Raw genomic sequence first — 144,179 nt, 5'->3', positions numbered from 1 at the left:
TAAGATGTTAAAACACCAAACTGAAACCTTTTACAAGGAATCATATCTGCATTAACCACAAGACTTGTGGTCAGAATGCAAACAAAAACATATTTTGATAATATTTGCATTGTCTTTGAAACTGATTGGTCCACAAAAGAGGCAGCTTTCTTTGGCTCTTCCTGTTATTGTGGTTGCCGACCCCTGACCCCTGGCGCCCCTTTGCAGGCGTCACGGTGCGAGGAGGCCGCGACCGCACTCCGTGACTATATCTCATCTCGGACAACAACACAACTCGACACTTTCGTCACGACGACTGCCGAGAAAATTCAAATTTAGGTGTCGAGTGTGTGGGCACAGCGTTGGGTGCCCGACAACTTAATTTTCGAGCCGTGACTTGGCGTGACGGCACCCCGGTTCGTTTAATACACCTTCGACGCGAACGATGCTAAGGAAATGAAAGTAGATTTTGGTTTCAATTTATATCTAACGCGCATTTCAACGCTGTGCTAAGTACTGTATTACAGGATGTGGTTTAACTCATGTTCCAAATTCAATGCTGTGTATACCTATGGAAGAGAACGAGGAGGTGCATGTGGCTGTATAATGTGTATGTATATGCGTGCGTGGATGTGTACGTATAACGCATTTGCAATGCGCTGCAATGCAATGCTCACCCGTGAATCCGAGGAGCCATGGAACGCAGGTGATGATCAACAGAGGCTGGAGGAGGTGCCCCATGGCGACTGTGAACGATATGATTTGAACGCTTAATTTCTCGTCACACTGTGACAGAAACTCTAATCACCACCGGTCTTCTCTCTCTCGCCCTTATATACGCAGGGCGGAGGAAGTGGCGGCGATGGTGGTGGTGATGGTGGCGGAGAAGGAGGTGGTGGTGGTGATCGTATCGGTGATTACGGTGGTGGGAGGTTTAGCGAGATCGAGGTTGTAGTCGCGAGTCATGAGATGCGTGTTTCTTGTGGCACTGTTCAGCTATTCCAAGGGTTTAGACCCCCCCCCCCTCTCCCCACGCTTCTATAGACGAGTGCTGCTATGGCAGAGGGACAATCTTGTGCCGCGTTCGAGTTGAAACGGACGTTTAAACATTCGAGCAAAACATCCACGAAGAGGAGGATGCTACCGTGGAAATCCAGTTTACCATGGGAGTCCAGTTCACCATGGCAGTCCAGTTTACCATGAGAGTCCAGTTCACCATGGGAGTCCAGTTTACCATGGGAGTCCAGTTTACCATGGGAGTCCAGTTTACCATGGGAGTCCAGTTTACCATGAGAGTCCAGTTCACCATGGGAGTCCAGTTCACCATGGGAGTCCAGTTCACCATGGGAGTCCAGTTTACCATGGGAGTCCAGTTTACCATGGGAGTCCAGTTTACCATGGGAGTCCAGTGTACCATGTGCAGGGGTTGGCAACCTGCGGCTCTGGTGCTGCTCTGGGGGCTCTTCAAGGAACTGCTTCGTGACGCGTTAATAATTATTAAGGACCACCACCGTCTCTCGCGTTCACCGGCTCCTGAAATATTGATTTATTTTTACCGAATAAAAAAAACAATCTCATCATGTTATTTGGGTTGCCGGACCCCTACTTTAGCACAATAACAAGGGTGCAAATATTGTAGAATTGGTTCAACAAGGAAGGAGGGAGTGATCGTTTCGGCGTGCAGGAAGTCGTGGGTTCGATCCTGACCCTGACGCCTGCTGTATATTTGGAATTTGCATGTCTCTCCCCGTGGTCGCGTGCATTTTTCTCCGGGTCCTCCGGGTTTTCCCTCCACGTTTATAAACACGCGTTTAGAGTGTTTGGCTACTATACACTTCCACACGGTGATCAGCCACTTCGTCGAGTTATCATTTGTGACCAGGCCACTTCTGAGAAAGAGCTACACAGCTCAGTGGGCCTTACCTAAATCAAATAAAAATCAAATCAAACTTTGCTTATATGGCACAATTCGTGCAAAGAATGCAATACAAAGTGCTTTACAGGACTAAATGAAGGGACTGACGCAATGTATATAACGATGAGAATAATACATTTTAAAAAAGCACATCACATAATTAATTACAAGTATCATAAAGTGCATAATAAACACGTAATAAAAGCATTTTAATAAAAGCCAATTTTAAAAAGGTATGTTTTAAGATTTCGTTTAAAAACATTCACCAATTCTAATGCCCTCCGATCCTCAGGCAGGTCGTTCCAAAGGCGAGGCCCACAGCATCTGAAGGCTGCCCTGCCCATGAGTGGTCTTGGTCCTGGCCTTGAGCACAACCCAGAGACCAGTTCCCCGAGGGCCTGAGGGATCTACTTCAGGGTTCTTACCTTAGCAACGTGTCAGCCACGTGCTCAGGTGCCGGTCCATTCGTGACGAAGTGTTAGTAACCTAACATTGAAGCTAACAATAAGAATCACAGTTAAGAGACAATCTTGATTTGAAGCTTTCGTGACTGCAGGAATCCATACTCTTTGGTTCTTTCGGTAAAGTCACGTAGGTATAAAAATAAAATAAAATCAATCACGACGCTTGTGTTGTGCCCGAAACGTCGTGATTATTTTATTTTTATACCTCGTCGTGATTTATTTTATTTTTATACCTACGTGACTTTACCGAAAGAACCAAAGAGTATAGTTAAGAGACACACAACATATATACTATTACAAAGAATAATGACATTTTAAAAATACCTTTAAACTTTTTTTGTGTATGTCGCAGCCGTTATTATGATTCACGTTCTGTGAGTAGAGTGCTCAGATCTGAGCGAGGTACCTTTGTTTTAAAAAAAAAACGAAGTTTCTTGTTGAAATTGGCCACGCAAACATACGCGTTGTCATGTTTGTACACCGTTGTCAGAGTTACCTGAGCGACACATCAGTGTGGTTATTGCGGCCAGGTTCACATTTCTCAAAGACAAAAGACTCTGGAACATTCATTGCGCCACGAGTGAGTGGTGCATTCCGCCAACCGTCGTCTCGTCGGGGAACAAAAGGTGCCCTTGCCCCGGGGGATCTCCCCTCCCCGCTTCTATGCAAAATATCTGCACGAGACCTCTTTCCGGGTGCACTCTTTGTCTTTCTCAAGACTGCAGGAGGAATCAGATGAGTTGTGAAGCTCTTTTCCACAGATGTCAAAAGACAGGGGCGGGTAACGTCTCGTCTTGTTATCGCGTGTTCTAATGAGCCCCTTTGGCTAAGACTAATTAATTGCTGTGCTTTGAGTTTAGTTCTCTCGCGATATGCAAATGCACAGGGAAAGAAAGCTGCTGCCCCTCACCCAGAACTCGCCGCTTCAACCCCGGGACACCGCCGGTGACAGCTCTCAGCTCTTCTCTCTGCGCCGTTGTGTTTCGTTCGAGGAGGTCGGTGGGGGGGAATTCTCAAGTTGATTTCCTCGTGTCGTGAACGTTTACGATTGTACCCTTCTGGGCGTGAGCCCTGACTCTGACTTTAAGGGGTCACGCAAAAGCTGTGGGGGGGGGGGGGAAGGTCACTCAGGTGAAGATTAGTTTCAGAATGCCTGCGTTGTTTCTGCTTACAATATATTTCTGCTCGTTTGGAAATTGCTTGTCGACTTAAATGACACGCGGTCACGGTTCGTGAGCACTCAGTTCCTGTCGAGATAACTTTGCTTCAGATGAATGTTCGAATGCATTCAAACGCACGCTGCTGTGACAGATGTTCTTTTTAGTGTCAATCGTCAGGTGGCATGTCTCGTATGCATTCGTTTCGGAGGAATTTGTAAACTTATGCATTCATTAAGTCACGCCACCGACACCTACGCCTCTATATAAGGAACGAAACAGGTGGACGTCTTCAAAAATCTGGTTGTCGCCTGATGAAGCCAGTTGTAATTACTGGCGAAACGTCGTCACTCAGTTTGTAAATGTTGTGGCTTGGCTCTCCAACACACCGGTTAGTGCTGTGCTAGTGACGAATTGGCCACGTTCTGTTTACGTGACAACCCTTACTAGTTGGCTGTGTCGGGCGGTGGCGGGTTCAAAGACACATTTATATATTTACGCGATCTAACCAGCGGCGGCTCGTGACATCTCCACGAGGTGGGGCTGTTATGAGTAACCTCTGAAAATCTGGTGTTCTAATTAATAAAAACCTCGTCATGTTATTGGCCTTCCCGTGAAAGTGATATCACTGTTTTAGCTACCCTCGGTAGGCATGCATAAACAATATGAAACAAAACAACAAAACACTAAAATGCTGTCCCCATGACCCTCAAGTCCACACCACGCAACCCCCTTGACACTGCCAAAAGCCTCAGGAACAATAGAAGATCGGCTGGCACGACTCAACAAATCCTGATACTCTCCTTGTATAACTTTGAATCAACAGGGATGGTTCATCTTCTTTAGACCCTGGCCCTTCCTCTTTCAAAGTGAATATTTAGGAGCGACTCCCACGGTGTTCGTTGCTAATTCGTCGTTTGCTGCACCAACTGCCATCACCATTGCTGGTGTGCCCTCCTAGAGCGTGGAGACCGTGACCTGCTACATGTCCCCAGTGCAGCCTCGCGTCGTGACATCGTCTCTCATCACAGCCACGGGCGCATTTCCCCCGCCCTGAGTGGGTCTCAAACGGCGTGGCTACGATGCTCGAATCTGCTCGCGATGAGTGAAGAGAAATCTCTCACTCGGAGGACGTCTTCACAGCTGCCCCGAGACCTCCCCGAGGCACAAATCAAGACTGTCACTTTAACACGTCGGCTTTTGCGACCAATATCATCCATAATACAGGTTTTTTGGGGATTTAGATCGCGTAAATATATAAATGTGTCGTTAAACCAGCCACCACCCGACACAGCCAATTAGTAAGGTTTGTCACGTAAACAAAACATGCCAACTCGTTACAAGTACATCACACCGGTGTGTTGAAGAATAAATCCACAACATTTACAATTGTAAATGTCAATGTCATTGTAAATGTACAATGCCACAACTCTGTGCCTGAGCAAGGGTCCCACCGCTCCGCCAGACTCACGCGGCGCCCGCACCGCAAGCAGCTTCACTGCCAGGCTAAGTGACGAGTTCGCTCGGAGAACCAGCGCACTCCGGATGGATCTGCGCTGGCGGGCCGGCGATTCCAGTGATAACCCGCAGGTACCAGTGCCACCACCCACTGGGTTCAGTCCCACCACCCGCCAAGGCCATCCAGGACGAGTTCACCTCCACATGCGAGCGCACAGTCAAGTTGTCCCGATGGTGCGGGGCTACATGTTGGTCGGTCAGCAGGGGCGGTGGAGCAACATCAATTGTGTTGGACTGTCTTTGAATGTTCACGCGTCTATTCTCCCCGCCTCCACCTTGCCGTGTCTCCACCTCCCCTCTTGCAGCGAATCCCTCGGAATGTCCGGGAATCCAAAGCTGCGGTTGTCCGGCCCGGATCTTCAGTGATCCCGGTTAACACGTGACACGTGCTGCTCTAACTGTGTAGTCACGTGTGACAACATTCGATAGCTAAATGAATGTGCGTGGAGAACTATGGTAAACTAACCACCGCGACCTTAACCCGCAGGGCGTAGGGTGGCCCTCATCCAGCAGTAGATTGACAAAAGGGCTGTACGTGTGCCTTTGGCACGAGATCATTTGATTGCATGTTCCGGCACCTCCGATTAGCACGGTTGGCTACGTACGGTGCGAAGGAAGTTCAACATACACACATACAAAGAGCAAGGCAGACAGGTTTTGCAGAGACAAGTGTGTTTAATGAACAGACATGAACAGACACCACACCCAGAGCAAGCACTCCTCAGCTCTCTCCCTCTTCACACAGGGCACCTTCCACTCACAGCAATCGACATTTTAAAATAATTATTTAATGAGAAATACATTTACGCACTCTTCCCTTAACATTTTACAACGGAATTGAAGGCATTCGATTACTCTTTACGAGTTCACTTGGTGGCGGCAGTCACTTGAAGACTTTTGCAAATGACTCACTCCAAAGACGCAGATTTTTTCCCCCCATACAGCCACACACGACACTTCTTTCTACCAGATCCTGGAATCAAATACATCGCCAGTGCTGCCTCCCTCAGGCCAGAGGCTGCAGGGCACCACCATCCTGGACCTGCCGTGATGCTGATGTTGTCCTGTCTTAACAAACTCATTTCAAGTCGAGTGGCGAATTTCCCATCCCACTACATTTCAATCAAAGTGTTATTACAGCATACCCCGCTTCTCGATCTCACGAAAGAGGTCGCCTTTGCGATCGGAGCTGCTCTCGAACAATGAGATACATGCGCAATTAGGCAGAAGGAAGGAAGGAAGGTGCGAGCCCCTGGTTAAATCGTGCGCGACCTCTCGCCCCTTGTTCACTCGTCGTTGGGGACGAGAAGTTGGTACTGGGCGCCGGCGCTGCGCAGGCGGAAGATCTTCAGCGCGGCCACGCACACAGCGGCCACGGTCAGAGCAGCGGCGAGCGCGTACACCATTCCGGATAGCGCGCCGCTCACTTCGGAAGCTGCGGGGATAATAGACACGGCAGTCACAACAACAACAAGTCCGGCGCAGCAGCAGCACTTTGCCGTCCACTCATTTATATGCTAATTTTCTCTGCCCCCTCCCTCTCTCCGTCTCTGCCCCCCTCTCTATATTTAAGGGACCGTCACAGAAACGACCCCTCTCTTTGTGCCGATATGTGTCCTCTCTCTGTGTGTCCTTGTGATGTTTGTCTGCTTGTATGTCTGTCTATAGTTTTCTAGTTATATTTTTGTTGCTATTTCTTTTTTGCCTGATGATGATTGCTTGTGTTGCAATCGAAACGTCGTAATATGCTTTTATTTTAATTTATTATTTTATCTTTAGACGTGACTTAACCGAAAGAACCAAAGATTAAAGTCTTATTTTACATGGAGATCGCCACGTTTAAGGGTTGTGCAGAAGATCACAACATTTGTACACAATCCCAGCAATTTCTAGGGTTGCAATTGATAGTATGCTTTTATTCTGCCACTTGGTTTATCAGAAAATCCTTGGGGATTTGTAGATAATGAGGAATCCATACACCGTGGCTACAACAGACAATATGATTTCTGAATAGCAGGGTACTAGACATTTTTTAAATATTGTTCTCAGAGGGATATAATTTGTCATGAAGCTGCCCCACCCCTAACCGACTGTCCCCACCCACCAGTACCGACTGCTGCACATGCACTCTCAACCTCGCCCGTCTTCCACAACCCCCGCCACGACCCAAACCAGCCCAGTCCCGTGTCCAAAGGAATGCAACTGGCCTGAAGAGGAAGGAAACGGGGTCTACATAAGAAGAGGTGGGGTCTACATAGGAAGGGGGCGGGGCATGAAAAGGAAGAGGTGGAGTGTAAAGAGGAAGGGCCAGGGTCTAAAGAAGATGAACCTTCCCTGTTGATTCAAAGTAATACAAGGAGAGTATCAAATATGTGCATCTGATGCCTTATTTTTCATGGGAAATGTAGACATTTTTATTGTTAGCGAGGTGAGTTAATTTTTGTTTATATTCTTCCAACGTATCGGAAATAACCGACTGATGAATCAACGTCAGCTCACCCTGGCGCGTCTTGCGGAGCAGCACGGGGCCCTGGGAGAGGTCCACTTTGTGCTCGGCGCGATTCTCCGGGCCGACGAGGTCACGCACGGAGCGCTTGGACCGCACGCACCCTCGCCGGCAGCGCGAGCTCACGTCCGAGATGTTGCACACGCGCACGTTGCACTCCAGGTACACCTGCCCAGGGACATCAACAGACACCGATGTATCTATGTACGTATACTTGAACTTCTTTCGCACCATACATAGCTAATTTGAGGTTCTGATAGTAGTCGTAGTAGTAGTATCCTTTGTTTAACCAGGAGATGAGATACAGGCCTGTTGAGGCATACCATGTTACTTTGACCTCTTTTTCAAGGTTCACCTGGCTTATGTGAAGTCAATAAATACACGAGGAACTCCCTGCACAGGTGTGCATCATGTTCATTCCACTGGAGTCCATTGTAGGTGATTTATTTCATTTTATTTGGACAATGGCACCAGCACACAATGGCTTGCGAATAACGTCACGGGATCTTTAACATCCAATGTATTCACATACTGTTACTGCACCTGCAGTATTAATCAGGGCGGCTGCGGGCTTTGGGCCATGAACCTCTGCAACGAGCGGCTAGCGTGCCACCGCTAGACCATGCCAACCGGCGTGTTTGGGCCATGCCATGGACAGACTGGCCCATTTTTCGAAAAACATCGCATTTTGTTTAACATCCACTGGGATTCAGACGACACGTTTTTTTTTGCTTAACACACACACGGTATTCACCAGGGCGGCCACGGGATTCGTACCACCACATCTTGAGATTGTCTCTGTTTGAGGGCTGCCTCAAAAGCATTCACCACTTTGTCCTGACAAACATCTGGGGGGGGAGGAGGGAATTACTACTACCGTGTACTTTAGGATCTATGAATTCAGGGTCTGCACATCTGAATTGGCTCTCCACAAGTGTACCCCATATCACTGTACATTTGAAACATCGGAGAGGCCACTTCATGTACGAATGACATCTCGGATGAGGGCTCGTGAGTCTTGTATACCTGGGATCCGCTGAAGAACTCCACGCTCTGGAAGCTGAAGTGCTGCCTCTTCTCGTCGCCGCTGTAGTAGGTGGCGTAGGAAGGATCCACCTGGCACCTGCCGTCGGCAGACAAAGAGTGCACAAAACACAGGCAAGTTCAGAGGAGCAAGTTGTAGCATACACGTTCATAATTACAATTTCAACAACCACATTCTCACTTTCTATAACTATTTTTAAAAAACTTTATTTTTACAAGATAAGGCCTACTGAGATATTTCCCTCTTTTTCAAAAATAATTAGGCTATCACAAATGATAGCCTAATCAAGTGGCTTATCATGCCGAAATTTATAGCAGCCAAATACTCTAAAATACATTTTCGAAATGTGGAGGACCTGGAGAAAAATCCATGTGATCACGGGGAGAAAGAGACAGGCAAACTCCAAATATACAGCAGCAGGCGTCAGGGTCGGGATCGAACCCAGGCCTCCTGCAAACCAGGCAAGGTAGTTAACATCTCCTAGCCAACGTGATGATTATGAGAGAGAGACACGCAAACTCCAAATATACAACAGGCATCAGGGTCGGGATCGAACCCACAACCTCCTGCATGCCAGATAGTCAACATCTTGCCACCACGGCACCCAACTTCGTTTGAGTCCTTGGCTTTCTACTTGATTCAGAATATTGATTCAGGTGGTAGGATTTAGTTCGAAAATTTTCACGTCTTTTTTTTTTCTCTCATTTGTATTGCCTTATTTATCCCATGAGCCTAAATGTGTTACTTGCATAGAATTACCATATAACTCGCACAAATCATAAATCATCAATAATGAAAACGTGCACGCGTGATACAACACATGTATCATGAGCTTGAAATATGTTTTTAATCGCTGGATCATCACATTGCCTGCTGGCCATACAAACGGGCCATCCAATACTGCTATTGCATGCAGTATTGGACGGCAACATGGAATGAAATGGTAACTGTTATTTAAAAAAACTAATTCAAACTTGAACGAGGGTCCACCTTGTGGCCTGGTTACAGGACTGTAGCTGGTTCCTCACCCGCACCTCCGATTAGCACGGTTGGCTACGTACGGTGTGAAAGAAGTTCGCCGTACATAGATACAGCCATAAAAAAGCATCGCTTTCGGTATTTCTTCTCTCACCCATCTCTAATTATGACGTAGGACTCGCTGTCGGCGGTGCCTGGATTCGGGGAAGCCTTGCACGTCTCCAGCAGGAGCTGCAGGCTGTTATCGTAGGAATTGAGCAGCACCTGGTGAAACAAGAAGAATGCGTGATCGTTGGGTAGAAGTGAAAGTGGTCATTGGGTGACCCGGCCACTTGGGAGTCAGCCAAGTGCACAGTCGGCACGCCGTTAGCGTAGCTGTGAAGACTTTGGTTGAGCCCTTGGCTTTCACCGGCCCACGCGACCGATCCAACAACCATATCCAGCAACCACGTGATGGCAGCCGTGGGCAGTGCCTCTTGTCACGCTGCCGTGCGACCGAGAGTGGTGGGCGCAACGCAAGCTCGTCTCTCCAACCTCTGCGTAGATCGGGGCTCCGAGGTCCACCTCGAATGGGTACGCGCGGACGGCCTGGCTGAAGGCCTGGCTGGTGTAGATCGCGATGCTCAGGTCGAAGGTGCCCGAGCTGTACTTGTCGTACACCCTGCAGCGAGACGGGAGACGCACAGACACCCGCATTGACACGTCAGCGCACGCGTCTTATAAGCGAACAGTCACCGCCACCTGAAGGTCTCATAATGAGCCGCACATCGCCTGGTATACAGGAAGTCGTGGGTTCGATCGCAAAGCTTATACCTGTATATATTTTGCATGTCTCTCTCCCCGTGGTCATGGAGATATTTCTCTGGGTCTTCCGGGTTTTACTTTCACATTTATAAACGCGCGTTTAGGTTATTTGACCGCTATAAATTTCTACACGATAAGCCACTTCGTTGGGCTATCATTTGTGAGAGCCAGGTAGCGTCTGAAAAATAGCTACATAGCTCAGTGGGCTTTACCTGGTGAAATTAAAATAGTGTAGTTTTATATTTTTGGAGAAAGCATTGCAATCATGTTTTCCCAGGTGCATGCCACACTCCCTGTCGCTCATCGTGAATTCATAACTGGGATTGACACAAATACATTCATTTGTACCTTGTAATCATACACTGCAGATTACAAGTGGCTGTTGTAGTTATTATACTTGGATGGACACAACGAGCCTTATGACTCTTCATTCAGGAGGGTCCTGCCATGTTTTCGCAGTAGGGTGGTGATGGTTATTGCGTAGATTCTAAATGAGCAATTTTGGTAATTTTGGCAAGTGTGGACCACTGAATGATGCCACGGGATCTCATTAACGGCCAACTGAACAAGCAGGTGGCGCGTATCGTTGTGGTGAACACACCAGGCAACCAAAATCGAGGTTTTTTTGGGTTAGATCGCGTAAATATATCAATGTGTCGTTAAACCCGCCACCACCCGACAGCCAACTAGTAAGGGTTGTCGCGTAAACAGAACGTACCAATTCGTCACTAGTACAGCACTAGTGTGTAGTGTATAGTGTTGTGTATAGTAGTGTAGTGTATAGTGTAGTATACTAGTACAGCACACCAGTGTGTTGGAGAGCCAAGCCACAACATTTACACTCTGAGTACGACGTTTCGCCAGCAATTACAACCAGCTTCATCAGGCGACAGCCTGGAGAGTGGAGTCGTAACAGCACTCACCAGGCAGGTGAGTGCTGTTACGACTCCGGGGTGGCGAACGCGCGACCCCCAGGCGAGGTCACCTGGGAGCGAAGCTCGCGATGACCCTTCCCTCGGAGCCGACGTAGCAGTTCATGGGGATGCGCAGCTTCTTGGCACTGGTTCCCGACACGAATCCGTACGCGGTGTTCGAGTAGCGAACGTTGCCATCGTGTGCCTGGGGCGGGGAGAGGGATTAAAGCAAGGGCGCCTCCAGCGCCTGTTGTGCACAGCCACGCTCGATCCGCCACTGAATTGCCTCCCCGACGTCGTCACCATCCCACGTGGGTCTTGTGATGCCCCGGTAATCGACCTCTGTCTCTCCTGCACGTGATCTAAAATCTGACCCCTCGGTGTCCGAGGGTGGCTCTCCCCCTGTCTGGCGTGTGGCCTTGTCGACTGCCAGTGCGTCATGGATCTCGTCAATGCACCCTCGCCCCTTTCTCTCAGAGACGTCTCCGGCCCAAGCCGAACTTCAACTTGTAACTCCCCGGTCAATGTGTCGTGTCTCTGATGTGCGCGTTTTGTGCTGCCAAAATGCTTTCGTTCTCTCGGTCTAATTCGTCCGTCCGTTCGTTAGTCGCGCGCCTGGTCAGCGAGAGACCGGTGCGCCAAACGTGAGACCTCTCGCGTGAACTTCTCTCGCTGCCATACACCCGGCGGCTCGAGTCTTTTGTTTGACCCACGGATTACGGGGGGGGGCTCCCCTAGGTCGACTCAGCCTGAAATGAGTACCTGGTGTAACGGTGTGTGAACATCGTCACTGGGGAGACAAAGGCGGCCGGGCGTGGTGCTGGCCAATCCACCCCCTCGTGTGTGCCGTGTGCCGACCTTCACATGTGCTGCTCGCTAACAGCGCTTTGCCCCAACAGTCTGTTAATGCCACTGTGAGTCATCGTTGTCTTTGTGTGAACACGATTCTGCGGATAACCTGTGCGGTGGAGCCACAGCCGAGCAGGTCGGTGTGCAGGAGCAGGTGCTGCCCCGAGATGGAGCCACGGCACGAGGGGTCCTCCAGGTGGACGTCGGACGGCGCGAGGCCGAGCTCGCTCAGTTCGCTCAGCGGGATCTGCAGCTCCATGTAGCGCGAAGTGCAGTTCATCAGCTCCGCCCGTCTCGCCGACGACGACGTTTCTGATGATGTTGGCGACACGCAGTGGAACAAAGCGGGGCAGAGTATTCAGACGATACTCTTTGGTTCTTTCGGTAAAGTCACGTAGGCAGAAAAATAAAACAAAACATATTTATTATAAAACCAAAAATACTTATTATATTTTGTTTTATTTTTCTGCCTACGTGACTTTACCGAAAGAACCAAAGAGTATGGATTCCTGCAGTCACGAAAGCTTCAAATCAAGATTATTCAGACGGTGGCGCGGTTATGTTTCGGGCCGGCTGGGTGTAGAGACGTGGGGTGTTTGTGGAAGATGAGCATGGCTGGCTGCGTGCGGGCGCGCCGCGTGCATGCGCCCAGTTCGTTGAAGAGATCAGCGTGTACATGGCCACGGTTAAAAGGAGACATGCTCAGTCATTAGCTCTGAATCCCCAGTAGTTGTGTTTCTTACCGGCAGCAGCGGAGGTCGGTGGTTCTGCTCCACGTGGGGGTGATGATGATGGCGGTGATTCCATTAAAACAACAAAATGCAAACATTAACACTTGGGGTGACATTTGTTCCGTGTTAGTGATTTTTTTTTTGTCTCCCTTGTTCAAGGCAAGAGGTAAGCTACGCTTGGGTGTCGTCGTCCCCCCCCCACCCCCCACACAAGCAGCTGCTTGAAGTGGAACTATTGGAACTGTGGAAGTGGAACTGTGGTGCCACAGCGACGGGGCCGCTCTGCCGAGCCAGGGAGCCGCCCGGCTTCCCCCACCGCACTGCCCCCCATCACCCGCCCCACATAAGCACACACCCGCACGCATCCCCCCCCCCCCCCCATAGAGCTGGAAGGGAAGGTTACCTGATCGACCGGTTTTTATCCGAGAGACCCTTATCGGGATTAATTCTCACGGTTTCCGGCGATCAGGGAATTGGATGACCTCCCCCGTGCTACGTGGTACCGCGGCGCTGCTGCCGGCCTTAATATGGTGTGGTCGCGGCGTGGGGCATTCGGCCACCGCGGTTGAGGCGCATTTCCCCCCACACACACCCCCACGAGTCGACGGGGCAAGCACGGGAGGCACGAGACAGCATGAATAGCGGGGTCACAGGGGCTGTTGCGCATAGTCATGGAGGGTTGGGATAATTGCGCTTGAGCGCGCAGGCCCTATTGTTAGGGAGGGTAAGGGATTAATTAGGATTTACGCCTTGCACGCAGCACACTGATTAGCATATCAACAGCGCCTGGGGACTGCCGTGCGCGGGCTTGGGGTGCACGAGCCCATTGTTCAGCGCAGCATCCCCTTTGGAGGTAGGGAGGATAAATAGAGGGGCGCAGAGGGAAAATAGCTCCCTTCTCTCCAGGCCAGCGGACCAGCAGGACTTCCAGCCAGCGACCCGGACGTCCGTGCGACGCATCGAGGTACGCTGTTAGCGCAGAGAGCAGCGAACCTCCGCGGGCACCAAACAGTGAGTGGGGAGGTGAAGTAGGGTATCGTAAGCCGATAAATAGGGAATAGGTACAGGTTTAGTGGAATAGGCCAGCCTCGTCGACTCACTGATTACACATCAATTCGCAGGTAGCATATAATAAATCATTAATAGCGAAGCGTGGTCTCGCGTGATCTTGTCGTGCGGTGTGAGCGTGTGGGTGCGCTGTGTGCACCGTGGTTCGCCACGTGAGTGAGCGCTGCGCGGAGCTGAGCGCGCGGGTTGCGTGTGGGAACGCGTGTGGTACTGTGTGTGCGTAAGCTCGCGGCGTGCGTAATAGGCGTACCCCAGGTGCGCGATCATAACGCAAGCGGCCAGCAGACGGCGAGCGCTGCGCAGAGCGGCGCAAGAGTGGGTGTCGCGTGTGTTCACTCCGTGTGTGATACAGGTGCGCGATCATAACTTGCGTAGTTGGTGTGGAGTTGGAGTGCACGGAGCGGCGTGTGTGTGTGTGTGCATACGTTCGTTACATGTCGGATACGGATGCGCATTGGTAACGTGCCGCACAGGGCTATACTGCGAGCACGGCGTTTGATTGACGATGATGTGCGCACGTATGCTCGCAGCGTGGGAGCGCGGCGCGAGGCTGTAACAGTAGGGGCGTCGCATTCGAATGCCGGCGAAACCGTAGCGGGTAATAGGGAGGTGGGGTAACGTAAACGGAATAGGGGATGCAGGCGGGAGGGACCCCGGGGGCCAACGGCCCCCACAAATTGGTGTCGGAAGCGGTACGGACCCCCGCGTTACCTCACGCTAAAATAAGACTAATATTTACCGGCCGGGGGGCCCCTTCGTGGAAGGCATTCGCCCGCAATCTCTTAGGGGCCAAGGAAATTAATGGATGGACGGACGCGCAGGCAGTACGTCAACTTAATATGAATCTTGATGGGCGGGCAGCCGATTTTGTAGAAGCGTTACCCGCGAGCGCACAGACACAGCTAGAGGAGCTGATGCGCCGACTCGATCAGCGTTTCGGCACGCGTGACGAGGAGGAAGCAAAATCGGCCTTAGAGGCGCGCCGTCGCCAACCTGGCGAAGATCTACGTGATTACGCCGAGGATGTGCGCGAGTTAACAAAGATCGCACGCCCGGGGTACGCAACTGATGTTATTGAGGAACTGGCCGCCGAGAAAATCCAGCGGTACCTGTCTCGCACGGCGTGGTGGCAGCCAGACATGAGCTGCCCTTGTCGAGCGCGCACGTAAGTGTGAAAGAATTCACAGCGAACGCGCGCAGCTCCGGGGGCTGGGACGAGAGCGCGTCATTGCGAGCCTGCTCTCGGAAGACGAGGAGGAGGAACAGGAGCTCGCGAGGACGGTAAGGGGCCGGGAAAGAGAGCCTCCAGTGTCCCGCGAGACAACCCCGGGATGGGTTGCCGGTATACAAACGGGTATAAAGGATGTCTCCGGCCAGGTAACCCAGGTACGCGAGGAAACGAATACAAATATGACCCAACTGCAATCCTCCGTTGAGACCATCCGATCCGAGATGGGGGAACTAGACTCCACGGTAGGAGGGCTAACTGGAAGGATAGCGCGACTAGAAGCAGAGTATGAGCAGCAGCGCACTGGGGGAGGAGGGAGTGGGCAGAGAGCCCACTACGGAGCCGCCACCCCTCCCCGGGCATGTTATATGTGCGATCGCCGAGGGCATCTAGTGAGGGACTGTCCTCAGGTCGCCCGAGCTAGACAAGAGCTAAGGTCAAACACTAAGGCCCCCCTAGAGAGGGGACCACCGGGGGGTGAAATCGACGTAGCCCCGACACAAACAAGGTGTGAGAATAATGGCGAGCGAGTGATCTCCACACAGGTTCCAGCAACAACGCCCACAGAAACGGTGACTCCTGGCGACTGGCTGCGGGAGCTGGTGGCGGGGATCACGGGGGCCACGTCGCTGGTGGAAGGGGAGGTAAACGGAGTGCGTACCCGAATCCTGCTGGACACGGGGGCGGTGGCCTCGCTCGTGAGCGCAGCGCACTGCAGCGCGATCGGGGTCGACGTGCGTCACCTGCAGGCCCCGGACCGCGCGCTGCACACTGCGAGCGGAGCCGGAATGGGGCTGCTGGGGAGAGCCACCCTAGAAGTCCGCATAGGCAGCCAGGTGTGCACGCAGGAGTTCTACGTGTCGAGTGCGTTGTGTCACGAGTGTATCGCAGGCACCGACCTCCTAGAACGGTTGGGACTCAACGTGCAACCCCGCCAGCGATGCGCCACCATGGAGAGCAACGGCGAGCGGATACCGTTCCTGGGACGAGAACCAACCCGCCGCCGCTTTGCACCTGTGGCCGCTATCCTGGCGACGGCAGTCACCATCGGCCCGCTCACCGAGATGCTGGTGCCGGTGGCAACATCCCCCACCGACCCCGCGCTCCGACCATCAGGGGAGGTAATGCTAACTCCTCACCCGGAGTTGGCAAAACGGTATGGGGTTGTGGGATCCGCCACGTTGGTAAACGCAGATGGGGACCGATTGTTTATGCGGATGTTTAACCCCCACAATACCCCAGCGATACTGCGACGGCGCACCCCGATAGCCACAGTACACCCCCTGCACGCACGCCACTCTAACGACTCGGTGTTCGCACTCTGGGCTGAGGACCCCGGTCGTCCTGAGGGTGAGCAGGACCTGGCCTGGCGAGTCGGCCCGACTCCCCGAGCCGAGGTCGTTCCCCTGCTCGACGCGTTACATGTACCATGGGCGGACTTACCTAAGGGAGAGGCCGATCGGCTGCGCGAGTTACTGCGGGAGTATGCCGACGTGTTCAGCGAACACGACTCGGACGTGGGTCGGACCGACCTTGTTAAGCACCAAATTGACACCGGTGCAGCCCGACCCATCAAACTCCCTGCGTACCGAGTGGGCGCACCCGAACGCACCCAGATCAAGGAGGCGGTTGGGGACATGCTTCGCGATAACATAATTCAGCCCTCGGCGAGCCCCTGGTCAGCCCCAGTGGTACTAGTAACGAAAAAGGATGGGTCAACCCGGTTCTGCGTCGATTACCGTAAACTAAATGCAGTCACGCTCGGCGATGCCTTCCCCATACCCCGCATCGACGACACCTTCGACAGCCTCGCCGGAGCGCGATATTTTTCCACCCTCGATCTCGCGTCCGGGTACTGGCAGGTGGAGATGGCGGAGGAGGATCGGCCGAAAACCGCATTCACCACCCCGATGGGCCTGTTTGAGTTTCGAGTGTTGCCGTTCGGACTCACTAACGCGCCCGCGACGTTCCAGCGGTTGATGGAGTTGGTGATGCGGGGCTTGCAGTGGGAACAGTGCCTGATTTACTTGGACGATGTGATAGTGTTCAGTAGATCTTTGTCTGAGCATTGGTCCAGGCTTCGCGAGGTGTTCCAGCGACTGCGAGCGGCTCATCTCAAGCTCAAGCCACGTAAGTGTTACATCGCACAACGCGAGGTGGGGTACCTCGGGCATCGCGTCAGCGAGGCAGGCGTGCGCACCGATCCGGAGAAGGTACGCGCCGTAGTGGAGTGGCCACGGCCAAGGAATCTGACGGAGACCAGATCATTTTTGGGGCTCGCCACCTATTATCGTCGATTTGTAAAGGGATTCAGCGAGATTGCACGCCCTCTCACCCAACTCACCTCCCCTAAGCACCCCTACCAGTGGACGGGGGCCTGCCAGACGGCCTTCACCACTCTCAAAGATCACCTCACCCACGCCCCCACCCTCGCTTTCCCCGATTTTACCACCGATTTTATTTTGGACACCGACGCCTGCAGCAGCGGGCTGGGCGCGGTGTTGTCACAGGTACAGGATGGAACGGAACGAGTCATCGCGTACGCCAGCCGGACCTTGAGTGGGGCCGAGCTGAACTATTGCGTGACCCGCCAAGAGTTGTACGCCGTGATTTTCGCATGCAAACAGTTCCGGCCGTATTTGTACGGCAGGAGATGTCGCGTCCGCACTGACCATTATGCTCTGCAGTTTCTTCTTACATTCAAGGAGCCGCGGGGGCAGATGGCCCGGTGGTTGGCGCAGTTGCAGGAGTACAACCTGCAAATCGAGTATCGGGCTGGCCGGACGCATGCAAACGCGGACGCCTTGTCGAGGCGACCCACGGTGTACGCCGAGACGAGGGCGGAGGAGGCCTGCCCGTGTTTCACGGGGGGACGCTGCCGGCAGGCAACGGACCCCCGAGAGGCCGCGGCCACTGACCCCCCCCCAGCGAGAGAGAGTGCAGTGTGCGCCACGGAAACCCTCACAGGTGGCACTGAGGATCCCGTCGACCGCCCGGCAAGCGCGGGACCCGCGGCTCGGGACCCGATTGGACGGATCCAGGAGGACGTCGGCTGCGCCTTCCCGGGCCTAAACGACGAGCAGCTGAGACAGACCCAGCAGCGAGATCCGGATCTGGCGGCAGTGGAGGCGGCACTGCGGGAGGAAAAGAGCGCCCTACCAGGACCCTGGAGCGGTTTGTATGCCCGGTTGTGTGTGCGGAACGGAGTGGTATGGGAGTTAACCGAGGCCGGCCAGCCGGGGTGCATCTGTGTTCCTGCCCAGGTGCGACCCCAGCTGCTACGGCTGGTGCATGACCACCCACTCGGGGGCCACGATGGGGAACGACGTACTCGAGAGACCCTGCGTCGCCAGTATCTCTGGCCCAAATTGGCACAAGACGTGGCGGCCTGGGTACAGGGCTGCCGCGCCTGTCAGCAGTGCGGGCCGAAACCGGCACGATACCAGGTACCCCTAAGGCCGTTCCGCGTCAGCCGCACGAATCAGCTGGTCGGGATCGACCTACAGGGGCCATTCCCGCGATCCCATCGAGGCAACCGATATATCCTAGTCGCAGTAGAGTATTTCACCCGCTACCCCGTGGCAGTGGCCATCCCTGATAAAACGGCCTTGGTGGTGGCCCGGGCATTTGTGGAACACTACGTACTTAAGCACGGGATCCCAGAACGAGTCCTCACCGACCAGGGTAGCGAGTTCGAGGCCGAGTTGTTCCAGGCACTGTGCCGAGAGTTCGGAATCCAGAAGGACCGAACCACAGCGTACCACCCCCAGGCGAACGGGATGGTGGAGCGCATGAATCAGACCTTATCGGGGAAACTCAAACGTATGGCGGCCGCAAATCAACGGGATTGGGATGAACACCTCCCCTACGCCCTTTTCGCCTACGCCACCACCGTACACACGTCGACGGGACAAACCCCGTTTTTAATGATGTTCGGCCGTGAGTCTCGTTTACCCGCAGATCTGCTATTCGGCGTCCCTTCCCCCCAGCCGGAGGAGGGAAGCCGCCCCGTGGAACACCTGTTGGAGACCCTACGAGAAGCCCGAGGCCGAGCATACCCGCAAGGGGAAGCCGCGCATCGGCGGCAGGAACAGGGCACCCGACCCCGCATGGAACCCCCCTTATTCCTGACAGGTGCTAAGGTGTGGCTACACACCCCTCGCGTCGGGGCCGGGCAGGTGGGGAAACTGACGACCTACTGGCGGGGACCCTGGACCGTGGTGCGACAGATCTCCCCCTGGACGGTACTCATTGATGGCGGGGAGAGGGGTCGAGAGACGGTGGTCAATGTCCGCCGCTTAAAACCGTGGAAAGCGGCCCCGGCGAGAGAGAACCCCGTCACCCGAAGGCCCCGAAACCCCGGAGTACCCGCATCCCCCGTGCCCGGGGGCCTCGCGCAGTATATGGGCCCCACGGAGCCCAGGGCTCCGAGGGGCCCCGGGCGGGGCCGGGGGCGACGAGGACGGCGACCCTTAAACCCCACCGCCTCTGAGTTTGTTCCCCAGCCCGCAGGTGCCAGGGGCCGAGGGGAGCCGTTGGAATGGAGGAGGAGACCACCGCCGGAGCCCCAGGAGACGGAGCCGCCACCCCCGAGGCCAGCCACAAGGGCCGGGCGAATCCCGCGGACCCCGCGGCGATACCTCGTGGGGGCAACCCAGGCGAGGTGCTCAAGTCAACCCGGGACGGGGACTGGCACCCCGGGGGGCTATGTGGTGCCACAGCGACGGGGCCGCTCTGCCGAGCCAGGGAGCCGCCCGGCTTCCCCCACCGCACTGCCCCCCATCACCCGCCCCACATAAGCACACACCCGCACGCATCCCCCCCCCCCCCCATAGAGCTGGAAGGGAAGGTTACCTGATCGACCGGTTTTTATCCGAGAGACCCTTATCGGGATTAATTCTCACGGTTTCCGGCGATCAGGGAATTGGATGACCTCCCCCGTGCTACGTGGTACCGCGGCGCTGCTGCCGGCCTTAATATGGTGTGGTCGCGGCGTGGGGCATTCGGCCACCGCGGTTGAGGCGCATTTCCCCCCACACACACCCCCACGAGTCGACGGGGCAAGCACGGGAGGCACGAGACAGCATGAATAGCGGGGTCACAGGGGCTGTTGCGCATAGTCATGGAGGGTTGGGATAATTGCGCTTGAGCGCGCAGGCCCTATTGTTAGGGAGGGTAAGGGATTAATTAGGATTTACGCCTTGCACGCAGCACACTGATTAGCATATCAACAGCGCCTGGGGACTGCCGTGCGCGGGCTTGGGGTGCACGAGCCCATTGTTCAGCGCAGCATCCCCTTTGGAGGTAGGGAGGATAAATAGAGGGGCGCAGAGGGAAAATAGCTCCCTTCTCTCCAGGCCAGCGGACCAGCAGGACTTCCAGCCAGCGACCCGGACGTCCGTGCGACGCATCGAGGTACGCTGTTAGCGCAGAGAGCAGCGAACCTCCGCGGGCACCAAACAGTGAGTGGGGAGGTGAAGTAGGGTATCGTAAGCCGATAAATAGGGAATAGGTACAGGTTTAGTGGAATAGGCCAGCCTCGTCGACTCACTGATTACACATCAATTCGCAGGTAGCATATAATAAATCATTAATAGCGAAGCGTGGTCTCGCGTGATCTTGTCGTGCGGTGTGAGCGTGTGGGTGCGCTGTGTGCACCGTGGTTCGCCACGTGAGTGAGCGCTGCGCGGAGCTGAGCGCGCGGGTTGCGTGTGGGAACGCGTGTGGTACTGTGTGTGCGTAAGCTCGCGGCGTGCGTAATAGGCGTACCCCAGGTGCGCGATCATAACGCAAGCGGCCAGCAGACGGCGAGCGCTGCGCAGAGCGGCGCAAGAGTGGGTGTCGCGTGTGTTCACTCCGTGTGTGATACAGGTGCGCGATCATAACTTGCGTAGTTGGTGTGGAGTTGGAGTGCACGGAGCGGCGTGTGTGTGTGTGTGCATACGTTCGTTACATGTCGGATACGGATGCGCATTGGTAACGTGCCGCACAGGGCTATACTGCGAGCACGGCGTTTGATTGACGATGATGTGCGCACGTATGCTCGCAGCGTGGGAGCGCGGCGCGAGGCTGTAACAGTAGGGGCGTCGCATTCGAATGCCGGCGAAACCGTAGCGGGTAATAGGGAGGTGGGGTAACGTAAACGGAATAGGGGATGCAGGCGGGAGGGACCCCGGGGGCCAACGGCCCCCACAGAACTATTAACCGGTAAAAAACAAACCGGTTTAAAAATCAGAATCTCTATGCCCGGAGTAATCCGATTGAGCTCTGGCGCTCTTTCTTCACACACGTCCAAAGGTCGTGAACTATGAAATGAGATGGTCAAGCAGGAGGGGGGGGGGGGTATAAAGACGAACGTTCGATAGCACAATGCACGCTCACTGCCATACAGAGCTCAGTTGAGAAGCCACTCGCACCAACAACGTTGCAGTGAACGCACTCGTGGAGCCGATGGCTCGACTGAAGGCGACACAGTCAGAACAGACACGCAAACAGAGACGGTGTTCTTCGTGATTACCGTTCAAAACACGTTTTATTTTCTACTCCATCCTCTACCCAGCAGAGTCTAGCCTCCCAAAGCACCAAGACATGACCAGCTGTGTCGAAGTCACTGCCATTGGTACCTCCGGTACTATTACAGCAAAGGATCGTTTGGGAATGGACGAGGCATCCCCAAGTTTGTTGGGGGACTGTCATAAGTTGTGTCAGTGATGGCTGAGTCGTCATTAGGGTGGCCGAATTTTCAAACTAATTTCTTGAGAACTGCTTGTTCTGCCTTTAGTCTGTTGTCCTTCCCTCGTGCACCTCCGATTAGCGCGGTTGGCTACGCACGGTGCGAAAGAAGTTCAACGTACAAACGACCGCGGTCACTGGAGTCCGAACAAAACTCACGACGAGCCCCATCAACCTTGGAAATGTCTGTCCCGTCTCAAACGCTCCTCGGTGCTTCAATACAAAGGCCACCACCTTCTCCTGGGGAACGTTGCTTTGTGGTGTACCACAAGGCTCATCCTTTGTCATCCGCTCTCCTCACAACGTCTCCTTCCACTTGGCCAAATCATCTCCATCCAGTTCGGCAGTGGCCACCGTTGCTACCCTGATGACACCCGCCTCTGCCATGAACAGCGATTTGTTGTTTGTTGATGTGTGATCGATGTTTGTTGATGTGTAATCAACGCACTATAAATCAATGGGGGGGGAGGGGGTTGCACGTTGAATTCACTTCTACCGATTTCGTTTTAGATGTTTGTCCACGTTTCCATCGCAAAATAGACGTTTCACGATTATCATTATGACGAGTGCACGTGTGACTATCACTTTTTAAAAATGACTGTTACGAACGCCGCATTATTTCTCAACGAGGCCCACTTTGCTGGCGGCGCCCTCAAACCCCTCCCCCCCCAGTGTCTATCAACAATCGGTCGCCTAGTCGGCAACATGAAATTGAGAGCCTCCGTGAGTTTCAAACTTACGAGCAGCGCCTTGTGAGACGAAAGACGCGACCGCGACCATCAGCAGCGGGCAGAACGCGAGTGGCATGGCGAGAGAAGGAGCCGGGCAGCCTGCCGCCCGTTCCGTCTCTTACTCCGTTGTTTCGTTTTGCCTCTCGGACTCGGACGCACCCCACACGCCGTCGTCTTCTCGGCGTTTGACGAGCGTCAGGGTGAGAGGTGGAGGTCGCAGATTTGTGCCGTGGTTGAAGGGAGATCGTTTGTGGCGGCTCTGGTGGGAGGGGGACTAAGGTTTGAGGGTTCAAAGCTTTGTGATAAGGTGTTTGGTTCACGTCAGATCTTACAGGAACTCAAATTGTCTGGCATTTCCAGTCCTCGTGTGCCCTTTTTCATATTCATTTACATAAATAGTAAATATCGTAGCCTGCACGCCAAACCACCCGGGGCATTCATTCGAAAGTCAACTTCTCCCTGGAACTGTGTGTCATCTAAGTGCAAGTCGATGGCCAGATTAACAACTCAAATGCAGTCACGAGGTGGCCGAGTGGTTCAGAGATCAGTGCACTGAGCTGGCACCTCTGAGCACCTGAGTTCGAATCAAATCCAGGCAGCCGCCTGGAATTTGACTGCATTCTGCAACGCGGCAAGTTGATGGCGGTGTGCTCACGGACAAAAAGTCCTCGCGTTAAACGAGGTTCTACCCTTACTTGGATTCAATTCCACCTCTGAGAAGGAAGTTATTGGTTTGGCTGCCATGCATCCGAACCTTCGGTTTCGTGCCGAGTGGGTGGGGACAGTGCTTCCAGCTACTCGTGTTGTGGCCCAGAGGTCAGTGGAAGAAATCTCCTCGGAGGTGGCTCTGTAGGCTCTGCTTCCGTGGGCCGTTCTCAAACCCGAGGGTCGCACTGCCCTGCAAGGGATCCGCGTGGGAACGTCATCACGTGACGTGATGCCGATGGCACGATCAGAATAGAATTGAGAGAAAATTACCAAACATTCAATAAGTGAATAGAAATACAAGGCATCTTTTGCGGCGACATTTTAAAATGCTCAGTTCATTTGGATAACGTCAACAAGTTGTAAGGTAATCTTATGGCTTAGTTTGGCTAAACAGCTCGCATCTACCAACTTATATTGGTAAACATACACGTGTACTTATCTTCCATCGCGATCTAAATACCGTATCGGCATGCATTCAGGGGCATGATAAGAAATACTGCTTACGAGGTGTTTCCAAAGAACAGCATGCCAGCTGCAGACCCTTTTCTGTACTCGACTAGTCGTGGCTGGCTGGCATATCAGACTCATTGCCGCATCGCCGAGTAAGAAGAGAGGGCAGCCCTATCTACATCAAACTGGCTTGCGTACAGCTGGACAGCGCAATGCAGAATGGGAAGCAGCGTCACGGGTTCAGCAACACATGCGTGCGCCCTCTTTGTCAATCTCCACTGCTGCGCGAGGAGGACTTGGCCATGCCGCCGTGCTCGCCTGAGCGGGTTCGTGAAAGCGGTCGGGGTGGTCAGGACTGGTTCAGATTCGCACGGTTGGCCACGTACTGGTGCCACATGAGTTCGACCGTCCGCACGCATCACGCGCCACGAACTCAACTCGGGTTGGCGGAGTTCTCGGCGTGACCTGCAGCCCACTCTGCCACTGCTCCGAAACACACCGCCGTCTACGTCTGCGTAAGATGTCTACATTAGAATAATACGAATAAAGTTGCAAAATAGGTAGCAAACTATTGTCATTGTAGTGCGTATTTAATGTGGCGCTGCACTCTGATGTTAAAGTCTATTTAATTAAGTAGAACGTGTTGTCTATATTCATTTAAAGTTGCGCATTTTGATGTGACGTCACATTTCTCAACCCCCCCCCCCCCCCTCGTCACACATCGTCACAAATGTCTGACCCCCCTGACCCCTAGGTGCGTGACGTCATTTATGGATGGCCCCCATCCCTCCGTAATATATTACATTTGAAAAAAAGTTCACCACCCATTGGCCCCACGGCCTTCTCTGGGAGTGCATCGTAATTTCAGAACAAGCGATGCCTGGACTGGTGGCGCTTTGCTTGAATCAACGTGGCCAGCAAACAACCCACACTGCACAGAGACTTTTATTCTGGCATTCGTTTCCCTAAACCTAAAGGAAGGTGTCTCCCTGTGGGGGTTGGGGAAGAAACTCAATCTTATAAATATATATAATAGTGGCACACGTGCCAATACGGGCACAGAATAGCAGGTTCTGTCGCGCCTTAACATGCCGAGCCGTGACCAGGGCACTGAACATACAACTTGGACACAAATAAAGCACGTGGCATGTAGTGCGTTCCAGCGAAGAATGAAATGTAGCGACGCGTGCATCTATAGAAAAAGCGAGGCATTGTGAGTTAGGTTTGCGAGTGTCGGTAATGGCTCGGATGCGGGTGGGGAGGTGGCGGTGCCACGCGCGTGCGTTGAACTTCATTCGCGCCGTACGTAGCCCGCCGTGCTAATCGGAGGTGTGGTGCAAAGGAGCGTTCCAGGCGCGTGGTGCCGTTCAGCCACGGCTCGAGGGTGCGGGCTCCCATCGTCGCTTTGCCACATGCTGAGGTCACGGTGCGCGTAGGGCCAGATTCATTTTCCATCCGCAGTTTTCTTCTTAAGCCTTGTAATGTGGTAATTTCACGTTATCACTGATTTTACATGTACAGTATATACCATTAAGACGAATGACGCAATGGGAACGCATTTTATTTTAAAATCATTTTATTTTCACACAAAAATATATGAATCGTGATACAAGAGTTACAGGTGATAACAATAATGCGTTTACCTGCATCGACACATGTGGGGGCAAGCAGTGGTGGAGTGGTTGGCTAATTGAGCTCCGAGCCAAGCAACCTGAATGTAATTCTAGGCCGTGGGTAACATTAGTATGGTAACATTAGCATGGTAACATTAGCATGGTAACGTTAGCATGGTAACATTAGCATGGTAACATTAGCATGGTAACATTAGCTCGGTAACATTAGCATGGTAACATTAGCATGGTAAAATATGGACAAGCAACGTCCACGGTTGATGCAGTGATGGATGGGTGCTAAAGGGCTGTCAGGTTTTTTTTTTTACTGCCACTACACTTCTACTCGTCTGTAGACACCTATAGCTAAAAGTACACTGTAGATAATTAATTTTAAATCGATGTTTATTGATTAGATGTAACTCGCTACCGTGATTAAGTGGCTTAAGAGTTCAACTTGATTACACAGCCATGAGGCTCAAGGATATTGAGTTGAGAGCCCACCAAAGTGATATCCACGGGGGCGGGGGCAGTACAGCCCTGCTTTTGATTAGCGATCCGCGTAGAGTGTGAATATTCTTCTCGGGATGCATGTGCGTTCATCAAAACCCTGGTTTCCCCTGAGCAACACAACTTATGAAGATCTCATTGGTCTGAAACCCTCCCTGTGAAATCACGTTCTAGACTCGGCGAGATTCTCCCGGATCGAGATTGGGATTATAACATTGATATTGGAGTAAGGTTTGGAGAATGAAAATAAACGAACGCCCCTCTATGGGCCAACGGAGAGCGGCGACTCTTTGTCCGGATCCGTGCATGTCCCACTCAGTCATCGATCGGTACGATGAGTTCGTACTGAGTGGCTCTGGAGCGGATACCGTAGAGTTTCACCACAGCCACGCAGACGGCAGTGACGGTCAGAGCAGCGGCCAGCGCGTACACCAACCCCAGCGCCGAACTGCTCAAGCCGGAGACTGCGGGGACCAAAGGTTAAAAGGTCACAAGCGATCCGGTGCATTTCCAAGCTATTAAATGTAATTAGAACAAAGTAGCACAGGGTGGCTATGCCTGGTATCTGACCAAAAAAAAAGCAGACAATTCTAAATGTTCTTTGGTTCTTTCGGTAAAGTCACGAAAGCTTCAAATCAATAATTATAAATGGTATTTGTTTGGTTCTAGCATAGCAGGTTTATTGGCCGGTATATAATGGATACGAACATTACACACAAAGTGCTTGCCACAAATGAACCACAATACCTTGCTAATCTCATCAAGGAGCATAAACCATCACACGAACTCCAGTCACCCTCGCAGCGACTTTTGGCTAAGCCATCGAAAAAAGACGGTCACCGCATCGCGCGCTTTCAGATGCGCTTCTGCGGCCGTCTGGAACGCTCTTCCTTCCGATATTAGGAAGCCACTGGAGCTATGCTCGGTTGGCTACGTACAGCACAAAAGAAGTTCAACATACACACACATTTACGCAGATGGTAGCCGACCGGTAAGGAGGAGCTCACCCTGGCGCGTCTTGCGGAGCAGCACGGGGCCCTGGGAGAGGTCCACTTTGTGCTCGGCGCGATTCTCCGGGCCGACGAGGTCACGCACGGAGCGCTTGGACCGCACGCACCCTCGCCGGCAGCGCGAGCTCACGTCCGAGATGTTGCACACGCGCACGTTGCACTCCAGGTACACCTGCCCAGGGATAGTGGTGAACGTGGAATGGTATCAACACGGAGATGTTGGCGTGGGATATCGCGATGTGGTGACTAACCCTTCCACGATTAGATGCATTGCACGAATTCAATTAATATCGCAGTCAATATTTATTTTGAGGAATGTAAATGTTTACAAAGACCCAATATCCCAGCAGGGTTTCACTCTGGAAATGATTGAGACGTTCCCATACCTGTCAACCCCTCATCAGTGCCTTCCGTATTACAGACCAATTCAGACCTTATTGGTCACCCCGTGCCCCTTATACATCTCAACGTTCATCCTACAAAGTCCCATCATCACAAGGGAGAGACACAAACAATAGACGACTGTACGCCACATGGACCTGAAACTCAATTTCCCTGTACAAGAATACGGGTCAACCGTATTGGTGAACAGGTATGCGTTCCTGGGTTATATGTTAGATATTTAAATCACCAGGCCTGTGTCGTAGTCATCCGAAGTCCTTAGGGTGATTGATATCTGACTGGCCTCCGGTACATGCCCTTTTGGGTTCTGACTTCACCGACTGAGTGATTAAACCCCATCGACTTGATGAACCTGCACGAAGCGGGGATTATTCTTACTTAGATAAGACGTTGTGGTTAAATAAGAAGGGGTGTAAAGGACAGAGGGTAAAAGACAAGAGAGGCTAAGGGTACATGAGCCACAGACTTAGGAGAGGTGGATAGCATCCCGAACTTACGATCAAATACCCCAACACAAATAAATGTGACCGTGACTAAAATTAATTGAAAGAAGAGTTCATTCGACTCTGCAATATTCCGGTGAAAGATTCTGGAAAATGTCGGTCTGCACTTCACAAGCATCCCATTCATGTTCACAATGTTTAGGAAATCCCACGCACGCGTGTAGATGCATCTGCAGACCAACATCAAATCATACGGGGCGCTTTTAACATGTTCTCATTCTGCAGAAGCCCCGAGTGTATTGGAATGATCCTGAATCGGCTAAAGGGAGGCCTCGGAAGAGCTTACCTGGGATCCGCTGAAGAACTCCACGCTCTGGAAGCTGAAGTGCTGCCTCTTCTCGTCGCCGCTGGAGTAGGTGGTGTAGGAAGGATCCACCTGGCACCTGCCGTCGCCAGCGAAAGAAGAGCCAATGAGCACACGTGAGCTCGGCGTGAACACAACGCATAACACACATCCACATTTTTGACGTGTGATTTCCTGCCACCCCTTTCTTAAGCCAAACAGCAATGGGAGGACTGTCTTCCACCGAGCTTTCCAAGCCTGCCAATTTGCCTCCGTGTGAAGCGTTAGAATTGGTTGATCGTCACCCTTAGGCAGTGACAATCTGTGCCACAAAGTGATCAATAAAGCCCCTGAGGTGCAAGAAAGCAGGAAATGGTGATGGCTATGCTGCACTGATGACCTCTATCAAGAATGAGACCGTTGTACAGTTCTCTCATGGAAAATGCAAAACTCTCCGCTGTGTGCGACTGTGGTCACCCAGAACGGTCAATGGAATATATAACGTCTGAATGTCCAATTCACAAATATGAAGGAGGCATCTTCACGGCGATGAAACGCTACTCCGCTACTCCTGACGCAATCATCTGACTCGACCACCTCAATGTAAAGTTGCAGTTGTCTCCCCCTTACATCAACATCAGCCATGAGAAGAAGATGTCCCCTGTTGTCTGTTGCTGTCTAAAAATATGGCCACAATTTTGATTCTCTCGAGTCTGTGTGCATGATGCTCACAGTACGGTGGTGTCACATGCACACAGAAAAAGTGGCAGTCGTTTTATTTCTTCTCTCACCCATCTCTAATTATGACGTAGGACTCGCTGTCGGCGGTGCCTGGATTCGGGGAAGCCTTGCACGTCTCCAGCAGGAGCTGCAGGCTGTTATCGTAGGAGTTGAGCAGCACCTGGTGAAACAAGAGGAATGCGTGATCGTTGGGTAGAAGTGAAAGTGGTCATTGGGTGACCCGGCCACTTGGGAGTCAGCCAAGCGCACAGTCGGCACGCCGTTAGCGTAGCTGTGACGACTTCGGTTGAGCCCTTGGCTTTCACCGGCCCACGCGACCGATCCAACAACCATATCCAGCAACCACGTGATGGCAGCCGTGGACAGTGCCTCTTGTCACGCTGCCGTGTGACCGTGAGTGGTGGGCGCAACGCAAGCTCGTCTCTCCAACCTCTGCGTAGATCGGGGCTCCGAGGTCCACCTCGAATGGGTACGCGCGGACGGCCTGGCTGAAGGCCTGGCTGGTGTAGATCGCGATGCTCAGGTCGAAGGTGCCCGAGCTGTACTTGTCGTACACCCTGCAGCGAGACGGGGGGCGCACAGACACCCGCATGGATCAGTGACCATATCTTGTTTACAAGGACACCGATTTTCCACCACTATGGACGTATATTGACCTCTTTTGCCGCAAATGCGCACCACACTAACTGGCTGTTTCCATAGAAATGTGGAATGCTGTTATTGTTATCATCATCATCAGTCTTTGTCTACATACTGCTGGATGAGGGCATCACTACGCCTTCGCCAACCCTCGCCATCCGGCACTCCACGTAACCTTATCTCAATTGTTCCATCTCTTCTGCTGCGGTCCGCTTGCACGCGTAATGCTGTCATACTTATCTAAAGTGTGATTCAGGTTACGGGTCACATGGTACCATTTTTCAAACGAGAAACTTAGAAACTAATTCAGTTCTATCGGGGTGTGAATGAATGTTTTTAAAACACACCAAGGTCTGATTATTTTTGGAAATCGCACCATAACAAAACAAAAGTGTGCAGTTAGCTTCCGTTGCGTGCGTCGCATTTTGTTGACAAAGAATCGTAGCCACCGACAAACACATTAGCATTTGCAATTGACGCTAATAATATCTGCTCAGCCTTCCCCTCCCCCTTCTTCTCCCCACTCCTTCTACTCCATTTCTTGGGTGTACTTTAATGCCCACATTAAAGTACACACACACCCCGCTCGCGGTCCCCACTCGGTGGGGCAGCAGCGAGCCAAGTCTACCCCCTCCTGTGAACTCAGGAGGAGAGAATTTGGGACTTCTGTCCAAGGGATTTCTGCACCACTCCCCAACCCGCTACGTCGCGGTTTGTGCTCCGTACCAGGACTCTTCTGAAATATATTTAAACATTTTTAAAAATCTGCTCGGCCTGTCGGTTATTTATCTCGAATATAAAATGAGACGTTCGATATATTGGTGAGTGGCTGCTGCTGCTGCTGCTGCTGTTATTACCTGGGAGCGAAGCTCGCTATGACCCTTCCCTCTGCGCCCAGGTAACAGTGCATGGGGATGCGCAGCTTCTTGGCTCTGGTTCCAGCCACGAAGCCGTAGGCCGTGTTCGAGTACACGATGTTGTCGTCGTGTGTCTGTGGAGAGATAGACAGAGAGAGAGAGAGCGCCTCCGATTAGCACGGTTGGCTACGTACGGCGCGAAAGAAGTTCAACATACATACAAAGCGCAGATTTGAGAGCGTGTTCTCTTCTGATGCCTTGCATGTCGTGTACGTGGAACGCAAATCACCACCAAGTGGCAGTAACCACATGACGGTGCTTTGCAGCGAGGCAATACGCATCATCACTTTATCTCATCACTTTCTCCCATCGCGTTCTCTCTCGTCACTTTATATCTCTTTCTCGCTCTCAATGCAGTCGTGTAGAGTTCAAAATGCGATTCGGGGACAGCCAAAAATCGCGGATGAGCAAGTGCGGGAAAAACGAGGGAATACTCTATTACGCGGGCTCTGCACGGATACAAAGTGTCACACGTTGTATCGAACACACGTACCTCCAGCGTGGAGCCACAGCCGTGCAGGTCGGTGTGCAGGACCAGGTACTGCCCCGAGATGGAGCCACGGCACGAGGGGTCCTCCAGGTGGACGTCGGACGACGAGAGGCCGAGCTCGCTCAGTTCGCTCAGCGGGATCTGCAGCTCCATGTAGCGCGACGTGCAGTTCATCAGCTCCACTTCCCGAACTGTGAACGGGTGAACGTGTAGGCGTGCACGAGATTGTAACGTTTTTGTGGCGTATTTGTTATTACGGTGCCAGCCGTCAGTTTAACATGCAGTAGCAGGCTCAGGCGAGCAATAATATCCATAATAAAGGTTTTTTTGGGAGGGTTAGAGCGCGTATAAGTAAATGTGCCGTTAAACCCACCACCACCTGACATGGGTGGTGGCGGTTTAACACATTTATATTCACGCGATCTATTATAAATCTGTCGTTAAACGCGCCACCTCCCCGACATATTTTACGTGATCAAATCCAGAAAAATAAAATAAACCTTTTGTAAACAAATTGGTGTTCACGTAACCAGACGAGCACTGCGGGGTGCTCGTCCGTCGGTGGTCTCTGAGCCGGCGATGGGGATCCACGTTTCAGGTAGACACCAGAGGCCCACCGTAGGGCCGCTGCCGTTGAACCGCAGTGCCAGCTAAGTGGTGGTCTACGCATCGGGATGCTCAACATACAGTAAACCTCGTTATTTTGGGATTAGATGATTCGTAATTGGGGATAATTTGGTACGGCTGCATATATATGGTGTATTAGTAATTCGCCATGAGCCGAATTGCCGTACCGAATGGGCCAATTTCGGCACGCACGTGGAGCGACGCCGCGCGCCACGACCAAAACAACGGCTCGGTCCGGTGGCGACGCGCGTGGTGAGCGTTCACCTTGTTCATGTGCACTCTGGGCAAGCCAACCCACTCAGGAATGTCGTCTACACCTACATCAAGAAGTAATAGAACGGGACCGATGCATAAATCCCTGAGTCTGCGAGACAAATCCAAAGCTGTGGATAGATTGATGCAGGCTGTGTGTCAATGCGTATGGTGTGTGAAGAGTTTGGAAAACAAATTTGAAATTTTGTTTTTATTGGGGCGCAGGAAGCAGTGGGGAGTACCATTGTACATAACTCGGAATATTGGATAATTCGGCAAGGCCAGAGCCCCAACTGTGTCGAATTAACAAGGGTCTACTGCATTGACCCTGATGGGTTGTAAACTCACGGTCTTAAGATTGGCTGCTGCTGCTGTTGTTGATATAGTTGCAGTCACATGTTATGTAATTTATTGATGGGAAAAAATAGCGCGTGTGTTTTGCGTACGCACTATTTGGTCTAAATGTGTGAAACACAGTGATGTACAGTGCCGATGGCAACGACTCCTGGCCATGGCTACCACCAGTGGTGAATGATATTGGAATTGGTTCTGGTTCCCCACACTTTCACAACCCTCACTTTGGCACAGCCGGATGAATAGTGTGCAAGCTTGATCTCTGTTCAAAAATAAGAATAGGTTTTACCCTTTTTGGAAATAAAACAGGTGTTAAGATGTTCAAACACCAAATTGATTCATTTTGCAAGAAATCAAGACTGCATTAACCACACGTACTTGTGGTGAACATGCAAACAAAACATGCTCTACACCAGAGACAGCCTTCTTTATGGCCGAGTCTCACTATCAGTGTCAGACCAGAGAACAACGCCAAAAGGCGAACAGCACAAAGCCAATGCACGTATCAGAGCATTTATAGCTCGGGGTGAGCAGTGTTAGAGCGTAACAACGCTCTAACACAGCACCACCGTTCGCGTTTCTTGACACTAACATCTCGCCACCGTGGCAAGATGTTAACTACCTGGCCTGGTATACAAGAGGTCGTGGGTTCGATCCTGACCCAGGCGCTTATATATTTGGAGTTTGCTTGTCTCTCTCTCCCTGTGCTCGCGTGGATTTTTCTTCGTATCCTAGAGTTTTTCGCTCCACATTAAGAATCAACATCATGCGTTTTGCGTATAAGGCTGTTATAAATTTCCACCTGATAAGCCACTTCGTAGAGCTATCATTAGTTATGGGCAGGTCGCTTCGGGAAAAAGAACTATAACAGCTAGGTGGGCCTTAGCTGGTAAAATGAAAAGTAGTCAGTTTTTATCCATGATACCCATTTTACACACTATGATAGAAATACACGTGAGCAATCGACATTTGTCAAAACGCACATGTACGTACGTATGTTGTCGCACCGCATGTAGCCAAGTGCTAATCGGAGGTGCAGAGTGGCTCTCTTACCGGGATTTTCACAGTCGAGGCCCGACCAACGCGAGTTGCAGATGCACTGATAGTTGGGGAACCCTAGATCCACGCACGTCCCGCCGTTGTGGCATGGTCTTAACCAGCACCCCGCTGCAGAAATATTCACCGCCGTGAGTCGCCGCGCGCCTGTGTTCGCTGCCGTTTCCCGTCCACGGGTACACGCGCACGCCTGCCCACTTGTAAACATGCATTATTTACTACTTTAGGGGCACCTGTCGCCATCAACTGTGCGAATAGTTGAGGTTTTCCCACACACGATGAATGTATTGCATGCCCATGTATGTAATGTTGTCCTGCAGAGTTTCATCACTCAAAACGCCACCAACATAGAAAATTACCACTTTGTGCTTCTTGAGTGGAGAGACACAAGCATCTGAATATGTGCACCGTGCACACAACCGTGCCGGAAGTTAAAGGTCACCCTCACCGGCATATTCACATCTGGCACCCGATGTCCCTGGCATGCAATAGCAGCGGTAGTAGGGGTAGTAGTATTGCTGATCCACACAGGTACCCCCATTGTAGCACGGATTGCACTGGCAAACCCCTGCAGAGACACACACACGGTCATTGCGTCAAGGAAATTGGTTGACTGCCATTTTCTTCCTACTCCACCAACACATTCTTCACGTCAAAATCAATCGCGATGAGACAGCTTCCGCTTCTATCCATCGCGTAAGAGAGACGCAGGGAGACTTCCACGGCCGTGAGGTACGCGTGAGACAAGGGATACTCACCGGCAGTGGTAATAGGATGCTCTGACCCAGACAAGGTGATATGAAAGAGACAAATAGACAAAGGCACAGTGATCTTTATGAATTGTTTACACTTTTGATATTGACCCTCATCGCTCATTGGAAATTGTAAAAACATGCTTTATTGCAGGGAACAGTAAATGTTACACATCTATTATAGTGTTTTAATTTAGGTTGATGCCACAGATGATACATTTGCCCAGTAGAATTCACTTTATAAATGTGTAGTATCACCGCAATCCTGGTGCAGATTGTTAATGAAGTCCACTAATGTACAGAATGTGTGCAGAAGCTGCCCATTGTGCATCAGAGCAGCGGCCAACATTAAATATAAAACCACTGTTATCAAGACATCTCCTGCCTCTTGGCTAAGTCATGCCCCGTTTTAATGTCGAGGATAAATTTGATGCCGATGCCACACAGCTCTACATTGTCAACCGCACTGCCCAGTCTGCTCAGTGGAATAACGTGATGCACGCAACACCGATGAGAGAGGACTTACCGGTAGTAGTAGTCATTCCACCTACTGCGGATGACAAAGGCCCAGACATGCAGAAAACACAAACAGGTGTGCCAAATGGCGAGTCATATTTAATATTCAATTTTTAAGTAAGTCATTGTTGCTGTGCCAAAACATGGTGCAATACGGTACAACTTACGAACGGACGGGGCTGCGTGATTTTAGACAGCAGCATGTGCATTGAAGAAGTGGACGTGCAAGGGGTGGGCGCGTGTTTATGACCACAATTGTTTTCCGAAGAACATTTGTTCGAAAGATTTTGCGACGATATCGGGAAGACGCACTCATTTTTCCAGTCGCCATCCTTTTCTGCATGCGTGTGCCGAGTGCGATACAGACAAATGTGGGTGCACGCGCAAACAAATGGAACTACAAACGGCGTGCCCTCACCGTAATATTCACAGTTCCGGCCTGACCATTCTGGGCTGCAGTGGCACAGGTAGTCGGGGTAGTACCACGGATCCTCACAGATACCACCGTTCAGGCACGGGGATGATAGACACGCACCTGCAGAGGCGCGCACACCCGGTCATTGTCATACAAACTTAATCGTGTGTCCACCCTGACTCCATCGGTTACTTTTGCCAAACAACTGTGACGAGGCGGCTTTTTCCTTTGTACGTCGTGTCAGGGAGACGAGGGGAGACTTCAACTGCCGTGAGACACCGGATACTCACCGTTTGTGGTAGTAGGAGGCACTGATCCAGACAATGAAGGAGATATGAAAGAGACAAACAGACGAAGAAACTGTGATCCACATGAATTGCATACACTATTGCTGTTGACCCTCATTTGCTCAGAGCAATATAAGTTATTAATGAGGAAAAATTGTCGTGGAAATTGGTTGCCTGCCATTTTCTTCCTACTCCACCCACACACGCTTCACGTCAAAATCAAACGCGATGAGACAGCTTCCTCCTCTGTCCATCGCGTGAGAGAGACGCAGGGAGACTTCCACCTCCGTGAGACACGCGTGAGACAACGGATACTCACTGGGAGTGGTAGGAGGCTCTGCTCCAGACAATGAAGGTCACATGAAAGAGACAAATAGACAAAGAAAGCGTGATCCATATGAATAGTATACACTATTGCTATTGTAGTGGGTTCTAATCAGGCACACACCAAGGTTCAAAACCAAGCTACAGTCTATATTATAGACTGACATTACGCTAACCAAGGTAAAACCCAGGCTATAGTCTATATTATAGACTGCCAATACACTCACTCCGTTTAGAACCAGGCTACAGTCTACATTAGTGTTTTATTTTGATTCACTTTTTATTATTATTTTTCCATCTACTTGACTTTACCGAAATAACCGAATAATATAAATTCCTGCAGTCACGAAAGTTTTAAGTACAAAAATGTATGTATATATGCTGTCTTACAGGGAAAATTGCTACTTTACTTTTATGAATAGTGTTTAGTTTAGGTTCATATCACTTTTGATTAATTTTCCCATGAGAATTTGCATTGTTTAACAATTACTGTGGGCATTATTTCGACGGCCATGTCATCACACTATGATGCACCCATTGTTAATGAAGTCCACTAATTTACAGGATGCGTGCAGAAGCTGCCGTTTGTGCATCAGAGCAGAGTACAACATTAAATACAATCCCTCTTGTCAACATATCTGCTGCCTCTTGCTAAAATTATCTCCATTGTTAATGTCATGCATCAATTTTATGCTGATGCCACACAGCTCTACATCATCTGTTCGATGTAATCACGTGATGCACAATCCCGATAAAAGGACTTACCAGTAGTCGTGGTGACTACAGCAGATGATAAAGGTCCAGACATGATGGAGACAAAACACAAACACAGATGTGTTATTGTTGCTTTCGGGTATAAATATGTATGCAAACGTGAAGCATTATAATGTATAAGTTCAGGCAGTCTGCTTTTGGACAGTAATTAGTGTTGCACAATATAGAACAATAAAATGAGCTGAAGAAGAGGGAATGTTTACGAGCACAATTGTTTTCTCAAGTAGATTTGTTCTAAACATTTTAGAACGACATTGGGAAGATGCACCAACGTGTCTAGTTACCACCATCGTCTGCATCCATTACGTGTGTACAGTGCAATATGAACAAATGTAGATGCACACACAAACAAGTGCAAACTACAATGGCGACCTCACCGTAAGATTCGCAGTTGCTGCCTGACCAGGGTGGGATGCAGTAGCACCGGTAGTAGGGGTAGTCGTATGGCTGATCCACACAGGTACCCCAATTTCCACAAGGGTTGTTCTGGCACACACCTACAGAGACACACACACGGTCATTGCGTCATGGAAATTGGTTGACTGGCATTTTCTACCTACTCCACCAACACACGCTTCACGTCAAAATCAATCGCGATAAGACAGCTTCCACTTCTGTCCATCGCTTAAGAGAGACGCAGGGAGACTTCCACCGCCGTGAGACACGTGTGAGACAACGGATACTCACTGGGAGTGGTAGGAGGCTCTGCTCGAGACAATGAAGGTCACATGAAAGAGACAAATAGACAAAGAAAGCGTGATCCACATTAATTGTATACACTATTGCCATTGATCCTCAAAGCTCATAGCAAATTGTTTAACAATAATTATAAATATGGCTTCTTACAGGGAAAATTGCTACTTACGTTTGTGCAAAGTGTTTAGTTTAGGTTAGTATCACCTTCGATAAATTTTCCCATGAAAATTTACATTGTTTAACAATTACTGTGTGAGCATTATTTTGACGGCCATGTTGTGATCACACAATGATGCACGCATTGTTAATGAAGTCCACTAATTTACAAAATGTGTACAGAAGCTGCCTGTTGTGCATCAGAGCAGGGTCCAACATTAAATACAACCACTCTCATCAACATATCTGCTGCCTCGAGCTAAAATTTTCTCCATTGTTAATGTCATGCATCAATTTTATGCTGATACCACACAGCTCTCCATCATCTGTTCGATGGAATCACGTGATGCACTACTCCGATAAAAGGACTTACCAGTAGTCGTGGTGGCTACGGCAGATGATAACGGTCCAGCCATGATGGAGACAAAACACAAACACAGATGTGCCAAATGGCAAGTCACTTTTTAATGACAGTATTTTAGTAGGTCTTTGTTTCTGTTCTGGTATAAATATGTATTTAAACGTGGGGCATTATAACTTACAATTTCAAGGCTGTCTGCTTTTGGTCAGTAATTAGTTGTGCACAATACAGAACAATAAAATGGGGTGAAGAAGAGAGAATGTTAACAAGCACAATTGTTTTCTCAAGTAGATTTGTTCTAAACATTTTTAGAACGACATTGGGAAGATGCACCAATGTGTCCGGTTACCACCATCGTCTGCATACATTACGCATGTACAGTGCAATATAGACAAATGTAGATGCACACACAGACAAGTGCAAACTACAATGGCGACCTCACCGTAATATTCGCAGTTGCTGCCTGACCAGGGTGGGATGCAGTAGCACCGGTAGTAGGGGTAGTAGTATGGCTGATCCACACAGGTACCCCAATTGCCACAAGGGTTGTTCTGGCACACACCTGCAGAGACACACACACGGTCATTGCGTCATGGAAATTGGTTGACTGGCATTTTCTACCTACTCCACCAACACACGCTTCACGTATAAATCAATCGCGATAAGACAGCTTCCTCTTCTATCCATCGCGTAAGAGAGACGCAGGGAGACTTCCACCTCCGTGAGACACGCGTGAGACAACAGATACTCACTGGGAGTGGTAGGAGGCTCTGCACCAGACAATGAAGGTGACATGAAAGAGACAAATAGACAAAGAAAGCGTGATTCAGATTAATTGTATACACTATTGATATTGTAGTGGGTTCTCATCAGGCACACACTAAGACTTGGAGGCAACACGTTGATTTACTAACACAACCAACAAAACTCAACGTACCAAGGTTAACTATGTACATTCCGAGCGACTATGTACATTACGGGTTAACGACGTGAGGTGGTGACCATCATCCCTAACCACCTAACCACTTGAACGGAATCTCTATGTGGTTGAACGAGAACAGCCACGCTCCCTCTCGGGACTCGGCTGAGATCTTGATCCTTCACGAAGGCTCTGGGTCCACATCACGTGGCCCACTCACCCCCTTCTAGGGGCCGCCATGCCCCCTCGTCCGGTCACGTGCTCTGGCGGGTTCACCCAGACTGTCACGTCCTGACCCGACCTCCGTGACATCCGGACTCTGCCCTCTAGTAAGCCTTTATGAATTGGACCCCCACTATCGCCATAGAACGGCTTATTTATGTTGTTACTCTATTAACCCTCGTTGCTCATGGAAAATTGTTTAACAATAATTATCTATGCTTTCTTACAGGAAAAATGTTTAGTTTAGGGTGGTACCGCATTTGATGAATTTGCCCATGAGAATAAATTTTGAATATCAATTACTGTATTAGTATCATTTCTACAGCCATGTTGTGATCACACAATGATGCACGCATTGATAATGAAGTCCAATAATTTACAGAATGTGTGCAGAAGCTGCCCTTTGTGCATCAGAGCAGGGTACAACATTAAATACAACCACATATCAACATATCTCCTGCCTCTTGCTAAAATTATCTCCATTGTTAATGTCATGCATCAATCTTATGCTGATGACACACAGCTCTACATTATCTGTTCGATGGAATAACGTGATGCACAATCCCGATAAAGGACTTACCAGTAGTCGTGGTGGCTATGGCAGATGATGAAGGTCCAGACATGATGGAGACAAAACACAAACACAGATGTGCTATTGTTGCTTTCGGGAATAAATATGCATGCAAACATGAAGCATTATAATGTATAAGTTCAGGCAGTCTGCTTGTGGACAGTAATTAGTGTTGCACAATATAGAACAATAAAATGAGGTGAAGAAGAGGGAATGTTTACGAGCACAATTGTTTTCTCAAGCAGATTTGTTCTAAACATTTTAGAACGACATTGGGAAGATGCACCAATGTGTCTAGTTACCACCATCGTCTGCATCCATTACGTGTGTACAGTGCAATATGAACAAATGTAGATGCACACACAAACAAGTGCAAACTACAATGGCGACCTCACCGTAAGATTCGCAGTTGCTGCCATACCACGGTGGCATGCAGTCGCACCGGTAGTAGGGGTAGTTGTATGGCTGATCCACACAGGTACCCCAATTTCCACAAGGGTTGTTCTGGCACACACCTACAGAGACACACACACGGTCATTGCGTCATGGAAATTGGTTGACTGGCATTTTCTACCTACTCCACCAACACACGCTTCACGTATAAATCAATCGCGATAAGACAGCTTCCGCTTCTATCCATCGCGTAAGAGAGACGCAGGGAGACTTCCACCTCCGTGAGACACGCGTGAGACAACGGATACTCACTGGGAGTGGTAGGAGGCTCTGCACCAGACAATGAAGGTCACATGAAAGAGACAAATAGACAAAGAAAGCGTGATCCATATGAATAGTATACACTATTGCTATTGTAGTGGGTTCTAATCAGGCACACACCAAGACTTGGAGGCAACACGTTGATTTACCAAAACAACCAACACTACTCAACGTTCCAAGGTTAACTATGTACATTCCGAGCGACTATGTACATTATGGGTTAACGACGTGAGGTGGTGACCATCATCCATAACCACCTAACCACTTGAACGTAATCTCTATGTGGTTGAACCAGAACAGCCAACACGTCGTCGGGTCGTAGTGTGCGGCGACCGAAGAGCGAGTATCTAAGAAGTCGACTTCTTTCCCGGGTTGAACAGCCACGCTCAATCTCGGGACTTGGCTGAGATCTCCTGTGGCGTGACCAGGGACAGAGCCCCTGGTCAACGCCCTCCTTCTCGATCCTTCGCGGAGGCTCTGGGTCCACATCACGTGGCCCGCTCACCCCCTCCTAGGGGCCCCCATGCCCCCTCGTCCGGTCACGTGCTCTGGCGGGTTCACCCAGACTGTCACGTCCTGACCCGACCTCCATGACATCCGGACTCTGCCCTCTAGTAAGCCTTTATGAATTGGACCCCCACTATCACCATAGAACGGCTCATTTATGTTGTTACTCTATTAACCCTCGTAGCTCATGGAAAATTGTTTAACAATAATTTGCTATGCTTTCTTACAGAAAAAATTGCTACTATAGTTTATGCAAAGTGTTTAGTTTAGGGTGGTACCGCGTTTGATGAATTTGCCCATGAGAATAAACTTTGTATATCAATTACTGTATTAGTATCATTTCTACAGCCATGTTGTGATCACACAATGATGCACGCATTGATAATGAAGTCCAATAATTTACAGAACGTGTGCAGAAGCTGCCCATTGTGCATCAGAGCAGGGTCCAACATTAACTACAACCACTCTTCTAAACATATCTCCTGCCACTTGCTAAAATAATCTCCATTGTTAATGTTATGCATAAATGTTATGCTGATGCCACACAGCTCTACATCATCTGTTTGATGGAATCACATGATGCAAAACCCCGATAAAAGGACTTACCAGTGGTAGTTTCAGTGGCTACGGCAGATAATAAAGGTCCAGCCATGATGGAGACAAAACACAAACACAGATGTGCCAAATGGCAAGTCATTTTTAATTGCAATTTTCTAGTAGGTCTTTGTTGATGTTCGGGAATAAATATGTATGCAAACGTAAGGCATTATAACTTACAAGTTCAGGCTGTCTGCATTTAGACAGTAATTAGTTGTGCACAATATAGAACAATAAAATGAAGTGAAGAAGAGGGAATGTTTATGAGCACAATTGTTTTCTCAAGTAGATTTTTTGTCAACATTTTAGAACGACATTAGGAAGATGCACCAATGTGTCCAGTTACCACCATCGTCTGCATACATTACGTGTGTACAGTGCAATATAGACAAATGTAGATGCACACACAAACAAGTGCAAACTACAATGGCGACCTCACCATAATATTCGCAGTTGCTGCCATACCACGGTGGGATGCAGTCGCACCGGTAGTAGGGATAGTCGTCTGGCTGATCCACACAGGTACCCCAATTGCCACAAGGGTTGTTCTGGCACACACCTGCAGAGACACACACACGGTCATTGCGTCATGGAAATTGGTTGACTGCCATTTTTTTCCTACTCCACCAACACACGCTTCACGTATAAATCAATCGCGATGAGACAGCTTCCTCTTCTGTCCATCGCGTAAGAGAGACGCAGAGAGACTTCCACCTCCGTGAGACACGCGTGAAACAACGGATACTCACTGGGTGTGGTAGGAGGCTCTGCTCCAGACAATGAAGGTCACATGAAAAGAAAAATAGACAAAGAAAGTGTGATCCATATGAATTGTATACACTATTGCTATTGACCATCAATGCTCGTAACAAATTGTTCAACAATTATATATATGCTTTCTTACAGGCAAAATTGCTACTTACGTTTATGCAAAGTGTTTAGTAAAAGGTTTCAGTTTGGTGTTTTAACATCTTAACACTTGTTTTGTTGCCAGAAAAAAAGGGAAAACCTATTCTCATATTTTGGTACTGGCAAAGGCGGTCCCATGATGTAGTTGCTCACCCCGAGCTCTCATTTCTCTGATAGTGCTTGTCTTTGTGCTGTATGCCTTTTGGCGTCCTCTGGTCTAACACCGTTAAGACTAGGCTGAAAAGAAAGCTGTCTCTGGTGTGGACCAATCAGTTTCAAAGACAATGCATATATTATCAGAGTATGTTTTTTGTTTGCATTCTGACCACAAGTATTATGGTTAATGCAGACATGATTCTTTGTTAAAGGTTTCAGTTTGGTGTTTAAACATTAAAACACCTGTTTTGTTGCCAGAAAAAAGGGAAAAACCTATTCTCATGTTTAGTTTATGTTGGTCCCTGTTTCATGATTTTGCCCATGAGAATTAACTTTGTTTATCAATTACTGTATTAGTATAATTTCGACAGCTATGTTGTGATCACACAATGAGCCACGCATTCATAATGAAGTCCAATAATTTACAGAATGTTTGCAGAAGCTGCCCATTGTGCATCAGAGCAAGGTCCAACATTAAATACAACCACTCTCATCAACATATGTCCAACCTCTTGCTAAAATGATCTCCATTGTTAATGTCATGCATCAATTTTATGCTGATGCCACCCAGCTCTACATCATCTGTTTGATGAAATTAGATGATGCACAACCCCAATAAAAGGACTTACCAGTGGTAGTTTCAGTGGCTACGGCAGATGATAAAGGTCCAGCCATGATGGAGACAAAACACAAACACAGATGTGCCAAATGTCAAGTCATTTTTTATTGCAGTTTTTGGTAGGTCTTTATTGATGTTCGGGAATACATAAATATGCTAACGTAGGGCATTATAACTTACAAGTTCAGGCTGTCTGCTTTTGGTCAGTAATTAGTTGTGCACAATATAGAACAATAAAATGAGGTGAAGAAGAGGGAATTTTTACGAACACAATTGTTTTCTCAAGAAGATTTGTTCTCAACATTTTAGAACGACATTGGGAAGATGCACCAATGTGTCCAGTTACCACCATCGTCTGCATACATTACGTGTGTACAGTGCAATATAGACTAATGTAGATGCACACACAAACAAGTGCAAACTACAATGGCGACCTCACCGTAATTTTCGCAGTTGCTGCCTGACCAGGGTGGGATGCAGTAGCACCGGTAGTAGGGGTAGTAATATGGCTGATCCACACAGGTACCCCAATTGCCACAAGGGTTGTTCTGGCACACACCTGCAGAGACACACACACGGTCATTGCGTCATGGAAATTGGTTGACTGGCATTTTCTTCCTACTCCACCAACCCACGCTTCAAGTCAAAATCAATTGCGATGAGACAGCTTCCTCTTCTATCCATCGTGTAAGAGAGACGCAGGGAGACTTCCACCTCCGTGAGACACGCGTGAGACAACGGATACTCACTGGGAGTGGTAGGAGGCTCTGCACCAGACAATGAAGGTGACATGAAAGAGACAAATAGACAAAGAAAGCGTGATTCAGATTAATTGTATACACTATTGATATTGTAGTGGGTTCTCATCAGGCACACACTAAGACTTGGAGGCAACACGTTGATTTACTAACACAACCAACAAAACTCAACGTTCCAAGGTTAACTATGTACATTCCGAGCGACTATGTACATTACGGGTTAACGACGTGAGGTGGTGACCATAATCCCTAACCACCTAACCACTTGAACGGAATCTCTATGTGGTTGAACGAGAACAGCCACGCTCCCTCTCGGGACTCGGCTGAGATCTCGATCCTTCGCGAAGGCTCTGGGTCCACATCACGTGGCCCACTCACCCCCTTCTAGGGGCCCCCATGCCCCATCGTCCGGTCACGTGCTCTGGCGGGTTCAACCAGACTGTCACGTCCTGACCCGACCTCCGTGACATCCGGACTCTGCCCTCTAGTAAGCCTTTATGAATTGGACCCCCACTATCGCCATAGAATGGCTTATTTATGTTGTTACTTTATTAACCCTCGTTGCTCATGGAAAATTGTTTAACAATAATTTTCTATGCTTTCTTACAGGAAAAATGTTTAGTTTAGGGTGGTACCGCATTTGATGAATTTGCCCATGAGAATAAATTTTGAATATCAATTACTGTATTAGTATCATTTCTACAGCCATGTTGTGATCACACAATGATGCACGCATTGATAATGAAGTCCAATAATTTACAGAATGTGTGCAGAAGCTGCCCTTTGTGCATCAGAGCAGGGTACAACATTAAATACAACCACATATCAACATATCTCCTGCTTCTTGCTAAAATTATCTCCATTGTTAATGTCATGCATCAATCTTATGCTGATGACACACAGCTCTACATTATATGTTCGATGGAATAACGTGATGCACAATCCCGATAAAGGACTTACCAGTAGTCGTGGTGGCTATGGCAGATGATGAAGGTCCAGACATGATGGAGACAAAACACAAACACAGATGTGTTATTGTTGCTTTCGGGAATAAATATGCATGCAAACATGAAGAATTATAATGTATAAGTTCAGGCAGTCTGCTTTTGGACAGTAATTAGTGTTGCACAATATAGAACAATAAAATGAGGTGAAGAAGAGGGAATGTTTACGAGCACAATTGTTTTCTCAAGCAGATTTGTTCTAAACATTTTAGAACGACATTGGGAAGATGCACCAATGTGTCTAGTTACCACCATCGTCTGCATCCATTACGTGTGTACAGTGCAATATGAACAAATGTAGATGCACACACAAACAAGTGCAAACTACAATGGCGACCTCACCGTAAGATTCGCAGTTGCTGCCATACCACGGTGGCATGCAGTCGCACCGGTAGTAGGGGTAGTTGTATGGCTGATCCACACAGGTACCCCAATTTCCACAAGGGTTGTTCTGGCACACACCTACAGAGACACACACACGGTCATTGCGTCATGGAAATTGGTTGACTGGCATTTTCTACCTACTCCACCAACACACGCTTCACGTATAAATCAATCGCGATAAGACAGCTTCCGCTTCTATCCATCGCGTAAGAGAGACGCAGGGAGACTTCCACCTCCGTGAGACACGCGTGAGACAACGGATACTCACTGGGAGTGGTAGGAGGCTCTGCACCAGACAATGAAGGTCACATGAAAGAGACAAATAGACAAAGAAAGCGTGATCCATATGAATAGTATACACTATTGCTATTGTAGTGGGTTCTAATCAGGCACACACCAAGACTTGGAGGCAACACGTTGATTTACCAAAACAACCAACACTACTCAACGTTCCAAGGTTAACTATGTACATTCCGAGCGACTATGTACATTATGGGTTAACGACGTGAGGTGGTGACCATCATCCATAACCACCTAACTACTTGAACGTAATCTCTATGTGGTTGAACCAGAACAGCCAACACGTCGTCGGGTCGTAGTGTGCGGCGACCGAAGAGCGAGTATCTAAGAAGTCGACTTCTTTCCCGGGTTGAACAGCCACGCTCAATCTCGGGACTTGGCTGAGATCTCCTGTGGCGTGACCAGGGACAGAGCCCCTGGTCAACGCCCTCCTTCTCGATCCTTCGCGGAGGCTCTGGGTCCACATCACGTGGCCCGCTCACCCCCTCCTAGGGGCCCCCATGCCCCCTCGTCCGGTCACGTGCTCTGGCGGGTTCACCCAGACTGTCACGTCCTGACCCGACCTCCATGACATCCGGACTCTGCCCTCTAGTAAGCCTTTATGAATTGGACCCCCACTATCACCATAGAACGGCTCATTTATGTTGTTACTCTATTAACCCTCGTAGCTCATGGAAAATTGTTTAACAATAATTTGCTATGCTTTCTTACAGAAAAAATTGCTACTATAGTTTATGCAAAGTGTTTAGTTTAGGGTGGTACCGCGTTTGATGAATTTGCCCATGAGAATAAACTTTGTATATCAATTACTGTATTAGTATCATTTCTACAGCCATGTTGTGATCACACAATGATGCACGCATTGATAATGAAGTCCAATAATTTACAGAACGTGTGCAGAAGCTGCCCATTGTGCATCAGAGCAGGGTCCAACATTAACTACAACCACTCTTCTAAACATATCTCCTGCCACTTGCTAAAATAATCTCCATTGTTAATGTTATGCATAAATGTTATGCTGATGCCACACAGCTCTACATCATCTGTTTGATGGAATCACATGATGCAAAACCCCGATAAAAGGACTTACCAGTGGTAGTTTCAGTGGCTACGGCAGATAATAAAGGTCCAGCCATGATGGAGACAAAACACAAACACAGATGTGCCAAATGGCAAGTCATTTTTAATTGCAATTTTCTAGTAGGTCTTTGTTGATGTTCGGGAATAAATATGTATGCAAACGTAAGGCATTATAACTTACAAGTTCAGGCTGTCTGCATTTAGACAGTAATTAGTTGTTCACAATATAGAACAATAAAATGAAGTGAAGAAGAGGGAATGTTTATGAGCACAATTGTTTTCTCAAGTAGATTTTTTGTCAACATTTTAGAACGACATTAGGAAGATGCACCAATGTGTCCAGTTACCACCATCGTCTGCATACATTACGTGTGTACAGTGCAATATAGACAAATGTAGATGCACACACAAACAAGTGCAAACTACAATGGCGACCTCACCATAATATTCGCAGTTGCTGCCATACCACGGTGGGATGCAGTCGCACCGGTAGTAGGGATAGTCGTCTGGCTGATCCACACAGGTACCCCAATTTCCACAAGGGTTGTTCTGGCACACACCTACAGAGACACACACACGGTCATTGCGTCATGGAAATTGGTTGACTGGCATTTTCTACCTACTCCACCAACACACGCTTAACGTATAAATCAATCGCGATGAGACAGCTTCCTCTTCTGTCCATCGCGTAAGAGAGACGCAGAGAGACTTCCACCTCCGTGAGACACGCGTGAAACAACGGATACTCACTGGGTGTGGTAGGAGGCTCTGCTCCAGACAATGATGTTGATATGAAAGAGACAGATAGACAAAGAAACCGTGATCCACATGAATTGTATACACTATTGCCATTGATCCTCATAGCTCATAGCAAATTGTTTAACAATAATTATATATATGGCTTCTTACAGGAAACATTGCTACTTACGTTTGTGCAAAGTGTTTAGTTTAGGTTAGTATCACCTTTGATGAATTTTCCCATGAAAATTTACATTATTTAACAATTACTGTGTGAGCATTATTTCGACCGCAATGTGATCAAACAATGATGCACGCATTGTTAATGAAGTCCACTAATTTACAGAATGTGTACAGAAGCTGCCTGTTGTGCATCAGAGCAGGGTCCAACATTAAATACAACCACTCTCATCAACATATTTGCTGCCTGTAGCTAAAATTATCTCCATTGTTAATGTCATGCATCAATTTTATGCTGATTCCACACAGCTCTCCATCATCTGTTCGATGGAATCACGTGATGCACTACTCCGATAAAAGGACTTACCAGTAGTCGTGGTGGCTACGGCAGATGATAAAGGTCCAGCCATGATGGAGACAAAACACAAACACCGATGTGCCAAATGGCAAGTAACTTTTTAATGACAGTATTTTAATAGGTCTTTGTTTCTGTTGTGGTATAAATATGTATTTAAACGTGGGGCATTATAACTAACCATTTCAGGCTGTCTGCCTTTGGTCAGTAATTAGTTGTGCACAATATAGAACAATAAAATGAGGTGAAGAAGAGGGAATGTTTACGAGCACAATTGTTTTCTCAAGAAGATTTGTTCTCAACATTTTAGAACGACATTGGGAAGATGCACCAATGTGTCCAGTTACCACCATCGTCTGCATACATTACGTGTGTACAGTGCAATATAGACAAATGTACATGCAGACACAAACAAGTGCAAACTGCAATGGCGACCTCACCGTAATTCTCGCAGTTGCTGCCATACCACGGTGGGATGCAGTCGCACCGGTAGTAGGGGTAGTCGTCTGGCTGATCCACACAGGTACCCCAATCGCCACAAGGATTGTTCTGGCACACACCTGCAGAGACACACACACGGTCATTGCGTCATGGAAATTGGTTGACTGGCATTTTCTACCTACTCCACCAACCCACGCTTCACGTCAAAATCAATCACAATGAGACAGCTTCCTCTTCTGTCCATCGCGTAAGAGAGACGCAGGGAGACTTCCACCTCCGTGAGACACGTGTGAGACAACGGATACTCACTGGGAGTGGTAGGAGGCTCTGCTCCAGACAATGAAGGTCATATAAAAGAGACAAATAGACAAAGAAAGCATGATCCACATGAATTGTATACACTATTGATATTGTAGTGGGTTCTAATCAGGCGCACACCAAGACTTGGAGGCAAAACGTTCATATACTAACACAACCAACACTTTTCAACGTTCCAAAGTTAACTATGTACATTCCGAGCGTCTATGTACATTACGGGTTAACTACGTGGGGGGTGACCATCATCCCGAACTACCTAACCACTTGAACGGAATCTCTATGTGGTTGAACCAGAACAGCCAACACGTCGTCGGGTCGTCGTGTGCGGCGACCGACGAGCGAGGATCTAAGAAGGCGACTTCTTTCCCGGGTTGAACAGCCACGCTCCCTCTCGGGACTCGTCTGAGAAATTCTGTGGCGTTGGCGTGACCGGACTCCGCCCCTGGTGACGCCCCCCTTCTCGATCCTTCGCGGAGGCTCTGGGTCCACATCACGTGGCCCACTCACCCCCTTCTAGGGACCCCCATGTCCCCTCGTCCGGTCACGTGCTCTGGCGGGTTCACCCAGACTGTCACGTCCTGACCCGACCTTCGTGACATCCGGACTCTGCCCTCTAGTAAGCCTTTATGAATTGGACCCCCACTATCGCCATAGAACGGCTTATTTATGTTGTTACTTTATTAACCCTCGTAGCTCATAGAAAATTGTTTAACAATAATTTGCTATGCTTTCTTACAGGAAAAATTGCTACTTAAGTTTATGCAAAGTGTTTAGTTTAGGGTGGTACCGCGTTTGATGAATTTGCCCTTGAGAATAAACTTTGTATATCAATTACTGTATTAGTATCATTTCTCCAGCCATGTTGTGATCACACAATGATGCACGCATTGATAATGAAGTCCAATAATTTACAGAATGTGTGCAGAAGCTGCCCATTGCGCATCAAAGCAGGGTCCAACATTAACTACAACCACTCTTATAAACATATCTCCTGCCACTTGCTAAAATAACCTCCATTGTTAATGTCATGCATAAATGTTATGCTGATGCAACACAGCTCTACATCATCTGTTTGATGGAATCACATGATGCACAACCCCAAAAAAAGGACTTACCAGTGGTAGTTTCAATGGCTACGGCAGATGATAAAGGTCCAGCCATGATGGAGACAAAACACAAACACAGATGTGCCAAATGGCAAGTCATTTTTAAATCCTTTATATTAAGTTCGCTTGCTTGCTTGCTTGCTTACGACCGTGCAAATCTTTCGGTCGTTTTTTAACCCACTTCCCGTGATCCAATCGAGCTGACATTTTCCACACAGACTCGTTGTGCGTGACAATTATTGTTCGTGAAAAAAAGAAATTCGAAAATTTTACACTTTTTAGGCAAAAAAAAATGTATTTTACATTTATTCAAATAGAACTCATTCATGGCTTTGGCTGAACGTCACAGTGTAGGAGCCCATAGCGTGACACCTCCACAGGCCCTGGCGGAGTAGCGCAGTTGGTAGCGCCCTAGCTTCCCATGCCAAAGGTCGCGGGATCGATACCCGCGTCCTCCACAGGCGAATATATTTTTAAATCCTTTATATTAAGTTCACTTGCTTGCTTGCTTGCACGCTTACGACCGTGCAAATCTTTCGGTCGTTTTTTAACCCACTTCCCGTGATCCAATCGAGCTGACATTTGCACACAGACTCGTTGTGCGTGACAATTAATGTTCGTGAAAATTTTTTTCCAAAATTTTACACTTTTTAGGACAAAAATATTATATTTAATTACCAATTGCTTAATGGTGGCAGGCAATCATCTGACCCATAGGTGGCAGCCATCTCAAGCCAGAGGACGAGAGGATTCTAGCCGCCACGCATATAAAGGATTTATAGTGAAAAAATTTGTTTTTACGGGTTATACTTATTAATTGCAATTTTTTAGTAGGTCTTTGTTGATGTTCGGGAATAAATAAGTATGCAAACGTAAGGAATTATAACTTACAAGTTCAGGTTGTCTGCTTTTGGACAGTAATTAGTTGTGCACAATGTAGAACAATAAAATAAGGTGAATAAAAGGGGATGTTAACGAGCACAATTGTTTTCTCAAGTAGATTTGTTCTAAACATTTTAGAACGAGATTGGGAAGATGCACCAATGTGTACAGTTACCACCATTGTCAGGATACATTATGTGTGTACAGTGCAATATAGACAAATGTAGATGCACACACAAACAGGTGCAAACTACAATGGCGACCTCACCGTAAAATTCGCAGTTGCTGCCATACCACGGTGGGATGCAGTCGCACCGGTAGTAAGGGTAGTCGTATGGCTGATCCACACAGGTACCCCAATTGCCACAAGGGTTGTTCTGGCACACACCTGCAGAGACACACACACGGTCATTGCGTCATGGAAATTGGTTGACTGCCATTTTCTTCCTACTCCACCAACACACGCTTCAAGACAAAATCAATTGCGATGAGACAGCTTCCGCTTCTGTCCATCGTGTAAGAGACACACAGGAAGACTTCCACCGCTGTGAGACACGCGTGAGACAACAGATACTCACTGGGAGTGGTAGGAGGCTCTGCTCCAGACAATGATGTTGATATGAAAGAGACAAATAGACAAAGAAACCGTGATCCACATGAATATTATATACTATTGCCATTGATCCTCAAAGCTCATAGCAAATTGTTTAACAATAATTATATATATGCCTTCTTACAGGGAAAATTGCTACTTAAGTTTGTGCAAAATATTTAGTTTAGGTTAGTATCACCTTTGATTAATTTTCCCATGAAAATTGACATTGTTTAACAATTACTGTGTGAGCATTATTTCGATAGCCATGTGATCAAACAATGATGCACGCATTGTTAATGAAGTCCACTAATTTATAGGATGTGTGCATAAGCTGCCGTTTGAGCATCAGAGCAGGGTCCAACATTAAATACAAATACTCTCATCAACATATCTGCTGCCAGTAGCTAAAATTATCTCCATTGTTAATGTCATGCATCAATTTTATGCTGATGCCACACAGCTCTCCATCATCTGTTCGATGTAATCACGTGATGCACAATCCCGATAAAAGGACTTACCAGTAGTCGTGGTGACTACGGCAGATGATAAAGGTCCAGACATGATGGAGACAAAACGCAAACACAGATGTGTTATTGTTGCTTTCGGGTATAAATATGTATGCAAACGTGAAACATTATAATGTATAAGTTCAGGCAGTCTGCTTTTGGACAGTAATTAGTTTTGCACAATATAGAACAATAAAATGAGGTGAAGAAGAGGGAATGTTTACGAGCACAATTGTTTTCTCAAGTAGATTTGTTCTAAACATTTTAGAACGATATTGGGAAGACGCACCAATGTGTCCAGTTACCACCATCGTCTGCATACATTACGTGTGTACAGTGCAATATAGACTAATGTAGATGCACACACAAACAAGTGCAAACTACAATGGCGACCTCACCGTAATTTTCGCAGTTGCTGCCTGACCAGGGTGGGATGCAGTAGCACCGGTAGTAGGGGTAGTAGTATGGCTGATCCACACAGGTACCCCAATTGCCACAAGGGTTGTTCTGGCACACACCTGCAGAGACACACACACGGTCATTGCCTCATGGAAATTTGTTGACTGGCATTTTCTTCCTACTCCACCAACACACGCTTCACGTCAAAATCAATTGCGATGAGACAGCTTCCTCTTCTATCCATCGTGTAAGAGAGACGCAGGGAGACTTCCACCTCCGTGAGACACGCGTGAGACAACGGATACTCACTGGGAGTGGTAGGAGGCTCTGCACCAGACAATGAAGGTGACATGAAAGAGACAAATAGACAAAGAAAGCGTGATTCAGATTAATTGTATACACTATTGATATTGTAGTGGGTTCTCATCAGGCACACACTAAGACTTGGAGGCAACACGTTGATTTACTAACACAACCAACAAAACTCAACGTTCCAAGGTTAACTATGTACATTCCGAGCGACTATGTACATTACGGGTTAACGACGTGAGGTGGTGACCATAATCCCTAACCACCTAACCACTTGAACGGAATCTCTATGTGGTTGAACGAGAACAGCCACGCTCCCTCTCGGGAATCGGCTGAGATCTCGATCCTTCGCGAAGGCTCTGGGTCCACATCACGTGGCCCACTCACCCCCTTCTAGGGGCCCCCATGCCCCATCGTCCGGTCACGTGCTCTGGCGGGTTCAACCAGACTGTCACGTCCTGACCCGACCTCCGTGACATCCGGACTCTGCCCTCTAGTAAGCCTTTATGAATTGGACCCCCACTATCGCCATAGAACGGCTTATTTATGTTGTTACTCTATTAACCCTCGTTGCTCATGGAAAATTGTTTAACAATAATTATCTATGCTTTCTTACAGGAAAAATGTTTAGTTTAGGGTGGTACCGCATTTGATGAATTTGCCCATGAGAATAAATTTTGAATATCAATTACTGTATTAGTATCATTTCTACAGCCATGTTGTGATCACACAATGATGCACGCATTGATAATGAAGTCCAATAATTTACAGAATGTGTGCAGAAGCTGCCCTTTGTGCATCAGAGCAGGGTACAACATTAAATACAACCACATATCAACATATCTCCTGCCTCTTGCTAAAATTATCTCCATTGTTAATGTCATGCATCAATCTTATGCTGATGACACACAGCTCTACATTATCTGTTCGATGGAATAACGTGATGCACAATCCCGATAAAGGACTTACCAGTAGTCGTGGTGGCTATGGCAGATGATGAAGGTCCAGACATGATGGAGACAAAACACAAACACAGATGTGTTATTGTTGCTTTCGGGAATAAATATGCATGCAAACATGAAGCATTATAATGTATAAGTTCAGGCAGTCTGCTTGTGGACAGTAATTAGTGTTGCACAATATAGAACAATAAAATGAGGTGAAGAAGAGGGAATGTTTACGAGCACAATTGTTTTCTCAAGCAGATTTGTTCTAAACATTTTAGAACGACATTGGGAAGATGCACCAATGTGTCTAGTTACCACCATCGTCTGCATCCATTACGTGTGTACAGTGCAATATGAACAAATGTAGATGCACACACAAACAAGTGCAAACTACAATGGCGACCTCACCGTAAGATTCGCAGTTGCTGCCATACCACGGTGGCATGCAGTCGCACCGGTAGTAGGGGTAGTCGTATGGCTGATCCACACAGGTACCCCAATTTCCACAAGGGTTGTTCTGGCACACACCTACAGAGACACACACACGGTCATTGCGTCATGGAAATTGGTTGACTGGCATTTTCTACCTACTCCACCAACACACGCTTCACGTATAAATCAATCGCGATAAGACAGCTTCCGCTTCTATCCATCGCGTAAGAGAGACGCAGGGAGACTTCCACCTCCGTGAGACACGCGTGAGACAACGGATACTCACTGGGAGTGGTAGGAGGCTCTGCACCAGACAATGAAGGTCACATGAAAGAGACAAATAGACAAAGAAAGCGTGATCCATATGAATAGTATACACTATTGCTATTGTAGTGGGTTCTAATCAGGCACACACCAAGACTTGGAGGCAACACGTTGATTTACCAAAACAACCAACACTACTCAACGTTCCAAGGTTAACTATGTACATTCCGAGCGACTATGTACATTATGGGTTAACGACGTGAGGTGGTGACCATCATCCATAACCACCTAACCACTTGAACGTAATCTCTATGTGGTTGAACCAGAACAGCCAACACGTCGTCGGGTCGTAGTGTGCGGCGACCGAAGAGCGAGTATCTAAGAAGTCGACTTCTTTCCCGGGTTGAACAGCCACGCTCAATCTCGGGACTTGGCTGAGATCTCCTGTGGCGTGACCAGGGACAGAGCCCCTGGTCAACGCCCTCCTTCTCGATCCTTCGCGGAGGCTCTGGGTCCACATCACGTGGCCCGCTCACCCCCTCCTAAGGGCCCCCATGCCCCCTCGTCCGGTCACGTGCTCTGGCGGGTTCACCCAGACTGTCACGTCCTGACCCGACCTCCATGACATCCGGACTCTGCCCTCTAGTAAGCCTTTATGAATTGGACCCCCACTATCACCATAGAACGGCTCATTTATGTTGTTACTCTATTAACCCTCGTAGCTCATGGAAAATTGTTTAACAATAATTTGCTATGCTTTCTTACAGAAAAAATTTCTACTATAGTTTATGCAAAGTGTTTAGTTTAGGGTGGTACCGCGTTTGATGAATTTGCCCATGAGAATAAACTTTGTATATCAATTACTGTATTAGTATCATTTCTACAGCCATGTTGTGATCACACAATGATGCACGCATTGATAATGAAGTCCAATAATTTACAGAACGTGTGCAGAAGCTGCCCATTGTGCATCAGAGCAGGGTCCAACATTAACTACAACCACTCTTCTAAACATATCTCCTGCCACTTGCTAAAATAATCTCCATTGTTAATGTTATGCATAAATGTTATGCTGATGCCACACAGCTCTACATCATCTGTTTGATGGAATCACATGATGCAAAACCCCGATAAAAGGACTTACCAGTGGTAGTTTCAGTGGCTACGGCAGATAATAAAGGTCCAGCCATGATGGAGACAAAACACAAACACAGATGTGCCAAATGGCAAGTCATTTTTAATTGCAATTTTCTAGTAGGTCTTTGTTGATGTTCGGGAATAAATATGTATGCAAACGTAAGGCATTATAACTTACAAGTTCAGGCTGTCTGCATTTAGACAGTAATTAGTTGTTCACAATATAGAACAATAAAATGAAGTGAAGAAGAGGGAATGTTTATGAGCACAATTGTTTTCTCAAGTAGATTTTTTGTCAACATTTTAGAACGACATTAGGAAGATGCACCAATGTGTCCAGTTACCACCATCGTCTGCATACATTACGTGTGTACAGTGCAATATAGACAAATGTAGATGCACACACAAACAAGTGCAAACTACAATGGCGACCTCACCATAATATTCGCAGTTGCTGCCATACCACGGTGGGATGCAGTCGCACCGGTAGTAGGGATAGTCGTCTGGCTGATCCACACAGGTACCCCAATTTCCACAAGGGTTGTTCTGGCACACACCTACAGAGACACACACACGGTCATTGCGTCATGGAAATTGGTTGACTGGCATTTTCTACCTACTCCACCAACACACGCTTAACGTATAAATCAATCGCGATGAGACAGCTTCCTCTTCTGTCCATCGCGTAAGAGAGACGCAGAGAGACTTCCACCTCCGTGAGACACGCGTGAAACAACGGATACTCACTGGGTGTGGTAGGAGGCTCTGCTCCAGACAATGATGTTGATATGAAAGAGACAGATAGACAAAGAAACCGTGATCCACATGAATTGTATACACTATTGCCATTGATCCTCATAGCTCATAGCAAATTGTTTAACAATAATTATATATATGGCTTCTTACAGGAAAAATTGCTACTTACGTTTGTGCAAAGTGTTTAGTTTAGGTTAGTATCACCTTTGATGAATTTTCCCATGAAAATTTACATTATTTAACAATTACTGTGTGAGCATTATTTCGACCGCAATGTGATCAAACAATGATGCACGCATTGTTAATGAAGTCCACTAATTTACAGAATGTGTACAGAAGCTGCCTGTTGTGCATCAGAGCAGGGTCCAACATTAAATACAACCACTCTCATCAACATATTTGCTGCCTGTAGCTAAAATTATCTCCATTGTTAATGTCATGCATCAATTTTATGCTGATTCCACACAGCTCTCCATCATCTGTTCGATGGAATCACGTGATGCACTACTCCGATAAAAGGACTTACCAGTAGTCGTGGTGGCTACGGCAGATGATAAAGGTCCAGCCATGATGGAGACAAAACACAAACACCGATGTGCCAAATGGCAAGTAACTTTTTAATGACAGTATTTTAATAGGTCTTTGTTTCTGTTGTGGTATAAATATGTATTTAAACGTGGGGCATTATAACTAACCATTTCAGGCTGTCTGCCTTTGGTCAGTAATTAGTTGTGCACAATATAGAACAATAAAATGAGGTGAAGAAGAGGGAATGTTTACGAGCACAATTGTTTTCTCAAGAAGATTTGTTCTCAACATTTTAGAACGACATTGGGAAGATGCACCAATGTGTCCAGTTACCACCATCGTCTGCATACATTACGTGTGTACAGTGCAATATAGACAAATGTACATGCAGACACAAACAAGTGCAAACTGCAATGGCGACCTCACCGTAATTCTCGCAGTTGCTGCCATACCACGGTGGGATGCAGTCGCACCGGTAGTAGGGGTAGTCGTCTGGCTGATCCACACAGGTACCCCAATCGCCACAAGGATTGTTCTGGCACACACCTGCAGAGACACACACACGGTCATTGCGTCATGGAAATTGGTTGACTGGCATTTTCTACCTACTCCACCAACACACGCTTCACGTCAAAATCAATCACAATGAGACAGCTTCCTCTTCTGTCCATCGCGTAAGAGAGACGCAGGGAGACTTCCACCTCCGTGAGACACGTGTGAGACAACGGATACTCACTGGGAGTGGTAGGAGGCTCTGCTCCAGACAATGAAGGTCATATAAAAGAGACAAATAGACAAAGAAAGCATGATCCACATGAATTGTATACACTATTGATATTGTAGTGGGTTCTAATCAGGCGCACACCAAGACTTGGAGGCAAAACGTTCATATACTAACACAACCAACACTTTTCAACGTTCCAAAGTTAACTATGTACATTCCGAGCGTCTATGTACATTACGGGTTAACTACGTGGGGGGTGACCATCATCCCGAACTACCTAACCACTTGAACGGAATCTCTATGTGGTTGAACCAGAACAGCCAACACGTCGTCGGGTCGTCGTGTGCGGCGACCGACGAGCGAGGATCTAAGAAGGCGACTTCTTTCCCGGGTTGAACAGCCACGCTCCCTCTCGGGACTCGTCTGAGAAATTCTGTGGCGTTGGCGTGACCGGACTCCGCCCCTGGTGACGCCCCCCTTCTCGATCCTTCGCGGAGGCTCTGGGTCCACATCACGTGGCCCACTCACCCCCTTCTAGGGACCCCCATGTCCCCTCGTCCGGTCACGTGCTCTGGCGGGTTCACCCAGACTGTCACGTCCTGACCCGACCTCCGTGACATCCGGACTCTGCCCTCTAGTAAGCCTTTATGAATTGGACCCCCACTATCGCCATAGAACGGCTTATTTATGTTGTTACTTTATTAACCCTCGTAGCTCATAGAAAATTGTTTAACAATAATTTGCTATGCTTTCTTACAGGAAAAATTGCTACTTAAGTTTATGCAAAGTGTTTAGTTTAGGGTGGTACCGCGTTTGATGAATTTGCCCTTGAGAATAAACTTTGTATATCAATTACTGTATTAGTATCATTTCTCCAGCCATGTTGTGATCACACAATGATGCACGCATTGATAATGAAGTCCAATAATTTACAGAATGTGTGCAGAAGCTGCCCATTGCGCATCAAAGCAGGGTCCAACATTAACTACAACCACTCTTATAAACATATCTCCTGCCACTTGCTAAAATAACCTCCATTGTTAATGTCATGCATAAATGTTATGCTGATGCAACACAGCTCTACATCATCTGTTTGATGGAATCACATGATGCACAACCCCAAAAAAAGGACTTACCAGTGGTAGTTTCAATGGCTACGGCAGATGATAAAGGTCCAGCCATGATGGAGACAAAACACAAACACAGATGTGCCAAATGGCAAGTCATTTTTAAATCCTTTATATTAAGTTCGCTTGCTTGCTTGCTTGCTTACGACCGTGCAAATCTTTCGGTCGTTTTTTAACCCACTTCCCGTGATCCAATCGAGCTGACATTTTCCACACAGACTCGTTGTGCGTGACAATTATTGTTCGTGAAAAAAAGAAATTCGAAAATTTTACACTTTTTAGGCAAAAAAAAATGTATTTTACATTTATTCAAATAGAACTCATTCATGGCTTTGGCTGAACGTCACAGTGTAGGAGCCCATAGCGTGACACCTCCACAGGCCCTGGCGGAGTAGCGCAGTTGGTAGCGCCCTAGCTTCCCATGCCAAAGGTCGCGGGATCGATACCCGCGTCCTCCACAGGCGAATATATTTTTAAATCCTTTATATTAAGTTCACTTGCTTGCTTGCTTGCACGCTTACGACCGTGCAAATCTTTCGGTCGTTTTTTAACCCACTTCCCGTGATCCAATCGAGCTGACATTTGCACACAGACTCGTTGTGCGTGACAATTAATGTTCGTGAAAATTTTTTTCCAAAATTTTACACTTTTTAGGACAAAAATATTATATTTAATTACCAATTGCTTAATGGTGGCAGGCAATCATCTGACCCATAGGTGGCAGCCATCTCAAGCCAGAGGACGAGAGGATTCTAGCCGCCACGCATATAAAAGATTTATAGTGAAAAAATTTGTTTTTACGGGTTATACTTATTAATTGCAATTTTTTAGTAGGTCTTTGTTGATGTTCGGGAATAAATAAGTATGCAAACGTAAGGAATTATAACTTACAAGTTCAGGTTGTCTGCTTTTGGACAGTAATTAGTTGTGCACAATGTAGAACAATAAAATAAGGTGAATAAAAGGGGATGTTAACGAGCACAATTGTTTTCTCAAGTAGATTTGTTCTAAACATTTTAGAACGAGATTGGGAAGATGCACCAATGTGTACAGTTACCACCATTGTCAGGATACATTATGTGTGTACAGTGCAATATAGACAAATGTAGATGCACACACAAACAGGTGCAAACTACAATGGCGACCTCACCGTAAAATTCGCAGTTGCTGCCATACCACGGTGGGATGCAGTCGCACCGGTAGTAAGGGTAGTCGTATGGCTGATCCACACAGGTACCCCAATTGCCACAAGGGTTGTTCTGGCACACACCTGCAGAGACACACACACGGTCATTGCGTCATGGAAATTGGTTGACTGCCATTTTTTTCCTACTCCACCAACACACGCTTCAAGACAAAATCAATTGCGATGAGACAGCTTCCGCTTCTGTCCATCGTGTAAGAGACACACAGGAAGACTTCCACCGCTGTGAGACACGCGTGAGACAACAGATACTCACTGGGAGTGGTAGGAGGCTCTGCTCCAGACAATGATGTTGATATGAAAGAGACAAATAGACAAAGAAACCGTGATCCACATGAATATTATATACTATTGCCATTGATCCTCAAAGCTCATAGCAAATTGTTTAACAATAATTATATATATGCCTTCTTACAGGGAAAATTGCTACTTAAGTTTGTGCAAAATATTTAGTTTAGGTTAGTATCACCTTTGATGAATTTTCCCATGAAAATTGCCATTGTTTAACAATTTCTGTGTGAGCATTATTTCGATAGCCATGTGATCAAACAATGATGCACGCATTGTTAATGAAGTCCACTAATTTATAGGATGTGTGCATAAGCTGCCGTTTGAGCATCAGAGCAGGGTCCAACATTAAATACAACCACTCTCATCAACATATCTGCTGCCTCTAGCTAAAATTATCTCCATTGTTAATGTCATGCATCAATTTTATGCTGATGCCACACAGCTCTACATCATCTGTTCGATGGAATCACGTGATGCACAATCCCGATAAAAGAACTTACCAGTAGTCGTGGTGACTACGGCAGATGATAAAGGTCCAGACATGATGGAGACAAAACACAAACACAGATGTGTTATTGTTGCTTTCGGGTATAAATATGTATGCAAACGTGAAGCATTATAATGTGTAAGTTCAGGCAGTCTGCTTTTGTACAGTAATTAGTTTTGCAATATATAGAACAATAAAATGAGGTGAAGAAGAGGGAATGTTTACGAGCACAATTGTTTTCTCAAGTAGATTTGTTCTAAACATTTTAGAACATTGGGAAGACGCACCAATGTGTCCAGTTACCACCATCGTCTGCATACATTACGTGTGTACAGTGCAATATAGACAAATGTAGATGCACACACAGACAAGTGCAAACTACAATGGCGACCTCACCGTAATATTCGCAGTTGCTGCCTGACCAGGGTGGGATGCAGTAGCACCGGTAGTAGGGGTAGTAGTATGGCTGATCCACACAGGTACCCCAATTGCCACAAGGGTTGTTCTGGCACACACCTGCAGAGACACACACACGGTCATTGCCTCATGGAAATTTGTTGACTGGCATTTTCTACCTACTCCACCAACACACGCTTCACGTCAAAATCAATTGCGATGAGACAGCTTCCACATCTATCCATCGCGTAAGAGAGACGCAGGGAGACTTCACCGCCGTGAGGTACGCGTGAGACAACGGATACTCACTGGGAGTGGTAGGAGGCTCTGCTCCAGACAATGAAGTTGATATGAAAGAGACAAATAGACAAAGAAACCGTGATGCACATGAATTGTATACACTATTGCCATTGATCCTCAAAGCTCATAGCAAATTATTTAACAATAATTATATATATATGCCTTCTTACAGGGAAAATTGCTACTTAAGTTTGTGCAAAATATTTAGTTTAGGTTAGTATCACCTTTGATGAATTTTCCCATGAAAATTGACATTGTTTAACAATTACTGTGTGAGCATTATTTCTATGGCCATGTGATCAAACAATGATGCACGCATTGTTAATGAAGTCCACTAATTTACAAAATGTGTACAGAAGCTGCCTGTTGTGCATCAGAGCAGGGTCCAACATTAAATACAACCACTATCATCAACATATCTGCTGCCTGTAGCTAAAATTATCTCCATTGTTAATGTCATGCATCAATTTTATGCTGATGCCACACAGCTCTCCATCATCTGTTCGATGGAATCACGTGATGCACTACTCCGATAAAAGGACTTACCAGTAGTCGTGGTGGCTACGGCAGATGATAAAGGTCCAGCCATGATGGAGACAAAACACAAACACAGATATGTTATTGTTGCATTCGGGTATAAACATGTATGCAAACGTGAGGCATTATAATGTATAAGTTCAGGTAGTCTGCTTTTGGACAGTAATTAGTTGTGCACAATGTAGAACAATAAAATGAAGTGAAGAGGGAATGTTTATGATCACAATTGCTTTCTCAAATAGATTTGTTCTAAACATTTTAGAATTACATTGTGAAGATGCACCAATGTGTCCAGTTACCATCATCGTCTGCATACATTACGTGCGTAGTACGTGCATTTTAGACAAATGGAGATGCACGCACAAACATGTGCAAACTACAATGGCGACCTCACCGTAATATTCGCAGTTGCTGCCTGACCAGGGTGGGATGCAGTAGCACCGGTAGTAGGGGTAGTAGTATGGCTGATCCACACAGGTACCCCAATTGCCACAAGGGTTGTTCTGGCACACACCTGCAGAGACACACACACGGTCATTGCCTCATGGAAATTTGTTGACTGGCATTTTCTACCTACTCCACCAACACACGCTTCACGTCAAAATCAATTGCGATGAGACAGCTTCCACATCTATCCATCGCGTAAGAGAGACGCAGGGAGACTTCACCGCCGTGAGGTACGCGTGAGACAACGGATACTCACTGGGAGTGGTAGGAGGCTCTGCTCCAGACAATGAAGTTGATATGAAAGAGACAAATAGACAAAGAAACCGTGATGCACATGAATTGTATACACTATTGCCATTGATCCTCAAAGCTCATAGCAAATTATTTAACAATAATTATATATATATGCCTTCTTACAGGGAAAATTGCTACTTAAGTTTGTGCAAAATATTTAGTTTAGGTTAGTATCACCTTTGATGAATTTTCCCATGAAAATTGACATTGTTTAACAATTACTGTGTGAGCATTATTTCTATGGCCATGTGATCAAACAATGATGCACGCATTGTTAATGAAGTCCACTAATTTACAAAATGTGTACAGAAGCTGCCTGTTGTGCATCAGAGCAGGGTCCAACATTAAATACAACCACTATCATCAACATATCTGCTGCCTGTAGCTAAAATTATCTCCATTGTTAATGTCATGCATCAATTTTATGCTGATGCCACACAGCTCTCCATCATCTGTTCGATGGAATCACGTGATGCACTACTCCGATAAAAGGACTTACCAGTAGTCGTGGTGGCTACGGCAGATGATAAAGGTCCAGCCATGATGGAGACAAAACACAAACACAGATATGTTATTGTTGCATTCGGGTATAAACATGTATGCAAACGTGAGGCATTATAATGTATAAGTTCAGGTAGTCTGCTTTTGGACAGTAATTAGTTGTGCACAATGTAGAACAATAAAATGAAGTGAAGAGGGAATGTTTATGATCACAATTGCTTTCTCAAATAGATTTGTTCTAAACATTTTAGAATTACATTGTGAAGATGCACCAATGTGTCCAGTTACCATCATCGTCTGCATACATTACGTGCGTAGTACGTGCATTTTAGACAAATGGAGATGCACGCACAAACATGTGCAAACTACAATGGCGACCTCACCGTAATATTGGCAGTTGCTGCCTGACCATTGTGGGCTGCAGTAGCACCAGTAGTAGGGGTAGTAATAAGGTTGATCCACACAGGTACCCGAATTGGCACACGGGCTGGATTGGCAGACACCTGCAGAGACACACACATGGTCATTGCGTCATGGAAATTGGTTCACTGCCATTTTCTTCCTACTCCACCAACACACGCTTCACGTGAAAATCAATCGCGATGAGACAGCTTCCGCTTATATCCATCGCGTAAGAGAGACGCAGGGAGACTTCCACCTCCGTGGGACACGCGTGAGACAACGGATACTCACTGGGAGTGGTAGGAGGCTCTGCTCCAGACAATGAGGGTCATATAAAAGAAACAAATACACAAAAAAATCGTGATCCACATGAATTGTATATACTATTGCCATTGATCCTCATAGCTTATTGCAAATTGTTTAACAATAATTTTATATATATGCCTTGTTACAGGAAAAATTGCTACTTACGTTTGTGCAAAGTGTTTAGTTTAGGTTAGTATCACCTTTGATGAATTTTACATTGAAAATTTACATTGTTTAACAATTTCTGTGTGAGCATCATTTCGACGGCCATGTGTTCAAACAATGATGCACGCATTATAAATGAAGTCCACTAATTTACAGGATCGGTGCAGAAGCTGCCTGTTGTGCATCAGCGCAGGGTCAAACATTAAATACATCCACTCTCATCAACATATCTCATGCCTGTTGATAAATTGATCTCCATAGTTAATGTCATGCATCAATTTTATGCTGATGCCACAAAGCTCTACATCATCTGTTCGATGGAATCACGTGATGCACAACTCCGATACAAGAACTTACCAGTAGTCGTGGTGGCTACGGCAGATGATTAAGGTCCAGCCATGATGGAGACATAACACAAACACAGATGTGCCAAATGGCAAGTCATTTTTTATTGCAGTATTTTAGTAGGTCTTTGTTGCTGTTCTGGTATAAATATGTACTCAAACGTGGCGCATTATAACTTTCAAGTCCAGGCAGTCTGCTTTTGGACAGTAATTAGTTGTGCACAATATAGAACAATAAAATGAGGTAAAGAAGAGGGAATGTTTACGAGCACAATTGTTTTCTCAAGTAGATTTGTTCTAAACATTTTAGAATGACATTGTGAAGATGCTCCAATGTGTCCAGTTACCACCATCGTCTGCATACATTACGTGTGTACAGTGCAATATAGACAAATGTAGATGCACACACAAACAAGTGCAAACTACAATGGCAAGCTCACCGTAATATTGGCAGTTGCTGCCTGACCAGGGTGGGATGCAGTAGCACCGGTAGTAGGGGTAGTCGTATGGCTGATCCACACAGATACCCGAATTACCACAAGGGTTGTTCTGGCACACACCTGCAGAGACACACACACGGTCATTGCGTCATGGAAATTGGTTGACTGGCATTTTCTTCCTACTCCACCAACACACGCTTCACGTCAAAATCAATCGCGATGAGACAGCTTCCGCTTCGATCCATCGCGTAAGAGAGACGCAGGGAGACTTCCACCGCTGTAAGGTACGCGTGAGACAACGGATACTCACTGGGAGTGGTAGGAGGCTCTGCTCCAGACAATGAAGGTCATATGAAAGAGACAAATAGACAAAAAAAGCGTGATCCACATGAATTGTATACACTATTGCTATCGACCCTTAACGGGGAAAATATGAAACAATTTGGCGCAGTGTCTTAGTTTAGGTTGGTGCAACAGAGACATTTGAGCTACATAATTCCCTTTTACCAGTTATTAGTATTACTGCGGACATGTTGTGACAATGCAATGGTGCACGTCTTATTAAGTCCACTAAATTGTAGAATATGAGCACAAGCTACCGAGTGTACATTAGAGAAGTGGCCAACATGAACTACATCCACTCTTAATCATACATTTATTCCCTCTTGGCAAAATCTCCAATTTTAATGTCGAGCATCTACTTCATGCCGATGCCACACAGCTCCCCATTGTCAACCACACTGCCCAGTCTGCTCAATGGAATAACGTGATGCACGCAACACCGATGAGAGAGGACTTACCGGCGGTAGTCCTTAAAGTGCCGACTGTGGATGACGAAAGTCCAGTCATGCAGGAGACACAAACACAAGTGTGCCAAGTCATTTTCATTGCAGTTTTAGAAAACCTAATTGCTGCTTTCAGGGCAAATAAGTGAACGGGAGTCTGCACGAGTCGCCCTGGCGAGGGAAGCGGATGCTTACAGGGCATTCTAGATTTGAAGCTTTCGTGACTGCAAGGATTCATATTCTTAGTTTTTTCGGTAAAGTCACGTAGGTAAAAATTTAAAATTAAAAGTAATAAAAGTAAGTAAAAATAAAATAAAAATCACGACGTTTCGGAGGCAACACAAGCTTCCGTCTTCAGGTGAAGACGGAAGCTTTTTATTAATTTAAATTTTTTTGCTTACAGGGCACACAAATTGTTGTTGTTGACTCCAGAATTTGCTTCCGCAGAGCCGTGAACCTTTATTCCAACACCTCTTTACAAACCCTCTCTCAACTCCTCTTTCCCACCAATCCAGTAAACCCTCGCTGTGCGCGAAATCTGGATTCACGAGTAACTAAATGTATAACACCACTTCAGTGCTGGCGACCTGTCAGACTCGACGGTTCGGCACGCCCCCACGGCTGCCCGCTTTGTCCTCAAGTCTCGCAGTAATCGCGCTCTGAACTCGCTGTTGTTGCATTTTGTGTTTACTTTGTACCTACTTACAGTACGACTCGTTTATACATTTTGGTTTAAACGAGTCGACTCCGATGTCCATTAAAAAGAACGCGAGAATGCAATCTGGGAATATGTTGTTGCCATCGCTCCCCAGAGGGCTCAAATAATAACCATGCTTCGCTATGAAACGCCCGCATCTCCAGAGCAGTCATCCTGAATTCATCACCAGCAACCTCCATCATCGTCATCGTTAAAGCTAACGAAAAAACAAGTCATTATTTATACTTCATTATCTATTGTGGTTATCATTTCTAAACATTTATCATTTCCCGCTTGCTCTATGTTAACTCGTACCAGGAACGTAACCACATTTGCCTTTCGTATTGCAACGAGGCTTCTGTATTCGCGAGCGTTTTTAGGGATGTAACCCTTCGCGGACATAGAGGGGTTTACTGGGTACATATTTTGGGAGTGTTTGCCCCAATCCCCTTTTTCGCGCCTTTCCTCATTCCTCTGGGCATAGTCCCTCGTTTATTTTCGTGACTCCAACATGAAAATCCTGGCCACGTCCACCCCCCCCCCCCCCCAGACCACTTACATATGCAAACGTGACGCATTGCAACTACTCGAAGATGATAACGGTCCAGGGCATGATGGAGACAACGCACAAACACAGGTCTACCAAATGGCGAGTCATTTTTCATGACAGTCTTTTTTAAAGTAGGTCATTGTTGCCGTTCGGGTGTTATGCATGACAACGTAAATGGTACGGGATGTCTGCTTTTGGATGGTAATATTGTGCACTGTACAGAAGTATACAGATGCATAACGCAAACTCACTACAAGCATAAACTTTAATTGTTTAGCATTATTTACTGCTTTCGTTTCAAAAACTACAGGTTGCTGCTATCTTGCTCGGGTCTGCTGAGGCCAAACAGCCAAATTGGTTTTCGGGGAAAAGATTCCACCCAGCTCCCCCTAATTCAAGAAGTGGCCACGCGGCCAAATGCAGTCAGTCGTACAACTCCACCTTCATAGGGAAGGGATCGTACAAATCGCCAGGTGAGACAGGCCCCACCATCCAGCATCACCGGCACAGGTGGGCCAGCACTGTGCACGAGATGGCTCAGCCGGTGGTAGTCGTCATTGGTAACCAATCATTTGCTGACCCATCGCAATAAAGTTCAATATAGTTCTTAATTAAAAGTGTGAATTCACACACACAAAAACCCCATCTTCATTAACCATTAACTTAATGATCAAATATGTACAGTCATTAAAATTAAATTTAATGTAAGATAAGTACGGAAATGTTGTTGTGTTTACCCCTGTAAGTTATGCAAGGGTGATCGCAAGGAAATACATTTGCTCCCCTCATTATCACCTACCAGTGTTCTCTCAAGAACATTTCTTTAAAACAAAGACATTCGAACAATGCAACTCATTTTTCCAGTCGCTATCATTCCGTTGCATTCCGCGTGCTGTTACACGAACAAATGTAGATGCGCACACAAACTACAAAAGGCGCTCTCACCGTAAAATTGACATTGGCTGCCCTCCCATTCCGATGTGCAGTAGCACAGGTAGTCGGGGTAGGTCCAACGATCCTCGCAGGTACCACCGTTCATGCACGGGGACATTTTGCATGCGACTGTGTCAACTGTCATTCCAAGGACACGCAATTTGTAACGGGGTGAGCAGTCGTATTCCATGTACATCGTCGACATTTGGCAGCACGTTATCATTTTAAATCGCGTCAGGTGTTGCTCCAACAGTGAAGGGAAGACATTGTAGGCTTCCCATTATGTCACGTGAACATCCGTGTGCGTACTCTTGCAGATACGGGAGAGGGCAGCCAACTTACCAGGGGTACGTCCTGCTTCTGAGAAGGCGACGATATTTGAAATAGAAATACAAACATGAACATACGGTGACGCAGGTGGCAGTAGGTAGATAAATCGATACATTATTGTAATCCATCACTTTCGTGAGTAAACATAAACACGGTAAATACACAGTGGTATATGTGTTGACAGTGCTAAGGTTATAAAATGGCAGATGTTTCGTGGTGCGATCCAGGACGACATCTTGTCATAGCATTTTCCAACCACTGCTGAATTTGTCCCAAAAAAACACTGCAACTCACTCTCCAAATCCCTCATCTTTAAATGCCAGATGATCCAAAATGCCACCACCAGACTCGTCAGACACACTCATGAACGAGACCACATCATCCAAATACTACTCCAAATCCTCCGCTGCCTCCTAATCCAATCCCAGACCAAATGATAACACATGCCATCATCAAGATCCTCCATGTACTCGTCCTGAGCTAAGGCTTACGTTTTCCTTTTTTCACTGCCTATGACTGACTGTCTCTTATTACTAAGTATATTGAGATGCCCTTACGATTTTATTGCAATGTAAAACCAAACTGTAATGCACTGCAAATGTTACCAGGTGAGGTGACAGCCTGCAACTGAATGAATGTAATGCTTCTCGGTGTAGCAGATGATTACAAAGTAATAATGAAGGACTTACTGTGAGTGGTTTCGTGTCCTGCAAACAAATAACGTCCAGCATCTTAGAGACAAACTCAAACATATTGTGATCAATTGCTAATTTATATTTATGTCCTTGTGTTTAGTTATTATTATTGGTAGACCACACAGGTAAGAAGTTGTACAGAGTGAGAGGAGGGTGAAGGTTTGGCCCTTTAAGCAAAGTGACATCTTCCTGCGCTTTACAACAGGAGTTCCCAGCGTTATTGCGAAAAGTTGAAGTTTGCCTGCATCTGACGAGTGCATAAAAGCACACTCTGTACCACACGCTGTACCGATGTATATACGCATGCAATGCTGTCGTCCCCTACTCAAGGAAAGTGGAATCCTTCGTCACTGTAGGGTACCAACAGAGAAAACAACACCTCACGTTTGCCCGAATAGAGAGATGCACGCATCACTATTTGCGCACCTTGGACACCACCGAGACTGCAGTCGAGGCCATTCTCACCGGGATGGTCACAAGTCCCCAGGTTGCAGAATAGCCGACTTACGGAAATACGAGTTTACGGAAATGCTCCCATGAATCGTGTTTAAAAAAATATCAACATGTGGATATGTTCGCGTTAGTTACGTAAGGGGCAAATAGTGCAGCGCGGTGAGGTCGCGGATGAATACCGCGGTACGAGGCGTAAGCCCGAGCTTCACCGGGATCAAGGTCAATGGAATTGTTGGTAACGTTATGTAATTATTTTCATTTTGTAGCATTACATGTTTGTTTTCTATGCTTAGAACTATATTGTTTTCCACGTTTCTATTGCTAGTTGTTTTTTTCATTTTAAGTTTATTTCATGAGTTATTTACTGTGTGCACTTTATTTAACACAATGACACTTCGAACACTCATGTCTCAGCCCAACAGTGATCGGAGAATCTAGGCCTGGCCTAATGCACAGTAAACAGACATTCCGAAGTGAGTGCTTTATTGATAACCAATAAACCTTAAAATATTTCGTGGTACTCATAAACAATGGGATACAGTATATGTTACATTAGTTTAATAATGGGTAGTGTTAGGGTAGATATTCGATTAAAGGAAAGAACCATAGCAAGTGCAGAGTGTATGTACCACGATACGATAAGGTAGTGATCGAGAATGGACTATGGCGCGATGCAGTCCTGATAAAAAAAAACGGTAGGGTAGGCACAGCTATTTCCGGCTATGGGATTTTATCGTTGATTTTGGGGGAAAATTGTTCAGTTTCCTAAAATAGAGAAAATTCGGGTTACGAATCGTTCTTGGGAACCTAACCCTTCCGTAACCCGGGGAGTGCCTGAAACCTGGGTTTCAGCTGCACTGGTAGTAGGGGTAGTAGTATGGCTTTTCCATACAGGTGTAGTGACATATGACATCACTACTGTATCGGGTCTGTATACACATGACGTCACTGCTATGTTGGGTCTGTACGCACATGACGTCATTGCTATGTTGGGTCTGTACGCGTGACGACACTGCCTGTTTGGTATGGAAACTGTTGATGGGTGCCACGGGGGTGGTTTTCAGGCCATGGCACTCCGAGTGACCCCGTCTGGGCACGGATCCAGGAGGGGGCCAGGGGCCCTGGGGGACCCTGGGGGTCACAAATAGTGATCACTGTTACATTGTTTTATAGCTTTATTTTGGTGATTTCGAAAACGTTTTGGTTTAGCCATGTTTGTTTGTTGTAGTACAGAGTTAGACTGATAACTTTAATCTAAATTGGCTTATGGTTGTTATTGTTTGACTTGCATCCCACTGGGATTTTTGCACACAGCGTTGGTGTACGGTGCTTTTTCTTGAAGACTTTGCTGTTTTTTCCTGGATTTTTCTGTTTGCGCATAGTCAATTTAAGATGTTTCTTGTTCATGTTTTTGTTTGTTGCGGTTGCACCCGATTCAAGAGCCGAATGGCTCATAGAGCTGGGCTGTTGGTGCCTGGGATGAAGCCGTCTCATGAAGACTCTGAAGAAAGAAGCCTCCAGACATCGTGGCGAAGCAGAAGCCCTCCTGGCTTGGCCACGCCAAGTAGTACCCGAGTGTTAGCGAGAGTAGGACGGTGGTCACCACCTTATGTGTAGGGTGTGTTGCAGTTGTGTTGCAGTTGTGTTAAATAAATAGTGTTGCCTCCACACGAGTGTAAGCGCCTCAATCGAACCATTACACAGGTACCCCCATTGACACACGAATTATACTGGCACCGCCCTACAGACACACGCACAGCCATTGCGCCATGGACATTTAGTTGACTGGAATTTTCAAACCGCCAACAGCCTCTTCATCACAACATTAAACTGCGACGAGACTTTCACCACCGTGATGTATGCGTGAAACACCGGATACTCACTGGCAGTGGTAATAGGCTCTGGTCCAGACAATGAAGGTGATATGAAAGAGACAAAGAGACGCAGTCATTATATTGTAACTTAAAGGTCGCGATTATATGCTCATTTCAGGCTTAAGGACATTCATAAAAATGCAAACTCACACTCAAGTCATCTTCTTTACATTGTTTAATATGGGCAGTCGCCGACTGACAAACATCCGCACTAATGAACGAGCCACCGTTAGATTCTATTATTTTTAACTGTCCAACTACGAACGTACAGTCGTGCTTACGAACCAAACCGCGGATCTATTTTGTTCAACGGACCGATCCTCCGCGAGTTCCAGGGGCAAGTGCTATGAGCGAGCACCTATGAAGGGTAGCCCTGTACACGAGGGAGTGGGTGGCCAGCACCACGCCTGACCGTCTTTGTCTCCCAAGTGGCGATGTTTAAACACCTCGGAGAGTCCCAGGACTGGTTCAGATAATCTTATCAGCTCACACACAAGAGGTGTATTTCATCATAAAAGTGTGATTCTTCCAGATTACAAAGAAATCAATGGAAAGCATCCAAGTCTAACAGAGCGAGGGTGAGGCCGGGCAATAGTAGATATGTTCTGCTCACCAGGGGGAGGCGTAGGAACTGCTCCAGGTAATTAGGATGAAGCCAGTTGAAAAAGACAAAAGTTTATTATTTGTGGTCAAACCGTGACATTTATTGCATTTTACAGCTCAACCCGTGACATTTATTGCATTTGAATAATCAAACGTGCGCTACTGCAGCGACACACTCGTCAACGGGGGACTCACCATAGTAGTCGCAGTTGCTGCCCGACCACGGCGAGATGCAAGCGCACCAGTAGTTGGGGTAGTACAAGCTATCGTCGCAAGTCCCTCCGTTGAGACATGGGTTGGACTGGCAGCCAGCTGCAGCAAGAGGCATTAAAGGGAAGGGTGCATGATCGGTGTGTCGCTTTTATGCAAATCAAGTCACGTTTTGTTTTGGTTAAACCCGGAGAGAGTTGGAGAGACCAGCAGAGTCCCGACCGTGCAAGAGTGACCTGAGTACAACGTGCACAAGGCCCTCAACAATATTTGTGTCTATCTATCATTTCCATTGTCCCTGTACCTGTTTATACCAATGAACCAAGTAATCATTTAGGACCACATCAAGCAACACTAGATGACTATACAATACATTCTAGATTTGAAGTTTTCGTGACTGCAAGGATTCATACTTTTTGTTTTATTCGGTAAAGTCACGTAGGTAAAAAATTTAAATAAATTAAATCACGACGTTTCGGGTGCAACACAAGCATCCTTCTTCAGGTGGGGACAACTTAGCGGAAGCACACCGCTTAAGCGGTGTACAATACATCTTAGCGAGTGAAACAAGGCACCTATCAGCAAAGACAAAGATCCCCCATAGAGCCTTAACAGACTTTTGGGGCAAGTGCTATGAGCGAGCACCTATGAAGGGCAACCCTGTACACGAGGGAGTGGGTGGCCAGCACCAGACCTGACCGTCTTTGTCTCCCAAGTGGCGATGTTTAAACACCACACTAGGTACTTATTTGAGGCTGAGTCGACCTCGGGGAGTCACAGGACTGGTTCAGAAAATCTTATCAGCTCACACACAAGAGGTGTATTTCATCAGAAAAGTGTGATTCTTCCAGATTACAAAGAAATCAATGGAAAGCATCCAAGTCTAACAGAGCGAGGGTGAGGCCGGGCAATAGTAGATATGTTCTACTCACCAGGGGAAGGTGTAGGAACTGCTCCAGGTAATTAAGATGAAGCCAGTTGAAAAAGACAAAGGGCATTATTACAGATCAAACTGTGACATCTGTTGCATTTTACTGATCAAACCGTGACATCTATTGCATTTTACTGATCAAACCGTGAAATCTGTTGCATTTTACTGATCAAACCGTGACATCTGTTGCATTTTACTGATAAAACCGTGACATCTATTGCATTTTACAGATCAAACCGTGAAATCTGTTGCATTTTACTGATCAAACCGTGATATCTATTACATTTTACTGATCAAACTGTGACATCTATTGCATTTTACTGATTAAGCCGTGACATCTATCGGATTTCACTCATTAAACGTGTGCTACTGCAGCGACACACTCGTCAACGGGGGACTCACCGTAGTAGTCGCAGTTGCTGCCCGACCACGGCGAGATGCAAGCGCACCAGTAGTTGGGGTAGTACAACCTATCGTCGCAAGTCCCTCCGTTGAGACATGGGTTGGACTGGCAGCCAGCTGCAGCAAGAGAGACGTCATTACAGAACCGTGTAGCCAGCATTGCGCGGTAAGGCCGCCCGTGGTGATTGTGTTTGGTCTGTTCACGATTCTAAAGGTCTACACCAGCTGCACTCAAACAACGGCAGTGGCAGCAGAATCGGAACGAGGCAGGCGTCTAGGTGCAAGTAACAGAGAGGGAGAAGTGACACCGGCAGGGGGAGTAGGGCTCACTTCTCGAGGACGTGGTTGTGGAGTTACTATGGACACAATTATACAGACACACTGCAGTAATTAAAAAGGATGTCAATTTCATCATCATCGTTATTATTCATCCATGCATCCATCCTACGACGTCAAAGTTGCTTCCGTCTCATTCTACGTAGATGTTAAGACTCTTTGAAGAATTTATGACTAGGCAGGAGACTGTTACAGAACTGTAACACTTCTTTTTCAACAAAAAATTGCTCCAAAACCGTCCTGGTCCACATTCTAACTTCATGCAGATTCGTCCCGTGACATAAAAGAACCCATTGCCTTGGAAATTTTTCCCATCTTTAGTCGTGGAGACGTCGGAATATTTTCAACAAACAATTGTCGCTAATATATATCCGCCAAAGTACCAATCAAAGCCTCCGTATTTGATTTGAAACTGTAGCGGTGCTTTTTGTTGTTGTTGTAGTTGTGAGAAATATATACTTGGCAAACAGCAATACGGGAGACCTTTGCCGTTGTGATCTAAATTTCATTTCTGCACCTGGACACACACGCGCACACACAATGCGGTCCACTCACCTTGATATTCTCTGTGTGTCTCTGTGTGTGTCTATCTCTGCGTATGTGTCTGTGTATGTGTCTCCGTGTCTGTGTTTTGTCTCTCTCTCAAATTTAGTAATCTTTGGAAGAACGTAATCAACCAGGTAGGGTGTTGACTGTTATGTTAGCCGACTCTCTGTGTTGTATTGCATTATATTTCTCAGTTTACTAGGTTTGTTTTCTCATTCATTCGTACCTGATGACGATTGCTTGTGTTGCAATCGAAACGTCGTATCCTATTATTTAATCTATTTCCTTTCTACGTGACTTTACCGAAAGAACCAAAGAGTAATTCACAGTTTTCACCAGATGTGGACCGGATGCAGTTGCAGGTGTAATAGGGGTAGCCATGTCGACCCACGCAGGTTGCCGCCATTTTGGCACGGGTGAGACAGGCCATGCGCCTGCAGAGGAACACAACTTTACCGCGCCTCGCGCCTGGGGGTTAATGCTGCTTTGTCTTTCACACTCTGATGCATCTCCCTTTTGAAAGTGAGGATCCTCCTTACTGACAGCGGTAATACCAAGGGATGAACGCGTACTTTTTGCAGCAAGAGGCATTAAAGGGAAGTGTGCCAGGGATACGCACGACCGGTGTGCGGCTTGTACGTAAGTCAAGTCAAGTTTTGTTTAACCCGGCGAGAGCTCGAGAGAGACCAGCAGAGTCTCGACCGTGCAAGAGTGACCTGGGTACAACAAGCACAAGCCCCTCAACGATATTTTTTGTTTATTTATAATTTACACTGTCTCTGTACCTGTCGATACGGTAAATGTGTCTCCTGATGCTACTTGTATCACCTTTCTCTGTCTGTCGCTCAGTGTCTGCCCCTCACCGTTCCTCTCTGCATTTCTCCATGGGTCTCTCCGTGTGTCTCTCTTTCCTTATGTTTCACTCTTTGTGTGAATTTCTCTACGTATCTAATGGTATCTCCTTGTGACTGCCTCAGTCTCTCCGTGTGACGTCGTGTTGGTTGACGTGCGCTCAAGTGAGTACCCAGTGAGGTGCGATTTAATCATGGGCACCATCAAGTTCCATGCTGGCCTTCATAAACACTTGCTAACAACTTCTGCTCCAAGCCGAGTGAGTTATCTGTTTGCGTGTGGCATCCAAGCAGCGGATAAAGAGCCGGAAATAGATCACGACCACACCTCACCAAGTAATCATTTAGGACCACATCAATCAACACCAGATGACTATACATCTTAGCGAGTGAAACAAGGCACTTATCAGCAAAGACAAAGATCCCCCATAGAGCCATGACAGACTTTTGGGGCAAGTGCTATGAGTGAGCACCTATGAAGGGCAGCCCTGTACACAAGGGAGTGGGTGGCCAGCATCACGCCTGACCGTCTTTGTCTCCCAAGTGGCGATGTTTAAACACCACACTAGGTACTTATTTGAGGCTGAGTCGACCTCAGGGAGTCCCAGGACTGGTTCAGATAATTTTATCAGCTCACACACAAGAGGTGTATTTCATCATAAAAGTGTGATTCTTCCAGATTACAAAGAAATCAATGGAAAGCATCCAAGTCTAACAGAGCGAGGGTGAGGCCGGGCAATAGTAGATATGTTCTACTCACCAGGGGGAGGCGTAGGAACTGGTCCAGGTAATTAAGATGAAGTCCATTGAAAAAGACAAAAGTTAATTATTTGTGGTTAAACCGTGACATTTATTGCATTTTACAGCTCAACCCGTGACATTTATTGCATTTGAATAATCAAACGTGCGCTACTGCAGCGACACACTCGTCAACGGGGGACTCACCATAGTAGTCGCAGTTGCTGCCCGACCACGGCGAGATGCAAGCGCACCAGTAGTTGGGGTAGTACAAGCTATCGTCGCAAGTCCCTCCGTTGAGACATGGGTTGGACTGGCAGCCAGCTGCAGCAAGAGGCATTAAAGGGAAGGGTGCATGATCGGTGTGTCGCTTTTATGCAAATCAAGTCACGTTTTGTTTTGGTTAAACCCGGAGAGAGTTGGAGAGACCAGCAGAGTCCCGACCGTGCAAGAGTGACCTGAGTACAACGTGCACAAGGCCCTCAACAATATTTGTGTCTATCTATCATTTCCATTGTCCCTGTACCTGTTTATACCAATGAACCAAGTAATCATATAGGACCACATCAACCAACACTAGATGACTATACAATACATTCTAGATTTGAAGTTTTCGTGACTGCAAGGATTCATACTTTTTGGTTTAATCGGTAAAAGTCACGTAGGTAAAAAATTTAAATAAATACAATCACGACGTTTCGGGTGCAACACAAGCGTCTTTCTTCAGGTGGGGAGAACTTAGCGGAAGCACACCGCTTAAGCGGCGTACAATACATCTTAGCGAGTGAAACAAGGCACCTATCAGCAAAGACAAAGATCCCCCATAGAGCCTTAACCGACTTTTGGGGCAAGTGCTATGAGCGAGCACCTATGAAGAGCAGCCCTGTACACGATGGAGTAGGTGGCCAGCACCAGGCCTGACCGTCTTTGTCTCTCTAGTGGCGATGTTTAAACACCGCACTAGGTACTCATTTGAAGCTGAGTCGACCTCGGGGAGTCACAGGACTGGTTCAGAAAATCGTATCAGCTCACACACAAGAGGTGTATTTCATCAGAAAAGTGTGATTCTTCCAGATTACAAAGAAATCAATGGAAAGCATCCAAGTCTAACAGAGCGAGGGTGAGGCCGGGCAATAGTAGATATGTTCTACTCACCAGGGGAAGGTGTAGGAACTGCTCCAGGTAATTAGGATGAAGCCAGTCGAAAAAGACAAAGGGCATTATTACAGATCAAAATGTGACATCTGTTGCATTTTACTGATCAAACCGTGACATCTATTGCATTTTACTGATCAAACCGTGAAATCTGTTGCATTTTACTGATCAAGCCGTGAAATCTGTTGCATTTTACTGATAAAACCGTGACATCTATTGCATTTTACAGATCAAACCGTGAAATCTGTTGCATTTTACTGATCAAACCGTGATATATATTACATTTTACTGATCAAACTGTGACATCTATTGCATTTTACTGATTAAGCCGTGACATCTATCGGATTTCATTCATTAAACGTGCGCTACTGCAGCGACACACTCATCAACGGGGAACTCACCATAGTAGTCGCAGTTGCTGCCCGACCACGGCGAGATGCAAGCGCACCAGTAGTTGGGGTAGTACAAGCTATCGTCGCAAGTCCCTCCGTTGAGACATGGGTTGGACTGGCAGCCAGCTGCAGCAAGAGGCATTAAAGGGAAGGGTGCATGATCGGTGTGTCGCTTTTATGCAAATCAAGTCACGTTTTGTTTTGGTTAAACCCGGAGAGAGTTGGAGAGACCAGCAGAGTCCCGACCGTGCAAGAGTGACCTGAGTACAACGTGCACAAGGCCCTCAACAATATTTGTGTCTATCTATCATTTCCATTGTCCCTGTACCTGTTTATACCAATGAACCAAGTAATCATTTAGGACCACATCAAGCAACACTAGATGACTATACAATACATTCTAGATTTGAAGTTTTCGTGACTGCAAGGATTCATACTTTTTGTTTTATTCGGTAAAGTCACGTAGGTAAAAAATTTAAATAAATTAAATCACGACGTTTCGGGTGCAACACAAGCATCCTTCTTCAGGTGGGGACAACTTAGCGGAAGCACACCGCTTAAGCGGTGTACAATACATCTTAGCGAGTGAAACAAGGCACCTATCAGCAAAGACAAAGATCCCCCATAGAGCCTTAACAGACTTTTGGGGCAAGTGCTATGAGCGAGCACCTATGAAGGGCAGCCCTGTACACGAGGGAGTGGGTGGCCAGTACCAGACCTGACCGTCTTTGTCTCCCAAGTGGCGATGTTTAAACACCACACTAGGTACTTATTTGAGGCTGAGTCGACCTCGGGGAGTCACAGGACTGGTTCAGATAATCTTATCAGCTCACACACAAGAGGTGTATTTCATCAGAAAAGTGTGATTCTTCCAGATTACAAAGAAATCAATGGAAAGCATCCAAGTTTAACAGAGCGAGGGTGAGGCCGGGCAATAGTAGATATGTTCTGCTCACCAGGGGAAGGTGTAGGAACTGCTCCAGGTAATTAAGATGAAGCCAGTTGAAAAAGACAAAGGGCATTATTACAGATCAAACTGTGACATCTGTTGCATTTTACTGATCAAACCGTGACATCTATTGCATTTTACTGATCAAACCGTGAAATCTGTTGCATTTTACTGTTCAAGCCGTGAAATCTGTTGCATTTTACTGATAAAACCGTGACATCTATTGCATTTTACAGATCAAACCGTGAAATCTGTTGCATTTTATTGATCAAACCGTGATATCTATTACATTTTACTGATCAAACTGTGACATCTATTGCATTTTACTGATTAAGCCGTGACATCTATCGGATTTCATTCATTAAACGTGCGCTACTGCAGCGACACACTCATCAACGGGGGACTCACCATAGTAGTCGCAGTTGCTGCCCGACCACGGCGAGATGCAAGCGCACCAGTAGTTGGGGTAGAACAAGCTATCGTCGCAAGTCCCTCCGTTGAGACATGGGTTGGACTGGCAGCCAGCTGCAGCAAGAGGCATTAAAGGGAAGGGTGCATGATCGGTGTGTCGCTTTTACGCAAATCAAGTCACGTTTTGTTTTGGTTAAACCCGGAGAGAGTTGGAGAGACCAGCAGAGTCCCGACCGTGCAAGAGTGACCTGGGTACAACGTGCACAAGGCCCTAAACAATATTTGTGTCTATCTATCATTTCTATTGTCCCTGTACCTGTTTATACCAATGAACCAAGTAATCATATAGGACCACATCAACCAACACTAGATGACTATACAATACATTCTAGATTTGAAGTTTTCGTGACTGCAAGGATTCATACTTTTTGTTTTATTCGGTAAAGTCACGTAGGTAAAAAATTTAAATAAATTAAATCACGACGTTTCGGGTGCAACACAAGCATCCTTCTTCAGGTGGGGACAACTTAGCGGAAGCACACCGCTTAAGCGGTGTACAATACATCTTAGCGAGTGAAACAAGGCACCTATCAGCAAAGACAAAGATCCCCCATAGAGCCTTAACAGACTTTTGGGGCAAGTGCTATGAGCGAGCACCTATGAAGGGCAACCCTGTACACGAGGGAGTGGGTGGCCAGCACCAGACCTGACCGTCTTTGTCTCCCAAGTGGCGATGTTTAAACACCACACTAGGTACTTATTTGAGGCTGAGTCGACCTCGGGGAGTCACAGGACTGGTTCAGAAAATCTTATCAGCTCACACACAAGAGGTGTATTTCATCAGAAAAGTGTGATTCTTCCAGATTACAAAGAAATCAATGGAAAGCATCCAAGTCTAACAGAGCGAGGGTGAGGCCGGGCAATAGTAGATATGTTCTACTCACCAGGGGAAGGTGTAGGAACTGCTCCAGGTAATTAAGATGAAGCCAGTTGAAAAAGACAAAGGGCATTATTACAGATCAAACTGTGACATCTGTTGCATTTTACTGATCAAACCGTGACATCTATTGCATTTTACTGATCAAACCGTGAAATCTGTTGCATTTTACTGATCAAACCGTGACATCTGTTGCATTTTACTGATAAAACCGTGACATCTATTGCATTTTACAGATCAAACCGTGAAATCTGTTGCATTTTACTGATCAAACCGTGATATCTATTACATTTTACTGATCAAACTGTGACATCTATTGCATTTTACTGATTAAGCCGTGACATCTATCGGATTTCACTCATTAAACGTGTGCTACTGCAGCGACACACTCGTCAACGGGGGACTCACCGTAGTAGTCGCAGTTGCTGCCCGACCACGGCGAGATGCAAGCGCACCAGTAGTTGGGGTAGTACAACCTATCGTCGCAAGTCCCTCCGTTGAGACATGGGTTGGACTGGCAGCCAGCTGCAGCAAGAGAGACGTCATTACAGAACCGTGTAGCCAGCATTGCGCGGTAAGGCCGCCCTTGGTGATTGTGTTTGGTCTGTTCACGATTCTAAAGGTCTACACCAGCTGCACTCAAACAACGGCAGTGGCAGCAGAATCGGAACGAGGCAGGCGTCTAGGTGCAAGTAACAGAGAGAGAGAAGTGACACCGGCAGGGGGAGTAGGGCTCACTTCTCGAGGACGTGGTTGTGGAGTTACTATGGACACAATTATACAGACACACTGCAGTAATTAAAAAGGATGTCAATTTCATCATCATCGTTATTATTCATCCATGCATCCATCCTACGACGTCAAAGTTGCTTCCGTCTCATTCTACGTAGATGTTAAGACTCTTTGAAGAATTTATGACTAGGCAGGAGACTGTTACAGAACTGTAACACTTCTTTTTCAACAAAAAATTGCTCCAAAACCGTCCTGGTCCACATTCTAACTTCATGCAGATTCGTCCCGTGACATAAAAGAACCCATTGCCTTGGAAATTTTTCCCATCTTTAGTCGTGGAGACGTCGGAATATTTTCAACAAACAATTGTCGCTAATATATATCCGCCAAAGTACCAATCAAAGCCTCCGTATTTGATTTGAAACTGTAGCGGTGCTTTTTGTTGTTGTTGTAGTTGTGAGAAATATATACTTGGCAAACAGCAATACGGGAGACCTTTGCCGTTGTGATCTAAATTTCATTTCTGCACCTGGACACACACGCGCACACACAATGCGGTCCACTCACCTTGATATTCTCTGTGTGTCTCTGTGTGTGTCTATCTCTGCGTATGTGTCTGTGTATGTGTCTCCGTGTCTGTGTTTTGTCTCTCTCTCAAATTTAGTAATCTTTGGAAGAACGTAATCAACCAGGTAGGGTGTTGACTGTTATGTTAGCCGACTCTCTGTGTTGTATTGCATTATATTTCTCAGTTTACTAGGTTTGTTTTCTCATTCATTCGTACCTGATGACGATTGCTTGTGTTGCAATCGAAACGTCGTATCCTATTATTTAATCTATTTCCTTTCTACGTGACTTTACCGAAAGAACCAAAGAGTAATTCACAGTTTTCACCAGATGTGGACCGGATGCAGTTGCAGGTGTAATAGGGGTAGCCATGTCGACCCACGCAGGTTGCCGCCATTTTGGCACGGGTGAGACAGGCCATGCGCCTGCAGAGGAACACAACTTTACCGCGCCTCGCGCCTGGGGGTTAATGCTGCTTTGTCTTTCACACTCTGATGCATCTCCCTTTTGAAAGTGAGGATCCTCCTTACTGACAGCGGTAATACCAAGGGATGAACGCGTACTTTTTGCAGCAAGAGGCATTAAAGGGAAGTGTGCCAGGGATACGCACGACCGGTGTGCGGCTTGTACGTAAGTCAAGTCAAGTTTTGTTTAACCCGGCGAGAGCTCGAGAGAGACCAGCAGAGTCTCGACCGTGCAAGAGTGACCTGGGTACAACAAGCACAAGCCCCTCAACGATATTTTTTGTCTATTTATAATTTACACTGTCTCTGTACCTGTCGATACGGTAAATGTGTCTCCTGATGCTACTTGTATCACCTTTCTCTGTCTGTCGCTCAGTGTCTGCCCCTCACCGTTCCTCTCTGCATTTCTCCATGGGTCTCTCCGTGTGTCTCTCTTTCCTTATGTTTCACTCTTTGTGTGAATTTCTCTACGTATCTAATGGTATCTCCTTGTGACTGCCTCAGTCTCTCCGTGTGACGTCGTGTTGGTTGACGTGCGCTCAAGTGAGTACCCAGTGAGGTGCGATTTAATCATGGGCACCATCAAGTTCCATGCTGGCCTTCATAAACACTTGCTAACAACTTCTGCTCCAAGCCGAGTGAGTTATCTGTTTGCGTGTGGCATCCAAGCAGCGGATAAAGAGCCGGAAATAGATCACGACCACACCTCACCAAGTAATCATTTAGGACCACATCAATCAACACCAGATGACTATACATCTTAGCGAGTGAAACAAGGCACTTATCAGCAAAGACAAAGATCCCCCATAGAGCCATGACAGACTTTTGGGGCAAGTGCTATGAGTGAGCACCTATGAAGGGCAGCCCTGTACACAAGGGAGTGGGTGGCCAGCATCACGCCTGACCGTCTTTGTCTCCCAAGTGGCGATGTTTAAACACCACACTAGGTACTTATTTGAGGCTGAGTCGACCTCAGGGAGTCCCAGGACTGGTTCAGATAATTTTATCAGCTCACACACAAGAGGTGTATTTCATCATAAAAGTGTGATTCTTCCAGATTACAAAGAAATCAATGGAAAGCATCCAAGTCTAACAGAGCGAGGGTGAGGCCGGGCAATAGTAGATATGTTCTACTCACCAGGGGGAGGCGTAGGAACTGGTCCAGGTAATTAAGATGAAGTCCATTGAAAAAGACAAAAGTTAATTATTTGTGGTTAAACCGTGACATTTATTGCATTTTACAGCTCAACCCGTGACATTTATTGCATTTGAATAATCAAACGTGCGCTACTGCAGCGACACACTCGTCAACGGGGGACTCACCATAGTAGTCGCAGTTGCTGCCCGACCACGGCGAGATGCAAGCGCACCAGTAGTTGGGGTAGTACAAGCTATCGTCGCAAGTCCCTCCGTTGAGACATGGGTTGGACTGGCAGCCAGCTGCAGCAAGAGGCATTAAAGGGAAGGGTGCATGATCGGTGTGTCGCTTTTATGCAAATCAAGTCACGTTTTGTTTTGGTTAAACCCGGAGAGAGTTGGAGAGACCAGCAGAGTCCCGACCGTGCAAGAGTGACCTGAGTACAACGTGCACAAGGCCCTCAACAATATTTGTGTCTATCTATCATTTCCATTGTCCCTGTACCTGTTTATACCAATGAACCAAGTAATCATATAGGACCACATCAACCAACACTAGATGACTATACAATACATTCTAGATTTGAAGTTTTCGTGACTGCAAGGATTCATACTTTTTGTTTTATTCGGTAAAGTCACGTAGGTAAAAAATTTAAATAAATTAAATCACGACGTTTCGGGTGCAACACAAGCGTCTTTCTTCAGGTGGGGAGAACTTAGCGGAAGCACACCGCTTAAGCGGCGTACAATACATCTTAGCGAGTGAAACAAGGCACCTATCAGCAAAGACAAAGATCCCCCATAGAGCCTTAACCGACTTTTGGGGCAAGTGCTATGAGCGAGCACCTATGAAGAGCAGCCCTGTACACGATGGAGTAGGTGGCCAGCACCAGGCCTGACCGTCTTTGTCTCTCTAGTGGCGATGTTTAAACACCACACTAGGTACTCATTTGAGGCTGAGGCGACCTCGGGGAGTCACAGGACTGGTTCAGAAAATCTTATCAGCTCACACACAAGAGGTGTATTGCATCAGAAAAGTGTGATTCTTCCAGATTACAAATAAATCTATGGAAAGCATCCAAGTCTAACAGAGCGAGGGTGAGGCCGGGCAATAGTAGATATGTTCTGCTCACCAGGGGAAGGTGTAGGAACTGCTCCAAGTAATTAGGATGAAGCCAGTTGAAAAAGACAAAACGCATTATTACAGATCAAAATGTGACATCTGTTGCATTTTACTGATCAAACAGTGACATCTATTGCATTTTACTGATCAAACCGTGAAATCTGTTGCATTTTACTGATAAAACCGTGAAATCTATTACATTTTACTGATCAAACTGTGACATCTATTGCATTTTACTGATTAAGCCGTGACATCTATCGGAATACACTCATTAAACGTGCGCTACTGCAGCGACACACTCGTCAACGAGGAACTCACCATAGTAGTCGCAGTTGCTGCCCGACCACGGCGAGATGCAAGCGCACCAGTAGTTGGGGTAGTACAAGCTATCGTCGCAAGTCCCTCCGTTGAGACATGGGTTGGACTGGCAGCCAGCTGCAGCAAGAGAGACGTCATTACAGAACCGTGTAGCCAGCATTGCGCGGTAAGGCCGCCCTTGGTGATTGTGTTTGGTCTGTTCACGATTCTAAAGGTCTACACCAGCTGCACTCAAACAACGGCAGTGGCAGCAGAATTGGAACGAGGCAGGCGTCTAGGTGCAAGTAACAGAGAGGGAGAAGAGACACTTACCGGCAGGGGGAGTAGGGCTCACCGTTCCAGGCGATGGTCGTGGAGTTGCTATGGACACAAATATAGACACACGGCAGTAATTAAAAAGGATGTCCATTTCATCATCATCGTTATTATTCAGCCATGCATCCATCCTACGACGTCAAAGTTGCTTCCGTCTCATTGTAGATGTTAAGATTCCGTGAAAAATGGATGACCAGGCAGAAGACTGTTGCAGAACTGTAACACTTGTTTTCAACAAAAAGTTGCTCTGGTCCACATTCTAACTTCATGCAGATTCGTCCTGTGACATAAAATAACCGAAACCCATTGCCTTTGAGATTTTTCTGTTGTTTAGTGGTGGAGACAAAGGAATATTTTCTAGAACAAAATTGTCGCTAAAATATATCCGCCAACGCACCAATCACAGCCTCTGTATTCGATTTTAAATTGTCGCGGTGCTTTTTCTTGTTCTTGTAGTTGTGAGAGAGAAAAATACTTGGCATACAGCACTTTCATTTCTGCACCCGGACACGCACACACGCAACGCAGTCCACTCACCTTGATATTCACAGTTTTCGCCGTATGTGAATGGGATGCAGTTGCAGGAGTAATAGGGGTGGACATTCTCCTCCACGCAGGTGCCCCCATGTTGACACGGGCGAGACAGGCATGCCCCTGCAGAGACATGTAGATTTTGTTCGGTCATAGTGTCCTCGCATTTGTCATTCACATTGTAATATAATCAAGCTTCTAACATTTTCAAGATTGTATACCCCTTAAACTTATATTCGCCAATTTAACACGTAGGCTTTTCGCGACCAATATTCATGACAAAGGCATTTGGGATAGATCGTGTAAGTATAAATGTGTTGTTAGTCTACCATCACCCAACACAGCCAATGAGTAAGGTTTGTCACGTGAACAAAACACAATTCTGGAAACTGGCCTGATTAAGCTGGTTGTTGTAATCACCAGCGAAATGTCGTACTCAACAGTAAATTCTGTGGATTTACTCTCCATCTCACAACCGGTGTGCTCAAGTAGTAACTAACGCATCAGAAAGGGCACCCCCAGTGGCAGCTGTCCCTGCCCTGGCACAAGATGACTTTTCAATTAGAAGAGTAGAGAGTATTAGTGTTAGGAGACAAGTATTTGGGTAAGGAGTTATGTGTGGGTTAATGTGTAGTGGGCTCAAACGGAGTCGCAGACACACTCTTTAGAGGCAACACATTTATTTAACACCAACACTGGTTAAACACTATACAACCTATGGTGGTGACCACCAGGCTAACTACACTAATCACACAGTAACTAGCTACGACGGACAGGACCACAACTTGGGTCCAGGTCCACGTGTTGAAAACTCTTCTTGGATGTAGAACGTAAATTCCTTCAGGATAACAACAGCAGCCGGTCCCTCTGGGGTCCCGGCTTATATCCTGTGTGGCGGGGCTCGCTCCACCCTTAGCCACGACCACCTTCTAGAATCGTCGAGCAGGATCTCGACCTGAACACGTGATCACCCTTAGCCCCCTTTTGGAGGCCCCCGTGTAGACACCACCGGTCACGTGTCCTCCGGGGTCAACCAGAGTGCCATGGCCCCTTGTAACCCTATTCCATGGCCGGCACTCTTGCACCCTATCCTGTAGGGGCCGGCACTGCACGCCGAGCGTGGTGCTATCCATCACTGTCAGTCAGCGCCCACGCAGCCCCGCTAGGGCCGGTGCTGCATCCACATTCAAGTGGTGTCCGCGATGTCAATAAATCGCACGCAGTGTCTCTCCCACGCCGGCCTCACACAGTGACATCCAACGATGTCACTACAAATGTATGCATCTGACAGTCATCTCAGTCAACCCATGGCACCTGGGTCTGTCTCGTGACCTTCCTGCCGTGGGCGTTTGAGACTTCGCGTGGCCTTAAAGTGCACAGAGCCTGACACAAGAACCGTGATGATGTCATCGCCACTTAATGGCAAATGGCGGTTGTTGTTGTTGTCAGAGAGCCGGGCATTAGCCAAACAACTTGAAAGAAGGCCCGCGGCCTGCAAGTGGACATACATGGGTGGAGTTGTCCATTGCCTTGGTTTCCCTCAACACAAAAGTTGTCTGTGGGCAGTGTGAGCCCTGGAAGGGACTCACTGCCGTTATTGTCCGATCATTCGAACATCACGAATTGTGCGCGATGTGGTGATGCAAATCCAAAATGCACAGTGGATTTTTTTTAATGGTGTTGTTATGAAGCGATGCTATTGTCCGATCAACATTGGCCTACTTTACTATGGGCACTGAGAGTGTTTACTTGTGTGGAGGCCAGAGGTGTGGACTCGAGTCATGTGACTTGGACTCGAGTCAGACTCGAGTCATGAATTTGATGACTTCAGACTCGACTTGGACTTGCATAACAATGACTTTGTCCCACCTCTGGTGGAGGCACAGTTCTAAAGCAAATGGGTTTCATGACTCTTACTGAAGTGGGTAGGTGTAGGTGGTTCTGTTGCAGGCGTAGAAGCTGCAGACACGCGAGAGAAACAATCGCACAACACACACGGTGAGCAACTGCGCAGCCATTTTTCTTTTCTGTGGAAACAGAACCAATGAACATTTTTAACAAACGTTAACTTCTGCCCGATCGAATATATTCACGTTTACGAAATGGAATACGCTGCAGTGGACAGTAGTTTAATAATAGTGCGTGAGTGCATCAATATTACGATGTTAAAATAGCGTGCAATTGTCACGCAAAAATCTACCCCTCGGTAGCAGTTATATACAGATCATTTGATATCGTTACAGGAAATGTTTTGTGAAGTGATGGGGATGACTTTCTTTAAAATGTACCCACACACCTCAAGTAATAACGCAGACACTGGGTTCGGAAAAATCCCACGAGGAGCTGACGTCTGTCGATCTCCTCTCAGCATTGAAAGCATTTAAAATAATCAAAATCCGTGTAATGACACACGGTATCCAATGGAGTTGGACTTTCTTATGGTACTGTTTCCAGATACTACGTCGTGAGACTTATGTGAGACGTAGTATCTGGGTGGATGGCCTAGCATGTCAAGGCTTTCCAATTTAAAACCCACACCTCAAACTCTGCATCTGTGGTATGGTGTTTTTACAATATAAAAAAAATGTAAGCCCATTCTCACTAGTTTTTTTTATCTCACATTGTCTCAAATTTCCTTTGCACTGATAACATTTTTGCAATTCATAGGTTAACAGGATGCCTCTGCGAAATCTTACACTGCTGATTGTGATACAATTTATTATCTTATATTTTATTCCCTGAACATATCTATATATATAAAAGGGACATTTGTGAATATGTGTGTCTGTTCGAAATGTTTAGCATACTTCCCGACATGCAACACACTTGAAATGTGGCATGTGGGTATCTTCTAAACTGTACACAATGCAAAAAGTATAAAAATTGACTTCACATCTGTGATGTCACCCGCATGCGGTAGCGTCACGCAGTGTGCCTGCTGACGTCACGCATCCCCCCCCCCCCCCCCCCCCGCGGAGGCTGTGTATTAATCCAAGACAAGAATCCAAGTCCCGGGCGAAGCCGGGTAGTAAAGCTAGTACAGTATATACGAATATATTTCCACCTGGGTGAATGCGTTAACAAGGCCATAATTTGCACGGGTGTGCGTGCAGCTTGAACGCGATGCGTCTCAATGCATCCAACTCTTGCAAAGAAAATACAAAATACTTATTTTGCAAACATTCACCTTTTAAGGCGGAGCGTTTGGAATTACCAATTGCGTCGCGCATCGCGTTTCCACACACGGCATACATATACGCGCACGGACAAAATCACGGCGATAAACTCGAGCAGACAAAAAATGCAACCTTCTGAGCAGATGACCGAGGCATCTTCGTTGTGGCCGCAGTTGTGAATGCCAAACGGAGGGTGGCCACATTCGGATAGCCGGGGCTCGTAGCCAGAGCACTGGACGTCGTCCAGCCAGATGTTACCGCTGCCCTGCCCGAAGTAGGCGCTTTGCAGGGCAGCCTGGGCAGGCCCACAGCCCAGCTGACGGCACACGATCTGGGCGTGAGCTAGCTCCCAAATATCGTCGCACACCGTGCCCCACGAACCGCTGTAGAACACCTCCACGCGGCCCTGGCACGCGCTTCCTCCAGCCAGGCGGATCGGGAAATCTGATCCTAATGCAAAGGTGAGAAAATCTGTGAGGAGGGGGAGCGATGACGTGGTGCAGCTTGGCTGGGTGGTTCCTGGCCAAGTGTCCACCGTAAATGATTTGAGTTTATGATTCGTGTTTCCATGTCATGTGGTGGTTGATTTTACGGAATCATGTTTTGCGAAATCGATATAGTTAATGAAGACGAGTAAGTTTTCCCACGCCAAAGAAAATCTATAATTCTGCTTATGATGAGATACACATGTATATTTACGGTACTGAGAGTGAATTATATAATTTTCCAAATACATTGGGATATGGTGCATGCGTTTAAGTCAAAATCAGCGACGTAATGATTTACATCAAATTATACACGCACACGCAGTGCTTATTATTGTAGCCGAATGTCAAAAAATGCCTAGATCACGCAGTACGCTGCGTTAGAAATCAATTCCGTATATTTTTGCATAATGGTCAATAGTTCAAAGGAGGGGATTTATTCTCTTCTGCTTCTGAATGAAAATTCCAGGTGAAGTATGAATTGTGCCCTTGCAACTCAGCTGCTCCTCTTGCCCAAAGACAATCGCTCACTGACATCTCCCTGTAGGCCGGGCGAGCATCCGCAGACCATGATGCCTGTATGTTTAGAGATCGCATGATCTCTCTCTCCGTGGTCGCATGGATTTCTCTCTGGTTTTTCCCTCCACGTTTAGAAACGTGCGTTTAAATTTAATTGGCTGCCACTGTAAAATCCCACATATGAAGGTGAAACATAATCCACTTCCATGAGCTATAATGTGTGGCCCAGTCACCTCTAAAAATGAGCTCGCTGCTCAATAAAAGTGAGTTTAGTCGTCAAGAAAGAATGGTTGCAATATTTCTTTAACTGCACGTTGTTGAGCAAAGAACTCAACTCACGATGCGGCGGAGAGTGTTGGATTATTCACGAAGCTCCTCGTTAACAGTGATAACCGTCACTGCAAGTGATGAACGCACGAGGGTAAAGGGCACTTACCAATGGCAGTGGTGGGTTCCTCTTTAGATGATGAAGCAGGAAAGTTTAGGAGAAAGAAGCACAAACGTTATTTTAAATAAAAAAATGTGGCACGTCCAAGGCTTTCGCAACCAATATTATCCATAAGAGGTTTTTGGATTAAATCGCGTTAATATAAATGTGATGCTAGTCGTAACTACAGGCGAAACTTTGTTACTCGAATTCTAAATGTTGTGAGTTTACTCTCCAACACACCGGTGTGTGCTGTACTAGTAACAGATTGGCACGTTCTGTTTACGTGACAAACCTTACTAATTGGCTGTGTCGGGGGGTGGCGGGTTTAGCGACACATTTATATATTTACACTTTCTAACCCAAGAACCTCTATTACGCAAAACAACGTTGAAGCACAGAGATACAAACACATGTTGTTGAGCTAAACATGTAAAAAATGTTGCTGTCATTTGATGATTGGGTAATTTTTACAACTGGAAGTCAGTGGAAAGTTGGTTTCTATGAATATGTAAGCAGATTCATGGTGTACGTTTTAAATATGTATTTGTTAAATGTTAGTGTCATGCAATGATAGTATTTGCAAAGGCGACAGAGTTAAGGATGCTTAGCTAATCTTAAGGCAAAATTCTCACAAAACAATACTGAAAACAACAGATATATATCGCCGAGAGTTTCACGGTGCGTTTTTAAAGAAAAAAAAAGTAGCGTTGTGTTCCACGTTACCAGTTCTCGTAGCTTCGTAAGTTTAAAGTCACATGTTGATAAAAATAAAACAAAAAACATGATCAACATTATGTTCATTTTCAACAGATAACTGTACAGTGCCGATCATGATAATGATTACGAATGAATGTTCTGCAAACTTCACGCGTGATTATGCAGTTGCAATGACAATCGAGCCTGCATGCGGTGAGAGGGGACTAGTGGTCACGGGAGGTAATGACAGGGGAGTCAGCCTGCAGTGTGAATAGACTAGTGGCTACGGGAGGTAATGACAGGGGAGTCAGCCTGCAGTGTAAATAGACTAGTGGCTACGGGAGGTAATGACAGGGGAGTCAGCCTGCAGTGTGAATAGACTAGTGGCTACGGGAGGTAATGACAGAGGAGTCAGCCTGCAGTGTGAATAGACTAGTGGCTACGGGAGGTAATGACAGGGGAGTCAGCCTGCAGTGTAAATAGACTAGTGGCTACGGGAGGCAATGACAAGGGAGTCAGCCTACAGTGCGAATACAGTAATGGCTACGGGAGGTAATGACAGGGTTATCAGTTGTGAGTGTGTGAAGGGACTGGTGGCTACGGGAATGTTGGAGAAGGGAGCGTGGTCAGGTGACGGAAGAGGACAGTGGAGTTTGCCGGTGGAGCGAGCGGCCAGATTCCGCGAGAATGATCGAGAAAGGGGGCGTGGCCTCGAGTTGGTATAAAAGGGAGATGCGCGGGAGAATCGGGGCTGTTGCACTGGGGTCTCCGCCTGATGTCAAGTGAACGCGTCTTCAATAAAGTGCCATCTCAAGAGAAGTGTGTCAAGTCGTCATTACACAGTTATGGAAAATAGCGTAAGACACTCTGTTTGCTTCACAAATGTTGAGACACTGTTACACGATTCCAGCAAATGCAGGCTATTGTTTGCCCATGGCCTCTGTGATTTTATTGTTTTGTGCGTGCCCGGGCAAAGAGAAGGAACATGAAAGGGCCTCTTACTAGGTAAGGTTGTCGGGTCTGCTCCAGTTGATGAAGACGACATTTGAGAGAGGAACACAAGCAACAGATGATTAGTCAAACAAATTATTTGGTGGCGATGGTGCACAAGCACAGCCAACAATAACACCACCAGTAACAACTCAACGTGTTCGTCAACAACACTGTGTGAGGCCTTCAAAGGATGAATATAAAGTAGGTGACCTGTTGGGCAATGGACCGTCTCCATTTATGTGCAAATTAAACCTTTAAAAACATTTTTTTTTCATTGTTCTTTTCTTATGACTACATTAAGCTTGCCTAAGAAGAGCTCGATGCTTCCAGGTGCAGATTCCAGCCACGTTTGTGTCACCTGTTATTGATTATATCTTATTTGTTTCCACTTCTTACACCTAATCTATTCGAGTCTAATTTTACGTCACCTAACTTCCACGAATACACAGAGTTCATGTGCGTGTGGGTCTGTCCCGTGACCGCCTGCCAGCGGGCATTCGAAGTGCACGTAGCCTGGCACAGGCGCCGTGGTGATGTCACGGCCACTTAGTGGCGAATGGCGGTTGATGTTGTATGACTAGTAATAGCGCCCTGAGAACGATTGTTTTAAGGGTGCTTTATACATTTAAATTATTTTTAATGACTTCACCTTCATTAGATATGGCCACATAATGAGTCTGAACTGTTCGCGTTGGGAGCTAAGGGTTCTTAAACCACGGTTATTGTCATCCACCCTGGTACCGATTAACATTTGTATGGCGTTCGTACTGTTAAATGCTCCAGAACAGCATTCAGCAGCTGGGGGGGGGGGGGAAACACAGTCTCAGACTCACTTTGTGTATAATGCACGGAATGGATTTCGACGGAAGAAGGCTGGAGGCTACACCTAACTGGGATCTGAACTCACGATTTTTTTTATTTAATAGTATCGTGCCATGGCCCATTGCACCACGTCATGGCAGGATACATCTTTAACATTAATCAGCACATGTAAACGTTCGTATTTGTATATACAAATAACTAGAAATTTACAAAATAGTCTTACCGAAAGTAGGGATAGCCCACCAGTCTGAAAGGAGAAAAAAAATACTTGTTAAAATTAATGTCATGCTTCAACACTTTTGCCCAACTAATGACAGATCCACACACTTCACAAAGCAGAGCACGTTGGTCGATTAAAGCCAACGCCAGTCACACAATGAAAGGTGTTCAAATAAATATCGGGTGTCACAACCGCCCCCCAACATTACTTTCAATTACATCCTATGTGAACACGTTGCGATGTTTTGTACAAACACGCCGAGTGTTTTCTCTGCATTCTCTGTCGATTCCTCCCACTCGACGCCAAACGCACGGATTGGCCAAGCGAGCACGCTGCAATCGCCATTTTTATTATTTCCCCCCGCCCCCACGCCCCCTCTCCGAGCGCGCACGTGAAACGTTCGAACAGATCACCCGAAGAACAGACGACGGAGGCGTCCTCTCCGTGGACGCAGTTGTGATACCCCCAGGAAAGGTGCTGGCACTCGGAGAGCCGCGACTCCGTGCCGGAGCAACGGACGTCGTCCAACCAGATCTGGCCGCTGCCCGGTCCGAAGCGCGCGTTCCTCGGGGCCATATAGGCGGAGCCGCAGCCCAGCTGCTGGCACACGACGCCGGCGTGCTGCAGGTCCCAGATGTCGCCGCACACGGTGCCCCACGTGCCCTCGTAGAACACCTCCACCCGCCCGTGGCATGTGCCGCCTCCAGCCAGGCGAAGGGAAAAATCTGCAACGATAACGACGGAAACAGTCGTAGGCCGGCTCGCTTTTGTTGTTGTTGTTGTTGCTTCGGAGCTACGAAGTCACGGCGGCTTTCCTTGGTCGAAAGGCAAAGGAGGAGCCTTGGCCAAAGAGATTCTCTTTTGCGTCACGCGACTCCAGTTGTTTGTTACGGAGGGGGCACGCTGTGTGTTCTTCTTCTTTCACACGTGCTAGTCGGAGCTGTGAGGATAGCGAGCGTGTGCTGACATGCGCTCGCTTTAAGGCGTCAGAGTTTATCGTCAAACATGAAGGGTGCGACGTCTTGCGCCTAGCAAAGAGCAGTCATCTCCGCGCAGGTTCGGCAGGAAGCCCCCGTGGTGGCGTGCACGCAGCGCCGTGTGCGGTGCGAAGGAAGTTCAACGTGCAAGCAGCAACGCGTCACGCAGTACTCACCGGCGGTAGTAGTGGCTGGTTCTGAACGCGGACATTTCAAGGAGACAGAAAAAGACATCAGAGAGTCAGTTGTTTTGAACAGAGAGACACCGCACACACTTAAAATGCTTTCATGGTTATCTTTTTTGCAAAAATATTGTAAAACATTTTTTTTTATATCAACAATTTTGCTGTTGTTTTCCCTCACTTTCCACCAACACGTAAATTAGTCCCATCGTATAATTTGACAAAGGCTGAACCATTCTTTGTCAAATTATACAAAGGTGGAATGACACTTAGAATTTGTCACATAATACTTTCCAATATGAACAATATAAGTCGATTTTATTTTTTACAAATAGCCTATACAATAGCATTTTCCCATATTACAAACTAGGTGTTTTGCAGATTTCTAGCAAATGCTGGTTGTAAGTGCCGGTGAAAAGTCTGCACCAAAATTGTGACACGTTGTTTGCAGCAACAACATTGGCCACGTTTGCTCATCACGTGATGACAGCGCTAATCGTTGACCGTGTCGGGTGGATGGAGGGTGCACGACACAGCATTTTCCTTCACGCCATCCGACCCAAACATCACTGATGAATCGTAGGCGTTGGCAGCACGGCGGTGCAACACTACCCACGGGAGAAATGATGAGAGCCCTTACCCGATGTTGGCACGACTGCAGACGACAAGGTTGCCATGCGAACGAGAGAAATTCATAAAAGTTGTGATTAATTCATTCGCAGTTTTTGTTCATGTAATAATATATTTATCGTGCTATTTTTCACTTTATTTAACCAGGTGAGGGCCCACAGAGCTATGCAGCTTTTTTTCAGAAGCAACCTGGCCACAAAGGATAGCTCAACACAAGTGGCTCATCACGTGGACATTCATAGTAGGAAAATACTCTATAAGCACGTTTCTAAATGTGGAGGGAAATCCACGCAACCACTGGGAAAACATGCAAACTCCAAATGTACAGCAGGCGTCAGGGTCGGGATCGCACCTACGACCTCCTGTATACCAGACGAGGTAGTTAACATCTGGCCTCCGCTGCACCACGTTTTTACAGTATTAATAATAAACTCAGTTTTATAAAGTCTCTTTCAAATTGATAATCTCACTATATGATAAACGATATCTCACCGTATGATAAACATAATTTTAGGTTCCCTACACATCATGATGGAACGCAGGGCACGGGATGGGTACACCATTCATTCTATTGTAAATATTAATATCAATTACAAACTTAAGCAGGTATAGACTACTGCATGCACTGGTGCTTCTGTGCATTACTGCTATGTATGTTCTAGTATTCCCGTGACAAAGTCACCCGATCTCATCACATCTCGAAAGCTAAGACGGTTCGAGCCTGCACAGTGCTCCGATGGGTGACCGTGACGGACGCGAGGTTTTCATCGGTGTCCGTGCAGCTGCGCGAAGTCGTGAACACAGAGGGCAATGTGGCAAGACCCACTGATGTACGGTCTGCTGTCCTATTAACGGCACGTGTTTTCACAACGCGAAATTGGACGCAACGCGATTAATGTGTTAGGGAACGCATTTTTTACATCGCGGCTGCAATTTGGATATAACGCGATCGAGTGAACGGAACGAATAAGCGGTCGTACGGCTGCCTTAGCGGAGCATCATCACACGAGGCATCGGGATGCTGCTGGATGCGTCTAGATGCGACCCACGCGCCTCGGTCTTTGCTCAGCCTGCGTACGCACCTCACGCGTTGTCGCGGACTGTGCTTTACCCCCTATATGATATATTGTTTATTATAACGCGATTTTTCCATAATGCGGTGTTCTTCAGGAACGCAACAACCGCGTTATAAAACAACAGACTGTGCTTCAACTACTTCTATGTCCTATGCTCCTTGCCGTCAACTACCTACACTGACCAGCATGGTGAAGTATGGCCAAATAACCCCCAAGACCTGTACGGCGTGAGAAGGCCCTTTCCTGCCAAAGGATTGACAGATAAGGTGAGCGCATGCCCACGAATCGTGGTGTAGCTGGTGTGGTGGAAATAGGTTCGATGATTTTAGATCTCACCGGGCCCATCTGTCAGGTCCAGTCCAGGCAATGATGGTGAAGCCATTGGGAAGAGATAAAAGTAAAAATCAAAGTTTACCAATGACAGTGCATGGAAGAAAGCAGGTCCACGTGAATTTTACTCATCGGTCGCGATGGCCGAAGAAGACAATAAACACAACCCAACCCTAACCCAGAACCCTGACCCCTGACCCCGAACCCCGAACCCTGACTCAATCAGCACTCCTCCCTGGACCCCCCCCCCCCCCCCCCAGACCCACCTCACACCTCCGATTAGCACGGTTGGCTATGTACAGTGCGCAAGAAGTTCAACATATAGACGTGCAACTAAACATCACGAAATAGACACCGAAGGGGGAGGGGGGTCCTGATCCTGCCAGAGGATTGACAGGTTGAGCGCATGTCCACGAATCGTGGTGTAGCTGGTGTGGTGGAAATAGGTTCGATGATTTTATATCTCACCGGACACAGCTGTCAGGTCCAGTCCAGACAATGATGGTGAAGCCATTGGGAAGAGATAAAAGTAAAAATCAAAGTTTACCAATGACAGTGCATGCAATAAAGCAGGTTCACGTGAATTTTACTCATCGGTCGCGATGGCCAGCCGAAGAAAATACAACCAAAGTCTAACCCCTAACTCTGTCCCCCTAACTCCGACCCCTAACCCTGACCCCAAACCCAGACCCACCCCAGACTACCTCCCCCCCCCCCCCCCCCGGACTCACCCCACACTTCCGATTATCACGGTTGGCAACATACGTTGCGCGAGAAGTTCAACATACATAAGTAACAACTAAACCATCGCGAAATAGACACTGAATGTGTACATTTGGTATCACGATGGCATTACGCGTGGACAATGCCGCGCAGAACGTCGAGACGTTAAACTCATCATGCTCTCACCCATGGGCTTCCACATCTGGCCATCCCGCCCCTCCCCGCCCCCCCCCCCCCCCCCCGCATGGACTTTAAAGGTCCTCATCCCTCAATGTTGCTCGCTGTCCCCCGAACCAAAACCCTCCTGGCGGAGCGCCGTCACTCCGTGGCTGCTCCCATTATTGTGGCGTCGAATCCCCACAACGCACGGACCAGCAGATCCACCACCACCACCAGGTTGAAGAGCCTGCTGAAGGCCGCTCGTCCGTTTCGTCGGACGAACGAGGAGGAACCCGGAGTCTTACTCCGCGGAGTCTCTGAGTCACGGCTGGAAATGATCTTCTTGATATTTGTACGATTATACCTCTTTGGGTCTTTCGGTAAAGTCACTATTCTTTATAGATATCTTCAGTTCTGTCTATATGTCTTAGCACTTGTTTGTAGTTTTGTTTGAATTATAGAACTGTTAATTAAAGGTGACTATTATTACCGTGTAGTAGGTGTACATCTTTTTACAGGGCTTATGGGAAAAAGTTAATTTCTAATTAAGACGCACGTTAATTTATATTTTATTTCGGTAATACAAACATTACAGAACAGGTTAAATATCTTACCCGTTTTATAAGTAGCCCACATATCTGCAGAGAAAGCAAAAAAAGAAAACACGTCATATAAAACTAACCTTAACATACACACACACACACAAATGCGCTGCAAATGCAGGTGGCATGGTCCGGACAAACATTTTGTGTGTGTGTGGGTTATTGTCGGCACATGAAGTGCAATGATTAGAATATAGTCTACCATATTCCCATCCTCGCAAATGGCACCGAAGTGAACTTTCCAATGTTTCTCATATATTGTTGTAATTTTACTATTTTGTACATACTTCTATATTTTATTATGCTTTTGTTGAATTGCAATGGCCCAGAGGACACATATGTATCATTTAAAAACCTACAGCATCCACATGGTCACACAAACCCTTAAATCAAAGACTTCCCCATCTACAAGAACAGCTAAGAGCCTGTAGATACGGGAAGTATTTTTATTCAACGGAGATGTGGAATATATATCGTTGATATTCATAGAATTGTAGATTTATAGGATATCAGAACGAGTGTAATTGACTCGGGGGATCTTTAGAGACAAAGATCCCCCGTATAGCCTCAACAGACTGTTGGGGCAAGTGCTGTTAGCGAGTTGCACCTATGAAGGCGGCACGGCACACGAGGGGGTGGGTGGCCAGCACCACGCCCGGCCGCCTTTGTCTCCCTAGTGGCAATGTTTACACATCGCACCAGGTACTCATTTGAGTGTATTATCCGTTCTTTTTCCATTAAAAACAATAGTCCCATATCAGTGTAAACATTTGTGTGAAGCACCCTGTATATATAAAGGTTGACACGATGAACATGAGGGGTGGGGGGGGGGGATTACCGTTCGAGCAGATGACCGAAGCGTCTTCGTTGTGGCCGCAGTTGTGAATGCCAAACGGAGGGTGGCCACACTCGGAGAGCCGAGACTCGTTGCCAGTGCACTGGACGTCGTCCAGCCAGATGTTACCGCTGCCCTCCCCGAAGTAGGCGCTTTGCAGGGCAGACAGGGCATAGCCACAGCCCAGCTGACGGCACACGACTTCGGCATGAGAACCCTGCCAAATGTCATCGCACACCGTGCCCCATGAACCGTTGTAGAACACCTCCACCCGGCCATGGCATGTGCCTCCTCCGGCCAGCCGGATTAGAAAATCTGGACCAAAAACAAAGGGGTGGACATGAGACAAATGTCAGCTTGTGAGTGTTTTTTTTTCTGATCAAAACAATCCAGAGGCAGAGGTCCCATTATCGCGTGGAGGATCGCAACAGTTGAAATAATCTTGATTTGAAGCTGAAGTTGAATAATGGATTTTTGATAATACATCCGACACATTGGCATTTTTAGATGGAATTACACCGTCATGTGACCCTCAAAGAGCCCAAATTAGACTTTGAATCAACGTCCTTGTATTCTGAACAGATATTAGTCTTAAGCAACTTTAACTTTGGTTTCAATAAAAAATAAACTATCTCGATTGGTTTGTTTTGGTAAGGCCTCTGACCTTTAATTATCAGGACCCAAAGCAAACATTTAAGAGCAGGACATGACTCAAGTATTTAAATATTACGCCAATATGTCAATATATGTAATCATTAAAAATGTACTGTTCATATTATTGAACAAAAATGTCACTGCATCGCACGCTTTAAGATGCGCTTCTGTGGCCGTCTGGAACGCTCTTCCTTCCAGTATTAGGAAGCCACTGGAGATACACACTTTTAAATCGTCTAGATTGACAAACTCGTTTTTTTATAAATGCGTTTTATGTTTAGTTTGTTTTCCTTCCCCCGCAACTCCGATTCACACGGTTGGTTACGTACGTTGCGAACGAAGTTCAACATACTTACAATGATGCTCATAACGATACATTTAAATAGCTTATAATATTTAATACCACCATAATAATTTTTATAAAATGGGATATGATGATAATATTACAAAATAATGTCGGTGGGTGGATTGCATGGGGAGAAGCAGGCTGTATTCCAGAAACGCGGAGCAGCAATGCAGAAAGACTTTTTACTGAAGGAAGGTCTTAGCAAGTGGCAAGTTTTACTCGGGATAATAAGGAAGCACTCCTGAGGGCAGAAAGACATCACTTACCGCTGGCTGTGGTTGGCCGGACTTCAGAACATTTGAAAGAGATACACAAAAACGCAATGTCAATGTTACAGAGAACAACAAATCCGGAGGCGGTCCGTAGAAGTCCTCATTCACGTGTTCCCAGTTAAAAGTATATATTTCGTGGGAAAACATCCCATATTTAGATGTGTTATGTTTGTCTTGTCCCAAATTGTCTGCTGAATGGATCATCTATTAATTACGAGACAGAGAATACAAACTGACGAATAAATGTTAAGCCTCCCACATGTTTTAAAAAGGTCCATTGAAGAAAATGTCAAGGAACTAGATCTGAGATCCCTTCAGGTGGCCGCGTATCCAGACTAGGGGGCCAGCGCTTTTTTTTCATAATCTTAGGTTTTTTCGGTAAAGTCACGTAGGTAAAAAATTTTAATTAAAATTAATAAAAGTAAAATCAGCGCCCTGCTACAAAGCAATGTGTGTGACACGAGTAAACCACGGTGGAATTTGAACAGATTAAGGCCAAAAGCAAATGTGACGTGACGGTGTTTGAGAATTGCAGAGTCCATGCACGAGCGTGATTGTTCTTCGTTGTAAACGCGGAGTTTTGACGAGTTGCCAACTCGATATTGAACTCTCGGGCTCTTATGGCACCAATAAGAGTTGTGGGGATTTTTTTTGTGTGAACACGTTTCTCTTATTCTAAGCAAGAACATGCTACCGCTAGCCACGTTAACTCTATATAGTTCTACTTGTGCACGAAGTCGCGTCGCGGATTACCTGTCGTAGCTGCTCCAGACGATGATGATGAAGACATTGAAAAGACAAACACATACGCAGGTTATCAACGAGTGCAGAATTTAAATTAACATCTGTTTGCGTTTTAAAGTAACTTGTGAATGAACGCCCGATGCGTTGATGTGTGCGCTCCAACGCGGTTGTGAATATAAATTGGGCTCTTGTGCGCATTGCGTGATTGGTGCTAAATGTGTCACGTCTGCGCTGCGTGAGTGAAATAATGATGATGATAATAATTGAGAGATATCTCACCTGTGGTGCTTGTGGTGTCTGCTCCCGCCGTTGTGCGCGCAAACATTGCATTTGAGAAACAAAAAAAAACACAAATGTCATCAACTTCGCGTGTGTCCAGCTTGTGACGAAAAAACCGCTAATCGCTCTCAAGAGCTGCCACTTGGTGTTGTTTGCGTCTCTACTCTTTGGTTCTTTCGGTAAAGTCACGAAGGTATCAAATAAATAAAACCACGACGTTTCGATCGCAACACAAGCGACCGTCAGAGCTGCTGCAACAAGAGTTTATATCGACCAACATCCGAGATAAACTGTTATTGCAGCAGCTCTTCTCCAATGTCAACAGTCCTCCTGCTGTATCTGTTCAACCTGATGACGATTGCTTGTGTTGCGATCGAAACGTCGGGATTTCATTTATTTTATTTTCTACCTACGTGACTTTACCGAAAGAACCAAAGAGTATGGATCCCTGTAGTCACGAAAGCTTCAAATCGAGATTAGTTTGCGTCTGCCCGGTTGACCCAGACAATAAAACACACATTCTCAAAGGGTGCCCGGTACGTGAGTTGAACTCAACTCGTGCAGGGCTTTAGCGAGCAGCGTGGTTGTTGTGGTTGTTGACGTGACAGCGCTTATTGATTTGCCGTGTCGCGTAGTGTAGGGTGCACAGTTGGCGCTAACGCAATGTGACACACAATCAAGTACGAATAATAGTACTCAAATCACTTCGATTAATGTAGAAAGTATTGCCATTGTAGGCTGTGTAAATCAACATCGCAGAATCGGGATCTTTATTTGGACTGCAGGAGGAATCCGATGAGCTGTGAAGCTCTTTGTTCACACAGGCGTCAGCGATTCACAACGACAGACAGCACAACATCACGAGGCGAGTCCTAAACAACGTGGTATGTGACGGTGTGCAAATGTGGTGTTGTAAAAATGTGGTGTTGTGCAAATGTGGTGTTGTAAAAATGTGTTGTGCATGCATCTTGTAACGTGATCTTACACAGCGTGCTTGACGCAGCCCACGCGTCTAGAGGAGGACGAGAGAAGAGACGAACGTCACCGAAAACAGCGGAGACAGCCTTGGCAGGGAGGGGGGTCACACGAGGGGGTGGGTGGCCGACACCACGCACGGCCGCCTTTGTCTCTCCGGTGGCGATATTTACGACACACAACACCGGGTACTCATTTGAGGCTGAGTCGACCTAGGGGAGGCCCAGGATCGGTTCAGATAATCGTCACCACCGGTGTTGTCCGTGAGCAGGAATCGAACTCGAGTCGCCGGGTTCATAGCGCTAGTGGCTTGCCCACACAGAGACACACACACAGAGACACACATACAGACACACACAGAGACATACACGCACAGAGACACACACAGAGACACACACAGACACACACACACAGACACACACACAGAGACACACACACAGACACACACAGAGACATACACGCACAGACACACATACAGACACACACACAGACACACACATACAGACACACATACAAACACACACATAAAGACACAGACACACACACAGACACACACAGAGACACACACACACACAGACACACACAGAAACGCACACCCTCAAACACCTTGCGAGCAGATGACGGAAGCGTCCTCGCTGTGGCTACAGTCGTGAACTCCCCAGCCATTCTGGCCGCAGTGCGAGAGCTCGGTCTCTTGACCCAAGCACTGGACGTTGTCCATCCAGATGTGGCCGCTGCCCACTCCGTAGTAGGCGTAGAGCGGCGCGGACACCGCCTCGCCGCAGCCCAGCTGGCGGCACACCACGTGGGCATTTTGCAGCTCCCACAGATCGTCGCACACCGTCCCCCACGAGCCGTTGTGGAACACCTCGACCCGCCCGTGGCACGCGCCGCCCGCGGCCAGTCGGATGGGCGCGCCTGGGTGCCAGGGGAAGGGGCCGATGAGAATGCGTTTTGGGACTTTCGCGGATGTGCGCGTGCTGGGGATGATGACCCATTGGCTCGTGGCGTTTGTCCGTTGGAGCCCCAGTGCCGGATGATCCTAGTAGCGCAAGTAGCTACTACTACATATACCCTTTGGTTCTTTCGGTAAAGTCACGTCGGTATACCTACGTGACTTACCGAAAGAACCAAAGAGTATGGATTCCTGCAGTCACGAAAGCTTCAAGTCAAGATTTAGCTACTACATATGTATAGCTACGGGCCCCGAACTTTCAAGGGCCCCGCGCTAAATGCTTTCAAGCTATCAATTCCGGTTCAGTGATTCTGCACTTGCTCGATTACTCCAGCACTATACCGCCTTCAACTTTTATGAACGACTTGGTGTTTAAGGTTAGTGATTTGTCGAATTATCTGGTCGTATAGCAAATGAAAATATACAATTACTTTACTATGCGAGTTAAAAAATTGTGTTTTAATATTTGTGTGTTTCTTATATTTAGGGCCCCTTCATTACATACGCTACAGGCCCGGCGCGAGCTTAATCCGGCACTGTTGAGTCCCCACGACTTTCAATACGCAACGCGCAGCTATGCATGCTTAGTATATTTGAAAGGTTCTCTGTGGTTTATATAATCACAAAACTGTCCAGAAGAAGAGAGAGAAAAAAACCCATTCATGGCGTGAAAGTTGATCACGTGACTATTTGCAACGAGTGAAGGGTAGCAAAGCCATTCCTTATGACCTTGACATGAGTGACATGGGGATTACAGGATCGCTTGAATGCAAGTGACACGCAATGACACTGAGGTGTTGCATACGTGAGCAGAATAGAGGGCACTTACCAACAGACGTGGTTGGAAGATAAGGTGGAGATGATGACGCTGTAGACATAAAATAAGTAGAAGTATAAGATTTTGTTGGTCATGGCAATCCTGGTCCCCCATTGACTCATCCCCTGCTACCCCTGCTCTGTCCTTTCATCTCACTTTAATCCCCTCCGCACCTCCGATGAGCAAGGTTGGATACGTACGAAAGAAGTTCAACATACGTACATGCTTTCCATTCCAGCAACCAAGGCATCCTCCTATATCGAAACTCCCAGTCAACCTCGACTCTACAGGAGGTCGCTCCTTCTCTCATGTTGTGCTTGAGGATTGTGACTCTATTACCCTCAACCATCCACACTAAACTAAAGATTTTTTTTTTTACCAGGAAGGCCCACTGAGCTACAATGCTTTTTTTTCGAAGCGAGCTGACCACAAATGATAACTCAACGAAGTGGCTTATCATGTGTCATTGTATAGCAGCCAAACAATCTAAACGCATGACGTTGATTCTACTCTCAACCCCTGCCTCCATTCAAGTCCAGACTCAAGACCTTCCCTTTCTTTTGCTACCTATGACTGTCTTCAATACAACATTACATTTATACGGGATGTGTTTTTAGATATTATCTGAAAAATCGGCCTGGAAAACAAACATCTGAAATTAGTTTAGGGTTTATCCATAAGATGCCCCGGCGTAATGCGATAGCACCACCTTCCACGCGGTAGAGGGAGTGGTGATGCAATTGCCACGACACTTTTGTCCAGGAGTGATCAACAGACGGGCACGGGGCGGTGAGCAAATGTGTCTGCATGAGAGTGTGAGGCGTCAGATAATGTGCCTGATAACAGCACTTGCCCCAACAGTCCGTGAAGGCTACACGGGGGATCTTTGTCTTTGTTTGCGGGTAAGTTGCTTGCTGAGAAACTCCTAAGCGGCCCGTGATCACAGTTGGTTCATCAGGGGAAGAATTGTGATCGGATCTATAATCCCCAATATCAAATCCGTAGATTTGTGAGTAGAATCAGAACATGTATATACATACTGGAGGAATCCGATGAGCTATAAAGCTCTTTCACAGATGTGCAGTGCAGCCTGTCTGTGAGGCGTTGAAGGAGGAGCTCCCTCAACCCAAAAAAATCGTGGGACGGTGGTGGCGATTGACCTCCCTCCCGATAGGGCTGCCGAAGTCTCTCAAATTGGATGGAAGCGGCCGTCGCAGGCGAAGTGATGCCACCTCCCAAGGAGCCTGAGGCCACGAGAGAGGCGGGGGACGACCTGGCGAGGCAAATTTGCCGATGTGGGCCGAGTGGCGGCTGCGTGCAGACCGCCGCTGCGTGACGCCGTCACCAGCATGCGTGGACCCGCTGGGGGTCCCTGGTTTGTTTCTATTTTCAAAGGAGCACCGCGCGAATGTGTTACGACGAATGCCCTCCAGCAGCCACCCGACCGCCCGGTGAACGCGAGCTGTCATTAAGGCACGCGTGACGTCAGCACGCGGCCGGAGTGAATCGGCTAAGCGCACACAGGGCAGGTGACGCGTAGCCGGGTGCGTGAAGTCGCTCACCGATTGAAGTGGTCGGGACTGAGCCGCACGACGGAGAACATGAGAAACACAACAAACATCCGCATTATGTTTCACGCGCATTGGTCCGTTTAGTGAAACAGTTTCCAGATGTGTTAAGCCGCACAATCTTTTAAGAATAAATACATTGGAATTTAGATGCGGGCATGGTGAACCTCACAGTAATCGAAAGAAGAATACAAGTATTTTCCTCCATTTATTTGTTATGGATTTTCTGAATAGCACCTGCACAAGGGCCGTTGCTCGAAACGTCGCCCAGTATATACGTGTTTTGTTCCTCTAAAGAAGTGCTCTGAGCGAATTCAGCATCAGCAAGTCGGTTGCCGAATGTTTCTGTGTGTAGGCGAGGCCATCCCTAGAGGTGCAGATGCTGAACATTGATGTTGCATCAGCTCGAGTCAGTTGAGAGATGGTGGCCACATTCTAAGAAGTCGAGACCCTTTAGTGGCCGACTCAGTCATCACACACCCTCCAGATGCAAGCCACTGCATCAGTGTGGAAAAACAAAAACTCTGCTCATGGTCAAATCATATTGATGATTAAATTGTATTTATGATGAAATCACGAAACAGATGATGTGGTGATGCTGCTTGTTGTTGTGATATGGCTGCTGATGTACATGGCAGAGCAACGACTACGACTCCACATTCAGGTGGTCAACCCAGCAGACAGCCGCGTCAGGAGCAGCGGAGGAAGAGTGTAGTATCATCATCATCGCTGTGATGATGTCTCCTGCGAGTTTGTGATGCTGCTGCATTGGCGGTGGTGCACGGGAAAAGACAAAGCGAGCACTGCACTCGACACGTCTCGACAATAACCCAGACCCCCTTCTTCACGGCGCATTCTGTGCTCGTGATGCCGCGCTCACAATGCGATGTGCAGAAAGGAATGGGCATTGCCTGGAACGTCACCTACGATACACTGCCCTTCGTGAGGCATCGCTATCGACGGCCGCGTGGAGGTTTTTCACGCCGGGCTAAATGCCGCCAGCAAGAAGAGCTCACACGTAGCGTTGCCGCCGCAGCCGCGTTCATCGGAGCGATCCGCGCAGTCCACGATCAAGTCGCATCGCCAGCTCCCCGGGAAGCACTGGGTCCCGTCGCTGCACCGAAACTGGTCGCTCGAGCAGCTGATCGCTGTTGGCAAACACAAAACAGAGAGGAGGCGCGTCTTTTGTGGGGGGTTTACAAGTCACCGCCACGATACGTCGTGCGTAGAAGTGGAGCGATCGGCGCTGGGGTTGCGACGTAACGGGAACGCCGTTTCGCAGGTGGAGGTCACAGAGGTGGTGGTAGAGTGGGGGGGAGACTTCGAGCACGGCCTTGGTGGAAGTTCCGTCACGTGGCAAAGCGAGCGAGCGAGCGGCTGGTGCGTGTGTGTGTGTGGGAGACGGTGGCTGCAAGTGCAGATGTGGTCGTGGTGGTGGTGGTAGTGGTAGTGGTGGTGGTTGTGGTAGTGGTGGTGGTTGTGGTGATGCTCTGCTTTGGTAGCCCGGGCGAAGTCCCCTCCTCCACCATCAGGCCCGGCGACATTGGCGGTGGTGGCCTTCCCGTGCTGCGGAGAAAGCTAAACCAAAACTACTAAAAAATCAATTTTTTATTTCACTCGGTAAGGCCCACTGAGGTTTACGACATCTCTGGTTTTTCTTTTTGCGAAGCGACCTGGCCATAAATGATAGCCCAAACGAAGAGGCTTGTCGTGTGGAAATGTTATAGCGGCCGAAGACTCGAAACGCGTGAGGTTGATTCTAAACGTGGAGGGAAACACCGGAGGACCCGGAGTAAAAAAAATCCACGTGGCTACAGAGAGAGAGAGAGAGAGACACCGCAAACTCCAAATATACAGCAGGCATCAGGGTCGAATCCACGACCTCCTGTGTACCAGGCGAGGGAGTTTATAGCTGGTGATGAGTTGGTGGTTCAGGATTTTTGCAGAGCTCTTCTGCTGTCTCCGTGGGTTCATCGGGCACTTAACACCGATCGTGTGAGGCAGCCCTGCTTCAAGTTGGTCACCACACCGTACATACCACCACCAAGCCTGGACACCACTACGTGTACATACCACCACAAAGCCAAGAGTGATGGTGGAGGTGTTTCGCCGCACACGGTGAGTGGCCACCAAACAGGAACCGGGTGATGTGGCCGTCGTTGTCAACAACGGCACAACTTCAGCGGCACCAGCAGCAATGTTTACATCCACCGGTGGATGAGTCATTATTGTGGAACCACACGATGCAATGTCGCTGTATCCGATGATGTGGGGCTATATATCGTTCAAAAGACGGGGATCTGCATACCTGTCAACCCGTTATCAGCGAGTTTAGCACGTAGGCTTTATCAATGCCCCACCTTATTACAGACCAATGCAGACCTTATTGGTCACCCCGTGCCCTTATACATCTCAACGTTCATCCTACAAAGTCCCATCACAAGAGAGAAACATAAAAAAAAATCACAAATTGTGATCTTTTTTTGCGCCCGAATTAAAACGGCTGTACGCCCTATGGACCTAAAAACTCAATTCCCCCCTACAACAATACGGGGTTAAGCCCTATGGATTTGACAGGCGTGAATTTAAAATGTTTCAAACATCTTGCCAAACGGGCCACGTGAATTCCACGCGACTGGGGTTGCGAATAGCAAACCGCCGTGAGAGACGGGAGGAAGTGAACCTCCCGCCTCTATCTGACTTCGCGATCCCAACGCGCCACGGGTTTGTTCTCTCGCGGTGGCGCGTGTCTGTGTGACCCCTGGGGGGGTGGCGCGTGTCTGTGTAACGCATGGGGGGTGGAGGGGGTGGGGGTAATTGCATTGTCCTCTCCAGTAAACGGCTGACAGGTGAGCCGGATAATATCTCGAGTTATCACACACTCGACCAGAGTGTACACGATGCGCGCTGTTAAATATAGCGCGCACACACACACACCCGCTCGCACACACACACACCCGCTCGCACATACACGCTCGCACACACGCGCGCTCGCACACACGCTCACGCACAGACACACACGCGCTCGCACACTCACGCACACACGCGCGCACGCACAGACACACACACACGCGCACACACGCGCGCGCGCGCACACGCACGCGCACGCACAGACACGCGCGCACACGCACGCACGCACACACGCACACACGCTCGCGCGCGCGCACGCGCGCACACGCACGCACGCGCGCACACGCACGCGCTCGCACGCCCGTTGCTGCCTCCGCAACTTAAACGACCTTGAGCCCACGTGGAGAGACGCGGGGCATCATTGCAAGTGTCGTTTAATTGTCAGGGAGAGATTGTGTGTGTGTGTGTCTGCATGTTAAAACGAAACCAAAATTATAGTTACTACTAAACGATGGTAAACATGCATGCTTGGATGCATAACGAAATTTAAAAAAGTTATGTTGCACCAGATATATATAATAGCAACACAGCAAAAATATATATTGTAGGATTCCAAATCTTGCCTTGAATGCAACGCCACAGGTCTCCTCCCACTGAAGTTGACCTCTCCTTTCCAAAGTGATTGATGAGTGGCGTTTTTACGTCGCGGGCCTGCGAGGGTTATTGTCTAACGACGACGCAAGCACGAGGCGTGATTGTCACGAGGTCACTCGACGACACAAAGGTCTGCAAATCCAAGATGGCTGCCAAATCTCAATATGGCGAACTAATTTTTCTCTGTATGAAAAAAAACGAAGAATCGGTTTTTACCCTTTCTGGCACTAAAACAGGGGTTGTTAAGATGTTCAAACACCAAATAGAAACCTTTTGCAAGGAATCGTGTCTGCATGAACCACACACGGTACTTGTGGTGAACATACAAACAAGACATGCTCTGGTAATGAATGGGCATTGTCTTTGAAACTGATTGGTCTACACAAGAGACGGCCTTCTTTAAGGCCTAGTCTCAAACAGTGTCAGATCAGAGAACGCCAAAAGGCGAACACCATAAAGACAATGTCACTATTAGAGCATTTATAGCTCGGGGTGAGCAGTTAGGAAACCTATTATTTTTTTTTCATACTTTGATACTGGCAAAAAGGTAAATGTTTTCTCTACTGCACATTTTGACTCATCCAAGCCAAGCCAGCGCAAGGCCACAACGGTACAGGTGATTTTATATTCGCTAATTTACGGCTAAGCTTTCAGCAAAACCAGTCTATGATGAACTCACAAGTCGTCTGAATCTGGCTCGGGGGACCAATTGAGCGAGTAGAGAAATTTTTGCATGAATATAGCGTCGCTTCCTCGTAATCTCCACGAGTCTGGACTCGTCCCTCGAGTTGCGATTGCAGCGGGAACAGCTCGGCGTCTGAAGTGCAAATACAACGCTGGCACCTCCAGAGCCGTGCCAGGCTGGCTCGCCACGGCTCTGTTGTACTGTGGAAAGTCGGCGTTTTGTGTCACCTCATCGGATTGACCACGCTGACATTAATTCTGCTCAAAGTGCCGCCCATGTAAGTGTGACATCTTGGCGTGACACCTTCACGTCAATGAGTCCCATCAGCCCGACATCAGCCACGTAGATGTTAGGCTCACAGTTACTGATACATTTAGCAGGCATATGAAATCTAACACCTCTTCTTGTTTTATATCATACACTGCGTTGAATCTGTACCACAAATGAGGTGCATGAACCACTGCATTGTGCTCGACCGATGAGACTCTCCCGTTTATAAATAAACTAGAAACCTACTTGCATCCCATGATATGATAGATTAACTAGAGATGTTGTTTTTTTGTACAGAACTCTGAAGCCATTTGCTGGGTCTACTGCCTAATAAACCAAGAATGCTGTGGTTAAAGATGGGCCTTCGAAAATATAACTCGGATATGGACAGAAATGCACTTTCACTGGGTTGTTAATCTGTGTCCACAACAGCGGAGGCTGTGATGCTTTCCACAAGGAAGTCAATCCCTCACGGCTGCTTATTGTATGCCCTTGTTTCATATTTTAAGTGGGACAGCTCCGCATTTTTCAAGCATCCGTTCAGGAAACTTTATCCGTATCCACGTGTGTGTGTGTGTGTCACAAAAATGGGCAATATCAGGGAGAGCAAGTTGCATTCCTGTGCAAAGCGGTAGCTTCTTGAATTTGTATGTGGCTGTGGTTTTCCTTACAGACATTTGCTTCCTCCTCTATTAAAATACCCATGGCAATGTTCATGTTGGTTACCGAAAGACCCAAAGAGTATGGTTATCAACATTTGAACTATGTTCCCCGACATCTCTATCTAGTCTGCCTTCCTATAACGCCGCGTGGTGTTTTCATAACGCGAATTGGATGGAACGCGATGAATATATTAGGAAACAAAAATTGTTTACGTGGATGCGATCGAGTGAACAGAACCACGTCGCGCGAGTAGGAATAGGCGGTCGTCCAGCGCAGCGTCATCACACGAGGCAGTGGGATGCTGCTGGATGCTTCTAGATGCTACCCACGTGCCTCGGTCTTTGCTAAGCCTGCGTACGCGTCTCACGCGTTACCGCGGACTGTGCTTCACCCCCCCCCCCCCCCTATATTATACATTGTTTATTATAGAAATATCGCGTTATAACGCGGTGTTCTTCAGGAAGGCAACCATTGCGCTATAGCATTGTCATAAAAGACGCCGTTGTTAATCGTCATTATGTACGTGCATGGGGGCACAGAGGTGTCGGCGAGTGTTGTGTACGGGCCGTTGTGAGAGCACCGTTATGATGTACGTTTAACTTCTTTCGCACCGTACGCAGCCAACCGTGCCAATCGGAGATGGCAGTGTATGTCCGCCAGCTTCTACACACTCACAAACATTCTTGACAGTGATCAATGTTACTGTGACCGCGTTCTCCCAGCGATACATGAAAACCCGTTGACATCGGATATACGATTGTGTCTCTTCTACAGGGCAGTCGAATCACCGTTGTGACATTTTATTCCGAAGATGAGTGATCATTTGATCTGACTTGTAAAAGGGGAACACGGATGTTAAGGTGACTGATCTATATAAATCAAACAAAACAAAGTGGTTTCAGTTTGTGCCGGTTAAAGGTACAGAGCAGAATTACATCGCAAGTGTGCTCCTCATTGCCGGGAGAGGACTGGTTTTTACCTCCCTGGTTGTCATTAGCAAGATGCAACCAGTTGTGGAAGTGGCACAAAGGGAAAAGCAGGTCTTACACGGGCAGTCTACCCTGGCACCCACTCACCCACCACGACCCCAGCGAGAAACTCACGCAGAGGGCGCCCTGGCGCTGCGCGATATGCAGAGGAGGAAGTTACTAAAGCCAAATGCATTTTATTTGATGACAAAATAAAGAGTAGAGCTTTACCCTTTCTGGCAACAAAACAGGAGGAGGCGTAAAGATGTTCAAACACCAATCGACAGCGACTGCAAGGCACACAGTCTGCTCTCATCACGATGCACGCACTTGAAGTAGAACACGCGAACACACGTGCTCTCATCACGATGCACGCATTGTCTTTGAAACTGATTGGCCTACACCAGACGACAGTCTTCTCTGTGACCTTGTCTCACCGCCAGTGTCAGACCAGAGAACGGCAGGAGGCGAACAGTACAAAGGCAATGCATTTATCAAAACGTTAATAGAAACAATCGATTTCAAAGACAATCCGACCTGCTTGTGCACGCGGGTCACACGCACATCTAAGCGCTACCCCCCCAGGCTTTAAACGCTGCGTACTTCGCTTGCGAAATCTCACAATAACCGGACGCATTCATTCCGGTAATAATGCCAACATGTATGCCCGAGGTCAACGTCATGACTATTGACAGCATTAGCAGTGCAAGGTGCGTTAAAAGTGAAATGCGTGCTGCAAAAACAAGTCCGGCACGTCCCTGGACAAAACGAAAGACACAGATCCCCCATGTAGCCTTGACAAACTTTTTGGGCCAAGTGCCGTGAGCGAGTAGCACCTATTACCGTAAATCCGGCACGGCGCAAGAGGGGGGTTGGGTGGCCAGCGAACACGCCCGGACGCCCGTAAGGTCACCGCGCGGTGCGCCACCAAGACCCTCAACGAGGGCGCGATGGACGCTCACAAACTCACCCCAAGTTGCGTGGGAAAGGGTCGCGACGATGCCGAGAAACAGGAGCGCGTGGGAGAGGCGTCCCATGCTGACGGGAGGAGGATGATGATGATGAGGATGAGGAGGCGCCGTGGGTTTGGCGAGGCTCGTCTCTCCAGTCTCTCTACGGACGTCTTGTCACCCTCGAGTCGAACGAGTTAATTCTGTCGTGCTGCTGCTGCTGGTTTCCTCGTCCTTTTAACAGCGCGCCTCTGCTGCTGCATTTTTCGTTGTTGGTTCGGGTTAGAGGGCGGAGTTTAGTCGAGGTCGCTTCTCGTGGTAGATGATGGGGGCTTGATAAGGATGGCCATGGTGGTGGTAGCGGGAAGTGAGACACTGAACTTGACTTTGGCAGTGCGTCTTGAGTGTTATTGTTGTATATGTCGGGTTATGAAATTTATGGAGATAATCGTATTAATTATGTGAATGCTTGCGATTATGTTAATGTGGGCCGTTATGATAATTAGGCTTAGCTTCGCTGCCCATTGTCGTATTTATCAATCTGGATAAAACAATTATTCTTGCTTAAACATTTATTGATTATCTCTTAGTGTGCTTATGTTATGTTAGGTCTCCAAATTAATATCTCAAAGCAGGATACAGTTCTTATAAATAATAGACTTGGACTTGGAAAGACACACTCAAAACACTTATGTGTTAAGCAATTTTAACTCTAAACAAAAATATGACACTCTAATATGCGAACTCTCAAGCTCGGAATTATCCACGGTACCATCGGGGAGATTTCTCTCAGTGAGCAGCACATTTAACCATCAATGCTTTTTTTCTTTTTCAACCGCACATATCATTAATTCCACCGCGTAACGAGCACATCCGGCAACAGGTAGAGTCTTAAACCAGGCATGCAACGATAGTCATACGAAAGGCAATAAGCAAATTATTATATCTCGAAGGCAAAAGCATACGTCAATAGATTCGTCGGCAAGATTACATTTTTAACGAAATGTTTTGAGACAATGGTGTGCGAGTGCGTGCGTGTGTTCTTTGTGGGAGAGCGTATTTCTGGCTCCGCTTTAATTAATTCTTAAGCGAGATTCTATAGCAAAGGAACAGGTTTGACACGATATTCTCTCTCTGTAAACGTGTAGATTCGTGATGAGGATTACAAGAGTTTAGTTTGCATCGACGAATCTATTGGTCGTATGTGCGATTAAAAAGATATGAAAAAAAACTAAGGCACTTATAAATGACTTATTCTAATCACGCGATGAGCCGCGATGCCTTCACGGCCAGCTGATGATTCATACTTTTATAATTGGTCTTCTTATGATTGGCTAGGGTTGATTCCATGGTGTGGGTTAGTCTCCTTGGTAAATTCTTGCGTGAGTAACGCCGGCGTGTTTCGTGGATTTGTGAGTGTGGGGGGGGGGATACGAACGGCTTCCCTCTGGCTCGGCGTGGATTGCAGCGAGCCGCGGCTTTCTCTCTCGCTGCGAGATCAAAGTTCATTTATTCATGAGCGGCGTCGGCCCGATGCTGTCCTTGGAGAGGCTCGGTCGCCCGGTGACGCCCGGTGGGGCTCGGCGCTGGCACCCTCTGTACTCTGTGGCTCTGACGGCGCGGCGGTGCTCGTTAGCTCGTGCGCTGGTGGCTGGCACCTTTGTGCTCGGTGATGGACGACGCGGCTGTGCGCACTAGCCGGCTCCGGGTGCTCTGGCGATGAACGATCCTCTCGTTCGTTGCTGGGTTGACGTTGGGTTGACGTTGGGTGTTTTCGCTATTGCTCGAGAATGATAACTGAAATCTCTGTTAGTTTCACTCGCACCTCGGCGGCTCGGTGTAGCGGTGGTGCAGACCCCTGCTCAAAGACAATGCACAACTCAAAGACAATGCACCATCAGAGTATGAGAGCTCGGGCTAAGCATTTACACCATTGGAACCTCATTTGCCAGTGCGCCTTTTGGCGTCATCTGGTCCAACACCATGTGAGGCTAGGCTCTAAGGAAAGCTGTCTCGCGTGTGGACCAATCAACTTCAAGGACAGTGCATACATTATCAGAGTTATGTTTTTTGTTTGCATTATGACTGCAGGTATTGTGGTCTATGCAAACATGACTCCTTGTAAAAAAGGTGTCAGTTTTGTTGCCAGATAAAAGGGTAAAAAACCAATTATAAAAAAAAAATATTGGCCGAATTATTCTTAATATTAATTTTGGAAAAAGTGGTACATATTCAACAGTATTATAAACCACGTTTTGTTTTTGCTCAGTTACTCGTTGAGATTTACCAACGTGAGATTTTACATCCACTTAAGGTACGGTACGCAAACACAAACTCTATGTTGACAATTTAGCGTGGCCAATTCGAGTGTACCTTGCAATTAATTTACCGCTGTCTGCGTCAATAGAGAGCCGATTCCCACTAGGATCGAGATCTCAGCGTGCGCGTGTGCCACGTGACGCAGGCGGCGTTCATTGCTCAGCGCGTCACGTGGGACGTGTTCAACAATCATCGGGCGCGTGCAGCGTGAAACGACTTCGTTTGCATTTGAATTGGGAGGGGGGGGGGAGTAAACTATGAAAACGTGGAAAGAAATCGCCCGGTGGTGATGGTGAGGCCGAGAGGGCTGCAGTTTGGGAAACCCCGAGTCTGACGTAATTCCACAGTTGCTGGACGGGATTCGGACAGAGCCACGCGGTGCGGTGAGAGGAGTGGGGAGGATGGGGCAAGTCGCCATCACGACCATCGCCGTCTTCACTGTCGTCCTTCCACCGCCACCTCCGATTAGCTACGTACGGTGCGAAAGAATGTCAACGTACGGGTAAGTACGTTACCATCACGAGAAACTCAGGCGATGGGGGCTGTCAACGCCATTGTCCTCGTTCCACCGCTGCGTTGCGGAATGACGCCTCTTGCCAAGTTCAACAAACTAGTTGGTGACGCCGCTGCTGTGTTGGCACAGACAACAACAACAACAGCACTGCGCTCTAAATAGAATGCATACTAATTGCATGTTTCTAGCAGCTATTCATCAAGGATCTCAAGGCGCTGTACAGCACCTGCAGACACTTAGCATAAACATAATTATATCGTAATCCATTTTACTAAATTAACTGAGAGTTTAACAAGAGGAAGCGTATGAATACGTTTTAAAGAGGCGACGTTTCGACCAATGGCCCATCTTCGTGGCAGCACGTGCATCGCGTGACACGTAAATACATTTTCTGTAAATCTCTACGTCTTCTCTTTGCGCTCGTACACGGATACTGAGAACAACAACTACTACGAATAATAAGTGTTTATGCAAATCCGCAAAGGTAGCTACGTAACAGAGATAATGTTTCAACATGCACATAATGTAATCCAATGTTCCCCTACACGAATGCCCACTGCGTAGTGACGCTGGTGGCAATCCATCTGTCACAATCAATGATGATGATGATACTGAACGTGCGTGTGAGCACATCTTTTCCCTTTCCAGCCGAACGGGATTCTTCTCGCCTTCGTTTTAATGCCACGCGCATCGCCTCGTGCGTGCAACGTTTGAAACACGAGGAAGACGGTCCACTGACCTGTCATCCCTCTAGAGCAGTGGGGCGCCGCGGTGGCGAGGAGATGTTAACTACCTCGCCTGGTATGCAGGAGGTCGTGGGTTCGATCCCGACCCTGACGCCTGCTGTGTATTTGAAATTTGCGTGTGTCTCTCTCATCATCATCCCCATGGTCACGTGGAGTATTTGGCTGCTGCTAAACATTTCCACACCGGTGATGATGATGAGCCACTTCGTTGAGCTATCATTTGTGGCCAGGTCGCTTCTGAAAGAGAGCTACATAGCTCAGTGGGGCCTGACACTAGTCAAATAAACAAAGTTTAGTTTAGGTGCAGTGTTTGTCAAACTTGTTAGGCCCACAGACCACTCGGCCGATGTAAACATTTCCACGGATGAGCACCCCGCCCGCACCCCTGGTGACACAACTCATTAACCCCTCACTCTAAACACCACTCGTACGAAGTGATGCATAACACCGCAACATAAAAACGTAGCTTTTTGTTAAACGCAGCTGTACGGTTTTTTTAAGGTGGGGCATTTAACTCTTAGGGTTACGTTGGTTTAGCTGTTACATAACTTCACGAATTAAACCTCATAAGTTAAATACTGTGCTTATTAATATCCGAAACAAAAGGCATGGAAGACGTTGTTCATGATTGTCCCGGATCAAGCGGCGCTGTGCGTCACAGCCCCTCGGCCCACGTGAACGATCGTCAAGTGCCACGTGGTGGTGCGTGGAACAACACTCTGAGAACTACTGCCGGAGACCACGGTCTATGTCAACGCCTTAAGTATCCTATGACGACAACCGCTGCCGTTTGCCACTGTGTGGCGGTGACGTCAGCACGGCGCCCGTGCCAGGCTAGGTGCGCTTCGAGGCTATCACGTGAAAAGTGTCGAAGGCGACGCTGCTGGCAGGAGATCACGGGACAGACCCCCGGGGTGGTGCCTTGGGGTTGGCTGAACGAGATCAGCGGCAGATTCCGCCGGCTTTGCTCCGTCCTCCGCCGCCAGTTTGTGTTCAGCCGGCTCAACAGCACCAGGTAGCAGTGCCGGATTAAGCTAGTGCGGGACCTGAGTTAGCATATGTTTTAAAGGGGCCCTAAAGGACATAAATATATATTTAAACACACTTTTTTTTACTTGCATAGTAAAGTAATTGAATGTTTTTTCATTTGCTATACAGACAAATAATACGACAAATCGCTAATCTTAAACACCCAGTCGTTCGTAAAAGTTGAAGGCGGCAGAGTACTATAGTAATAGAGCAAGTGCAGAATCACAGAACCGGAATTGATAGTTTCGGTAAAGTCACGTAGAAGGGAAATACTTCACCTGAGGACGGCTGCTTGCGTTGTGGCCGAAACGTCGTGAGAATTGTATTTTATTATGTTTTATTTATATTATTTTATTATTTCCCTTCTACGTGACTTTACGAGAAAGAACCAAGAATATGAATCCCTGCAGTAACGAAAGCTTTAAATCGAAACGGAATTGATAGCTTGAAAGCATTTAGCGCGGGGCCCTTGAAAGTGCATATGTAGGTAGCTACGCACACAATGTCGTACCATGTCCGACCGCATAGCCGCGTTTGGGTGTGTGGGGCGGCGTGTGGGGCGGCGGTGTGTGGGACAGCGGCGCGCTGCAGGGCTGCTGAAACGCGTCACCATGCCCCATCCTCACAGCAGCGGCGACGGCTTCTGGCTGCTAAGCCATCGCACAGAGACGGCGGTCACGGCATCGCCACGCGCTTTCTGATGCGCTTCTGCGGCCGTCTGGAACGCCTGTTCCTTCCGATACGAGGAAGCCACTGGAGTTATGCACATGCGAACACACGTGCTCAGTCAGCTTTCAAAGACAAGGCGTATATTTATCAGCGCATGTTTGTTTGCATCTTTTGCCACAACCACGTGTGGTTAATGCAGACGTGATGGCTTGCACCAGGTATCTACTTGTTGAATGAACACCTTGACACCGACTGTTTGGTTGCCGGAGAGGGTTAACAACAGACGATTTTTTCTCTTTGGTTCTGTCGGTAAAGTCACGTAGGCGTTATCCACGTCTTTGGCTTTATTACGTAATATTTTATTTTCTACCCACGTGACTTTACCGAAAGAACCAAATAGTATGGATCCCTGCAGTCACGAAAACTTCAAATCTCGATTAAAGACAATTCTTATTGCTTCAACGTTCTCGTCTGTTCAGCGGCTCTGACGAAATGCACTGGCGTCATTTGACAGCTGCTGGCGTGACGTGGGAAATGCGATCGATCAATCGATCGATCGATCCGATGCCCTCGCGAGTGTGTCCATCGTCCGCGAGCCCCCGGCGTCGCTCACCGGGGCGAGTTGCGAGTTGCGAGAATCGCAGCGTGTGGGGCGTTATCCACGTCTTGGGCTTTATTACAGCAGAGGCGGCGTTGTATGTTTAACGATGATAACCCACATGCCTTCATGTATACACAAGTACATTTTGACGTTCTTTTTTTACTTACCACAGAATTTTTCACAGTATAATATATCATTATTTTTCACAGTTAACATTTACGCAAATCTCAGCCATCAAATCAGCCGATAGGACCATCAAATTGCAATCCGGTCACAATCTGCTGCTTACACCGTCGATTCAATTTTCCCCAAAAGATCATTTTTGTTTAGTTTTTTTCCCCATTTTAAAATTATCATTCCCGCCTAGTCATTTATATTGACAAATACTGCATATATATACACGTTATATATGGGGCACATTGTCTAGCTGGAGCCTTGTATGCAAACGCATGGATTATTAATATTATTATTATTTGTATAAAAGCTTTCAGGATGCATAAACGAGAGTTTTCCACAATCAAAGCAGCAGAGTGCAGGGGGGGGGGGGAGGAAACGGTGTTTTGTTTTCCGACACAAATGAATTCGACTCGAATGTACAGTGTCTTCAGACTGTTTGGCAGCACGGCTGGCTACATACGGTGCAAAAGAAGTTCAACGTAGGTCCATAGACTCATCGCACAGAGACCCATAGACTCATCGCACAGAGACCCATAGACTCATCGCACAGAGACCCATATACTCATCGCACAGAGACCCATAGACTCATCGCACAGAGACCCATAGACTCATCGCACAGAGACCCATAGACTCATCGCACAGAGACCCATAGACTCATCGCACAGAGACCCATAGACTCATCGCACAGAGACCCATATACTCATCGCACAGAGACCCATAGACTCATCGCACAGAGACCCATATACTCATCGCACAGAGACCCATAGACTCATCGCACAGAGACCCATAGACTCATCGCACAGAGACCCATAGACTCATCGCACAGAGACCCATAGACTCATCGCACAGAGACCCATATACTCATCGCACAGAGACCCATAGACTCATCGCACAGAGACCCATATACTCATCGCACAGAGACCCATAGACTCATCGCACAGAGACCCATAGACTCATCGCACAGAGACCCATAGACTCATCGCACAGAGACCCATAGACTCATCGCACAGAGACCCATAGACTCATCGCACAGAGACCCATAGACTCATCGCACAGAGACCCATATACTCATCGCACAGAGACCCATAGACTCATCGCACAGAGACCCATATACTCATCGCACAGAGACCCATAGACTCATCGCACAGAGACCCATAGACTCATCACACAGAGACCCATAGACTCATCGCGCAGAGACCCATAGACTCATCGCGCAGAGACCCATAGAATCATCGCACAGAGACCCATAGACTCATCGCACAGAGACCCAAAGACTCATCGCGCAGAGACCCATAGACTCATCACACAGAGACCCATAGTTTGTTGTCCTTCCGCCGCACCTCCGATTAGCATGGCTGGCTACGTACGGTGCGAAAGAAGTTCAACGTACGTGTATATACATCAATTCCTGGAGGTTGCTTTAGAATTTTGCCGATTCATAATCAAACAACGATGCCTGCCAGTCTCCTAATGCATTGCTCGTCACTCTCCTGTGTTGATGCCTTGACATCCTGAGTGTGCTTGTGACCGTGGCCTCTACACCTCGCAGCGTTTCCATTTAAATGCTAGGAAACAACTGCAAGTATGTCCAGTACTCCAGACACCGAGACTTGCAATACCGGTAAATACGGGCATGCCCAATGATGCTATGTATAGTATTATTATTGTACAATAGCAGTACCGATATACGCTGCCAATTCCGTGACCGCAATGCGTTGGGATTGTGTACGACACAATGCTGGAGGCTGGAGTTGACCGACAGAGCTATTGGTTGAAAGTGAACTTGCTCGAGCCATCTTAGCAAGTAGTGATCCAACGCTGCTTTACAGAAAGCGTGTCACGTGTTTGCAATCATCGATGTACTCTTCTGGCAGTGGTTAAACATCATACGCTAGTATAGGATGTATTCATATTTGTCACACGTCAAAGTTACCGTTTACCTACATAACCGTTGAAAAAATATATATAAAGTTCTGGTATTATACTGCATTTGCATTACTATCCGATACTGAGATACCCTGCGGGCTATAATGCCCTCTCGTGCCTTGCAGCGTGCGAGCACGATCGCCAATGCAAGTTCAACTGCAGCGCAACTCGAGTTTGCGAGGCCTTCTTGCTTCGACCCTCGATTTAGGCCGTGGCCTTGGGCAGGGTGATGGCTGTCGAGTAGAGGTCATCTCCGTCGACACCGCTCGGCCCCACTCTCCTGCTGCCCTCGTGCTGCACCTGGTGCTCCTCCTGCAGCACCTGCATGCGGAAGGAGTCTCTGGCGGAGAACGTGTCCAGTCCGCTGTCGGCGGGGGTCGCCACCTGCGCTCATGACGAAGGGCGGAGGGCGACATCGCGAGCACAACACGTGAGTTTGCTGTCCCACGTACGTACGTACACGGTCGGCTACGTACGCTGCGAAAGAAGTCCAACATAGGTACATACGCAATGGTTCTCTGGAACGCTCTTACGGTGTTAGGAAGCCACTGGAGCTATGCACTTTTTAAATCACCCAGATGTAAAATTAATTTATCTAGAACTGCTTTTTGTGTTTAATTTCTTGTCCTTCCCCCGCACCACCGATTAGCACGGTTGGCTACGTACGGTGCGAAAGAAGTTCCACACACACGCACATACAACGTGCGCACACGCCTTCGCATTAGTTTGAGCGTGGAAGAATAATAGTTTCATTTTATATCGTGTCATTCATGCTAATAGCAGCGTGTCATTCATGCTAATAGCAGCCATACATTAATTATGAGGACCAAATCCCATACACAGCCAGTACCAAGCAAGTGAAATCCCTACTACGACCAAGCAAAACTCACAAATAAATAAACAAATTAAGAAATGGCACCAAAACAAAAAGCACAGACGACGACAACAACAACAACTGTATCGCAACAGAGAACACGAGCCCGTCAGGTCGGCTCCACATCCCACAATCCCCAGCATGTGCCCGCGACCGGGTTCAAGATACGACGGCATCTGAAGCCGTGCGGCGAAGATAAGGCGGATCAATTCCGTGGCCTCCTCGGGCGTGGACGATTTGGCCAATCGCCTTCCAGGACCTGGCGACCACAAACGATAGCCCAACGAAGAGGCTCATCACGTGGACACGTAAAGCAGCCAAATACTCGAAATGCGTGATGTTGATTCCAAATGTGGAGGGAAAAACCGGAGTTCCTGGAGAAAGATCTATGCTACCACGTGGAGAGAGAGACACCGCAAACTCCACATATACAGCAGCAGGTGTCAGGGTCGGGATCGAACCCACAACCTCCTGTACACTAGGCGAGGTAGTTAACATCTCACCACCGTGATAATGATGGAGACACCGCAAACTCCAAATATACAGCAGCAGGCGTCAGGGTCGGGATCGAACCCACATCTTGTGGGATGACAACAGTGTTCACCCGATGGACAGATTAGCTCCCAACGTGGAAATGTGGAAATGCCACCGCTGGTCATAGCTGCTCAAGGATACAAACTGTTCTCATTCTATATTTACGCGAGTTAAATGTCCTTAATCGAGTAAGAGCTTTCCGTGGATGCGATCAAGACGGTTATTTTCACACGAGTGAACAGATATACCCCTTTGTTTATAGAGGGCATCGATTGGTTTCCCACGCTTATGGAAGGATACGCTATTGTTTCGACTATTTTACATATACGCATTGCACCCTGGTTATCTCTGCAGGTGAATTAGCGACAAAATACGCGTCATCTGCATTCAGAATGGACGTCACATATCTCGCTCCGTCATTCGAAGAGAGGGAGGCCCCTTTTGTGTGCTGGCGGCATGACCCAAATTTGCCATAATTTGAAGGTAACAAATGTACCTTCAAGATACGAAGTTGGGATTACACTGCCCCCTACTGCGAAACTAGAACTACGATACAAAACATTAACAATTTGATTTGGATATACAGTCGATCATCGGTTATCCGGCGTGCAACTATCTCGCTTCCAACATTATCCGGCAGTCCCGGGCTGATCCGGTGAACCGGTTCAGATAATCGTCACTGGTGTTGGACGTGAGCCGGATTCAGAGGGCAGCGTGATAGCCACTGCACTACCGCTCCCCGTAGTCCAGTCCACACACACACTCCACACACACTCCACAGACACACACACACTCCACACACTACACACTCCACACACACACTCCACACACTACACACTCCACACACACTCCACACACTCCACAAACACACACTACACACTCCACACACACACTACACACACACTCCACAGACACACACACACTCCACACACTACACACTCCACACACACTCCACACACTCCACAAACACACACTACACACTCCACACACACTCCACACACACACTACACACACACTACACACACACTACACACTACACACTCCACACACACACTCCACAGACACACACACACTCCACACACTAAATAGGCACACACTACACACAATCCACACTCTACACACACTCCACATACACTCCACACACACACACCACCACACACACCACACACTCCACAGACACTCTACACACACCACATACTCCACACAAACACACACTCCACACAAAGCCACACACTCCGCACAAACACTTACACACACACACCACACACACACACTACACACACACACTACACACACACACACCACATACTACACACACACTACACACACTACACAGACTCCACACAAACACACACACACTACACACACTACACTACACACACCACATACTCCACACAAACACACACACTCCACACACACACTACACACACACCACATACTACACACACACACCACACACTCCACACACTCTACACACACACACTACAGACACTCCAGCGAATCTTCATGGGGGTTGAGCCCATTGCTCTGTTGCCATCTTTTGACCAACTCGCAGTCTTGCAAGTGAGTTTACTTTGGAGTGCCACGGTGTGTGAGATGTTAACTATCTCGCCTGGTTTACAGGGAGTCGTGGGTTCGATCCTGACCCTAACGCCTGCTGTATATTTGGAGTTTGCATGTTCTCCCCGTGGTCGTGTGTGTTTTTCTCCGGGTGCTCCAGATTTTCCCTCCACATTTAGAAACTTGTGTTTAGAGTATTTTGGCTGCTGTAAATGTCCACGTGATAAGCCACTTGCTGTTGTCACTTTCTGACCCGCTCCTACAGGGCATCTGTGGATAAAAGAGCTTCATAGCTCACCAGATTTCTCCAGGATAGAGATTCTAAATCCGATTCACTTCGGAGAGCTATCATGATAGACCATTTGTGACAGCAAGCTCGCTTCTCACAATAAAAACCTGACCTGGTAAAAAAAAAAGAGCTATAAACTGTAGCTCAGTGGGGCCTTAGCTGGTAAATGAAAAATGGTTATAGTTGGTTAGTTAGTTTAATGCAACGGAGGCCGCACCTCCAATTCATCCCAGTCACCGCCATCACCGTCATCAGCCTCCATACGAGACGACCGATTCGGCGGCGGCGGCGGCGGTGGCACCTGCAGCGGCCGTGCCGGCTCCCTCACCGTGAGCCCGGGGCCCGGCTCGGCAGCGAAGCCGGCGTTGCGGCGGCCGTCGACGTCGTCGGCCTGACGACCTCCGTTGTTCTTCATCGGGGCCTTTTTGTTCTTAATCGGGGTCTTTTTCACGTCGGACGCACCTTGCTCCAGGAACCTTTGGGGGAGTCGGGAGAAGCGCCGGGTGATTGGGGTTCGTGCCTGGTGATGGTGCCTTGTTACCGTAGTTACTGGGGTTCGTGCCTGGTGATGGTGCCTTGTTACCGTAGTTACTGGGGTTCGTGCCTGGTGATGGTGCCTTGTTACCGTAGTTACTGGGGTTCGTGCCTGGTGATGGTGCCTTGTTGCCATAGTTACCGGGGTTCGTGCCTGGTGATGGTGCCTTGTTACCGTAGTTCTCCATATGGAATAGGCCCTGTAGATCTCAGTGCGGTGGGTCTCAACCTATTTCGGCTACTCTCCCCCTTGTTGAGTGTTACCCCTCCCCTTGCCTGACCCCAACACGGTTCTGAGAGATAATTGTATGAATAATGAACATCGATATTTTAACCAATTGTCCATGTTGTGAGGTCACCTAACTAGCTAAGTGACTGCAAGCAAATAAAAAAAATCAACGGACGCTCTGCACACGTGACATCATTTGTTCACGCTCGCTGGTTGCTATTGGAAACCCGCATTGTTTACGATCAATAGAGTTTAGAAAGGTCTCTTATATCGTTCTAGGTTGCCATGTGGCTTTAAATGTTATCGTACTGATTTTATATTGGCAGATTCGTACGTGATTATTCACCGATGGCTCTCACGTGCGGTATAATTTCGCACTAACCACCTCACGTCGTAACCCCTTGGGCATTGCCACGTACCCCCGGGGGTTCGTGTACCCCCGGTTGACAACCACCGTCTTGGTGCACCATCATTACGGCAGTGCTTCATTATCGGTATGAGTAGGCATTGTTATTGGTAAATTTCGATTTAAAGCTTTCGTGACTGCAGGGATTCATCTTCTTGGTTCTTTCGGTAAAATCACGTAGAAGGGAAGTAATAAAATAATTAAAATCTAACATTATATTTTGTAATATTTTATTATGCTTTATTTTTTTTACTTTATTATTTCCCTTCTACGTGACTTTATGGAAAAACGAGTAACTGGTGTGGTGTGTAGTAAACATCACCACTAGGGAGACAAAGGCGGCTGGGCGTAGCGCTGGCCACCCACCCCCCTTATGTGCCGTGCCGGCCTTCGTAGGTGCACGATAACAGGACTTGCCCCAACAGTCTGTTGAGGCTATACTGGGGCTGGGGGGGGGGGGGTCTTTGTCTTTGTGCGAGTGCTGGGTGCACACCTGCTGATGACCAAGACCAGGCCGGCCCCGATCAAGGCGATGGAGAGGAGCACGACCAGGATGACCGTCACCACCACCATGCCGCCCGACCGCGGCCCAGGGGTCACGCCGATCGCGTTGAGGTCACCGGCTGGACATGGGGTGGCAGTGGCGGTCAAGAACCAAACGTTCATCATTAAAATAATAATAATATAATATTGGCAATGAAATTATTTGTAAACAATAAACCATTTTTATTTTACCAGGTAAGGCCCACTACTGAGCTATAAAGCTCTTTTTAGAACCGCGCTGGCCACAAATGATAGCTCAATAGACGTTGCTAATCACGTGGAAATGTATAGCAGCAAAATACTCTAAACGCGTGACGTTGATTCTAAATGTGGAGGGAAAAACCGGAGGACCTGGATAAAAATCCACGTGACCACGGGGAGAGATACACGCAAACTACAAATATACAGCAGCAGGTGTCAGGGTCGGGATCGAACCCACGATCTCCTGCACACCAGCCGAGGTAGTTAACATCTCCTAGCCGCCGTGGCACCCCCAGTGGATTTGTAAATCCACTGCTGGATGAAGGCCTTCCCACGCCGTGTCGTTCTTGGGAAGTTATCGGACGATATTTCAAGCTGGTGCGGCGGCAGTTGTTGAAGGGGGAACGGGCAAGGACCCAGTTTGGATATCCATCGTCTCAGCGACGCGCGCCACAGAAGGAGCTGCACCTTTGTTCAGCCGGATGGGTTTCGACCAGGAGGACTCGAGGTAAGCGCCGCTGATGGCCCCGTTGGTAGCCACCGTTCCCACGAGGTACTTGAACCTGCAAGCAGTCACAGCGTCGCGATCCCGGTTAACGTGGCTCGTCAGAACGGTGTGTGCAGCGGATGTGGTTCAGGGTGGACCACGAGCTGCCCCGTGGAAGATCAAACCCAGAGATCTTCACGGAACACTTTGACTTCAATGATTGCTGCGTGGCAACACTGCCCTCTTGTGGCAGCAGGATGAGCAGTAACAGTGAGTAGAATGTGTGTACCTCATGAGACCTCCTTTGCCAGTACCAACATATGATAATAGGTTTTTCCCCTTTTATCTGGCAACAAAACAGGTGTTAAGATGTTAAAACACCAAACTGAAACCTTTTACAAGGAATCATGTCTGCATTAACCACAATGCTTGCGGCCAGAATGCAAACAAAAAACATACTCTGATTATATATGCATTGTCCTTGAAACATATATTAACAGAGTATGGATGCATTGCATCAATAGGCGTTGGAGATTTAATTCTCGAATAGCAGTTATCCGTGATAGTAGTCTACTAGTTCATCAAGCCTGTCTTTGCCAGGAAAAAGTTTTCAATAAATATAATAATTGGCCTGATATGATTTATTGTGAAATTTGTATTTACGATCAGACACTAACTACTCCAAACATTAATATTTTTCCGCAAAAAACACAAAAAATCTGATATTTCTTGTTGTTTGTGTCCTTAAAGCTACCCATGCACCACATTTCAGTGGTCTACCTTGTCGGAAATACCCTTGAGGTTTTGAGACATACGTACAGATGAAGGTACTTATCTATAAAGATGGGAGTGATTTTATATTTTTAATTGAGAATGTATTTCTGATACCATTTAATCAGAGAAATAATACAAAATCATTCTATCTAGTTGGGTTAACACAACAATAATTAAATGCCCAATTTAAATACATATTGTCCAGGGTCTCACTGCATATCGGCCTACAATACTCTCCCTCCACTATCTCCCAATTCTCAATTCTCGCCATCTCGTCTTGATCGGGTTGTGCGTGCAGGTCAAGCCTCAAGGGTTCAATGATTTTTGAAAAAACTAAAGTATTGAGCGTCTGGCATTTGTCCGCTTCACGTGGGTCTGACATCCCGTTGCTGCGAAACCTTCTGCCACGAGAGGGCAGTCTCGTCAGGCGGCGGTGGGTGAAGCCAACGAGTGTTGATGTCCGGCTCTCGGCAAGGACTATCCCCAAACTCACGGCACCAAACTCCCACCAACCTCCCCACCCCGCTCTCTTCTCCAAAAGCAGACTCGCCCTTGCAATCGCTCCCTGCATCCCTTTCTCAATTGCTTGTGGTGTCCCCAAGGTATTTATCTCCAAATAGAGGTTTGTTTTTGGGGGGGAGTGAGGTCGCGGTAATATATATAAATGCGTCGTTAAACCCGCCACCACCCGACACGGCCAGTCAAGTAAGGTTAAGTGTCACGTGAACAAAACGCGACCAATTCGTTGCTAGTTCAGCTTCATGGCAAGGTTACATTTCAGATTTTTTTTTTCAGAATATTTATTTATAATGGGAAAATCCGATAAGCTATGAAGCTCTTTTTCACAGGTGTCCAGTCGGGGCACGGGCTAAGAACGTCACAACCACAAACAAAACAAAAACACTTACAATTAAAAGTAAACCATCCCCATCGTAACAGGCAGACCACACTGAGGTTTTCACTTAGTTTTCAGAGGCGACCTGGCCACAAATGAAGGCTCAAGGAAGCGACTCATCATTTGGACATTTTATAACAGCAGAATAACGCGACCTAACCCACATACCAAAAAAAACCTTACGGATAACACGCATGTTGTGGATTTGCTGTACTAGTAACGAATTGGCACGTTCTGTTTACGTGACACTCAACCTTACTAATTGGCTGTGTCGGGTGGTGGCGGGTTTAACGACACATTCATATATTTACGCGACCTAACTCCCCCCCAAAAAAACCCCTCTATTGTGCACGTATTCTTAAATCTCACCAGTAGTAGGTGCCGGCTTTGAGTGGCCCGTTGCACGTGACCTCCACGCTGCACATGGAGTCGGCACCCACGCGGTAGTAGCTGGTGGACATCGACAGCGACGGCGGGGAGCCGGTGCAGCTTAGTAGGGGGCGGCCCCCCAGAGCCACGTACCAGCTGCTGCTCCCCGCGCCCGAGCCCGCGTATCCCTTGTCGAGCCCGATCGACGAGCTCGTGATCATCTCGTTGCTCACGTTGCCTATGGACGGGGTCGGTGGTTGGGGGGGCGGTGTGGGGTTTGGATATTTTTCTCATAAACATTTTTTTTGGTTGCCAATTGTTCATCCAACTGGTGAGGCTTTGACTCTCGGTCGCCTTGCGTTGCGGCGGCGGACTCGCGCCGAAGGGGAAACTTCCGTCGTCGTGAGTTTCGATTACGAAAGCCAAAAGATTTCAAGGTGGTTGTTAGTTTTGGAGAGTCTAACCTCCTGGTATAAACATGCCAACGTTGGGCCAACCCGACTTTGGTTGACGTTGTCACAATGTTGGTCCAACATCAACGCGACTGAAAACTCATTCCAGATTGGAATTCACTGCTTTTATGTTTCGTTTGTTGTCCTTCCCCCGCACCTCTGACGAGCACGGTCGGCTACGTACGGTGCGAAAGAAGTTCAACATACAGTTTCAACATCCAAACTTCAAATATTTAGAGCAGTGGTCTTCATTGCAAGGGGTAACACTCTATCCCAGTAGTCTTCATTGCAAGGCCCCCACTGGCGGCCCCCCTGGTGGCCTTTAGTGCGTCCCCTGACGTGCGGCGTCCCCGACAAGACACACACAGTGACAACACCACCCCATCATCACCATCATCGTGCTGCTCTCAAACCCAACATTGGCATTGGTTTCAAATGTTTGGCGGCAGCCCTCACTCACTCTGACGATGTCTTATCGGCTCAAGTGCCCCGCCCCCCTCTGAAAATGAGCGAAGATCGCTGCTCCAGGAGCACGCGCGGTGCCTGGAGCGGGCACTCACGTTGCGCCGTGGCCACCACGAAGAGCCGCAGGTTGGCGGCGACCGAGCCGAGAGCCGCCACCTCCGTATCCAGGGCGCTGCAGAAGGGCGCCTGGAGGGCGACCGTCGTCTGCGTCACGGCTCCCAGCAGGTTGGGGTTCACCACGGTGGGCACCACCTGTGACACTGGAACAGGCAATGGCGTCATCGTCATCAGCAGCAGCAGCATCATTGTCATCATCAGCAGTGTCGTCATTAACATCTCGCCACTGTGGGCTCCACGGTGGCTAGGAGATGTTAACTACCTCGCCTGGTATGCAGGAGGTCGTGGGTTCGATTACGACCCTATATATATTTGGAGTTTGCATGTTCTCCCCATGGTCGCGTGCATTTTTCTCTGGGTCCTCCGGCTTTTCCCTCCACATTTAGAATCAACGTCACGTGTTTAGAGTATATTTAGCTGCTATAAATTTCCACGTAACAAGCAACTTCTTTGAGCTATCATTTGTGGCCAGGTCGCTTCAGAGAAACTGCTAAATATCTCAGTGGGCTTTACCTGGTAAAGTAAAAAAATAGTTTCGGTTAGTTCCATATCTGCCTGCCTTAATAGATGTGTGTTGTGTTTGTGAATGTTTAAGTGTGTACGTGCCACGACGGCCTGGCAGTTAAATGATAACATCTAAGGATCGTAAAAATAAATAATCTGAAGTCGTGATTTCTCTTCCCCGAGACAAAATCTCCACGCGAACTATGCGCGGCATCTGACGTATGCGTGGCATCTCACGTACGGCTAATTGCGTAAGAGCTGTTGCTGTTGTCATTGTTGTTGATTTGAATCCACCCCGAGGCAGTGACTCGGGCTATACATACCTGAGAAGAAAGAAACGAAAATAAACGGGCAACTTGAAATGCGTGAGGGCGGCAGCACGCCGAGTGATGGGAGTGATCACCGCGAGTCCGAGGCTCGCCGTCGTTATTTGTGATTATTTTTTAAACGAGACGCCCTCGCTGCCCGAGGGGACGTGGCGAGCGAGCCGACGGCTCTTCCAAGAGACTTTCGATGTGCGGAGGAGCGTTGATAAGTGTATCTTCTCGTACGTGCGGGTTTCTTAATTCCCCCACTAACGCTGCCCCCGTGGAAGCACAGAGAACAGGCTGCGAATTCACAGCTGAGACCCCCCCCCCTCCGCTCGGAAACATGAAGACACAAGTCTCGATATTGTTTAAAATTTGGGCCCTATCCCAAGATTGCGTGAGACATTCAAGTAGGCGATGGATCGTCCTTCCAGAATTGCTATCGAGCAAGCGATCGATCGATCAATCTATATTTTGCTTGCCAATATCGCCCTCAATGAAGTAGGCATCGGTGCACGTGCCGTGCCACAGAGAAGCCCACGACGTAGTACCACATTAGCACTCTGAAGTGATCACAGTTGGACTCTCTTACCCAACATTGGTGAGCACCCTTCGTGACCTATAACAAACAAACTAAAATCGCAATGTATCGGCGATTCCATATTGGGGTTGTTGATTGTTTGTTTCTTCAAATATAAAATACAGTTTCTCAGAAATGACGAAAGTCAAATTCAGCAATTGGCCATTTCTTGTAATCGGGGCAGAAAGAAATAAGTTTATTACACTAAGCAATAGTCGTGCGAGGATGGATTCGTCCATAATTAACAATCGATTGTTTTTGTGCTCGCAATGAAAGGCTCGAATGTCAAGGGGCGTTGGCCCGAGCCATCAGAATGAGCAGCCACGTGTCCCGTGCGCTGAGCACGCCGAGTCAGAAAGAGTCGAATCTTAAATGCGCTCGCCGATCGCGTCAAGGAGCATCAACCAGCGCCGCGCCAACTCCGGCCATCCGCGCAGCAGCAACATCGGCAGCGGCGGTAGAGGCAGCAGCAGCGGCAGCGGCTGCTGGCTACTTCTGGCTGCTTCTGGCTGCTAAGCCGTCGAGCAAAGACGGCGGCGGTCACCGCATCATCATCATCATCACCGTCGTCGCGCGGCGCTTTCGGATGCGCTTCTGCAGTCCGTCTGGAACGCTCTCCTCTTTCCGATATTAGGAAGCCGCTGCGGCTATGCAAATTTGAAATCATCATCTAGATTGACAGACTCATTTCTCTAGAACTGCTTTTTCGTAATTAGTTTGTTATCCCCCCCGCACCTCCGATTAGCGCGGTTTGGTAGGTACGGTGCGAAAGAAGTTCGCCGTACACACATAACACACATCCGACATATCCTCGCGAATAGCCAGAGCATGCGGAATCAGCTTGTGAATGATGAGGCATGTGCATGCGGAAGTAGTGAGCAGCTTGAGCTCCGTATAGGTCAAATGAAAAGTGCTGGAGGGGGTACCGATATGAAAATTATTAAACAAATTATCGATTGTGACTGCATCAGCCCCCGGCAGGGAGACAGACCGGTAGGCGAGCGGCTGAGGTCCTCGCGGAACCTGCCGATTCTGTGGTTGGGGTTGTTGTTTTTTTTAGTCGCCGGGGTTTGATGTAAGAATGCTAAGAATGTCGCCTTTCGGGAAAGTTGAACATTTGTGGGGGGATGCGCGCGCGGGAGGCTGGGTCATCTTGGGAGCCGAGGTGGTGCCTTGGGTGGGCAGGGTTTCTCGGTACGAACACTCGCGCCTCGAGGCACGAAGCTCCTGGGTTTGATTCCCAATCGGGATCTCGAGTTGAATTGGGACTGAATGCTGATGAATGTCGCCACTCTCGGAATGCCCGTGGAACCGTGAGGAAGATGGGTTGTGTAAAGTCTATTTCGATTTAAAGCTTTCGTGACTGCAGGGATTCATCTTCTTGGTTCTTTCGGTAAAGTCACGTAGAAGGGAAATAATAAAATAATAAAAAATAAAACATTATAAAATACAATTCTCACGACGTTTCGGCCACAACGCAAGCAGCCGTCCTCAGGTGAAGACCAGGTCTGTCGGAAAGACAGCTGACAGACCTGCTTGCGTTGTGGCCGAAACGTCGTGAGAATTGTATTTTATTATGTTTTATTTTTATTATTTTATTATTTCCCTTCTACGTGACTTTACCGAAAAAACCAAGAAGATGTGTAAAATCTACTTTTTGTTTTAGATAGACAGAGAGACGGGACAGAGTCATGTCTCTCCGAACGCGGGCGTTACACTCTGGGGAAATGCCGTGTTGGGAAAAACTAAAATAAGACACCATCACGAAACATCGCGCTGCCTTGCTGGGCCCGAATGTATCACCCCCTGTCTCTTTCTTGAAGCAATTATACAAGATTTCCCCTCGCTTGGTATCGCTGCAAACTAAAAACAGACACATAATACGCGTAAATATGATCATAGAAAATATATTAAGACGCAGAATTATACTGAAGTTTTTTTAAATCTCTAATTAATGATGGTGACGATAATTACCTCCCCCCCCTTCCTTCGGCGTGACCCCGCCTCCCCATTGTCAATCACACGCCAAAGGATAAACACACGTAACATACATGGTGAACACATTACAAGTGGGGTTACATTGTGTAAGTATAAATGTGTCGTAACCCTCCACCGAGACTAATTCGAGAATCCATTGAAACAAAAAATTGTAACCGATCTGACAGCTAGAGGCTTAGTGCGGCCTGGAAGCGTATTATTAAGTAATATATCTTACAACCACAACACTTGCTAATTAACGTATTACCAATCTATTACATAATTGCAATACCGCCCCCCCTTCCTTCGCCCTCTGACCTCTGCACCTGATGGCTTCAGTGACGACCTCGTCCTGCTGCGCTATGTAAAACCAGAAGCAGGTGGATTGCTGCTCGATTCTGGCAAATCGCCCGATGCCGCTGGCTGATGCAGCTCCCGGCGAGACGTCACGGGGAACTGGAATTGTAAATGTCGTGGATTTACTCTCCAACACCACGGAGGGCTGCAGTAGGAACCAGCTGGCGCGTTGTTCACGTGACGAACCTTGCTGGATGTGTCGGGTGGTGGAGGGTTACGACACATTTATACACTACGCGACCTCACCCAAAAACCTTTATTGTGAATAATATAGGCCGCGAAAGCCTAGGTGATAAACTGCATCCATTTTAATTTGAAAAAGTGAAACAGATTTTCGTGTTCTTTTACTTAGGGTGATGATGGTGATGGTGGTGATACTCTTTGGTTTTGTCGGTAAAGTCACGTGACTTTACCGAAAAAAAACAAAGAGCATGCATCCGCAGTCACGGAAGCTTCAAATCTAGAAATGATGGTGATGATGTTGGAGAGTGCTCGCGGCGTGAGGAGCAAGACGGCGTGAGAAGTAAGACGGCAAGACACGAATCTGCAGAATCTGCAAGTGAACTGCGCAATACTTTTCGTCGCACGGAGATGAGGATCTTGGCAGCTTCAAACCGCGTATACCAGAATCTTGATTTGCACTGGAGGAATCCGATGAGCTATAAAGCTCTTTTCACAGATGTCCAGGAGGGGACGGGTCCGAATGGTACAACAACAAACAGTACAAACACGACGGGAGTGCAAAGTATAGTAAAGGTAAAAAAATCACTAAAACAAATTAAATTAACTATTTTTATTATACCAGGTAACGCCCACTGAGCATGAGCTCCTTTTCAGAAGCGACCTGGCCACAAATGAAACCTTAATAAAAAAAAGTGGCTTATCGCGTGGAAATTAATATCGGACAAATAGTCTAAACGCATGTTTCTAAATGTGGAGGGAAAACCCGGACGACCTGGAGAAGAATCCACTCTCCCACGCCGAGAACATGCAAACTAGAACCACCAGGCAAGGAAGATAACATCACGCCGCCGTGGCGCGCCTTAAATAAATACAAATAAGCATATAAGTTCAAATTGTATACTATAGCAGCCAAAACATCGCCCCCATGTTCCAAGAAACGTACCTCGATAGGTAAACCGTGCATATCCGAAACACGCGGTTCGATAAAGCAAGCGTTGGGGAAAGGTATGACTACTGCAAACGTACTGCGAGTACGTTGAACTTCTTTCGCACCGTACGTAGCCAACCGCGCTAATCGGAGGTGCGGGGGAAGGCACCCAAACTAAACACACAAAAAGCATTTCGATGTGAAGGAGACCCGTTGTCTGCGTGCTTGTTTTGTTACGCAGTTCCGCCTGCTCCGCCATTGTGTGTGCGGGGAGATAAGAGGGGAAGGAACCAGGTGGGGGGTTCGTGGGGACACACGGATTGGGACTCGGCTTTGGACTGAACACGTGTGAAACGTGGCGAGATGCCGGATACACCATCACCGCATGAGTGGGTATGCCGACGTTACCATTTCCCAGCCACCGTGACGCCCACGGTGGCTAGGAGATGTTAACCCCTTCGCCTGGTGTACAGGAGGTCGTGGGTGCGATCCCAACCCGGACAGCTGCTTCTGTATATTTGGGGTGTGCGTGTCTCTCTTCCCGTGGAATTTCCTCCGGGTCCTCCGGGTTTTCCCTCCACATTGGTCAACGTGCGTTTAGATTATTTGGGTCTCTGTAAATGTCCACGTGATAAGCCACTTCGTTGAGCTGTCATTTGTGGCCAGGTCGCTTCTGAGAAAGAGCTACGTAGCTCAGTGGGCCTTACCTGGTAAAATAGTTTAATTTATAAACACGGTGATGCACTTATTCATCGAGATCCCGCCTGACTGGTTACAGGAGAGGTCTTCGTGTTGGATTGTCCGAGGCAAAACCATTGCAGGGGCTGGCTGGTTGGGCGAGTGGCTGGGTGGGCGAGTGGCTGGGTGGGCGAGTGGCTGGGTGGGCGAGTGGCTGGGTGGGCGAGTGGCTGGGTGGGCGAGTGGCTGGGTGGGCGAGTGGCTGGGGCGGTATTTTTTGTTTGCTGGGCTCCATCGAAGATCGCGCAGTTGCGCGTCACGGTGACGAGGTGGCAGTGACCTCAGCGCACAAAGTTCCGCGTCGTTCGTTGACTTCGCAGGCGGGCGTGAGAGGGAATGCATGCACATCACAAGCGGCGATTGTGGACAAAGGTGTATCGGCAGGAATTTGTTTGAAGGATCGTATCCATGTACGTACGTTGAACATCTTTTGCGCCGTACGTGCTGAGGTGTGGAGATCGGTGAGAAGCATGTGGAGTATTTGCAATCGAGTGTAGCGTGTTTGTGCACAATTAAAGTGTATTTTTAGAGGCGGTTTTCCAATGGAAATGAGTGTGGATTGAGTGTGTCATGCACGTGGTCACGCAGACTTTGTTCTCATTAAAGCGTAAAACTAATTTAATGAAATCTACAAAGCCTTGGTTGTCGTGATTAACTACAATACATTTTAAACAGCAAAAACAAGCACGATTGTTGTTTTCATTTCATGCCACTTGTCTCCACACTTTCCTCTTGACGGACGTGCACGTGGCCACACGCGCACCACCACCGTCATCACAACCACGTGGGCCACGTTGAGCTAGTCGGAGTGGCCCACGTGTCACCGCGTTGTCGAAGGACGCCTCCTCCATGGATGTTTGATGTTGAACTTCTTTCGGACCGTACCGTAGCCAACCGTGCTAATCGGAGGTTTGGAGGGAGGACAACAAACTAAACGCAGAAAGCAGTTCTAAAGAAATGAGTTTTCAATCTAGACGATTTAAAAGTGCATAGCTCAATGGCTTACAAATATTGGAAGGAACAGCGTTCCAGACAGCCGCAGAAGCGCATCTGAAAGCACCGTGCGATGATGCAGTGGCCATCTTTGTTCGATCACTAGCAGCGAAAATCCTTTGCTGCGAGGGATGAGCGGAGTTCGCGTGGTGATGGTTTATGCCCCTTGACGAGATCAGCGAGGTGTTGTGGTTCGTTTGCCCGGCTCGGCCCGCGTCACGAGAGATCGGCCCGAGCCACGGGTCACGCGCGGACTGCCCGCCGGAGGACGAGGCCGCGATGGAGTCGCTCGAGGTCGACTCTGTCGCCCGGGTGGACGGGAGCAGGGCGCGGGGTGCGGGACAGTCGTCCCTCCGCTCGGCTTGCGGCGTGGCCACACAGACGGAAACGACTCGAGCGGATGACGTCATCGGACGGGTGGCAAAACCGGACCAACGGACCAACGTCGCACGCGCATTTTTCTTCCACGAAATGCAAACGAGTCGGGTTTAGTGGAGTGGAATGGGGTTAATGGTATGTGGAAGTGAGTGGTGGTGGTTGGTGGTATGTGGGGGTAAGTGGTGAGGTGATGGGTGTGGTAGAGTGGTGTGTGGGGTTGAGTGGTGGTGTGTTTTGGGATGAGTGGAGGTTGGTGGGTTGGTGGTGGTGTGTTTTTCGAGGGCTAGGTGAGTGGTGGTGTGTGGATGGTGGGTGAGTGGAAAGGGTTGGGCTGAGTGGTGTGGTTGGAGGTGGCTGATTGGCGGCGTGTGAATGGTGGGTCAGTGGTGGTGTGGGCTAATTTCACAAAAAGGTCGCCGGATTATGTAGGCGAATATCGCACACGCAACACGCTCGCTGGCCCACCTAAGCAGGCTGACATTTGAAAGGCCAACAAAGCAAACGGAGATAAAACGACAAAGCTTCTCATCCAGGTGGCATCCAGGCTGAAACATTCAACCACGGTGGAAGTCTTCTTCTTGAAAGAAAGAAAAAACACTCCTCGACTTTATTCTTCGCACGTTTGACTTCGGGAAACTAAACGGCAGCAAATGAAAGATGCCAACATCGCCCACCGTCCACAAAACGTCAAGGTTCACGGGGGGACGTCGGCAAGTGCCACGGCATCTCTGGTGGCCGGCAAGATGCTCGCGCGGCCCGCCAGCCAGCTCGCTGGTGAACCCCGTCAGGGCCCAACAATGCATCTGGAAAGCCATAGTAGAGGTTTCTTTTGGGTGAGTTCGCGTAAATAGAAATGTGTCGTTAAACCCGCCACCACCCGACACAGCCAATTAGTAAAGTTTGTCACGCATGTTGTGTTTACGTGACAATACTTACTAATTGGCCATGCCGGGCGGTGGCGGGTACAACGACACATTTATATTTACGCGATCTAACCCAAAAAACCTCGATTTTGGATAATATTGGTCGCGAAAACCTACTACGTGTTAGACTGACATCTGGAAAACCCCACGCTTAAGGCCGTCAAGCAAGTTCACTTTGCGTGGAACGAGTGAAGCAACAATAGAGCACGAAGGCGACGCGCGAGTCAAGGAAGCCAGCGACGGCCCATCATCATCATCGCCCCCGTCGTCGGCTCCAGGAAGCAAACGTGCTGGAATCCATTCACAAACAGAAATTAAAGTTTACAATTGCCGTGACTCCCCGTGGCACCTGCCGCCCAGGTGCCAAAAACGCGGACTCGCTACCGACGACGCGACAAACGGTTTTGCTGACGTCTCCCATCTACGACGCCTGCGAGGGCTGCCCGCCATCAAACGTCGAGGATCATTCGGCGTCGGGGCGCGTCACCTGATCCGCACCCAGCTGGAGTGGTTCCGCTCATATGCCATTCACGTGCCCGAGAACGGCACTAGTCACACGAGTCCAACACAACTACCGATCGAATACTATCTGATACTATCTGATACTATCTGATACTCTCTAATACTATCTAATACTATTTGATACTATCTAATACTATCTGATACTAGCTAATACTCTCTGATACTATCTAATACTCTCTGGGAATCTCGAACGAGGAGGCCTCTTGAGAGTTTTCAAGAACGCCCTAAGTGAGAAGCGCGTGGCATGGCGGTGTCGTAGTGGGCGCGCAGGAAGGCTTTGGGAAGAGTGGCCTCGCGTTGTGCTTGGAAGTGCGAAAAACGTTCATCCGGAATGCTCCAAGCCGTGGTGGTGGCTCTTTGCATCTGACGCAGCCATTGCTTTCTCTGCCGCGTGGCTCCACAGAGCCACGTGACGAGCCAGCAGAGCAGCTGACCATTGGCGACGTCATCCCCGAACCCCAGGGACAGGAGAGGAGGGGTGAGTGGTGGTGTGGGTCAATGGGGTTGTGTGGGTGAGTGGGGGCGGGTGAGTAGTGTGTGGGTGAGTGGGGGTGTGTGTGGGTTTGTGGGGGTGGGTGGGTGAGTGGTAGTGTGTGGGGGTGGGTGAGTGGTGGAGTGTGGGGGTGGGTGAGTGGTGGTGTGGGTCAATGGGGTTGTGTGGGTGAGTGGGGGCGGGTGAGTGGTAGTGTGTGGGTGAGTGGGGGTGTGTGTGGGTTTGTGGGGGTGGGTGGGTGAGTGGTAGTGTGTGGGGGTGGGTGAGTGGTGGGGTGTGCGGGTGTGTGGGGGTGGGTAGGTGAGTGAGGGTGGGTGAGTGGTTGTGTGTGGGGGTGGGTGAGTGGGGGTAGGTGGGGGGTGTGTGGGGGTGGGTGGGTGAGTGGTGGAGTATGGGGGTGAGTGAGTGGTTGAGTATGGGAGTGGGTGAGTGGGGGTGTGTGGGCGTGTGTGGGGGTGTGTGGGGGTATGTGCGGGTGGGTGAGTGTGGGTGGGTGAGTGGTGGTTTGTTGGCGGGGGTGAGTGGTGGTGAGTGGTGGTGAGTGGGGGTGAGTTGGAGTCGGGCGTGGTGCTGGCCACCCACACCTCCTCGTGCGCCGTGCCGGCCTTCACAGGTGCCACTCGCTAGCAGCACTTGCCATAACAGTCTGTTGAGGCTACACGGGGGATCTTTGTTAGTGTGGGAAGTGGGGGGGGGGTCTCGCTGTGGCTGGGCACAGGTCACCCTGTCCACAGGACTGGCTACCCGTCATTGTCTTCCTACAACAAGGATAAACCTGTCGATCTACATCGTTTTAGTTAAACAACGAATTCCTCATCACGCAACACTCAAAGAACACAAAGGTCTCAATCACACAAGGCGTTTCGATCGCCCCAAGGCCCGCGAGAGAGTGCGTGTGTGTGTGTTTGTTTTTAATGTAACGTGGCGGTGGTGCCGTTTTAGTTGAAACTTGTCTCCAGAAACCGCCACGTACTGGAAAAAAACCCACAAATGCGGCGATTGCTACTTGCCGCACGCAAGAGTGAGCAAACGCCGTCGCTCGACGTTGGTTGAACTAACGTCCGTGTATTTGTATGCAGGAATGTGAAACCCATGGGTTGCATCAACAAAAAACTGGTTTTAAACTTTGTTTTTTTAGAGAGAGATTTTTTAAAAATCAAATTCCACGCACCACCTTTCGTAAATTAACAGGCGCGAAGAAGCCCCATTTTGTGCGGCCTCGTGCGCTTTTGGTTGCAGGCAACTTTTCGTTGCAACCTTTTGTTGCCCGGGTAAAATCGCGTGTCCAGCTACCGCCCAGGAAGCTTCCGTCTCGTAACAGTCGGAGGGGCTCAGCGCGCACACGGCACATCGCAGAGGTGGACAACCGCGGGCTTGGCAACAAGTTGACCTTTCCCTGGGGCTGGCACGGATGTCCGCCAGCCTCCGTGGTGGAGGATGACAACCACTCCTGAATGATGCTACCTGGGCAACTTATTTTTTTTGTGTTACCAGGCAAATCCCACTGAGCTATAGGACAGGCTCTTTTTTTCAGAAGCGATCTGGACAATGAAGTGGCTTTATCATGCGCAGCCAATTACTCAGAGCAGCCATACACTCTAAACGCGTGATGTCGATTCTGAATGTGGAGGGAAAAACCGGAGGAGCCGAAGAAAAATCCACGCGACCACCAGGAGATAGACACGCAAACTCCAAATATATAGCAGCAGGCGTCAGGGTAGAGATCGAACCCACGACCCCCTGCATACCAGGCGAGGTAGTTAACATCTCATAGCCACCGTGATGATGATGAAAGAGAGAGACACGCGAACTCCAAATATACAGCAGCAGGCGTCAGGGTAGAGATCGAACCCACGACCCCCTGCATACCAGGCGAGGTAGCTAACATCTCCTAGCCTGGTGGCGGCCGCCCTTGCAACACGACCGCAGCGGAGCGGCAGAGCCTCGTCTTCGTCTTTCGCAACCGCCGTGTCCCAAGGGCGCCGTGGCAAGTTGGGGAATTCGAGGAGTGCTCTGGACGGTTCGCAAGCCAGGCCAGGGCAGAGGAGCTCCCCTCCGTGCCGTTCAGTGGCCGAGCCACCACCCCACCTCTCCCCATGGGGCAGGACGCAATCGGATATTGATCCGCCGTCGATTTGCCGCGAAGACCCAGAAAGCTTTCGGAGCCATCAGCTCAATATGTAAAACACACGTGCCCCCCCCCTCCCACTTCATCTTAGACCCCTCGTGCACCGTAATCCGGCCCCGATTGTGAACGTGGCCGAGACGTCCGCTCGCTCGCTCGCTCTCGGGCTCGGCAGCAGCGTGGTGAGAATGAGCGCGGCTTGGAGGGGCCGGGAGTGCGCGGATTTGCCCCAGCGCCTCGCGTCGTGCCGTCATCACTCTCCAGGCCGTGTTGTCAATTCACTGATGGGCGATGATGATGGTGATGATGGTGGTGGTGAGGGTCTCCCCCACGCCATGTGAGCGGTGGGGGGCGGGGGTGACCATACTTCACCACGCGGGTCAGTGCGGGTTATATTTGCGTGTCCCTGACGCCCGCTGTCCGTTTGGAGTGTGCGCGTCTCTCCCGTCGCTTTCTCTCTCCCCGTGCTCGCGTGGATTTTTCTCCGGATCCTCCGGTTTTCCCCGCCACATTTAGAACCGCCGTGCGCTTAGAGAATTTGTCCGCTGCACATGTCCACGTGGTGGTGATGATGAAGCCGCCACTTCGTGGAGCGATCGTTTGTGGCCAGGCCGCTTCTGAAAACGAGCCTGGTAAAATTAATTATTTAACAAAAATATTTTGTTTATTTTGTTGGGTTGTGACGGGGCAGCAGAGGGGACATCGGAGCACTGCCACCCACGTCACCCTGGCAAGCTCCGAACCGCAAGCCAGTTTGTTGAGGGCGTGGAGGGTGATTCAGCCCAGGATCCCTTTTGGGTGATAACATGAGTACCGCTGTAGGGAAGTCAACAGTGGCTGGGGGGGTATAATCTCTCCCTCGGCGCAGGAATGTGGAATTTCCACCACTGGCTCCCCAAGACGAGTCTACACCACCATCGCATCGTGAGCACCGACTCACACGCTCGTATTCAGGTTGCCGTCATTTCCCCAGAACCTCCGTACGGTGCGAAAGAAGTTCAACATGCGTCCATAATAGGTGCTCGCAAACACGACCTATATAGCCCACGTGGCTACAGGGAGCTCGCCCCAACAGCACTTGCCCCAACGGTCTGATGAAGGCTCAGACGGAAGAGGGAACTTTGTCTTTGTGTGCGCGAGCCTTCGACACTTCACGTGGCCTCAAAGCTGCACCTGGCCTGGCACAAGCGCCGTGGTGACATCACCGCAACTTAGTGGCGAACGGCGGTTGTTGTTGTTGTTTGTTTGTTGTTGTTGCGTGTGCGTCGTGACTCACCCAGTTTGCCGTGGGTGAGCGAGGTGGCAGCCATCGCCAGCGTGAGCAGCGGCAGGAGCCCCGTGCTGAGTCGACCCATCGCAACGATCTCTCGTCCTCAACTCTCCTCCTTCCTCCCTTCTCTCTGCTGAACCCCCTTCTCTCTCTCGTGTCTCTGCCCCTTGGCGGCGAGCTGCCTGTTCCTCGCCGCGTTACTCTCCGCAACAATCTGCCGAGCCCCCTTCACCCGCACAGCGCTCCCTTATCTCTACCGCGAACTTTAAATATCTGCGTTGGACCTCTCTCTCTCACTCTCTCACTCTACCTTGCAGACGCGGCCGCCGGCTCCTTTAAAGGGGCTGGGCGGGGTTAGGAGTGGGTGGGTGGGGGGGTGAGTGAGTGGGGGTGTAGGGAGCGGTGGCGCAGTGGTTAGCGCGGATGCCCTGCGAACCCGGCGACCCGTGTTCAATTCCCCGCTCACGGCCCGACACCAGTGATCATTATCTGAACCGGTCCTGGACCTCCCCCCTAGGTCGACTCAGCCTCAAATCAGTACCTGGTGCGGTGTGTAAACATCGCCACTGGGCGAAGGTGAAACGCGGGGGTGGGAGTGAAAATCCTTGATCCAGAAGGGATCAAGGAATCATCTTTTTTAAAATTTATTTGACTCACAGATTGACCCCGAGACGAACAGAGAAACCCACAGACACGCACAGAAACCCACAGACACGCACAGACACGCTCGGAGACCCACATACGCGCACATAGACCCACATACGCGCACACGGACCCACATACGCGCACACAGACCCACGGACACGCAGAGACCCATCGACGGAGCGAAGCTCCTCTTCGTCAGTTCTCGTGGGGGGCAATCGTTGAGGACTTCTCCCCAGTAATGTCACGTGGCGGCAACGTGGTCAAGCGGCCGCGTACGGTGGAGGAGGGTGCACGACATCGCAATCGACTGCGCGCGATCTGACCCCAAAAGAATGCACCCCAAAGCGTGCACGTGTGCCGACGCTTCTTTCGCGCCGTACGTAGCCGATCGGAGGTTGCGGAACTAATATTGCAGCTGTGAAGTCGTGCACGACTCGTGCCGTGGTTATGAATACATTTCTAGCGCTGTGGCGAGCGCGCGCGCGCGTGCCAGTGGAAGGGCGTACGGACGATGCGTGCTCCTGAATCGTGCTGCGTGGGGCGAGCGCTGCAGAGCTCCTGCAAGTTGCTCACCACCACCACCCCCACCACCGTCCTGTTCTCTCCCTTCTCTCGCCACCCTCCGTCAGCGTGGATGCGGGTGAAAGCTGCAGGTTGCTGCTGTTGTTGTATCAATCTTGATTTGAAGCTTTCGCGACTGCAGGAATCCATACTCTTTGGTTCTTTCGGCAAAGTCACGTAGGTAGAAAAATAATAGATCACGACGTTTCGATCGCAACGCAAGCCATCGTCAGTCAGGTGGGACAACCACAGCAAGATTTAAAAAAAAACTGCTGTTGTTGTTTTGCTACGACAAACGCCGCTCTACGATTGAACACTTCGGTTCGGACAGGTACCAAGAAATGCAGAGCGCGCTACGATGCAGTGGGGGGCCCCCCCTGGTGATGATTATCCCGCGGTGCGCGACCCGCCAACACCGGCAGAAGGCAAACAAAGACAAAGACCCCCCGTGTAGCCTTGACCGACTGTTGGGGCAAGCGCTGTTAGCGAGCGCTTACGAAGTCCGGCACGGTGGCACACGAGGGGGTGGGTGGGTGGCACCACGCCCGGCCGCTTTTGTCTCCCGAGTGGCGATGTTTACTACACACAGCACCGAGTACTCATTTGAGGCCGAGTCGACCTAGGGGAGGCCCAGGTTACCGGGTCGCCAGGTTCGTAGCGCTCGCTTCTTCTAAACACGTGCTGTGCCTCAGCGTCGCTGTTTGTGATGTTTTTGTTTGTTGCGATGGGGTGGGAGGGGGTTTGGTAATTTACACAAAGTGTTTGAATCCCGCACTGCATGGATCGTAGCATGCAAAAGCCGTGGTTTTGTCTGCAGTTATTACGCACACGGTCCAAAAACTACCGACCCCGTATAGTTTACCCCTATAGTTCACCCCCTATAGTTCACCCCCTATAGTTCACCCCCTATAGTTCACCCCTATAGTTCACCCCCTATAGTTCACCCCTATAGTTCACCCCCTATAGTTCACCCCTATAGTTCACCCCCTATAGTTCACCCATATAGTTCACCCCCTATAGTTCACCCCTATAGTTCACCCCCTATAGTTCACCCCTATAGTTCACCCCTATAGTTCACCCCTATAGTTCACCCCCTATAGTTCACCCATATAGTTCACCCCCTATAGTTCACCCCCTATAGTTCACCCCCTATAGTTCACCCCTATAGTTCACTCCCTATAGCCCACCCCCTATAGTTCACCCCTATAGTCCACCCTATAGTTCACCCCCTATAGTTCACCCCTATAGTTCACTCCCTATAGCCCACCCCCTATAGTTCACCCCTATAGTCCACCCCTATAGCCCACCCCCTATAGTTCACCCCTATAGTTTACCCCTATAGTCCACCCCCTATAGTTCACCCCTATAGTCCACCCTATAGTTCACCCCCTATAGTCCACCCCTATAGTCCACCCGCATAGTAAATCGTGTCAGTGGCACGCTCCTTCAACGGAGGAGGAACGGCACCAACTCGAGTTTGCTGAAGCCCTCTGTCTCTCTCTCGTCGTGGCGAGCAGCAGCAGCAGCAGCAGACCACATCGAAGTTGTCTTGTGGTTGTTGTTGTTTGACTTGCATCCCACTGGGATTTTTGCACAGCGTTGGTGTACGGTGCTTTTTTCTGGAAGATTTTGCAGATTTTTCTGGATTTTTCTGTTTGCGCGTCGTCACTTTAAGATGTTTTCTTGTTCATGTTTTTGTTTGTTGCGGTTGCACCCGATTCAAGAGCCGAATTGCTCACAGGGCTATACCTAATAAATGAAACTGAAACATCGTTGTCACTCAGTTCACCAACACGCAGAGAGAAGACAGAGATGCACTGGGGCTCGTTTGAGATACACAGAATGCGTGATGAGCGACAAGTCACGGGGTTCGACTGTGGCCATGCCACCCTAACGACTTCTTCTTCTTCAGCGGAGTCGTGGCGATAGCCAAGGCGAAGTCTCTCCTGGCTAACAGAACTCGACATTGGCATATCGCTCCTGAACATATAGCTGCCGTACGCAAGAATATACACAACTGCCAGCACGTTTCGTCACCAGGTATGATATCAGTTCTTATATTAAGATCTGAATTAACACATTGCAACATTGAATATATATGTGTGTGTTTAATTGTGGAGGACTACTATTCTTCTCCCTACAATTATACACCCGGCATTTGATGTGCCTGTGAGGCGCATTGCAATTTCTATTTGACAAGGGAAAAACAAGGGCGACTTACTCCATGTGTATTTGATCTATCATGTACAACGCATCCTGTCCTACGTCGCCATAAATGTACTGACCTTCCCTCTAACCAATAACTATCAGTTGTCCATAGTAGAGGTTTTTTTTTGTTAGATCGTGTAAATATATAAATGTGTCGTTAAACCCGCCACCACCCGTCACAGCCAACTAGTAAGGTTTGTCACGTAAACGAAACGTGGCCAAATCGTTACTAGTACAGCACACTGGTGTGTTGGAGAGTAAAACCACAACACTTAGAATTATTTTCGCCAGTAATTACAGCCAGCATCATCAGGCGACAGCCAGATTGGCTGTGTCGGGTGGAGGCGGGTTTAACGACACATTTATATATTTATGCGATCTAACCCAAAATAACCTCTATTATGAATAATATTGTTCGCGAAAGCCGACGTGTGAAATGAACTCGCAGTTGGACATACTGTTGCGGAGTTTTATATGAAGATACATGATCCTAAATAAACTGATTACTCGCCAGAATGTTGCACGACTTAGTTAATGTGAATGTATAAATAATATATATAAACACGCAAAAGCACATTGATAGAATCACCCATTTTATTGACAACATCATCATTATCATTAACGTGTCTTCGACAGAACACATTCACCAGTTTAACAACATCAATGACGGCACCATCAGTGATGTAAACAAGATATCGGTGCCTGTGCAGCTGTGATGCCGCCGCCAGCGCTCGCTGCTGCCACGTCTTCACATGAGGCCCCGCACCGATGTCTCTGTTGTGATGGGTTTTCCCGTCATGTACGGATGTTAATTATTGTCATACACTACTTAGGAAAGTGCGAACATGGATCCCTCATAGCATATAAAGCCTTCTCCATATACGAGGCTCCCAGAGGCAGCAGCAGCGCACATTGATGACTACATTGCACTGATGAATCCTAATAAGGACGAATCCAGCCGACAGTTGGGTCTTTGTTTCCCCACTGCCTTTTGGTTCTCCACATCTTCTGAACTCTTTGAGTCTGCTAGTCGAAAATGACGAAATGGCCACAACATGGAGCTCGTTGAGCTAAAAACTAATTTAGTTTTCTTTTCATTTACCAGGTAAGGCCCACTGAGCTACATGATACCGAATCCTCAATTCTCAACTGCCATACGATTTCAACACTGTAAAAAAAAAACATATTAGCATTCCAATTTTAATCAGGATATAATCTGAAACTAAACGAAACTATTTTAATTTTACCAGGTAAGG

General features: G+C 48.0%; 4 protein-coding genes and 5 long non-coding RNA genes across 10 annotated transcripts in view; all 9 read right to left on the bottom strand.

Annotated features, from left to right (window-relative positions):
* LOC133341371 (uncharacterized) overlaps positions 1 to 781 on the bottom strand; it is a 7,449-nt gene extending 6,668 nt beyond the window's left edge. The window contains exon 1 of the long non-coding RNA XR_009755038.1: positions 657 to 781. This is a non-coding gene — a long non-coding RNA (uncharacterized LOC133341371). The remainder of the gene's footprint in view (positions 1 to 656) is intronic.
* A 24,556-nt stretch (positions 782 to 25,337) lies between these two features.
* On the bottom strand, positions 25,338 to 36,939 carry LOC133340948 (CUB and zona pellucida-like domain-containing protein 1). The gene is made up of 17 exons (XM_061549491.1): positions 36,927 to 36,939; positions 36,617 to 36,736; positions 36,231 to 36,245; positions 35,461 to 35,478; positions 35,145 to 35,165; positions 34,858 to 34,974; positions 34,450 to 34,473; positions 33,930 to 33,950; positions 33,620 to 33,739; positions 33,169 to 33,282; positions 30,886 to 31,073; positions 30,333 to 30,466; positions 29,267 to 29,393; positions 28,887 to 28,996; positions 28,099 to 28,195; positions 26,905 to 27,079; positions 25,338 to 26,361 (listed from the first exon to the last, which is right to left on the bottom strand). Coding segments are annotated over exons 4-17 (1,398 nt in total). The 5' UTR covers positions 35,462 to 35,478; positions 36,231 to 36,245; positions 36,617 to 36,736; positions 36,927 to 36,939; the 3' UTR covers positions 25,338 to 26,212.
* A 2,924-nt stretch (positions 36,940 to 39,863) lies between these two features.
* Positions 39,864 to 43,225, bottom strand: LOC133341364 (uncharacterized). The gene is made up of 6 exons (XR_009755035.1): positions 43,106 to 43,225; positions 42,677 to 42,694; positions 41,732 to 41,749; positions 41,422 to 41,541; positions 40,992 to 41,009; positions 39,864 to 39,887 (listed from the first exon to the last, which is right to left on the bottom strand). It is a non-coding gene; the product is annotated as an uncharacterized LOC133341364 (long non-coding RNA).
* Positions 43,226 to 45,074: 1,849 nt separating this feature from the next.
* Positions 45,075 to 46,752, bottom strand: LOC133341388 (uncharacterized). The gene is made up of 3 exons (XR_009755041.1): positions 46,633 to 46,752; positions 46,203 to 46,220; positions 45,075 to 45,098 (listed from the first exon to the last, which is right to left on the bottom strand). It is a non-coding gene; the product is annotated as an uncharacterized LOC133341388 (long non-coding RNA).
* A 2,587-nt stretch (positions 46,753 to 49,339) lies between these two features.
* Positions 49,340 to 52,040, bottom strand: LOC133341376 (uncharacterized). The gene is made up of 6 exons (XR_009755039.1): positions 52,022 to 52,040; positions 51,712 to 51,831; positions 51,326 to 51,340; positions 50,791 to 50,808; positions 50,481 to 50,600; positions 49,340 to 49,357 (listed from the first exon to the last, which is right to left on the bottom strand). It is a non-coding gene; the product is annotated as an uncharacterized LOC133341376 (long non-coding RNA).
* Positions 52,041 to 52,746: 706 nt separating this feature from the next.
* LOC133341914 (neurogenic locus notch homolog protein 1-like) lies at positions 52,747 to 56,126 on the bottom strand. The gene is made up of 8 exons (XM_061550747.1): positions 56,084 to 56,126; positions 55,549 to 55,566; positions 55,239 to 55,358; positions 54,809 to 54,826; positions 53,687 to 53,704; positions 53,377 to 53,496; positions 52,991 to 53,005; positions 52,747 to 52,811 (listed from the first exon to the last, which is right to left on the bottom strand). Exons 1-8 carry the CDS (start codon positions 56,124 to 56,126, stop codon positions 52,747 to 52,749), a joined length of 417 nt encoding a protein of 138 aa, XP_061406731.1.
* Positions 56,127 to 57,945: 1,819 nt separating this feature from the next.
* Positions 57,946 to 60,642, bottom strand: LOC133341382 (uncharacterized). Its single transcript, XR_009755040.1, has 6 exons — positions 60,624 to 60,642; positions 60,315 to 60,434; positions 59,932 to 59,946; positions 59,397 to 59,414; positions 59,087 to 59,206; positions 57,946 to 57,963 (listed from the first exon to the last, which is right to left on the bottom strand). It is a non-coding gene; the product is annotated as an uncharacterized LOC133341382 (long non-coding RNA).
* Positions 60,643 to 60,948: 306 nt separating this feature from the next.
* LOC133341907 (deleted in malignant brain tumors 1 protein-like) lies at positions 60,949 to 110,711 on the bottom strand. Its single transcript, XM_061550733.1, has 48 exons — positions 110,541 to 110,711; positions 104,497 to 104,628; positions 103,475 to 103,492; positions 101,925 to 101,963; positions 100,747 to 101,058; positions 100,151 to 100,177; positions 99,166 to 99,183; positions 96,874 to 97,185; positions 92,510 to 92,530; positions 91,770 to 92,081; positions 91,360 to 91,383; positions 90,288 to 90,341; positions 88,632 to 88,652; positions 87,324 to 87,635; positions 85,933 to 85,974; positions 84,022 to 84,138; positions 83,482 to 83,529; positions 83,170 to 83,286; positions 82,862 to 82,879; positions 81,915 to 82,031; positions 81,730 to 81,747; positions 79,237 to 79,353; positions 78,836 to 78,853; positions 77,889 to 78,005; positions 77,488 to 77,505; positions 76,541 to 76,657; positions 76,140 to 76,157; positions 75,192 to 75,308; positions 75,007 to 75,024; positions 72,514 to 72,630; positions 72,113 to 72,130; positions 71,166 to 71,282; positions 70,981 to 70,998; positions 70,377 to 70,394; positions 68,035 to 68,052; positions 67,358 to 67,375; positions 67,028 to 67,153; positions 64,851 to 64,874; positions 64,361 to 64,378; positions 64,051 to 64,170; positions 63,624 to 63,638; positions 63,087 to 63,104; positions 62,777 to 62,896; positions 62,392 to 62,406; positions 61,855 to 61,872; positions 61,546 to 61,665; positions 61,161 to 61,175; positions 60,949 to 60,977 (listed from the first exon to the last, which is right to left on the bottom strand). Exons 1-48 carry the CDS (start codon positions 110,605 to 110,607, stop codon positions 60,949 to 60,951), a joined length of 3,648 nt encoding a protein of 1,215 aa, XP_061406717.1. The 5' UTR covers positions 110,608 to 110,711.
* A 5,734-nt stretch (positions 110,712 to 116,445) lies between these two features.
* LOC133340994 (uroplakin-3a-like) lies at positions 116,446 to 139,811 on the bottom strand. 2 transcript variants are annotated; one of them, XM_061549572.1, is made up of 7 exons: positions 139,516 to 139,811; positions 127,209 to 127,373; positions 126,197 to 126,434; positions 124,140 to 124,234; positions 123,421 to 123,550; positions 121,976 to 122,234; positions 116,446 to 118,885 (listed from the first exon to the last, which is right to left on the bottom strand). In XM_061549572.1, the coding sequence occupies exons 1-7, from the start codon at positions 139,592 to 139,594 to the stop codon at positions 118,706 to 118,708; spliced, it is 1,146 nt and encodes a 381-aa protein (XP_061405556.1). In that variant the 5' UTR covers positions 139,595 to 139,811; the 3' UTR covers positions 116,446 to 118,705. The 2 variants fall into 2 exon arrangements, with proteins under 2 accessions (XP_061405556.1, XP_061405564.1); XM_061549580.1 differs by having other exon boundaries at positions 122,087 to 122,234.
* Between the last annotated feature and the right edge of the window lie 4,368 nt (positions 139,812 to 144,179).

The sequence above is a fragment of the Lethenteron reissneri genome, chromosome 2 (genome assembly GCF_015708825.2).
Source record: "Lethenteron reissneri isolate LAM-NWPU_2019-01 chromosome 2, ASM1570882v1, whole genome shotgun sequence".
NCBI classification, from domain to species: domain Eukaryota; kingdom Metazoa; phylum Chordata; class Hyperoartia; order Petromyzontiformes; family Petromyzontidae; genus Lethenteron; species Lethenteron reissneri.
Note: the sequence above shows the minus strand (reverse complement) of the source record. Positions and strands in the feature narration are given on the sequence as shown.

What these genes read in the sequence shown, in the direction of transcription:
- LOC133340948 (XM_061549491.1), bottom strand. An exon ending in TACGTCATAATTAGAGATGG is followed by an intron (nt 28,196 to 28,886) that starts GTGAGAGAAGAA and finishes TGGCGACGGCAG; the next exon opens with GTGCCAGGTGGATCCTTCCT. An exon ending in AGTTCTTCAGCGGATCCCAG is followed by an intron (nt 27,080 to 28,098) that starts GTAAGCTCTTCC and finishes ATCCCTGGGCAG; the next exon opens with GTGTACCTGGAGTGCAACGT.
- LOC133341914 (XM_061550747.1), bottom strand. Translation starts at nt 56,126, where the DNA reads ATGGCTGGACCTTTATCATCTGCCGTAGCCACCACGACTACTG.
- LOC133341907 (XM_061550733.1), bottom strand. Translation starts at nt 110,607, where the DNA reads ATGGGACGCCTCTCCCACGCGCTCCTGTTTCTCGGCATCGTCGCGACC. An exon ending in TTCGGTCATCTGCTCGAACG is followed by an intron (nt 92,531 to 96,873) that starts GTAATCCCCCCC and finishes GTCCGCGTTCAG; the next exon opens with AACCAGCCACTACTACCGCC. An exon ending in GGAACCCACCACTGCCATTG is followed by an intron (nt 87,636 to 88,631) that starts GTAAGTGCCCTT and finishes CATTAGGATCAG; the next exon opens with ATTTCCCGATCCGCCTGGCT.
- LOC133340994 (XM_061549572.1), bottom strand. Translation starts at nt 139,594, where the DNA reads ATGGGTCGACTCAGCACGGGGCTCCTGCCGCTGCTCACGCTGGCGATG. An exon ending in GCTCACCCACGGCAAACTGG is followed by an intron (nt 127,374 to 139,515) that starts GTGAGTCACGAC and finishes TGCCTGTTCCAG; the next exon opens with TGTCACAGGTGGTGCCCACC. An exon ending in ACCCATCCGGCTGAACAAAG is followed by an intron (nt 123,551 to 124,139) that starts GTGCAGCTCCTT and finishes CCCCATGTCCAG; the next exon opens with CCGGTGACCTCAACGCGATC.